This window comes from Manis javanica, chromosome 3, assembly GCF_040802235.1.
Source record: "Manis javanica isolate MJ-LG chromosome 3, MJ_LKY, whole genome shotgun sequence".
NCBI lineage: Eukaryota > Metazoa > Chordata > Mammalia > Pholidota > Manidae > Manis > Manis javanica.
This window is the reverse complement of record NC_133158.1, coordinates 182,109,459-182,253,637: the sequence shown is the minus strand read 5'-3', so window position 1 is coordinate 182,253,637 and position 144,179 is coordinate 182,109,459. Positions and strand designations below refer to the sequence as shown.

General features: G+C 41.9%; 1 pseudogene; it reads right to left on the bottom strand.

The window, feature by feature from the left end:
- Positions 1-46,394: 46,394 nt before the first annotated feature.
- On the bottom strand, positions 46,395-46,741 carry LOC108409187 (large ribosomal subunit protein eL34-like; annotated as a pseudogene).
- Positions 46,742-144,179: the final 97,438 nt, after the last annotated feature.

Sequence of the window (144,179 nt, the reverse complement as noted above, 5' to 3'; positions counted from 1 at the left end):
TTTTGTCCCAGAGAAGCCAGTTGTGGGAACCTGTTCTCCACAAAAGGCTGAAATCTCAGTCTCTCTGAGAATTCCACCAGTCTTAGATTTCCAAGCCCACTAATCTCCAGAGTACCATGTAATGTAGGTTCATGCTCCCAGAGCAGATCTCCAGGACTGGGTGATCAGCAGTCCTAGGCCTCCACCCCCTCCCCACTCTCTCTTTCCCCCACCAGTGAGCTGGGGTGGGGGAAGGGCTTGTTTCCCACTGGATTGTGGCTTTCCCTTTTACCCTTTCCTGTGAAATCTTCCCTTTTCCCTAGATGTAAGCAGTCTGTCATAGTCTTTCCTGTCACTCTTTCAGGATTAGTTGTATTTGCTACATTTTTAACATTATATGTGGTTGTAGGAGGAGATTTCTATCTTCTCATGCCACCACCTTTAATCCCATCTCCATCTGTCCTATGGTTTTTTAAGTCATTTATGTTAAGGGAAGGTGGGTGAGGGGCATTTGGGAATGCTGTGTACTTTTTTTGCAACTCTCAAGTCTAAAATTACTTCAGAATAAAAATGTTTAAGATATCATATCACAAATAAAAAACAATTAAAATATTCCACAGAAGATAGGAGATTCAACCAAGTTTATTCATAGAACCCTAAGAACAGAAATGTACTGGTACCAACTAGAGAAGAGAGGTGTTAGAAGGCAGCCAGACTCCACTTGAGATTTAGGGACAGGGGGAGCTGGGCTATCAATCAAGAAAGCATCACACCAATTGGAGTCCACTTTATGATAATAACATGTAAGGGAACATGGAAGACTTAAGGTTCAGGTAGAAAGATTTCATATATACACAACAACTAACTATTCTTTAGTTTGTTTACCATTTATTTCAAAGCTTTGAATAATAATAAAGTGATATGAATTCACATTTTGATGGATGAAAGGATGGATGGAAAATGCTGAAGAAGTAAATATTGGTTATGTTCACCTTAAAGAAATCCGTGCAGGGGACCATGGGAAGATGGCGGCATGAGTAGTTCATAGGAAATCAACTCCCCAAAACATACATATTTAAGAAAATACAATAAACACAACTATTCCTAAAAGAGACACCAGTGCATGCAGTACAACAGCCAGAATACATCTACATCTGTGAGAACTCAACATCACGCGAAGGGGGTAAGATACAAGTCGCAGCCAGGCAGGACCTGAACGCTCCCCCACCCCAAAACCTGGCAGGAAGAAAGGAGTCAGAATGGGGAGGGAGTGAAAGACCAGGACTGCTAAACAACCAGCTCTAGAAATCCGCACCCAGAACACAGACACAAGGTGCATGGGGTGCTGAATATTAGAGAAACGGAAAAGAAAAACATGTGGGCAGGTCCCCACAACTGGCACCCCTGAGACAAAAGAAGAGCGAGTGCTTTCTGCAAGTCTCAAAGAGACAGGGACGCCGTAGCTGGACGAAGTTGTCATGGCACACATAGCCAGCACCTGGAAATCCCAGAGAAACATAGGCACCCAAAACCTTGGGGAGGCAGAGCAGCTCTGAAGCCCCTCACGGCTCTAAGCAGCCTGCCAATCATTCCTCCAACTGGCGCAGACCTCAACACACCGGCCCAGTAGTGGTAGAGTGGCAGCACATACAGGGGATGGCAGCGCTGGAAGGGACTGGGAGCAGATCCATGCACCAGCGGTGCCAGACGGGACCAAGAGAGGGTTGTGCAAGCCCAAATGGTGAGATCAAACAGCCCAGGTGCAGCTCGTGTGCACTGGCAGCAGTGAAACAAGAGGAACCCAGTAGAGGCCCATGTGAGAGAGCCCTGCATGCACCTGAAGTGGAGCCAGAGGGAGGAGGTGCACTCCCAGCAGCCGACTGGAATCCCAGCCCAATGCACAGCCACCAGGCTAGTCCCAAAAGCCGCTGCTGCTACACAGAAGACTGGCAGGGATGCTGCTACCATGGAGAAGGGCACCTGGCATGCCTGTCACTCCCTGCAGGGCTCCGTGCTGCTCTAATGAGACCCCACCCACAGCAGTTTAGGGAACTAACCCGGTGGCTGCTCCAGGACTGCAGGTAACTGTCACAGGCAGCGGAGAAGGCAAGGCATCCAGCAAGCAGGAAAGGACTTTCTTCTCCCAGCTGACACACCCGCAACCTGCCTACAGCCACAGCTATCACCATAAAAATTTAGACCAGTCCAAAATAGTTCAAACAACACCTGAGAAAGAATCTGTAGAGGCAGACATAACCAGTCTCCCTGAAAAAGAATTCAAAATAAAAATCATAAACATGCTGACAGAGTTGCATAGAAATATGCAAGAGCTAAGGGATGAAGTCCAAAGGGAGAGTACAGATGTCCAGAGGGAGATTAAAGATGCCCAGAGGGAGATTACAGAAGTGAAACAAACTCTGGAAGGATTTATAAGCAGAATGGATAAGATGCAAGAGGCCATTGATGGAATAGAAACCAGAGAACAGGAATGCATAGAAGCTGATGCAGAGAGAGATAAAAGGATATCCAGGAATGAAACAATATTAAGAGAACTGTGTGACCAATCCAAGAGGAACAATATCCACATTATAGGGTTACCAGAGGAAGAAGAGAGAGAAAAAGGGATAGAAAGTGTCTTTGAAGAAATAATTGCTGAGAACTTCCCCAAACTGGGGGAGGAAATAGTTGCTCAGACTATGGAGGCACACAGAACTCCTGAGAGACAGGACCCAAAGAGGACAACACCAAGACACATAATAATTAAAATGGCAAAGATCAAGGACAAGGACCAAGTATTAGAGGCAACCAGAGAGAGAAAAAAAGGTCACCTACAAAGGAAAACCCATCAGGCTATCAACAGACTTCTCAACAGAAACCTTACAGGCCAGAAGAGAATGGCATGATATATTTAATGCAATGAAACAGAAGGGCCTTGAACCAAGGATACTCTATCCAGCATGATTATCATTTAAATATGAAGGATGGATTAAACAATTCCCAGACAAGCAAAAGTTGAGGGAATTTGCCTCCCACAAACCACCTCTACAGGTTATCTTAGAGGGACTACTCTAGATGGGAGCACTCCTAAAAAGAGCACAGAACAAAACACCCAATATATGAAAAATGGAGGAGGAAGAAAAAGAAGGGAAAGAAATAATCATCAGACTGTGTTTATAACAGCTCAATAAGCGAGTTAGCTCAGACAGTAAAGTAGTAAACAAGCTAACCTTGAACCTTTGGTAATCACGAATCTAAAGCCCGCAATGGCAAAAAGTACATATCTTTCAATAATCACCCTAAATGTAAATGGACTGAATGCACCAATCAAAAGACACCGAGTAATAGAATGGATAAAACACCAAGACCCATCAATATGCTGCTTACAAGAGACTCACCTCAAACCCAAAGATATGCACAGATTAAATGACAAGGGATGGAGAAAGATATTCCATGCAAACAACAGAGAGAAAAAAGCAGATTTTGCAATACTAGTATCAGACAAAACAGACTTCAAAATAAAGAAAGTAACAAGAGATAAAGAAGGACATTACATAATGATAAAGTGCTCAGTCCAACAAGAGAATATAACCGCTATAAATATATATGCACCCAATACAGGAGCACCAACATATGTGAAACAAATACTAACAGAATTAAAGGAGGAAATAGCATTCATTTTAGGAGACTTCAACACACCACTCACTCCAAAGGACAGATCCACCAGAAAGAAAATAAGTAAGGACACAGAGGCACTGAACAACACACTAGAACAGATGGACCAAATAGACATCTATAGAGCTCTATACAAAAAAGCAACAGGATACACATTATTCTCAAGTGCACATGGAAGATTCTCCAGAATAGACCACATTCTAGGCCACAAAAAGAGCCTCAGTAAATTCCAAAAGATTGAAATCCTTCCAACCAACTTTTCAGACCACAAAGGTCTAAAACTAGAACTGAATTGTACAAAGAAAGCAAAAAGGCTCACAAACACATGGAGGCTTAACAACATGCTCCTAAACAATCAATGGATCAACGACCAAATTAAAATAGAGATCCAGCAATATATGGAAACAAATGACAACAGGAAGCCACAACTTCTGTGGGACACAGCAAAAGCATTCTTAAGAGGAAAGTATATACAATCCAGGCATATTTAAAGAAGGAAGAACAATCCCAAATGAACAGTCTGATGTCACAATTATCAAAATTGGAAAAAGAAGAACAAATGAGGCCTAAGGTCAGCAGACGGAGGGACATAATAAAGATCAGAGAAGAAATAAATAAAATTGAGAAGAATAAACAATGGAAAAAAATCAGTGAAAACAAGAGGTGGTTCTTCGAGAAAATAAACAAAATAGATAAGCCTCTAGCCAGACTTATTAAGAGAAAAAGAGAGTCAACACATATCAACAGAATCAGAAATGAGAAAGGAAAAATCACGACAGACCCCACAGAAATACAAAGAATTATTAAAGATTACTATGAAAACCTATATGCTCACAAGCTGGAAAACCTAGGAGAAATGGACAACATCCTAGAAAAATGCAACCTTCCAAGACTGTCCCAGAAAGAAACAGAAAATCTGAACAGACCAATTAGCAGCAATGAACTTGAATCGGTAATCAAGAAACTACCCAAGAACAAAACCCTGGGACCGGACAGATTTACCTCAGAATTTTATCAGACATACAGGGCAGACATAATACCCATTCTCCTTAAAGTTTTCCAAAAAATAGAAGAGGAGGGAATACTCCCAAATGCATTCTATGAAGCCAACATCACCCTAATACCAAAACCAGGCAAAGACCCCACCTAAAAAGAAAGCTACAGACCAATATCCCTGATGAATGTAGATGCAAAAATACTCAACAAAATATTAGCAAACTGAATTCAAAAATACATCAAGAGGATCATACACCATGACCAAGTGGGATTCATCCCAGGGATGCAAGGATGGTACAGCATTTGAAAATCCATCAACATCATCCACCACATCAACAAAAAGAAGGACAAAAACCACATGATCATCTCCATAGATGCTGAAAAAGCATTTGACAAAATTCAACATCCGTTCATGATAAAAACTCTCAACAAAATGGGCATAGAGGGCAAGTACCTCAACATAATAAAGGCCATATATGATAAACCAACAGCTAACATCATACTGAACAGCAAGAGGCTGAAAGCTTTTCCTCTGCCATCGGGAACAAGACAGGGATGCTCACTCTCCCCACTGTTATTCAAAATAGTACTGGAGGTCCTAACCACGGCAATCAGACAAAACAAAGAAATACAAGGAATCCAGATTGATAAAGAAGATGTCAAACTGTCACTATTTGCAGATGTACATAAAAAACCCTAGAGACTCCACTGCAAAACTACTAGAACTAATATTGAAATTCAGCCAAGTTGCAGGATACAAAATTAACACACAGAAATCTGTAGTTTTCCTATACACTAACAATGAACTAATAGAAAGAGAAATCATGAAAAGAATTCCATTCACAATAGCATCAAAAAGAATAACATACCTAGGAATAAACCTAACCAAGGAAGTGAAAGACCTATACTGTGAAAACCACAGGACACTCTCAAGAGAAATTAAAGAGGTCACTAACAAATGGAAACTCATCCCATGCTCCTGGCTGGGAAGAATCAATATTGTCAAAATGGCCATCCTGCCCAAAGCAATATACAGATTTGGTGCAATCCCTATCAAATTACCAACAGCATTCTTTACTGAACTGGAACAAATAGTTCAAAAATTCATATGGATCTGCCAAAGACCACGAATAGCCAAAGCAATCCTGAGAAAGAAGAATAAAGTTGGGGTGGGGGGTGGGGATCTTGCTCCCCAACTTCAAGCTCTACTACAAAGCCACAGTAATCAAGACAATTAGGTACTGGCACAAGAACAGAGTCACAGACCAGTGGAATAGATTAGAGACTCCAGACATTAACCCAAACATATATGGCCATTTAATATATGATAAAGGAGCCATGGACATACAATGGGGAAAGGACAGCCTCTTCAACAGATGGTGCTGGCAAAACTGGAGAGCTACATGTAAGAGAATGAAACTGGATCACTGTCTAACCCCATACACAAAAGTAAACTTCAAATGGATCAAAGACCTGAATGTAAATCATGAAACCATAAAACTCTTAGAAAAAACATAGGCAAAAATCTCATGGACATAAACGTGAGTGACTTCTTCATGAACATATCTCCCCGGGCAAGGGAAACAAAGGCAAAAATGAACAAGTGGGACTATATCAAGCTAAAAAGCTTCTGTACAGCAAAGGACACCATCAATAGAACAAAAAGGTATCCTACAGTATGGGAGAATATATTCATAAATGATAGATCAGATAAAGGATTGACATCCAAAATATATAAAGAGCTCACACACCTCAACAAACAAAAGGCAAATAATCCAATTAAAAAATGGGCAGAGGAGCTCAATAGACAGTTCTGTAAAGAAGAAATCCAGATGGCCAACAGGCACATGAAAAGATGCTCCACATCGCTAATCATCAGAGAAATGCAAATTAAAACCACAGTGAGATATCACCTCACACCAGTAAGGATCGCCATCATCGAAAAGACAAACAACAACAAATGTTGGTGAGGGTGTGGACAAAGGGGAACCCTCCTGCACTGCTGGTGGGAATGTAAATTAGTTCTACCATTGTGGAAAGCAGTATGGAGGTTCCTCATAATGCTCAAAATAGAAATACCATTTGACCCAGGAATTTCACTTCTAGGAATTTACCCTAGAATGCAGCACTGCAGTTTGAAAAAGACAGATGCACCCCTATGTTTATTGCTGCACTATTTCCAATAACCAAGATATGAAAGCAACCTAAATGTCCATCAGTAGATGAATGGATAAAGAAGATGTGGTACATATACACAATGTACATATACACATATTACTCAGCTATAAGAAAAAAACAGATCCTACCATTTGCAACAACATGGATGGAGCTAGAGGGTATTATGGTCAATGAAAGAAGCCAGGCAGAGAAAGACATGTACCAAATGATTTCACTCATATGTGGAGTATAAGCACAAAAGAAAACTGAAGGAACAAAACAGCAGCAGAATCACAGAACCCAAGAATGAACTAATAGTTACCCAAGGGAAAGGGACTGGGGAGGATGGGTGGGAAGGAAGGGATAAGGGCGGGGAACAAGAAAGAGGACATTACAATTTGCATGTATAGTGCGTGGAGGGCACGGGGAGGACTGTGCAACACAGTGAAGACAAGTAATGATTTTACAGCATCTTACCACGCAGATGGACAGTGACTGTGAAGGCGTATGTGGGGGGGACTTGGTGAGGGGGAGAATCTAGTAAACATAATGTTCTTTCTGTAATTGTTGATTAATGATACAAAAAAAAAAAGAAATCTGTGCATTAGCACTAAGGTTCAAAGTATCACTGGTGGTGTTGTCCTGGAATCTTCGGAAAATCAGAAATCTGGTTTCTAATAATAGAAAGCCTGTACCTTTCTTAATTATAAGGAAAGCTCAGCAAAAAGGATATTTTCTCAAAAAAAAACAGTTAGGTGACTCTTTCCCTTCAAATGATTTAGTTCCGATAAGATAGGGAATTCCATTAGATCAGGGTTTGTCTCCATCAGATGTGCTTCCAGCCCTGGGTCATGCAGGACCAACATAGCTATTGAAAAGTACTCATTCCTATGAAGCAAGAAAGTTGTTAAGGAAAGGTTTATTGGTTTATAGGCTAGATGCAGCTTACATTTACCCAAATAAAGATTCATTATTTCTGTGATTGTGATGGTCCCATTTTTTTATCCTCTGATTTCTATCATAAAATCAGGCAGAAATCATAGTAAGCATAGTTTTATTATCTTGGTTGCTGTTTTGTTTTTATGGAATTATGTTTGAGATATTTGCAGTCACATTTATATAAAGTTTGGACTAGGTTTAGTTATGAAAGCCTTTGTTATAAGAGCATTTCCACAATAACATCAGATTTATATTACATCACCTAATTTAGAGCTTTTTGTTCTCCCCAAGAACATAATTTATCATATGTACAATGACTGCTGCTATTTGGATTCCTATGGATATCTTTATCCAGCATTTTATCAGAGGGGAAATTGCCTTGTGAATAATCTGAAATAATTGAAATAATTGGAAGTATAATGAGAGCCAACATTTAGAAGCCCCCTTGTGCTTCTTTCTCCTCTGCAAAATAAAATTATCACTGGATGCTTTCATGTTCTAAAATTTAAGCAGACTTGGTAAATGAATCTTTTTTTTCCAGATGTGCAGAGGGGCTAATATAAGGTGCTTGATGTCCCTAAAACAGGTGTTAAAAGATCTTTTTAAGCTTCCCAATACATTTGCAAATGTCCCATGATAAGGTAGCAATTCGCAATATGGAGCTGATTGCAGAAATCACAGTATAGTTGAACTGTATTTTTAAAAGTTCATCATACTATTTCCTGTTCTTCTACTTTTTAAAATACACATAACATCATTAATAATGTTTTCAGAACTCTCTGAGAGATTTGTAAGCTTCTTTTGATTTTAGTTGATAGGAATTGGCTCTTAAAGAAAGTCATTCATATATATGTGGCTTCCGGGATCCATTTTAATATCTGACCAAATTTTGCATTCTTCATTTTTCAAATGGATTCTGCTCCATTTCTGCATTCAGATTTAGAAGTTACAGTGAAGGGAACTGAAAAGTGTGAGAAAGGGCTTGGGTAAAGCAAGCTGGAATTTTCCTCTTTAGGGAATATTTTTGAAGTGTCATCACTAGACTTCTGTTTTTTATCCTCTATGGGTGGGTGTTTTGTCAGTTACAAGATTTCAGACTCTGCAGTTAGAAATACATGGATATAAATACCAGTTCTATCATGAACTTACCAGGTGTGTGATCTTGGGAAAGTTTCCCCACCTTTATGTAAATGAAAATTTGGTCTCTACTTAGTAGGAACATAGTAAAGGACCAGTGAAGTACTAGTTACTTAATATTTTTGAAATTTTGTGGGACATCTACCATTATTCCTCTCATTTTATTTTAGATGCTGCATTTATCATCACTTCTCACATTGTCAGGGTTCTTTAAAACAACAGAATCTATGCTGGCTAGTTTGAGCAGCAACAGAACTTATTAAAGGATGCTAGGTAGTTAAGCATGCAGCAGGGAACAGAGCCCAGTGTGCCATCCAGGTGGTTTTAGGGAAAATGCCAGTACAGCACCGACAAAGGTGAGTCAACCCTGCTGCCCTCCGAAAGGCTGAGGCTTGCCTCCAGAGTCACCGCAGGATGGGTTTCCCATGGTTCCTCCTCGAGTCCCTCACTTCCAGAGCTGAGTGCTGAGCAGAGCATCTAGGTGGTGAGCCTGGTCCCACAGTGGGGCTCTGACTTCATAAAAGGCTGGGAAACAAGTTTTCTGGCTCTGAATTAGGGAAATAGAAAGAAATTCCTCATAAGGTGCTGAGCAGGAAGAAAATAAGACAGCATTCCCGGGACATTTTTGTTACAGTAGATTGATTCATAAAGACAAAAATATATTCAAATTAAAAGAAAGGTGACTTTGGTTTATTACTCCTTCAAATCATGTATTTTATTTTTAAGGTAGACTTTGGTATATTTCAGACATATCTGTGTCCCTTGTCCTTATCATTCAAGTTTGTCCTTATATATATAGGACATGGTGACTTTGTGGGCCATAAACACAAAACCTAAGCAAATTAAACCTAAGGGGATTAAAACTCATTTTTCTCACCCTCAACCCTATGCTGGCTTTTACCGTGGATGTCCTCACCAGCCAATCTGGTTCTCTGCATGGAAATACTGAAATTCTTTTTCTCCTCCATGATGTGGAAACCTGCCAGTTTTTCCTTTCTGATATTCTTTCCTATACACACACCATTCTGGTTCTCTGATATCTTTCCTTTAGTCATCGTACTCTTCCCTAGCAACCTGAAAGTCATGTTGCTGTATTGGGTCTCCCAAGATAACAAGCAAGCGAGTCCTGAGGAGTATTATGTTTCAACTAGAAGAAACAGGGTCCTTTTTACAAAAATGACCATTTCTCTCTAATTTTAAAAGATGGATACAAAAATGTTGAAAATTTAAAACCTAGAAAATCTGAAAAGGAAAATAAATTTCCGTGAGTCATATCCTACAGAGTTGGCACTGTGAGGAGTTCCTTCCCAGTATTTTCTCTGCATGCATGCTTGGGATCAGGAAGTCAGTCTAAGAGAGAAGGAGCGCAGTTGTTTTTACAGAACCAGAATCATGCTGTACATAATGTTCAATCCTGCTTCATTTATGTCATAAACAGTTCCTCATATCATTTAATAATAACTGATATTTATTGAGGTTTACTATGTGATAACCCTCCTCTGAGCACTTTATAATTATTACCTCACTTAATCTTTTCAAGAGCCCCTAATATAAGTACTGTAATTATCTACATTTGTTACATGAGGAAACTGAGTCACAGAACTATTTAAAAAGTTGTCCATATTCAAAAAGCGTGATAGAGTTAGGATTCAAACTGTGATCTCACTCCAGAGTCTGTGGCTTTTAACAGTTATGCTATTGACTCCCATCATTTTGAAACATGATTTATAATATCAATATGATATTCAGTAATAAATAGTATTGATATTGCTTTTTCCCTTAATGTTTTATTTGTGTGAACTGTTTCCCTGGCTATGACGGTGATTTGCAAACATAATATTTAATGGCCACATAATATTCATGTGTATGACTATTTGTATGAACCCTGAGGCTTTTCCAGTTTTTAAGCTGGTAGACAGTGCTTCAGTAGTGTCCCTGTCTGGGCTTGGGCTTCTTTGGGACTAGGGCCTTAACACTACAGCCAAGGCAAAGGGCCATGTTGTGGTAGTCTCTGCCAAAGAAGAAGGTGTGCCACAGTTTACATGGATAGGAGATAATTTTGACAAACAGATTTTTGGAAAGTCGAGAAATTTGATCACTGTGACCCCCCTCCAAAGGCAGGCAAACCACATACCTTTGCATCCTGACTATCCCAGCATCCTGTTGTCATAGACAAAAAGGCAGATGAAATAAATGACTGGGAAAACCAGAAGGAAGGCAAATAAAATATCACAGTTGCTGCTACAGCAGAGGGCAGGCAGCCTCAGGAGAAAGAGATCTTATCTCTGGAGATCCCATGGGGAGGTGCTCAAGCTGCAGCGGGAAGGGTACCTCTTGGTCTCTGCGATGACGATAAGTTGAAGCAGTAAAAGAAAACTCTGGTTCTTGCACAGCTGCTTGGCAGTGGGTATCCGCAGGCCTGTGGGCTCTCCGGGGTCTGATCCAGCCTGCTGTTTCCCGGGTCTGACCTCAGCATTCCACATGTCAGAGTTCATGCTCTAGCCTGGACATTCCAGTTTGGGCAGAGGCCTCTGGGAAAACTCTCTCCTCAGCTGCGCGTACCAGGAAGTTCAGGATTCTTTCCTACCTTAGAGGATTCAGTTATTGTCCTGACAATTCAGCTATTTAAAAGAGTTTTTTATTAGTGTTTATTCAGCATTTTTAGTCTTTCATACTGAGAGGGCTTCTGACATCAAGTCTGCCTTATTGAAAGAAATGAGAATTAAGTCATCCTTTTTTGCCTAAGAGAGAAAGTAACAGGTTTTAAGTCTTATGTGGTTAACTTTAGAAGTTAAACTCAGGTCACTCAGTTTTCTATATCACAGTAATGACCAGGGAAATTTATTAAAAAGTAGCAGTAGCTATTTGGGTCTCTTTATAGTGTCAAGGGACCTATGCTAAATTGTTTCCAGAGATGATCTCATTTAATCCTCTATCACTATTCTTTAAGGTAAATACTGTCATTCCCTTGACAAGGGTGGGGATGCCGAGGCATGGAGAGGCTCCAGTAGAGTTAGCTCAAGATCACATGACTGACAGGCAATTCATAGTGGTGCCCTTGCATCCTCAAGAATGGTTAATTTATGTTTGATCAATATTTTTTAGGCCTCGTACATTGCTCTTACAAAAGACAGAAAAATGTGTAATGTATCTCAAATTTCCATTTAAATTGTGTTGTTGCAGTTATAAACATAAGCATATCGAAGGAATACTGAAGGCAGTTGACCGCACCTTCTTAACTACTTTGCCTCCTCTAAGAAAAATTGCTCTTAGAATACCTCCCAAGGATTTTTCTGGCAATCAAATCCCAAGACACATTTGTCAGCCTGGATGAGAAGGGAAACTTTGGCCAAGGACTTTAGAGATGAATTGCTAGATGTGGAGACCTTTTGTTTCATAATTCATCCTGAAACACTTCTCTCCCACAACATCTGGTATTTGGTTTTAGTGTCTATATATACACCTCTCTGAAAGTTTTAGTAATTTTTTTTACAGTTAAATGTTATGAATCAGACATGGCAAATGTGATTTCTTAGTACAGTGATTTCACAGGGTGAAGTTTTAAGTACTACTTTCTGAAGTAGTGAGTGTTTACAGTGAACCTTCTTTTCTGTGTATGACATTGTATCCTGTTTGCCAGTTTTATGAAATAGAAACTATAATGCATGTTTGTTTTCCTCCTGTTTTCATTCTCCTAAAGTAACTAATTCATTTTCCCCTAGAGTAACCAGTCTCTGTTGGTCTAGGAAAGTCAGGAAAAAGATTTTTGGAAAGACACTCTGCCCAAATTCACAAGTAGGCCATTTCCCTGGGATTTTCACTCCCTCTGTGCCAGGCTGGTAATGGAGACCTGTGTTACCACCTCCCAGATACCCACTGGCACCCTTATGGTCTTCTTCCCTCCCAGAGCCTTGAAGGCCAGGCAATAAAAGAAGAGCCACCACTTTAGCACTTACCAGCCCACCCCTCCCCTAACTTGCATCTCAACAAGTCCACTTTGTCCTGCAGGGTGGCCCCCTTCCCTTGCCTCTGGTTAGCCTCAAGGAGAGGTAAGGGAGGCCAGGACTCACTGGGGTCTTCTGCCCTTCCTGTGCACTTGGTGGGGTAGGGGAGAGGAGAGCAAAACTGCCTTTTAATCCTTTTGTGAATGAATCCACACAGCAAAGAACCTGGTACACTGGTTTATATCTCATTCAGTCATCCTATTACACCAAACCTTATGTTTATACAGTACCTTAATTGTCTTAAGCTAAACTAGGAACCTCTTCTGGAAAGTGCTTGGTCTTTTTTATTTTTCAACTCTTTCATCAAGTAAACTAAGATGTGTTTCTTAGTACCTACCAACACCATTTTCTCATTTGTAAAATGACTAAAAACCTCATACCTTTATACTAAGGCATGCATATAAATAGCATAAAAAGCTCAGATTTCTGAGGGATTCATGTGACTGTAAGATTCGGGAAATAAAGGTGTTGCTCATTCTTTACTTGTATTTCCCTAGGAGAAGGGTAAATGAGCACCGATCCTTCAGAAATTAAAAGACCCAAAGGGAAATATAAAACTAATAAATCAACCTCATTCTTCCCGCACTTGGCTCGGCTCTGCTGCACCGGTCTTGCCCCCCTCACCTCTCCTTTCTTCCCAGCTGAGCTTCTGTAATATCTCAGGAGAAGGCGGGAACTTATTTCTGCGTAAGAATTTGTTGCTTCATTTCAGTGCTGGGAACAGCAATTGGAAATGCGTTCGTATTTGGAAATAATTTCGTCTCACAACCTTCTGAAAAGGAGGTTAGAGCAGGATTTCTGAGGCAGAAGCTTTGACTTTTCCTTTGTTCTCTAAGTGCTACCGTGGGTCCCTTCTCTACGAACATCAGTGTTCATTTTCAGATTCAGTAGGTGAAAATCAGCTTTTAATAACATCAGTGTCTGCTTTCGTATGGGACAATGCAAGTCTCCTCTAGTACCTGAAGGTGAGCCAAAATGGTGCAAAGTGAAGGAACAGTTGCCATGAACTTATATGTAAAATTTTTTTTAGCATTCCCAGGGCCAAAAAGAAACTTCTCTTAGACTTTACTTATACATTAGGACACATGTTGCCAACATGTGCACAAAATAAATTGAGGTACACTTACCAACTTTACATTTCCCTGAATGGCCCTGGAAGATGACTGGTTAGCCAGAGATGGGTAAGATTCCTAGGGAGGAACAACCTAAGACAGGCACAGTCACAGGGGGGCCATCAGGTGAGAAATTGGGGATCAACAGAGGTGAGGCTTAGAACCTCACCCCCCCATTTTGGGAGAAATCTTCTGCATCTGTGGATGTTTTGTTGCCCTTGTCTAGCTTGGATTAATACTTAGTCTACAGGCACAGACCTGATCATCTACATTTGCCCTCTTACAGCACAAATTATGTTTTCTACCTTTATCTTGCATCTACCTACCACTTCAGCATTTTATTTTAAAAAAATAATAATAATAATAATAATAATAAGGGAGAAATGTGGGGTTCACATATAAATCAAGTATAAAAATCAAACAAATAATCATATCTGACTTGATTGTTTATAGTTCATGATGCATGATCAAAACTGAAAGTTTCTGTGATATGACTGCCCTTGCACTGTTCACCATGTAAGAACTTATTCACTATGTAAGAACTTGTTCACTGCCCTGGCCGGCGGGGAGTTCAACAAGGGCTCGAGGGGAAGTTAATCTGGATGAGAGACAAACCAGACACAAAGAAGGAGACCAAATCAAAAGTCTTATCAGGGTCTCAAGGTTTATTCTTACAAGGTAGATTATATAGGAGCTAGGAGGGGGAAACAGCCCCAGCTGAAGTGGCAAGGGTTATCTAGGTTGCTAGGATACCTAACTGAAGAATGTTCTCTGGAAAAGATTATGGGTGGGGGATTACTGAGAAAAGACAGAATGTTTTACTAAGGAGGAGATGTTATCATGGCAGCTGCTTAATCTCTATCCCAGAGATCAAATCGCAAACTGGGTCAATTGATCTTTCATAAACCGGGCAGGCTTGAGAAACTAGAGACCTAGGCAAAAAGGGCGAGACCATTGTTTCTATGGCCTACGGCTCCTGACATCTCCTCCCTTCTTTTATACAAAAGAGGGGGAGGCCCGCTATTTAGCGGTGGGCATTAACCAATTGGGGGAGTAGTGACCTGGCTCCTCCAAGACTCCCCATTGATGGGGGTCAACGTTGGCCCTTGGTATCTTTTGTGGAGGGGAGGAAGGGCATATTTATTTTAGATACCAACTTCCATGCAAGCCAGGTTTTTCTCTCAGGGAATTCAGAGGCAGTTCATGGACCTTCCCTTGCGATGCTTAGCTTCGCACCCACATTGGTGCCCATATCGCATTCACTTTATTGTGAGCTGATATGCATAGGTCTGAATCCTATGCAGCTTCTAAAGGAGGGGAGTCATCTGGCACATCACAGCCTTGGTCCGCTAGGTCAAGCCGGTGATAGTGGACTTGTATCTGTCTGCTGAAGGCGGTATTGATCTGTTCTCTAATGAAGGTGGTAATTCTCCAGAAGGTCCAAGGGCCAAGGAAGAGCACAAACATGAGACCAAGGAAGGGTCCTAGTATAGGGAGAAGATAAGGAAGAAACCCACTCATCCCAGTCCATAGGGGATTTTCAAACAGTTTTTTCTTCCTTTGCATGAGATCTTGGAGTCTTTTTATTTTGTCATGAACTACTCCGGACTTGTTTGTGTAGAAGCAGCATTTCTCTTCTAAGGCTAAGCAGATGCCGCCTTGTTCCACAGTGAGAAGGTCTAGACCACGCCTGTTCTGTAAGACTACTTCTGCAAGGGAATCTATTTGGTCTTGAAGATCTTGTAAGGTTCCGCAAAGAAGGTGAAAACACGAGAGTTGATGGGCTTCATCTTTTTATAAGGTGCAGTTAAGAAGTGCGAAGACGTCAACAAGGATCCAGTAAGTGTTAACAAGAATAGTCTGCAGTACAAGGGTCCACTGGGGAGGGGTGGAGGTGGTGAGTCCTATGCCTAAGATGAAGGCAAGGACTAAACTGGCAGCCAGAATCTGTGGAGAGAAGAAGAAAAAGGATGTTTCAGGGGGTGTCACCACCCTGAACAGTTGGATAAGATTTTTTTAAATCTTCTGGTAAATCTATTGGTTTAATCAAATGCTCTGGCAGCCAGCGAGCAGCTCCTTCTTTGGTGTCGAAAACACAGGCAGATCCCCGGCCCCATATGAGTATGGGGTCGGGGCCATTCCAATGGGAAGTGAGGGGGTCTCTCCACATGACAGTGGCATAATTTTTATCAGTTTGTGGGTGCCAAAGGCGATCAGCTGCAGATTTGCCATGAGTGTCCAAAGTTAGAAAATTAAGAACAAACAAGGCATGATGAAGAATATTTCTTGGAGAGCCTTTCATGGGATATAAATCCCCCATTTTTAATTTGTGGAAGGTATGTTTAGTAGTTAGATGGGCTCGTTCGACAATCCCTTGACCCTGGGGATTGTATGGTATGCCTGTAACATGCTTAATTTGTAATTGGCGACAAAATTCTTGGAACTTTTTTCCAGTATATCCAGGACCATTATCAGTCTTGATAATCTTGGGTTTTCCCATGACACTAAGACAATTGAGTACATGAGCAATAACATTTTTTGAAGCTTCTCCAACATGGAGGCTGGCAAAAATAAATCCACTGAAGGTATCCACAGTAACATGAACATATTTAAGATTTCCAAATGAGGGGACATGTGTTACATCCATTTGCCAGATCTCATTGGGAACTAGGCCCCTAGGGTTCACACCCAAGTGAGGAACAGGCAGGAGAGTGACACAATTTGCACATTGTTAAACAATCTGACCGGATTGTTCTCTAGTAATTTTAAAAAGAAGACATAAGGTTTGAGCGTTAAGGTGGTGTAAAGAGTGAGCTTCTTTGGCTTGAGCCACAGGATCGAGCTCGGCAAGAAGGGCAAGTTGGGTAGCTTTATCAGTCACAGCGTTGCCTGTGGCTAGAGGTCCAGGAAGACCAGAATGGGCACGAATATGGCTTATATAAAGGGGATGTTGCCTGGAATGTATGCACTGCTGGATGGAAAAAAAACATAGGGGTGGCGTTTGTAGTGGGTTTTATATAGGGCACAGTCTCTAAAAGGGGAATGGATTGACCAATATAAGCACTGTCAGTGTATAGGTTAAATGGAGTATTTGGGAGTTGTTGAAACACTTGTAAAACAGCAAAGAGTTCAACCAATTGAGCGGAGTGGAATGGGGATTGTAGGGAAGTGGTTTGATTATCTATAGTGAAGGCTGCCACTCCGTTGGAGGAGCCATCGGTGAAAACTAGGGGGGCATGAGGAAGGGGTTGGGAGGAGGTCAATGTAGGGAAAACAAATGGTTGGGTCCTTAGAAAATGGAGAAGCTTGTTAGCAGGGTAATGATTGTCAAGGGCTCCCTGGAAAGAGGTGCAGCATGTTGCCCGTTCATTGTCACTCTCCATCAACCACTGGATTTGGGTAGGGGAATAGGGTAGGACAATTTTGTCAGGGTCTTTACCGAATATTTTCCTGCTGTGGTGGCGTCCGATTTTTATCAGCTCAGCCACCCAGGAGGTATAGGGGATAAGGACTTTGGGTGGTGAGGCAGGTAAATGGACCCAAAAAAGGGGCCCCTCTTGCCAGAACACTCCGGTGGGTGTAAAATCAGTAGCACAAATGAGTAGGAGAAGAGGCTTCTCATAAGAGATAAAGGTGACCCTTTGGTTTAGAATTGAGGCTTCCACTGCCTTTAGGGCTTCTAGGGTGGGGGCTGTTAATGAGCTACTGGAAGTAGGATCTGGGTCCCCTTTAAGAATATCAAACAAGGGTTTAAGCTCTCCAGTAGTTAGCCTGAGATAAGGCCTGAGCCAATTGATATCTTCTAGAAGTTTTTGAAAATCATTTAAAGTTTTTAAGCAATCGGTTCTAAGTTGAACCTTTTGTGAAAGAATCTTATTATGAAAGAGTTCAAAGCCTAAAAACAAATAAGGGGGTTTTAATTGAATTTTATCGGGGGCTATTTGAAAACCAGCTCTGGTAAGGGCCCTAGAAAGCTCTTGGGAATAAGCAAGGAGTTCAGTGGGGTTAGGACCAGCCATGAGGATGTCGTCCATGTAATGAATTAAATATGTAGAAGGCCATCTTTGCCTAAATGGGTCTATAATTTGAGCTACAAATTTTTGGCACAGCGTAGGGCTGTTTGCCATTCCTTGGGGCAGAACTTCCATTGGAATCTTGGCATAGGGCCTTTAAAATTAATCACTGGCAAACTAAATGCAAAATGCTTGTGGTCTTTAGGATGTAGGGGGATTATGAAAAAGCAATCTTTTAGGTCAATAATGATTTTACAATATCCCACAGGAATCGCCACAGGAGTGGGGAGGCCTGGTTGAAGGGCCCCCATAGGTATCATAGCTTTATTAATTTCTCTAAGATCTTGAAGTAACCTCCATTTTCCTGATTTTTCTTTATGACAAAACTAGGAGTAGTCCAGGGGGAGGTGGTGGGCTCAATATAGCCTGCAGCAAGTTGTTCCTGTACTAACATTGTGGCTGCAGCCAGTTTTTCAGAAGGTAAGGGCCATTGATCAACCCATACAGGCTCTGTTGTTTTCCAGGATATTTTATCTGCATGGGGTACAGGTATGTCAACGGCCGTTAGGGTAAATTTTCATAGCCAATTCCAGCACGATCAGTTTTTATGGTGACCAGGACCGGCTCTTTTGCGCCCTGAGAGTGTTTGCCCAACCCTTGCCCAGGGCGAAAGCCTTGATTGAGACATAATGAGCTTCACTTGAAAGAGTATTTTCTGAACAGGAAGGACAGGGGGGAAGCTTATTTCTAAGTCAACCGACACATAATTGCCTAAGCAGTTGGGATCTCTCCCTTTTGATCTGAAGCAGTGCCTTAAGGGACTGCGCCTCCCGAGAGAGTTTAACAGTGGCTTGTCTAGTTATTTCTTCTAGATCGGGTTGAGTACAGAAAGGGGGTGGTATGTTATAGGGCGGTGGACATGCACCTAAAGGTGCTTGAGGGGGCCAATCAAGATTATGGTGCTTAGTGGCAGCGTCTTTTAGTTCGGCCTCCTCTTCAGGGGAGTGGGGATCATCATCAGGGCTGTTGGACTTGAGACCGGACAGGACTGGGTAAATAGATTTTGGGGGAGGGCCGCTAGACGGCGGATCATTATTAACCTCGGGCATGGGAATGGAGACAGAGGGACAATTAGAGGCTGGGGAGGAGGGACGAAGGTCCTCGGGGACCTCCTTTTTGTGGAGAGAAGTCTGACTGGTTTTAAACTTCCCCTTCAGATAATTTTCACTATCGTCAACAATCTTTGAAACATCTGGGTGACAGTGGCGGACCTGCAACACATCGTTTATGAGATTCCAATAAGAAAATGCCTGTACTGGGACCTTCTCAGGGCCAAAGGAATGATAATAATCATTCAGGCAGTTGCCAACTTGGCACCACCATTTTCAATCTATAGTTCCTTCCTGGGGGAACTGCAGGGCCCCCACCAGTAAGATGGCAAACTTCCGGCTTCTCTTCGGGGTCCTCGGTTCCTGCCAGCACCATCTGAAGCCCAATCACCTCTCACCCCCTCCCAATCCCAGCACCTAGCCAATAGCCACCAGCCCCGTACAAGTAACACCATAATCACCCCATGCCCCTTACTATATAACCCAGCACCTTTCCCTAATAAAGCAGAATTCTCCGGTGAATTGCTGCTGTGTGTCACTCCTTTCCTTTCATTGGTGCCAAAACCAGGGAGACAGGACACCCCAACTGGGCCCCGTCTTCCCCACGACACCAGCAGCAGCTTGCCCTCGTCCTCTTTTTCTAGCGCTGGCTCTTCACACTCACCGCTCCTCTCTGGCCTTTAGGTAAGTTTTCCTCCCAGAGTGGGCCACTCTTCCCCGAGCTATCACAGTGCCATTGACCGTGATCGTCCGGCAAGGCCCTGATGCTCCGGGATGAGGAGGGAACTCTCCCCACCTCAGGCCTTCACGGCTGTGGCGGACCCTCAGGCCCCTCCTCCAACAGCCATAAACAAGGTGACTCCTTTGTGGATGAGAATGCTCCCATTTTCCCCCCTCTTCCTTCTGTTCCATCTGCCGAAATCCTTTCTGTCTGCTGAAAATTCCTAGTACTAGGTACCTTGTGACTCCGGCACTCTGCCTGTTTAGAGAAGTCTGGGTGACGACCCAAACTTCCTAAGAAATTCCAACTTGTATACGAGTTTCCACAGACCACCAAGGATCATCGGGGACACCCTTTGTCTCCATGCGGTCTGCTCCCAGTCCGAGGATCTCTGTTCATCTTCCCCTGTTTGTCTCCTCTGTCCTTTAGCCATGGGAGCCTCCTCATCCCTCCCTAAAGATTCACCTCTTGAATGCCTGCTTAAGCATCTGATTACCCTCTCCCTGACGCCTGATATAAAACCAAAACTTCTCCGTAAATACTGCTCCCAAGATTGGCCGACATACCCCCTAGACAATAACAACCAATGGCCTGCAGGGGGAACTCTTGATCCTAACATCACTCGTGATCTCTTTAACTACTGCCAGCACCTGAAAAAATGGAAGGAGATTCCCTATATCGAAGCTTTCCGCCTCCTCCTCCCCCCGCTCCCTCCCAAGTTCTCCTAGCCTTCAAGCCGCTGCCCCCGCAGAAGCCTCCCGTCCACTCCCTTCCCCTTCTTCTCCTACAATAGCCCTTCTCCCTTCCTCCCCCACCATCTCCTCCCCCATCTCACCTCCTCTGCCTTCGTCCCCTGCAGATTAAGTCTGAGCCTTTCAGCCCCCCTTTAACTAAGTCCTGGGGCCTCCTCCATCTTTGCCCTCATCACCTGTTTCTCCCCTGTTGGGGACCACCTTTGTCTTCTCACATGTTTGTAGGCAGAATGGGAAAGCACCTTCCCCCATGTCTGAATGCAGCATAGGAAAGCACAAGCTTGAGAACAACCGGTGCAGTCCTTGGAAGTTATCTGTCCACAAAAACATATCTTGTCCTCGAAGATGAGCCAAGACTCCTCACTCTGAAAATAGGGAGACCTTGAAGATGTGTAGAAACACCGCCCCTGCTTCTAGCTATGCCCTTCCCCCACTTGCCGATGTGGCAGGAATGGAGAACAAAAAACATTCTGTTTACGCATTCCATAAGCAACTAACTGGAGCCCTGCTGTAGCTCAGTTGGTAGAGCATGGAACTCTTAACCTCAGAGTCGTGAGTTCAAGCCCAACTGGAGTGGCAGAGGCAAGCAGCTGGGCTGCTGGCTGGCAACGCGTGGGAGTGTCAGCTCTCCCAGTTCTTTCTATCTTTCTTTATTTTCTTCGCCCCCCTTCCGCACTTCAAGACCTGCTCGACTAGGCGCGGCTGGACCGCGTCACACCCCCACAGACTGAGCCAGAACCCTTCAGTCCCCCTCAGACTCGGTCCCAAAGGCCTCCAAAATTATTGCCCCCCTCCGGGACGTAGCTTAGACAGACTCACTCAAGCCCTATTACAGTATACCAGCCTTGACCCAGAAACGACTGACGGAAGACATGTCCTTATAACATATTTCCTAGCTCAAAGCTACCCCGACATTAAAGCTAAACTCAAAAAGTTAGAACAGGGCCCTGCTACCCCACAGACTGAGATCCTAACAGTAGCCTTTAAAGTCTTCCATAACCGGGAGGAGGAGAAAGAACGCCGTAAACAAAAGGCTGATCAGGCCAATTTCCAAATGTTGGCCCAGCTGATAAAACCACAACCTGGGCGCCCCTCTACAAAAAAGCCCCCCCTCCCCACCAGGAGCTTTTTTCAAGTGCGGAAAAGAGGGACATTGGTCAAGGGTTTGCCCCTCCCCCAGATCTCCTACTACCCCATGCCCCAGATGCCACAAAATGGGCCACTGGGGGTCTGATTGCCCAACCACCCGAAGGGGAGGCTGGATGAACAACCCCCATCCTAAGCCCGCCATTTCCATCACCAAACAGGAGCCCAGGGTTACTTTAACAGTAGACGGTCACCCCATCTCCTTCCTCCTAGATATAGGAGCCACCTTCTCAGTCTTGCAAGAATACCGGGGCCCTACCACGCCTGCCATTACTCCTATAGTCGGGGTAGGAGGTAAACAGATTTTCCCATTAACCCCCCCCCCTTTTATGCACAATCCAAGACAATCCCATACCTTTCTCCCACTCCTTCCTGGTTATGCCCCAGTGTCCCATCCCTTTACTAAGACGGGACATCCTTTCTCTCCTCCATGTTTCCATAACTATATCCACTCCCACAGCCCCCAGTACTCCCTTTCTGATGGCCCTCATAGCCGATGACCCCCTCTATCCAATGAAAGCTCTGGTTCCGCCCTCATATACCCTGTAAATCCCAAAGTTTGAGACATTACAAGCCCCTCCATGGCTCTATGTCCTCCTGCCTCTATCAAATTACGTGACCCCTCTCAGTATATCTGTCAGGCCCAATACCCCCTAACCACTTCAGCCCTCATAGGTCTCCAACCCATCATTCAAGATCTCTTAAACAAAAATTACCTCAGACCCACTCACTCCCCGTTTAATACCCCCATATTAGCTGTTAAAAAAAAAAACCAACAGATCTTTCTGCCTTGTCCAAAACCTTTGCCTCATCAACATGGCCGTTGTCCCTATCCATCCCTTAGTTCCAAATCTATACACCCTTTAATCGCAGACCCCTGCCTCGGCATCCCACTTCTCAGTCCTAGATCTCAAGGATGCATTTTTTCTATCCCTCTGGACCCCTCCTCCCAAGATGCTTTTGCCTTCACCTGGACGGACCCATACACAAGACATTCTGAACAACTCACTTGGACAGTTTTGCCACAAGGCTTCCAAGATAGTCCCCATATTTTTGGACAGGTCCTAGCTCAGGACCTCAAACAGTTTAATCATAATCACTCTGAGTCCACCTTATTACAATATGTGGATGATCTTCTACTCTGCGGTCCCTCGTGAGAACAGTCTCAACTTGACACTGCCTCCCTACTTAACCTTCTAGCTTCCAGAAGTTACTAGGTATCCCCCATCAAAGCTCAAATGTCTTCCCCTTCTGTCACTTACCTCAGATTCCTCCTATCTCAACAAAGAAAGCCCATTACCTTAGACAAAAAATGGCTCCTCTCTGACCTGCCAATTCCCAAGACCAAGACAGAAATCCTTTCCTTTCTAGGCCTGGCTGGGTATTTTCGAGCATGGATCCCAACCTCTCCCTGTTAGCAAAACCTCTATACGACCTCAGCAGGGGCCCCCTTTAAGAACCATTATCCTCCTCACCCTGACACTCCTTCATTAAGCTCCGTCGAGCCCTTGTGGAAGCGCCAGCTCTCCATCTTACTGATTTGTCGAAGCCCTTCTCATTATACATTCATGAGAGATCCAGTCAAGCTCTAGGAGTCCTAAGCCAATATTATGGCCCATCCTTTGCCGCAGTAGCTTATCTCTCCAAGCAAATTAGACCCCACAGTTCAGGGATGGGCCCCCTGCATATGGGCATTAGCCGCTGGACAGCTCTTGCAGAAGGAAGCTCATAAACTAACATTCAGGGTGCCCCTTACCATTCTGTCCCCACATCACCTAAAAGATCTCTTAACCTACAAAAGTTTACAGACTCTCCCTCCCTCCAGACTCCTGACCTTACTGTCCTCTTTCCTCCAAAATCTGGTTCACCCCCTTTGCCTTCCATACCCGAATCATGACTTTTTCCTCCTTTACTGCTCTCTCGCTTTTTTTCCTCATTCCTATTGTCTTCCCCGCCACCCCAGCCTCCTTTGTATGGCGATTCGAAGTCAGACAAACTTACACACAGCATCAAACAAAAGTTACTGCCCTCATTGCCACATCATACTGCCCTCTGAAAAGCTGCTCTGAGCCTTTATACCTCCACTTTCCTCCCTCCACCAAAGTGTTCACTAGCAGCTACCCTTATTCTCCCTACCTCTGCTTCCTCTATGACCAAAAACAAGCCTATTGAAGGCGATGGCCAGACACCTATGGAAGATGTCCCTAATGGTTTTGTGCCATTCACTACATGGGTAACTCCCGGTACCCACAGTATTACTCCTCCAACCGTTTCATGAAATATCCCAACGGCTCATTCTCCTTATCAATCCCAGATCCCTGGGACTCGATAAGCTGCCAGAGTCACAGCCTCAGTTTACTACAGAGGGTCCTCGACCCCCCATGGTACCCTTCATATCTCTTGAAAGTATGTTTCCTCTCATTCCCAGATCTCTCAAGTTGAATCAGACATCAGACATTCCGAAAAAGTCATTATCCAAACTCTTGATGGTGCCTCTTCATCTTCTTATTCCCGCCCCTCTTCCCATTTCTCCTACTCTTCGTTACAGCTCATTCAGGACACCACCATCTTTCTCAACCACACCCTTAAAACCGCCAATTGTTTCTTGTGCGCATCACTACAGGGCCCACTGCTGGCTGCCGTGCCCCTTAATATTTCCAACTACTCCTTTCATGCTGAAAGACAACCCCTCTGCCCCCTGGCAGACATACCCCTATGAGAACCAGAATACACATATAATCTCACCATCCACCACTGTGTAGGCCCGACTCCACCCCTCTCCAGCGCACTTCACTGCCTCCCAACTCCAGCACACCCTGCATTCTTGTCACCCTAATCCCACAGCTTACACTTTACAGCATGGTGGAATTCCTTGAGCTCCAACCTCCCTTGCCCTCGCGTACAAAAAGGGCTTCTTTTCTTCCCATCATGGTAGGTATCTCTTTGACCACCTCAGCCATTGAGGCAGGATTTTCTGGGGGAGCCTCGAGTCACTATCTATGGGCAGTTAGAGATCTCAACGCCAAACTTGAGGGAGTCCTGACATCCACTGCCGACTCCCTAGCCTCTCTCCAAAGACAGGTCACTTCACTAGCTAAGGTCACCCTTCAAAACCGGCGGGCCTTAGATCTGCTTACAGCCCAGAAGGGCGGCACCTGCATCTTCCTCCGGGAAGAGTGCTGCTATTACATCAATGAATCCGGCATTGTAGAAACTGACATTACCAAACTCACTGACCTTGCCTCCAGCCTCCACTCTGCTTCCCATTCCAACCCATTCTCTTCAATACTAACAAACCCCCTCCTTACCTGGGTCTGGCCCATTGCAGGCCCCATAATAATCATTCCTCTCGCCTGTCTCTTCTTACCCTGTATAATAAAGTTCATCAAATCCCAAGTCAGAAAAATCTCTAATCAAGCTTTCAACCAGCTTTTACTCAGGAACTACCAGCTTCTGGCCAAAGAAGATCCCTCACCCTCACATAACCTCCTCACCACATGCTAAGATGGACCCCTCTCTCTGCTGGAAACTGTTCCTGGAAACAATGGCCGCAGATGCCTGGCTCCTGACACCCATATCCTCTTGGCACCATTGGAATCCACAGGTCCTCGAGCTATGGTTACAGGGAACCTTCATTGATTTCCAACCTGAAGAAGTCCACATCTACTCATCCTTACTGTGGGGAGTCCTATCAACCCTTTCCTCCCAGTCCTCAAGCCCTCACTCCCTTCTCTGCCCCTGTTCAGTAGGAAGCAGTCAGAGAGAAAGCAACGTCCACAACCCCATAGAGGAGAAAGGGGAGAATGAAGGGCCCCCACCAGTAAGATGGGGTCCTCTTCGGGGTCCTCGGTTCCCGCTGGCGCCACCTGAAGCCCAATCACCTCTCGCCCCCCTCCCAATCCCAGCACCTAGCCAATAGCCACCAGCCCCGTAGAAGTAACACCACAATCACCCCATGCCCCTTCGTATATAACCCAGCACCTTTCCCTAATAAAGCAGAATTCTCCGGTGAATTGCTGCTGTGTGTCGCTCATTTCCTTTCAGGAACCATGGGCAGACATCTTCTAGCAAGATAAAGAATTTAACTAAATCTTTTTTCTTAACCCATATTCCTCATATCTTGAGAGAAGCCTTAAGTCCCCTAACAAATACCTCATGCTTATTTAGTGTTTGCCCCATGATTGCGTCACCTTCCTTACCTTTACCGATCTGTGTCACAGGCGGGTACTCCTGTGCTGATCTTCGTGCGGATCTTCACTCACCAGCGGGGTGGCGATCCAAAGAAAGAAGGATGGCCGTCCATATTAGCGATGTCCAGATCAGACTTCGTACCTCGAGCCCCACGTTGGGCGCCACTTGCCCCGGCTGGCGGGGGAGTTCAACAAGGGCTTGAGGGGAAGTTAACCTGGATGAGAGACAAACCAGGCACAAAGGAGACCAAGTCGAAAGTCTGATCAAGGTCTCAAGGTTTATTCTTACAAGGTAGATTATATAGGAGCTAGGAGGGGGAAACAGCTGAAGTGGCAAGGATTATCTAGGTTGCTAGGATACCTAACTGAAGAATGTTCTCTGGAAAAGATCATGGGTGGGGGATTTCTGAGAAAACACGAAATGTTTTACTAAGGAGGAGATGTTATTACAGCAGCTGCTTAATCTCTATCCCAGAGATCTAATCACAAGCTGGGTCAATTGATCTTTCATAAATGGGGCAGGCTTAAGAAACTAGAGACTTAGGCGAAAAGGGTGAGACCATTGTTTCTATGGCCTACGGCTCCTGACACATGAAAATGTTAACATTGAACCTGACGGTGATTAGAGTGGAAGAAGTACGGGGAAAAGCAATCTGAAGATGGAACAAGTCACAGCGTGTGCTGACACCCTCAATGGTAAAAGCCAGAGAAGGGCTGACACCTAATAACCAGCCTGCTCAACCTATTTGCTTCTGAAAAATGAGCTTCAGTGAAGGAGAGATTGATGCTCACAGTGGGTCTAACAGGGCTCTCCCTTCAGGGGCACCACGCTCCCTTCTGGAGCTTTGATTGGTCCGCATGCTGGACTGCCAAACAATGGAAAGAAGAGGAGAAAAAACCTAACTACAGATCTGCACCAGCCTTGTTTGTGAACCACTTGACCCCCTGGGCAAAGATGGGCACTAGGCTGCTGCAGGTATTTGCGGGACTGTAGGAATTCAATAATCATTAGCCATTTCCTGTTCACTGGACTGGATGCAAAACAGACTCAGGAAAGGGCTAGCTGCCCACCCAACCTAAGACTCTTGGGAGTTAACACTGATCTGGGCAGTATTTTTCCATGAGAGCAGCTGGAGCTTTTTGGTTGTTTTTATGTTTTAGTTTTTTTGCTGAATAAATTACAAGTCTCATATTTGTAGTGAGGATGGGATTTGGTGGATCCCCAAGTGTGACAGGTATTTATTTTGTGCTAAGCTCGGATAATTTGTTAAATGAAGTGGCCCTAGAGTATGGAAATGGACTTGATTCAACTTTTAAAGCAAATATATGCAATTTGAAGTAATTAGCAGTTAGGACAATAACATCTGGTACTTTTGCAGGTATATTCCCAGAAAATTTATAGTCTTCAGCTGTGTGACATTTATTGAATTCTGTTAGTCTGGTTGCAAGTAGTAGCCCCCTCTCATTCTGCTGATTAAGAAACAGGGAGAAAGAGGGTAAATTATCTGCTCTGGACCAGTGATGTTAGTGGCACGATTGGGATTAGAATACAGGGAAGTTGAACTGGTCCCAGGGATCTGGTCTTTGAGGCATAGCAGAAGCTATCTTGCAAATGCCAACCCCTATTTGCCATGACTGATACCTGGAGAAATCTGTGACTTTAAGATATGGTGTTGCTTTCATAAACAATATTTATGAGGTTATTTATTCCTGGGTTATAGGTAATTCATGGGTTATAATTGTGAATGAAACCATTGGAGCTGATCATGCTGTCATTAACATTACATTAATACATGAGATGACCAAATAAATATGAGCAAATTTTGTCAATAGACGAGGATGCCAAAGCTGAACGGACAGCACAGACAGCTTCTGGAAACTAGAGGATTTGCCAGTCGTCTACTGTAGGTTTGTCATACGTTAGGGAAGCCTGAGCACACCGCGAAGAGCATAAAATAAAGCTGCCCGTAAAGTCAGTTAATTTCTCATTTGCAACAGAAATAACTGATTATTATGAGCTAGAAGACTTGAGAGAGAAGTTTGCATGTGGATAATCTGCACACTCAAATGCTTCACTGTGCATACGTTACACTGAAAGCCTTTGCTTCTCTCATCCACCTATGGAGGAAACCTGCATACATTATCAACTCAATGGTAATTTCATCATCCTGTAACACATCAAGATATTTATTGGCAAAACACCCCACAGGGTGTTTTGTTAGAGAAATGAAGACCATCTGTATTGTGGTATCTGCGCAGCACCTTTTCCTTCTTTGTTCTGCAGAGTGGATTGCTTTGTACCTTCTCACTTTCACTGAAAAAGCACTCTGTAAACAGTGGGCCCAAATGCTCTGATGAAGTTGTAACTGATGAAGGCACTGAGGAGAAGACACTGCAGTGAAAAATAGGGCATCTCAAAGAGAAATGATTCATCATAAAATGCGGAAAAGTTGGTATGAAGCAGTGTGTGTATTGCAGGCTGTCAGTTGCCCAGTTCCAGGTTTGTCCACTGCCTGAGGGAACTACATCTTGTCAGAAATGCTAGAGGATGCTAATCTGTGAACACTTGTTCAATGTCAAATTGTATCAGAGGGTTCAGTCTCCTTTTGGACTTCAGCAATTGCCTGCTAGCTCTATAATATCCCCTTTGGCCAAATGAACTTTCATTTTAAAACTGTCAGGCTTTTTTGTATGTGTCTTTTCTCATAGAATTGTGAATGTGGCCTGATTCTCAAAAGCCACATGTACTATTTACTTCTTTTTACAGTGAGCTGATCTTTGATATAAAATTCAAGTCTCCTTCCAGAAAACACAAAATCGAGCACACCCCATCCCTTCTGTGCTCCTTTAACAAGTCCTTCTTGCCTGTATTATATCAATGATTTTTCCTTCAGTTGTGAAAGCCAACAGCTTTACCTTTTCCTGTTGTGGATTATTTTTTTTTATGTGAAAGAAATTTAATATTTGGAAAGGGGTACCCTCACCAGTCTTATTTTTAATTGTTTCATTACCTATAATGCTGAATATTTATGTGGATTTATTAGCCATATACTTTCTTAATGCAAATTGTGCCAGTTCTTTTGGTTTTCTATAGTGTAGTCGGAATTTTTTTAATTGACGTATCATTGGTATACAATCTTTTATTTGTTTCAGATATCTGGGGTGGATTCTTTACAAGTGCTACTCTCCTGCCTGGAGTGCCATTTTTTCCTTCTTTCCTTGCATGTTCTCTCTCTTTCTCAACAAATTAAATCCTTCTTTTAAGGTTCCTCATCTCACAGACATTTGCAATTTCTTTCTACCAAGACTTTCTTTTCAGACTATATTTATATGAAATAACCAGCATATTCCCTTATGACAAAATATATTCCACACCTGGAAATTATGAATGAACATTTTTTAAGCCTCCCCTTTAAATGCAAGGATGAGTTCACAAAACACGGTATCGAGCAAGCAAGTGAATAAAAAGCCATATTTGACACTGTAGCAGCTACTGCTCTGTGCGTGTGTGTGTGTGTGTGTCTGCAAACATACACATGTACCCACACACCTGCATGTAGGAGCATGGGTGCCAATAGACAAGATAACCTAGAGATTTAGTTAGTAACACTGTGGAGGGATGGATGACAGGTCTTGGGGCCTATAAAAATCAGAATTGGATCCATGTATAAACTCGGACTCTTGAAGGGCAAATTCATCCATAAAAGTGAACTCAAGAGGAGGAGCCAAGATGGCGGCATGAGTAGGACACCAGGAATCTACTCCCAAAAACATGTACATTTTTGAAAATACAACAAATACAACTATTCCTAAAAGAGACATCAGAAGATACAGGACAACAGCCAGGCTACATCTACACCTACAAGAACCTAGCGCCTCACAAAGGGGGTAAGATACAAGCTGTGACCCAGTGGTACCAGAGTGCCCCTCACCCCAGCTCCTGGCAGGAGAGCAGTAGGATTGGGGAGGGAGAGGGAGTCCAGGACTGCTAAATACCCAGCCCTAGTCATCCACACTGGAGCACAGACACACAGTGCATGGGGTGCTGGATACTAGGGAAATGGGATAGTAAAACCTGCAAGTGGGTCCCCACAGCTGGCGCCCCTGGGACAAAAGAAAAGCAAGTGCTTTTTGAAAGTCTTAAAAGGACAGGAACCTCACAGCTGGATGGAAGTATCCTGGCACACTCAGCCTAGCAGCTGGGAATCCTGGGGAACTCCAGGCACCCTAACCCATGGACGGCAGTGCAGCTCTGAGGCCCCTCACAGCGATAAATAGCCTCCCACCCATTCCCCCTTTGGTGCGGCCCCGCCATAGCAGAGCAGCAGCCTGAGGCTGGCCACACCTACAGCAACCTCGGAGCTCCACAGTGGCCAGGCAAGAATCAGAGACCCCATCTATGCACAGCTGCCCAGCACAAACCACTAGGGGTCATTGTTCTCCCGGGAAAGGAAGGCCAGGAGCAAGTGGAAAGGGTCTTGTTTCTTCCAGCTGACACACAGGCATGAGTGTCATGAAAAGGCAGAAGAATTTGATAGAGACCAGACTAACCCAGACATCCTCCCCTGAGAGGGAATTTAAGGAGATAGATTTAACCAATCTTCCTGACAAAGAATTCAAAATAAAGGTCATAACCATGCTGATGGACTTGCAGAGAAATATACAAGAGGTAAGGAGGGAGAATACAGAAGTAAAACAATCTCTGGAAGGACTTGAAAGCAGAATGGATGAGATGCAAAAGGCCATTAATGGAATAGAAACCAGAGAACAGGAATGCAGAGAAGCTGATGCAGAGAGAGAGATAAAAGGATCTCCAGGAATGAAAGATTAAGAGACCTGTGTGACCAATCCAAATGGAACAATATCCGCATTATAGGGGTACCAGAAGAAGAAGAGAGAGAACAAGGGATAGAAAGTGTCTTTGAAGAAATAATTGCTGAAAACATCCCTAAAATGGGGAAGGAAAAAGTTTCTCAGACCACGAAAGCACAGAGAACTCCCAACACAAGGGACCCAAGGAGGACAACACCAAGACACATGATAATTAAAATGGCAAAGATCAAGGAGAAGGACAGAGTATTAAAGACAACCAGAGAGAGAAAAAAGGTCACCTACAAAGGAAAACCTATAAGGTTATCATCAGACTTCTCAACAGAAACCTTACAGGCCAGAAGAGAATGGCATGGTATATTTAATGCAATGAAACAGTAGGGCCTTGAACCAAGGACACTATATCCATCATGATTATCATTTTAAAATGAAGGGATTAAATACTTCCCAGACAAGCAAAAGTTGAGGGAATTTGCCTCCCACAAACCACCTCTACAGGGTATTTTAGAGGGACTGCTCTAGATGGAAACACTCCTGAGGCTAAACAGATGTCACCAGAGAAAATAAAATCAAAGCAAAGAAGGCAGAACAATCAAATACTAACTAAAGGCAAAAAATAAAATCAACTACCCACAAAAGTAGTCAAAGGAAACACAAAAGAGCATACACACACACACACACACACACATACACACACACACACACACACACACACACACACACACACACAAAAACACCTAACATACAAAGAATGGAGGAGGAGGAAAAAGAAGGGAGAGAAAGAATCATCAGACTGTATTTATAATAGATCAATAAGTGAATTGAGTTAGACAGTAAGATAGTAAAAAAGCTAACCTTGAACCTTTGGTTACCATGAATCTAAAGCCTGCAATAGCAATAAGTACATATCTTTCAATAATCACCCTAAATGTAAATGAACTGAATGCACCAACCAAAAGACACAGAGTAATAGAATGGATAAAAAAGCAAGACCACCTGTATGCTGCTTACAAGAGACTCACCTCAAACCCAAAGACATGCACAGACTAAAATTCAAGGGATGGAAAATGACATTTCATGCAAACAACAGGGAGAAAAAAGCAGGTGTTGCAGTACGAGCATCAGACAAAATAGACTTCAAAATAGAGAAAGTAACAAGAGATAAAGAAGGACATTACATAATGATAAAGGGCTCAGTCCAACAAGAGGATATAACTATTATAAATATATATGCACCCAATACAGGAGCACCAACATATGTGAAACAAATACTAACAGAATTAAAGGAGGAAATAGAATGCAGTGCATTTATTTTAGGAGTCTTCAACACACCATTCACTCCAAAGGACAGATCCACCACACAGAAAGTAAGGACACAGAGGCACTGAACAACACACTAGAACAGATGCACCTAATAGACATCTAAAGAACTCTTCACCAAAAAGCAACAGGATACACATTCTTCTCAAGTGCACATGGAACATTCTCCAGAATAGACGACATACTAGGCCACAAAAAGAGCCTCAGTAAACTCAAAAAGATTGGGATTCTATCAACCAAATTTCAGACCATAAAGGTATAAACTAGAAAGAAATTGTACAAAGAAAACAAAAAGGTTCACAAACACATGGAGGCTTCACAACATGCTCCTAAATAATCAATGGATTAATTACCAAATCAAAGTAGAGATCAAGCAATATATGGAAACATATGACAGCAACAACACAAAGCCCCAAATTCCATAGGATGTAGCAAAAGCAGTTTTAAGAAGAAAGTATTTAGCAATCCAGGCATATTTAAAGAAGGAAGAACAATCTCAAATGAATAGTGTAAGGACAGAATTATCAAAATTAGAAAAAGAAGAACAAATGAGGCCTAAAGTCAGCAGAAGGAGGGACATAATAAAGATCAGAGAAGAAATAAATAAAATTGAGAAGATTAAAGCAATAGGAAAAAATCAATGAAACCAAGAGCTGATTCTTTGAGAAAATAAACAAAATAAATACGCCCCTAGGCAGACTTACAGTAAGAAAAGGAGGATCTACATACATCAACAGAATCAGAAATGAGAAAGGAAAAATCACAATGAACCCCACAGAAACACAAAGAATTATTAGAGAATACTACAAAAAACTATATGCTAATAAGTTGGAAAACCTAGAAGAACTGGACAACTTCCTAGAAAAGTACAACCTTCCAAGAATGACCAAGGAAGAAACAGAAAATCTAAACAGACCAATTTCCAACAATGAAATTGAATCGGTAATCAAAAAACCACCAAGACCAAACTCCTGGGCCAAATGGATTTACAGCAGAGTTTTATCAGACTTTCAGAGAAGACAAAGTAACCATTATCCTTAAAGTTTTCCAAAAAAAAGAAGAAGAGGGAACACTTCCAGACTCATTCTATGAAGCTAGCATCACCCTAATACCAAAACCAGCCAAAGACCCCACCAAAAATGAAAATTACAGACCAATATCCCTAATGAACATAGATGCAAAAATACTCAAATTAATATTAGCAAACTGAATTCAAAAGTACATTAAGGGGATCATACACCATGATCAAGTGGGATTTATCTCAGGGATGCAAGGATGGTACAACATTCAAAAATCCATCAACATCTTTCAACACATAAATAAAAAGAAGGACAAAAATCACATGATCATCTCCATAGACACTGAAAAAGCATTCAACAAAATTCAACACCCATTCATGATAAAAACTCTCGGCAAAATGGGTATAGAGGGCAAGTGCCTCAACATAATAAAGGCCATATATGAAAAACACACAGCCAACATTTTACTGAACAGCAAGAAGCTGAAACTAAGATCGGGAACAAGACAGGGATGCTCACTCTCCCCACTGTTATTCAACACAGTACTGGAGGTCCTAGCCACAGCAATTAGACAAAACAAAGAAATACCAGAAATCCAGATCAGTAAAGAAGAAGTCAAACTGTCACTATTAGCAGATGACATGATATTGTACATAAAAAACCCTTAAGACTCCACTCCAAAACTACTGGAACTGATTCCGGATTACAGCAAAGTTGTAAGATACAAAATTAATACACAGAAATCTGTTGCTTTCCTAAAAGCAACAACGAACTAATAGAAAGAGAAATAAGGAAAACAGTTCTGTTCACAATAGTATCAAAAAGAATAAAATACCTAGGAATAACCCTAACCAAGGAAGTGAAAGACCTATACCCTGAAAACTACAAGACACTCTTAAGAGAAATTAGAGGTCACTAACAAATGGAAACTCATCCCATGCTCCTGGCTAGGAAGAATTAATATCATCAAAATGGCCATCCTGCCCAAAGCAATATACAGATTTAATGGAATCCCTATCAAATTACCAACAACATTCTTCAACAAACTGGAACAAATGGTTCTAAAATTCATATGGACACACAAAAGACCATGAACAGCCAAAGCAATCCTGAGAAGGAAGAATAACATGGGAGGGATCTTGCTCCCAACTTAAAGCTATACTACAAAGCCACAATAATCAAGACAATTTGGTACTGGCACAGGAACAGAGTCACAGACCAGTGGAACAGAATAGAGTCTCCCAACATTGACCCAAACATATATGGCCAATTAATATATGATAAAGGAGCCATGGACATACAATGGGGAAATGACAGCCTCTTCAACAGCTGGTGTTGGCAAAACTGGACAGCTACATGTAAGAGAATGAAACTGGATCATTGTCTAACCCCATATACAAAAGTAAGTTAAAAATGGATCAAAGACCTGAATGTAAGCCATAAAACCATAAAATTCTTAGAAAAAAACATAGGCAAAAATCTCTTAACATAACATAACATAACATGACATAAACATGAGTGACTTCTTCATGAACATATGTCCCCGGGCAAGGGAAACAAAGGCAAAAATGAACAAGTGGGACTATATCAAGCTAAAAAGCTTCTGCAAAGCAAAGGACACCATCACAAGAACAAAAAGGTATCCTACAGTACGGGAGAATATATTTATAAATGACAAATCCGATAAAGGGATGACATCCAAAATATATAAAGAGCTCACACACTTCAACAAACAAAAAGTGAACAATCCAATTAAAAAATGGGCAGAGGAGCTGGACAGACAGTTCTCCAAAGAAGAAATTCAGATGGCCAACAGACACATGAAAAGATGCTCCACATCGCTAGTCATCAGAGAAATGCAAATTAAAACCACAATGAGATATCACCTCACACCAGTAAGGATCATCACCATTCAAAAGACAAACAACAGCAAATGTTGAGGAGGTTGTGGAGAAAGGGGAACCCTCCTACACTGCTGGTGGGTATGCAAATTAGTTCAAGCATTGTAGAAAACAGTATGGAGGTTCCTCAAAAAGCTTAAAATAGAAATACCATTTGACCCAGGAATCCCACTTCCAGGAATTTATCCTAAGAATGTGCAGCCCAATTTGAAAAAGACAGATGCACCCCTATGTTTATTGCTGCACTATTTACAATAGTCAAGAAATGGAAGCAACCTAAGTGTCCATCAGTAGATGAATGGATAAAGAAGATGTGGTACATATACACAATGGCATATTATTCAGCCATAAGAAGAAAACAAATCCTACCATTTGCAACAACATGGATAGAGCTAGAGGGTATTATGGTCAGTGAAATAAGCCAGGCAGAGAAAGACAAGTACCAAATGAGTCCACTCATATGTGAAGTATAAGAACAAAGAAAAAACTGAAGGAACAAAACAGCAGCAGAATCACAGAACTCAAGAATGGACTAACAGTTTCCAAAGGGAAAGGGACTGGGAAGGATGGGTGGGAAGGGAGGGATAAGGGTGGGGGGAAGAAAGGGTGCATTAATATTAGCATGTATATTGTGGGGGGGCAGGGGGAGGGCTGTGCAATACAGAGAAGACAAGTAGTGCTTTTACAGCATCTTACTAAGCTGATGGACAGTGACTGTAATGGTGTGTGTGGGAGGGACTTGGTGAAGGGGGGAGTCTAGTAAACATGATGTTCCTCATGTAATTGTAGATGAATGATACCAAAATTTTTTTTAAACTTACAAAAATTAAGATCCAGCAAGCTTTTGATACAGTTAACAAAAAGTATAATAATCCTCAAGGCAGAGGAGGTTCCTAGTAACAAAAATTATAACAATTCTCAAGCCAGAGGAAGTTCCCAATCCACAAAGACTTTAGGGGTGATAAGACACATGTTTTAATGACACCAACATAGGCATATCTTGTCCATCAGGTAGGATGCATGTAAGAGAGTGGTCCTGTGATAGGACTGCAGCAGGAAGGGGGTCCCTTCCCACATCTGGTAGACCATACTTTTACTCCTTCCCTGTGGGAGTTACTGTAGTGTCTATATATAGGGCTCCTGGAGGTGCATGCACTCGCCATAATGATAAAACAAAACACAATAGTGTCATATCTGTGAAAAGTATGTCTTTTTTGGTTATTTTAGGTAGAAACATTTATGGAGAACAGAATTACTGACATGTTATCCTTGTTTTATTTTACCAAAAATGCCTTGTGTTGGTGTATCAAGTAAGAAGCATCCAACAAGCTTAGTGACATTGGTATTGCCAAGTGGTGTTGCCATATAGAAAAAAGCCAGAACTCTTAGGATACATCACTATAGTTGGAAATTCAATAATAAGGGATACATTCATCATACTTTCCCAAGGGCTTTCTTTTTTATTTCATAGAATTATGACACCTGAAAAAGGCTGTAGTTCAAGTGTACTAGATGAGTCCTCCTGGTGTTTACAGCATCTGTTAAGCTGCTGCAGTGCAAAATATACATGATTATATCTTTCCCACTGATTGTCTCTGCTCATAAAGAGAAACTGTTCTCTTCCTTTCCCAACAATGATTGGCTTAGATCATTACAACAGGTCAGTGATGTGGTTCTTAAGGAGTTTATGGAAACAGAACAAGGAAGCTGGAACCCTGCTCTCGGATTTCCCCCACGGTGATCTCACACCAGCCAGTGCTGAAGAATCACTGTTTTTGTGCCCTACAGGTTCCAATTGTATCAGAATTGCCCTTCTGGTTCTTTTGATTCAAAAATGCCACCCTGACATATTACTATCTACTAGAGCCTGGCTGATCCAAGAAGTGATACATCAATCAGCAGTACTGCATCTACTGAAGCTTTTTAGAAATGCCACCTCTCGAGCCCCACCTTAAACCTCCTGAATCAAAATCTGCATGTAAACAACATCCCCAAGTGATGTGTATATTTATTTATATTGGAGAAGCACTGTTATACATCAAATGACTTTAAGCATGACTGCGCTTCAAAGTCACATAGGGAGCTTCAAAACATCCTGATACTTGGGACATACTACAGAGCAATCAAGTCAGAATTCCTGAGGCCAGGGTGCTGCCCAAGAAGAGTCAGCACCCCTCAAGCTCTGCCAGGGTCCCTCTTCTCTACTACATCTATTTTCATAGATGTACCTTTCAATTTATCAAGGAAGTCACTAGGAAAAATACACTCTTCATAAGCAACTTTTATATATATATGTACATATATATATATTTTCATGTTGGTATCATTAATCTACAATTACATGAAGAACATTATGTTTACTAGGCTCCTCCCTTCACCAAGTCCCTCCCACATACCCCTTCACAGTCACTTTCCATCTGCATAGTAAGATGCTGTAAAAACACTACTTGTCTTCTCTGTGTTGCACAGACCTCCCTGTGCCCCTCACGCACTATACATGTTCATCACAATGCCCTCTTTCTTTTTCCCCTCCCTTATGCCTCCCTTCCCTCCCATCCACCCCAGTCCCTTTCCCTTTGGTAACTATTAGTCCATTCTTGGGTTCTGTGATTCTGCTGCTGTTTTGTTCCTTCAGTTTTCCTTTGTTCTTATACTCCACATATGAGTGAAACCATTTGGTACTTGTCTTTCTCTGCCTGGCTTATTTCACTTAGCAAAATACCCTCTAGCACCATCCATGTTGTTGTGAATGGTAGGATCTGTTTTTTTCTTATGGCTGAGAAATATATCATTGTGTATATGTACCACATCTTCTTTATCCATTCATCTACTGATGGACATTTAGGTTGCTTCCATATCTTGGCTATTTTAAATAGTGCAGCAATAAACATAGGGGTGCATCTGTCTTTTTCAAACTGGAGTGCTGCATTCTTAGGGTAAATACCTAGGAGTGGAATTCCTGGGTCAAATGGTATTTCTATTTTGAGCATTCTGAGGAACCTCCATACACATTTCCACAATGCTTGAACTAATTTACATTCCCACCAGCAGTGTAGGAGGGTTCCCCTTTCTCCACAACCTCCCCAACATTTGTTGTTGTTTGTCTTTTCAATGGTGGCGATCCTTACTGGTGTGAGGTGATATCTCATTGTGGTTTTAATTTGCATTTCTCTGATAAATAGCGACGTGGGGCATCTTTTCATGTGCCAGTTGGCCATCTGGATTTCTTCTTTAGAGAACTGTCTGTTCAGATCCTCTGCCCATTTTTTAATTGGATTATTAGCCTTTTGTTTGTTGAGGTGTGTGAGCTCTTTATATATTTTGGATGCAATCCTTTATCGGATCTGTCATTTACGAATATGTTCTCCTATACTGTAGGATACCTTTCTGTTCTATTGATGGTGTCCTTTGCTGTGCAGAAGCTTTTTAGCTTTATATAGTCCCACTTGTTCATTTTTGCCTTTGTTTCTCTTGCCCGGGCAGATATGATCATGAAGTCACTCATGTTTATGTCCATGAGATTTTTGCCTATGTTTTTTTCTAAGAGTTTTATGGTTTCATGACTTACATTCAGGTGTTTGATCCATTTGAAGTTTACTTTTGTGTATGGGGTTAGACAGTGATCCAGTTTCATTCTCTTACATGTAGCTCTCCAGTTTTGCCAGCACCATCTGTTGAAGAGACTGTCATTTTCCTATTGTATGTCCATGAGTCCTTTATCGTCTATTAATTGGCCATATATGTTTGGGTTAATGTCTGGAGTTCCTATTCTGTTCCACTGGTCGGTTGCTCTGTTCTTGTGCCAGTACCAAATTGTCTTGCTTACTGTGGCTCTGTAGTAGAGCTTGAAGTTGGGGAGCGAGATACCCCACACTTTATTCTTCTTTCTCAGGATTGCTTTGGCTATTCGGGGTCTTTGATGGTTCCATATGAATTTTTGAAATATTTGTTTCAGTTCATTGAAGAATGCTGTTGGTAATTTGATAGGGATTGCATCGAATCTGTATATTGCTTTGGGCAGGGTGGCCATTTTGACAATATTAATTCTTCCGAGCCAGGAGCATGGGATGAGTTTCCATTTGTTAGTGACCTCTTTAATTTCTCTTAAGAGTGTCTTGTGGTTTTCCCGGTATAGGTCTTTCACTTCCTTGGTTAGTTTTATTCCTAGGTATGTTATTCTTTTTGATGCTATTGTGAATGGAATTGTTTTCCTGATTTCTCTTTCTATTAGTTCATTATTAATGTATAGGAAAGCTACAGATTTCTGTGTGTTAATTTTGTATCCTGCTACTTGGCTGAATTCCAATATTAGTTCTAGAAGTTTTGCAGTGGAGTCTTTAGGGTTTTTTGTGTACAATATCATGTCATCTGCAAATAGTGACAGTTTGACTTCTTCTTTACCAACCTAGATTCCTTGTATTTCTTTGTTTTGTCTGATTGCTGTGGCTAGGACCTCCATTATCATGTTGAATAACAGTGGGGAGAGTGAGCATCCCTGTCTTGTTCCCGATCTCAGAGGAAATGATTTCAGCCTCTCGCTGTTCACTATGATGTTAGCTGTGGGCTTATCATATATGGCCTTTATTATGTTGAGGTACTTGCCCTCTATGCCCATTTTGTTGAGAGTTTTTATCATGAATGGATGTTGAATTTTGTGAATGCTTTTTCAGCATATATGGAGATGATCATGTGGTTTTTGCCCTTCTTTTTATTGATGTGGTGGATGATGTTGATGGATTTTCTAATGCTGTACCATCCTTGCATCCCTGTGATGAATCCCACTTGGTCATGGTGTATGATCCTCTTGATGTATTTTTGAATTCGGTTTGCTAATATTTTGTTGAGTATTTTTGCATCTACGTTCATCAGGTATATTGGTCTGTAGTTTTCTTTTTAGGTGGGGTCTTAGCCTGGTTTTGGTATTAGGGTGATGTTGGCTTCATAGAATGAGTTTGGGAGTATTCCCTCCTCTTCTAGTTTTTGGAAAACTTTAAGGAGAATGGGTGTTATGTCTTCTCTGTATGTCTGATAAAATTCCGAGGTAAATCCATCTGGCCCGGGGGTTTTTTTTTTTTTGGGTAAGTTTTTGATTACTGATTCAATTTCGTTGCTGGTAATTCGTCTGTTTAGATTTTCAGTTTCTTTCTGGGTCAGTCTTGGAAGGTTGTATGTTTCTAGGGAGTTGTCCATTTGTCCTAGGTTTTCCAGCTTGTGAGCATATAGGTTTTCATAATATTCTCTAATAATTCTTTGTATTTCTGTGGGGTTCATCATGATTTTTCCTTTCTCATTTCTGATTCTGTTGATGTGTGTTGACTCTCTTTTTCTCTTAATAAGTCTGGCTAGAGGCTTTTCTATTTTGTTTATTTTCTTGAAGAACCAGCTTTTGGTTTCATTGATATCTTTCTATTGTTTCATTCTTGTCAATTTTATTTTTTTCTTCTCTGATATTTATTATGTTCCTCTGTCTGCTGACCTTAGGCCTCATTTGTTCTTTTTCCAATTTTGATATTTGTGACATCAGACTATTCATTTGGGATTGTTCTTCCTTCTTTAAATATGCCTGGATTGCTATATACTTTCCTCTTAAGACTGCTTTTGCTGCGTCCCACAGAAGTTGGGGCTTTCTGTTGGTTTTATCAACTGTTTCCTTATATTGCTAGATCTCCATTTTAATTTGGTCATTGATCCACTGATTATTTAGGAGCATGTTGTTAAGCCTCCATGTGTTTGTGAGACTTTTTCTTTCTTTGAACAATTTATTTCTAGTTTTATACCTTTGTTGTCTGAAAAGTTTGTTGGTAGGATTTCAATCTTTTGGAATTTACTGAGGCTCTTTTTGTGGCCTAGTATGTGATCTGTTCTGGAGAATGTTCCATGTGCACTTGAGAAGAATGTGTATCCTGTTGCTTTTGGATATTGAGTTCTATAGATGTCTATTTGGTCCATCTGTTCTAGTGTGTTGTTCAGTGGCCTCTGTGTCCTTACTTATTTTCTGTCTTGTGGATCTGTCCTTTGGTGTGAGTGGTGTGTTAAAGTCTCCCAAAATGAATGCATTTCATTCTATTTCCTCCTTTAATTCTGTTAGTATTTGTTTCACATATATTGGTGTTTCTGTATTGGGTGCATATATGTTTATAATGGTTATATCCTCTTGTTGGACTGAGCCCTTTATCATTATGTAATGTCCTTCTTTATCTCTTGTTACTTTCTTTATTTTGAAGTCTGTTTTATCTGATACTAGTATTGTAACACCTGCTTTTTTCTCTCTGTTGTTTGCATGAAATATCTTTCTCCATCCTTTGTCATTTAATCTGTGCATGTCTTTGGGTTTGAGGTGAGTCTCTTGTAAGCAGCATATTGATGGGTCTTTCTTTTTATCCATTCTATTACTCGGTGTCTTTTGATTGGTGCATTCAGTCCATTTACATTTAGGGTGATTACTGAAAGATGTGTACTTATTGCCATTGCAGGCTTTAGATTCATGGTTACCAAAGGTTCAAGGTTAGCTTGTTTACTACTTTACTGTCTGAGCTAACTCGCTTATTGAGCTGTTGTAAACACAGTCTGATGATTATTTCTTTCCCTTCTTTTTCCTCCTCCTCCATTTTTCATATATTGGGTGTTTTGTTCTGTGCTCTTTTTAGGAGTGCTCCCATCTCGAGCAGTCCCTCTAAAATACCCTGTAGAGGTGGTTTGTGGGAGGCAAATTCCCTCAACTTTTGCTTGTCTGGGAATTGTTTAATCCATCCTTCATATTTAAATGATAATCATGCTGGATAGAGTATCCTTGGTTCAAGGCCCTTCTGTTTCATTGCATTAAATATATCATGCCATTCTCTTCTGGCCTGTAAGGTTTCTGTTGAGAAGTCTGTTGATAGCCTGATGGGTTTTCCTTTGTAGGTGACCTTTTTTCTCTCTCTGGTTGCCTCTAATACTTGGTCCTTGTCCTTGATCTTTGCCATTTTAATTATTATGTGTCTTGGTGTTGTCCTCTTTGGGTCCTGTCTCTCAGGAGTTCTGTGTGCCTCCATAGTCTGAGCAACTATTTCCTCCCCCAGTTTGGGGAAGTTCTCAGCAATTATTTCTTCAAAGACACTTTCTATCCCTTTTTCTCTCTCTTCTTCCTCTGGTAACCCTATAATGTGGATATTGTTCCTCTTGGATTGGTCACACAGTTCTCTTAATATTGTTTCATTCCTGGATATCCTTTTATCTCTCTCTGCATCAGCTTCTATGCATTCCTGTTCTCTGGTTTCTATTCCATCAATGGCCTCTTGCATCTTATCCATTCTGCAGAGTTTGTTTCACTTCTGTAATCTCCCTCCGGACATCTGTAATCTCCCTTCGGACGTCTGTAATCTCCCTCTGGATTTTTTCCCTTAGCTCTTGCATATTTCTCTGCAGCTCTGTCAGCATGTTTATGATTTTTATTTTGAATTCTTTTTCAGGGAGACTGGTTAGGTCTGCCTCTGCAGATTCTTTCTCAGGTGTTGTTTGAACTATCTTGGACTGGGCCAAATTTTTTTGCCTTTTCATGGTGATAGCAGTAGCTGTAGGCAGGTTGCAGGTGTGTCAGCTGGGAGACGAAATTCCTTTCCTGCTTGTTGGATGCCTTGCCCTTCTCTTCTGCCTGTGACTGTTACCTGCACTCCTGGGGCTGCCACCAGGTTATTCCCCTAGGCTGCTGTGGGCAGGGTGTCTGTCAGAGCAGTGCAGAGCCCTGTGGGGAGTGGCAGGCATGCCAGGTGTGCTCCTCCGTGCTAGCTGAGACCCTGCTGCGCAGCTCTGTGCCAACAGCGGCGTTTGGGTCTGGCCCGGGTGGCTGTGCCTAGGGCTGGGATTCCATTTGGCTGCTTGAAGCGTGCCTGCTCCCTCTGGTTCCGCTGCAGGTGCGCGCAGGCCTCTACCAGGCTCCTCTGGCTCCCCTGCCACCAGTGCACACGAGCTGCATCTGGGCTGTTTGGTTTTGCCACTGAGGGATCACACAAGCCTCTCCTCGTCTCCTCTGGTGCAATTGGCATATGGATCTGCTCTCGGTCCCTTCTGGAGCCGCTGTCCCCAGTATGCGCTGCCACTCTCCCACTACTGGGCTGGTGTGTCAGTGTCCATGCCAGTTAGAGGAATGACTGGCAGGCTGCTTAGTGATGTGAGGGGCTTCAGAGCTGCACTGCCTCCCCGGGATTTAGGGCACCTAAGTTTCCCCAGGTTTCCCAGCTGCTGGCTAATTGTGCCAGGACAACTTCACCCAGCTATGGGGTCCCTGTCTCTTTTAAGACTTGCAGAAAGCACTCGCTTTTCTTTTGTCTCCGGGGCACCAGTTGTGGGGAATTGCCCACAGGTTTTGCTTTTCTGTTTCTCTAATATCCAGCACCCCATGCACCTTGTGTCTGCATTCCGGGTGCGGATTTCTAGAGCTGGTTGTTTAGCAGTCCTGGGCTTTCACTCCCTCCCCATTCTGACTCCTTTCTTCTGCCGGGTTTTGGGGTGGGGGAGTGTTTGGGTCCCGCCTGACCGCTGCTTGTATCTTACCCCCTTCATGTGATGCTGAGTTCTCGCAGATGTAGGTGTATCCTGGCTGTTGTACTGCATCCACTGGTGTGTCTTTTAGGAATAGCTTTATTTATTGTATTTTCATAAATATATATGTTTTGGGGAGGAAATTTCCTCTGAACTACTCATGCCGCCATCTTCCTGTGATTCCCATAAGCAACTTTTAAAAAACACCTTCATTGAGGTATAATTGATATTGAAAAACACCACATATTTAATGAGTACAAATTGATGAATTTGGAAATATGCATATCCTCACAAAATCATTGCACACTCAAGTTAAGAGATATATCCATCACCTCCCAAGGTTCCCTTGTATCCCTTTGTTTGGTTTGTTTTTGTAGGAACAAGTTTTTTTTGTTTTTTCTTTTTGTGGTGGGAAAATAAGATTGACCCTCTTAACAAATTTTTAAATGCACAATGCAGTATTGTTAACTATCAACATTGTTTTATAGAAGATCTCTAGGACTTATGCAGCTGGCATAACTGAAACTTCATTCCCATTGAACAACTTCTCATTTTCTCTCCCCTCCCCCCAGATGCTGGCAACCAGTCTATTCTGTGCTTCTATTATTTTGACTATTTTAGATACCTTATATAAGTGGAATCATGCAATATTTGTCTTTCTGTGATTGACTCATTCCACTTAGCATAATATTGTCAAAAATCCAGAAATAACAAAATTACAACATTCAAATCAATAAATAGTACTTATTGAGAGTTTATGGAACATGTAAGAACAGTTCATGAACAGGACGCTTTCAGATTTAAAGACTGATGTGAAGCCCAGGGACATGACATTACAAGAAGGTTTATAAAGGGAAAATGAGGAAGTTGGTTAACTTTTTCAATGAATACTTATTACAATGGGGGTTTCCAGAGGCAGAGGGTGGGTTAAAAGTGACTATCTTCACTATTTTTCAGAAGATAATTCATTTATTTATTTTATGATTATCAGAAGCACTTACAAGCAGCAACTCAAGTTTGGCAGAATAAATAAAGTTTCATTTATGTGGTTTGTATGCTGGGGGAATTTTCATATCTGGTTCCATTTTGTATTTAATTTTAACGATGTCCTCTCAGTTTATCTATTAAAATGCATATGGCAGGAGTTTCCTTCTTTTTAAAAGTTGGGTAATATCTCATTGTATGTATACACATTTTCCTTATCCATTCATCTGTTAACGGACATTTGCATTGTTTTCATACCTTCACTGCTGTGAATAATGCTACAGGGAACATGGGAAGGCAGGTATTTCTTCAAGATCCTTATTTAGAATCTTTTGGATATACACCCATAAGTGGGATTGCTGGATCATGTGGTAGTTCTATTAGTGACTTTTTGAGGAACTGCCTTTCCACAGCAGCTACACCATTTCACATTCCTCTAAACAGCCTATGAGGGTTCCAGTTTCTCCATGTCCTTTCTAGTATTTCCTGTCTCATTTTTTTTTTTGATACAGCCCTTCTAACAGTTGTGAGGTGTTGTCTCACTGTGGTTTTGATTTGTACTTCCTATTTTCATTTTCCTATTGACCATGTGCATGTCTTTTTGGAGAAATGTTTATTCGGATCCACTGCCCGTTTTTAAATCAGGTCTTTTTTTTTCTGCCATTGAGTTGCAGAAGTTTCTTATATATTGTGTATATTAACCACTTATTAGATATATGGTTTGCAAATATTTTCTCCTATTCTGTATGCAGAACTTTCACTCTGCTGTTTCCTTATCTGTGCAGAAGCTTTTTGGCTTGATTGATTCACCAGCTTGTTTTTGTAGCCTTTGTTCCTGGTGTCACATTCTAGAAAGCTTTGTCAAGACCAATGCCAAGAACTTTTCTCCTATGTTTTCTCCTAGGAGTTTCACAGTTTCAGGTCTAATATTCAAGTCTTTAATCCATTTTGAATTGATTTTGTGTATGGTACAAAATAAGGATCCAATTTCATTCTTCTGCATGTGGACATCCAGTTTTCCCAGCACCATCTGTTGAAAAGACTGTCTTTTCCCTTTGTGTATTCTCAATACTCATCGAAAATCAGTTGACTGTTTTTGCATGGGTTTGTTGCTGGGCTCTGTTCTGTTCCATTGCCTCTATGTCTGTCTTTATACTATAATGCTTAAAGTACTGTAACTTTGAAATATATATTAAAACCTGAAATTGTGATGCTTGTGTGATACCTCTAGTATTGTTCTTTCACAAGATCACTTTGGCTATTCTGGGACCTTTAGAATTTTTTCTGTAAAAAGTGAATTTGGGATTTTGATGGGGATAGCACTGGATCTCTAGATTACTTTGGGTAATATGAACATTTTAATAATAATAAGTCTTCCAATCCATGAACACAAATGTCTTTCCATTAATTTGTGTCTTCTTTAATTTCTTTTGTCAATATTTTGTAGTTTTCAGTGTGCAAGTCTTTCACATATTTGGATGTTAATTCCTAAGGATTTTATTCTTTTTGATGCAATTTTAATGGGGTTGTTCTGTTAATTTCCTTTTCAGAAAGTTTGTTAGTGTATAGAAAGACAGCTGATTTTTGTATGTTCATTTTGGGTCCTGAAACTCTACTGAATTTATTTATTCATTCTAACAATTTGTGTGTTTGTGTGTGTATGTGTGCATATGTATGTGTGTGGGGGAGGGAACTTTAGGGTTGTCTGCATAAATGATCATGTCACTTGCAAACAGATAATTTTACTTCTTACTTTCCATTTTGGATGACTTCCTTTTTTTTTCTTTCTAATTGCACTGGCTAGGGCTTCCATTACTATGAGTATTATGTTTTTTGTTTTCTTAACAAAACAAGTCTTTAAATATTTTTTATTACTCAAAAATCATCATCCTCTTATTTAGCTTTCTGACTCCGTGCTTATGCCACCAATATTTTCACAATTATTTTCTGTTCCTCAATAAGGAGAGCATGCTTAATCCTGTCACAAACACATTTAGCACACATGAAATCACCATAAATCCTGCTAATGTTTTTTCCATCTTAGAAGACCTTGTATGAACTTCGGGTCATACAGTGTGAACTTCTCACAGTTGCCCAGGGCACATGCCACAAGCAGATCTTGGTGCTTTCCCAACCTTCTTGGTATAAGCAAATCTATTACCAGAGATTTGGGACAGTCCAGTTTTGTTAAAGGCTGTATTGTAGGACAACTTATGATGGTATGTCAAATGCTGGACCATTCTGAGTGTCCCTAGACACTTCCTTGGAGAGGAAAAAATAAGTGAGTTCAAGTCCTATGTTGAATGGAAATGGCAAGAGTGGGAATCCTTGCCTTGTTCTTACCTTAGATGAAGGGGCTTCAGGTTTTTACTGTTGAATATGATGTTACCTGTAGGCTTGGTCACATCTGACCTTTATTTTGTTGAGGTACACTCCCCATACCTAATTTCTTGAATGTTTTGATCATAAAAAGATATGAATTTTGTCAGATGCTCTTTCTGCATCTGAGATGATTATAGATTTTTATCCTCCCTTCTGTTAATGTGGTGTATCACATTTGTTGATTTGCGCATGTTGCACCATCCTTGCATCACAGGCATAAATCCCACTTGATCATGGTGCATGATACTTTTAATATGCTATTGAATTTGGTGTACTAGTATTTTATGAGGATTTTTGCATGTATGTTCACAAGGGATATTAGCCTGTAATTTTAATTTTCCTGTAGTGTCCTTGTCTGGTTTTGACATCTGGATAGTACTGGCTTTGTAAAATGAGTATGAAACTGTTCCTCTTCAATTTTTTGGAAGAGTTTGAAAATGGTTGGTGTTAATTCTTTAAACGTTTGGTTGAATTCACCTGCAAAACCATCTGGTATTGGGTTTTTCTTTGTTGAGTGGATTTGATTATTAATTCAATCTTCTTACTAGTAACTGGTTTGTTCAAATTTTCTATTTCCTCATGATTCAGTCTTGGTAGGTTGTATGTTTCTGGGAGTTGATCCAGTTCTTCTAGATTACCCACTTTGTTGGCATAATAAATCATAATGTTTTTTTAATGATTCTTTGTATTTCTCTGGCATCAGTTATAATGTGCCCTTATTCATTTCTGATTATATTTATTTGAGTCTTCTTTGTTTCTTAGTCTGCCTGAGAATTTGCCAGTTTTGTTTATCTTTTGAAACAACCAGCTCTTAGTTTTATTGACATTTCAATTGTTTTTCTAGTCTCTGTTTTGCTTACTTCTGCTCTAATCTTTATTATTTACTTCCTTCTGCAAAATTTCATAGTTGAGTTTGGGTTTTGCATTGAGAAAGATTTAGTTGTATTGGTCAGAACTCTTTGGTTGTAAAGTAACAGCTGGCAACTCAAGCTAATAGATACCTGTATCCAGATGTTCAGAGACTGTTATCAGCAACCTCTCTTTCTAGACTTTTCTTTAATCTAATTTGGCTTTATTGTTAGGCATTATCTCCTCATTTCACAGCATTTAGCATATGCTGTATATCCAGTTAGAGAGCCCAGAGAAGAGAGAATGCTTGGTTACAGGACCCCAAGTGGCCCAGTGTGGCTTATATGCCTGTGGAAGGCAGAGACTTAAGAGTGGTTCTGAACATTCCCAGTCTCGGTATATAACACCCTTTCCAGGTAATTCTACCAAGCATTTATCTATGTGCTGCTATGAAGGGATTTTACAGATATAACTAAGTCCCTAAATCAGGCAGTCTTAAGATAAGGAGACTGTCTGGGTGGGCCTGATCTAATCATATGAACTTTTAAATCTGGGTCTTGAGTTCAGAGATGGTGAAGTCATAGACTTGAAGCATGAGAAATAGTCAGCACGCCACTGCTCACCTGAAGATGCAAGGGGTCATGCAGCAGGGAACATGCACAGACTCTAGGACCTTCCAGTGGCCATGTTCACAGCCAACAAAGACCAGGGACTTAGTCCAACAAGGCCAAGGAATTTAATTTTGCCAACAAGAATGATTCCATAAGTGGATTTCCCGCGTGGATCCTCAAGATGAGAACTCAGCCTGGCCAACCCCTTGTTTTTAGCCTTGTAATACTCTTGGCAGAGAAGGCAGCCATACTGTCTGGGTGTCTGACCTTCAGAACCGTGAGCTAACCAATGAATGTTACTTTAAGCCTCTAAATCTGTGATAGTTTGGTATGCAGCCATAGAAAACCAATGCGATGCCCGAACGTCCCTGAAGAAGCCTTCATGACCAGGAGGATGCGACTGTCCAACTGGCCAGCCTTGGTCACATGTCTGACTCTGTGTTTGGAGAGGCTCTAGGTAAGAAAGAAAGTGGCCAAACAAAAAGTAATCCTGGGCAAATCACTTAACCTTCTTGTGCATCAGTCTCCTTATCTGTATGAGGGGACATCTTTTAAAGAACACCTGCTTTCTGAGTCATTGGACTGCTTACATGATATAATGCAGGTCAGGTGCTTAGCTCTGCATCTAGTCTGAGCTCAATAATTGTTAGCCATTATTAATGTTAATGAAACCACTTCAGGCAAACTCGGCAGTGATAGTTACAACATCAGGAGTTGGAGAAAAGGGTGAGTTGCCAGCTCCTCTCTGGGTCTACCCTTAAGTCTGGAAAGATGATAATTCCAGAGTGTCCTGCCATTATGTTAGGGCTCATTTCTTTTCAGCTAGTTTTTTGGCTAGGGTTTTGGAGTGGAGAATGAAGAATGAACTGCAGAGGCTCATAAAAACCAAAGACCAAAAGAGCTGCATGATTAGAAGTCCACAAAATAATGGGATTCTTTATGGTTTCTTATAAAGAAATATTTTGGGGGGATTCAGTGTTTTCATGAGTCCCATAATCACTCTTGGAATGCAAAACATAACCAGAATCACATGGGCTGAAGAAGGCAAATGCCATGTGGACATTCTCCACAGGAGAGTAATTTTCAATTTAAAACATCTGCATCTGCTTGTTCTCTATTGAAAGCCCATTGCAAAAAGCCTAAATTACCACTAATTGACTTAAACCTCAGATCTCAGTAGGAACCCGCAGATGGTAAATGCTCAATGATGCACTAAAGCTTCCTAAGTTTCTCATAAAGGTTCAGAGTACTTGTAAAATATTTTCTGGAAGTCCATGGATTAGTGAAGTTGTTATTTGGGGAGGTGCTGTGAGGCCTGAACTAATGTATCAAAGAGTCTTTTTGGGAAGAGAAACTGCTTGATGGGTTTGTGAGTTGTAGGGTGTGTTCAGCTGAATGGACACAGCAGAAGAAAGGATTCTGATTTTGTAGGATGTGAAACTTACAAAATTCAGGGAGGTCCTCTTTAGGAGACAGATATTAACAAATTGCAGTTAAATTAACTGCACTTTTTACACATTTTACAAAATCATGTGACTGTGTGAGATCCTATGAGAGGATCACCCAGGGCTCTGGAAATGATGCATAAATGTGTAGGGCCCTGCTGTTTGAGCTCTGCTGGATTTCGGGTAAATCCACCTCAGCCTGGTAGTGAGATTAAATAACCAAATTTTGATCTAGACAGCATGGTCTGGAATTAGAGGCCTGCGGCCTGTTTTCACTCAGACCTTCAGCTCATGGAGTGGACTCAAGCAGTTCACTTGCTCACTTGCAATCTTAGTATCTTGGTTTGTTCTGGAAAACAGATTGTTTTTTCTGTCAGTGTGGCTGCAGCAATGACTATTTTAAAGATATGTAATACATATGTAATACTTTTCCTTAGGAAGAAAGTTGTACCAATGCTACTGTATTTTTCATCCATAGTTAATCTTTGAGTGACCTCAGACCCAGTGGAGCAGTGGCTCAAATTTAATGCCCTCCCTTTATGTCTTTAGTCATCAGTATAACAATCAAAGAGAGAAAAGCCTTTACTTTAAAAACCTGTAACTTTTTGGCAAAACCTAGTTAATAAAAATTGTATACTGTTTTAAAGGCTTAAGTTTTATCAAATACCAGTTTAGTAACAACAAAAGATAAAAAAAACAAAGTTTAAAGCAATTTTCTAGGGCAATTCTAATACAAATGTAATGACATACAGGGACAAAGTATCTTGGTTAAAGCAAATCTGAAACATAGCAAACCAAATAGAGACACCAAGCATAGTCAGACCACATAGTCCTGAAAGCACCTGCAGGATGTTGGGCTTTGCTCTCGAAAGACAGGTGTCCCAAATGCTGCTTTTGGCTTTTGAGGAAATGTGCTTGCTTTTTCAATTTTACCTCAAAATTGCTCATTAGATCAGCTTTGAGCTTGCTTGATATGTATTCTTATTTTGTTCTTAGCAACTCCCTTGTGCGAATTGAGATGAACATTCTAAAAACTTGGCACTTGTTAAGAAAGAACGAGATGAACTCCTCTCACACTGAGACAGAAACGTCTCCTTCTTCCTCCAGGTCACCAGTACACGATCCAATGTATTCGTCTTTAAAAAATACAAAACCGAACCACTTTGGTTTCCCTTTCTACCACAGCTGCTGGACTTTGGTGCCAGGGTGGGCTCCCCAGAAGAACACCCTGAGACAAGAAGTGAGTGCAGGTGGGACTAAGTATTCAGGGGACACTGGCAGGGAGCAGAGAGCGGTGCAAGGAAGACAACACAAAGTGTGGTCAGCAGGCAGGGGGCCTGCCGTGGGAGGTGGGGTAACCCCCCTACCCCTCAGCTGTCTGACTGGAGGGCGAGAAGCTGGTCAATAATCTAACTTCCTCGCTCCGTTGGCTGAGAACTGGTCTGGATATATGAACTCCCAGCACCTCCCTCCTACCAGAGAACCCCCACAGGCAGGCAGAGAGGCACAGGTGCCTGCCATAGAGAGCTGTGGGCATGTGTAGGAACGCTGACTAGTGAAGGGACAAGGCTGAGCCCAGCAGCCTCTGCCATATTAGGCGAATCACCATTTCAGTGCTGGAAGGAAACAAGGTTCACCCTACAGCATCCAGTTCTTTAATTGCAAAATGGAGGTTGTAGACTGCTTTGTAGTCACTTCATCTCTAACTTTTTAATTCTTTCATTTGCTGTAGAGCTTTCACATATGTATAGTCCTGTACAAAAATAAGAAATCTGTAAAAATCATATTGTGAATGGGCTTGGTAGAAGTCTATTTGCTGGAAGCATGGCACATATACCCAGAGGTTTACAAATTCTTTTGAAATGCACAAATTCAAGTATTTTCATACCATACCAGAATTAGCATGGGGCTTTTTGTGTGTGTTAAGTGTGATGTGAGATGTGTCTGAATCAAAATAACTGCTTTTTTTGAGGAATTTGAAAAGGAAATCTGTAGTGAATAAAGTCAAGTACAGAACTTAGTATTTATTAAACTTGAACCTGGTTTTGAAAGTAGTCTCAGCTCAGGCAATTACTGAAGTTAAACAAAGTTGAAGGTTAGATATTTGAAAATAGCAAGAGAATGGTTTTCTGTATTTATCTCTGAGCTCTTCTTTCTTAAAAAGAACTGGGAAATCAGTGAGCCATGTGCTTTCCTTTAGTCATCAGAGTGAACTTCAAACGTGCATGGTTCATGTTTTGTTGTGTCTGCTATTGATTGATGGGGGCAGGAGGATTTATGGGTGCTCAACTTTAAGCATTACCAGCCAGAGATGCAGGCACAAATCCCTCTGTGATTGACTTTGGGAACTGCCTTCTGTAGACAGGAATATCTGTCAACAAAGAGCAAGACACATGGCCAGTAGCACTGGGGGGCAGCTACAGCAGCTCCTGCAGGGTGTGGACCTGGCTGCCTCTGTCTTCTGAGGGCTGAAGATTTGTGTCCGGTCTCGAAATATCCCTAGAGTCCCACACAACAGACGTCCACGGCTCCATGTGCCTTGTGCACTCAGGGAATAGGACTATTCTAGGCCCATCGGGCTGGTGGGGGGGGGGGGGCATCTTGCCAACGTTCGAAAAATTTCCAGTGATCTGAACCTTGAATTACCCTAATGCTACTGTACAGATGTGACTAGCTTTGCTAATACATTTTAAATGCCCTTAAAGATTAGATGGGAAAAGCCCTTTCCTGCGGAGTAATTACCCTGGAATGGTAGGGCTCCTCCCACCTCAATCCCTTTATGAATCATCTAGTGAATTTGTTAAAATGCAGATTCTTGAGCCCTCGGTAGTTCCTGGGTAGAGCCCAGGAATGTGCATTTTAATGTTCCTTAGGTAGCTTTTTGAGGTGGGCCATCTATGGACCACACCTTGAGAAACATCTTATATTGTGGATTTCTCATTTTAAGAAAGGGAGGAGGATGGAGAGGGAGAATCCCCTCTCACCTTTGAGTAGAGAGTAGCAGCTAAAAATAGACCAATTCTTGGATTTACTTGGCTACTTAGCTATTTTGACTACTTCATATCTCCCTATTCATATTGGTGTATATCTAATTAAAAATATTTAGTATATTGCATTTATCTAATTAAAAGCCAGCAGACTTTTCTGAAGCCTGTGTATGAACTTAACCCAAGCAAGTAAAGCAAAAACCCCAAATCTGCTGATACAATAGATGTCAGAAGCTGTCCTGTCACAAACAAGGTTTTGAGATCTAGAAAACAGCAGCATCCTAATGGTCAGAAGATTCTGTATTTCAAACCACCATAGTGATTGATAGGGAGAAATCCTTGTGACAGACAGTGACTTAACTCTTTAGAGAGCTGACTTGTACGAATCCACACTGAGCTGCCATCTGCACCCTGCTTCACCCCTGCCCCTCTGTTCTCCAGTCCTAGTGTCCCTCATTTTGCAAGGAAACCACTCTTTTTAGCACAGATGGCTAGTTATTAATCCCATCAGGGATGTGTCTGTGTCACAGTTTCTACATTGTGTTAGACTTCACCTTGAACTAAATATTATGGAGTCAGTGCTTGCATAGCATGTACTCATATCTGTGCAGAACTACAGTGCTTTGGTCTATTATTTTCTATAGGGTTGTTCTGATATCAGCTATTGTCATCAATATCATGTACTGCATAAGTGTAATCTATAAATTCTCAAACTCTTTGTAGTGGCAACATTTTATTAATATTTAGTTATTTGAATTTACATCATGAACCCTAAGCCCCTTTCAGATGTAACCAGAAAATCTGCAGATACCTTTTCAAAAACTTGTGACTGGTTTAGGCTTTTGGAAATCCAATGTTAAGATTCTTTGATTTCATTAAAAGAATGGTTCTATGCAAGCCATTTAATCAAACTACAAGGGCATGGACATCACCTACTGGTTGGTTTTACTGAAGCACAAATGGAATATTGTGCTTGTTACAAATGAAACTCTACTTGTTGCCTGAGATTAAGAACTGTGTTTAATTATCTTCATATGTCCAGTATGTAGCACAATGCCAGCTCATACTCATTTCTAATTAATTAACTCATACTCATGCTCAGTAAATTGTTGAGTATATCAGATAAACTTTGCATATCTAGAAAACAGCAGCATCCTAATGGTCAGAAGATTCTGAATTTCAAACAATCATAATGATTGATAGGGAGAAATCCTTGTGACAGACAGTGACTTAACTCTTTAGAGAGCTGACTTGTATGATTACATGGAGATGATTACATGGAGAATATTGGCATAGTAATTTACCAGATGAGACAGTAAGGCAGCTGGGGCAAATACCTGGCATGTATGTTACTGCTCCCTACTCCTGATTGCTCAGCAAGGTGTTGCTAATGCATTACAGCACCTTCCCTTGCTGGACCAGGGCACTTCTGCTTGGTGATTTTAAACACAGTTTTCCTGAAGAACCACTACTAGTTAATCAGAATGGGAGTGGGAAGGGTGCTAAGAAAAAAAAGGAAGATTTTTTTTTCCAGTTTAGTACAAAGGCTTAAATACATAATTTTACTATTGACAAAAGCATAAAAATTCCCTGAGACTGCAAACAGATTTCATCTTCCGTGCCCACTTTTATTAATTAATTGGTAGTGGCAATCTCTAACACTGTTTCAGGATTTTGAGGATGCAAGTAAGAGTTTTAAAAGTCAATTGCTGGTTTTAGTCCTGAGCAAGTGAAGGACGAGTGATGACACTCTGCTGGGCATTTTCCATCCCTACCCGGCAGTATTTTCAGTCCAGGGCCTATATTGAGCACAAACAGGGAAATGGAAATAGTGGGGTGGGGGAAGAAAAGAGGGCAGCAGAGGCAGGGGGAGAAGAGAGGCTGTGCAGGAGGGGATGGAAGAGGGCTGTGCAGGGGGCAGGGTGAGAGTATTTCACCAGCAGGAACCTCAGGGGCCCCTCGATGACCTCGGTGCAGCAGACTGCCTCTCCCTGCACCCGACTGTCATGGCTCCCAATCATCGTTCTGTGGAGCAGCCGCCACGTTCAAAGAGAAGGACGCTGTGAATCTGGGAGCCATCACGGCAGGAGGACTAACAGGAGAAGAACTAGGGTGTGGACCGGGAGGTCCTCGAGAGCAACGGTCTCCAGTGCTCCGATGCCCCATCCCTCTCCACCCCGCCCCTCTGTCCCAGTGCTGCTGTGGGGGTCAGGCAGAAGGGAAGGGACTGCACAGCTCTAGCCACACATTTGTATTATTTATTCATCTAAAATGTGGGAGGCTCTGGAAGAGACACTGAAACTTACTTGAGGTGAACAAGACCTGTTTTCCACCTGCAAGGGGGCCCCAGCCTTGTGGGAATTAAAGATCCATCAGCAACGGCACCTGTTACAAATGTGAGAAGCATCCTCATACATGTACGAGCAAAGACCTATTAACTCTGCCCAAGGGGGTTGGGAATTTCAGCTGTGAAAAGTATTCAATAACACTGTACCTTCGGAGATATTTATTTTGAAAGACTGTTAGTGAGACAAATAACAGATAACCTGCTGCTGAAAGAGATTCTAACCTAGTATGGAATTGCAAAATAGATACAGCATACCCCACTGTATTGATGGATTTATTAGGAAGAGACTGGTACACTTGAGTGTGTCTTTCCTTTTAGAAATAATGTACGATATATGTGCATTAAATTTAATGCAGCAAACCAAAAGACATGGATAAATGTGCTGGTCAGAAAAAGACAAACTGTTTTCCTGCAAAAGCCAATCTAAATGTTTCCTGATTTGAAGAAAAAGCCTTATTACTCAAGATAACCTCAGGATGCTTGTTTTTAATATCAGTGCTCTGATTCCTAAAGGCAAAACCTCTATAGCAATCTAATCTTATTTATGTGAAGCCATCTAATCAGTTTGGAGCTGGTGGGTGTTAGTCCTTGTGGGTCTAATTGCTTACTGGACCAATCCTCTGGGGTCAGCAGCACAGATAAAGGGAATCTCTTCTGTAAGAATGTGCTTATATTTCAGAGTGCCCATTGTGGATTTTCATTAACTGGACTTTCCAGTGGGCGGTTCTGCTTTATATGCCCAGTAGTTGCTCTGTTGATCTTCTCAGGGGGTTGGCAGGCATTTCACGGCTTAGGATTGCCTGAAACATTTGGAAGGAATGTTTAATTTTAACACTATTTTCCTAGATTCGTTCTGTTACTGCCTATGAAGTCGGACCATCTGTCTCCAAGGGGCTTACACTAATTAAAGGGCAAAGAAAAAGAGAATGTACTGCTGCTTCACCAAAAACCTTTGATGTGAAATAATAGCCCCGAGTCTACACACAAACAGTCCAATAAAGACTGTGGGCAATTTCAGTTTATATGGTGAGAAGTTGAAGTAGCCTTTTGGGAAGAAAAACTCCAAAGTGAGATCATTGTGTAGATGACATTTGCACTAGGTTCTTCAGATGTATCACTAAATATGACTTGAAATACAACATGTCAGTTTGGTCAGAACCCATTAGAGATTTAATTGGGAGTGGGATAATACAGGAAATTGTGTGCGTTGGCAATAAAAACATTATAGGAGGGTTAAAAAGCCTTCAAATCTGAGAAATTCAGACCATTCGGGAATTGACCAGATATTGTAATCTATAGTGCAATTTGGGGAATCAACATGGAGTTATATTTTTTCTTATAAACCTGATAAAAAAAGAAAAAATATCTCCTGTGATAATGATGTCAAATATGATTCTCTCTTTTTATATGGTTACTTACTATTTATCAACCTTTATGCTTTTAAACTTCTCCAAATATGAGCAAATGTAGCATATGTTTCTCTTGAGAAATGAATAGAACAAAATAACCTTTATTCTCTTTCTTTTTCTTCTCCTTGAATTTCTAAAAGGACAGATTGAAGTTTTTTTTTCTTTCTGAATATATCAACCTGCTCTATAGGGTTATCATGTCAGAGGTAGAAGGGTTGTCAAGCAAAACCCTGTACCATTTAATCTCCAGTAGAATAACCCCATCTCTGACATAGTGAAATACATTATTTTTCTAATGGACTTGGAATTTGGGGCATTTAGAGTTACACTACTTATAATAATAGTCATATTGTGATAAAGCTGACTGCATAATATAAATATTGTATGTATCTAGACAAATTTAGGCAGAAAGGAATTTTATGATAAAAATGATCAGTTTGGCTTAATGATTATTGAAGGCATTTCAAACTAGCAAACCATAGGTCAAACCCAACCTATAGACTCAAAAGTAGATATAAAAAAATTCAAAAGGTACCCTTTGGTTACATAGTGAAAGGCAAGTCTCAACCTTATACACACTGTATATAATACTGTACCACTTTTCCTTCCTTTCTTCCTCTTCCCTTCCTTAATATACACCTTAGAGTTCATCCCATTTAACTGTTAGGGTCCAGGAATCCGGGGATTTCCCGAGAGAACAAAGCACACAGGCATGGAGATGTAAGTACAAGCAAAGTCTTTAATCAGCCAGCAAGCTGGGGCCGACAGCACCTTCCCTGACATGCAGGCCGAGTCCGAGCTGCCGACCCCCAGGCAACTTTAGGTATTGCTTATATAGGATTTTCACAGCCGTTACACCGAAGCCCGTGCATTTCTACAACCAATAATTTTAAAACACACTCTATATTGTAACCAATGGGAAGCATTGTAACCTTTTAGGGAACACGTTAGTTACCTAACTGCTTCAATTGTTATCTCTTGCTTACCCAAGCATGTCTATGTGACTTATCACGGGTTCCCTCCCTAGGCGTCCCCGGGCTGTTGCCTAGCTTCTAGTTATCTAACTTAGGGCAGGCACATTTCCAAACTTTGCCTCGGGTAGTTTATACAAAAACTGGGTGGCTCTTGCTCTAGGGTCAGGTTAACTCCTTTACATAAGTACATTCATTTCATTACATTATTATTATTTTGTTCTATTGTATGGATGTACCAAAATTTATTTAACCATTTCCCTGTTAATGTCCATTTTGGTTGTTTCCAAATGTTTGCAGTTTTTGTGGCTATGAGTACCTTTGCACAAATGCCACGTAGGATATGTGAGTATATGTCCATCTGTAGGATGCATTTTTGGAAGTGGAGATGCCGGGTAGAGGGTAAGGGCACTTGTATTATGATATTGTAAATACTCCTGTGTGATGATAGTGTGATTTTAGACTCCAAATAACAATGTATGAGAATGCCTGATCCTTTATCCTAGCCAGCCCAGGGTGATCTCTATCTCTTTGATCTTTGCAGATGTAAGTGAACAATGTAACCTCAGTGTTTAACATTTTTTATATTAAGAGTGAGATTTAGTATCTTTTCATATGTTCAAGAGGCATTTTTACTTTCTCTTTTGAAAACTATTCATAGCCTTTTAAAATGAATTGCTGGTCATTTATGTATTGAATTGTAGGGGCTCCTTTAATTTAGCAATACTAGCCATGTGGGATATGTGTGCAAATATTTTTTTCTTTGTATTTTGCCTTTGCCATGTGGAAATTTGTGGTTTGTGTATTTTAGATTATCAGTCTTATATGATTTCTGGATTCAGTGTCAACATTAGAAAAGAATGAGTTATGTAAAAATACTTCCCCCATGGCATTTCATCAGGTATTTTTATGTTTAATTTTTTACTTTTAAGATTTTAGTGGATTAGGTGTGGATATTTTTCCCATATGGCCACCCATTTTTTCCAGCACCATTTCCCTTTCTCCTCACCTATTGGAATGTCATCTTTGTAATATTCTAAATTACCTAATAAACTTGGGTCTATTTCTGAACGTATTGCTCTATCTGTTCATATACTACAGCACTGTTTTAATTATTAAGCCTTTATAACTTTATAAAAAATCTAGTGATATTATTTCCCTCTTATTGCTCTCCATTTTCAGAGTTTTTTTGTATACTGTTATTTTTTATATGGAATTCACTTGTTTAGCTCAGATTTAGAATTCACTTTCTCAGCTAAGATCTAATTGGTATTCTTATTGAGATATTAAATACCTCATTAATTTAGGTAGTATTGACCTCCTTGTAATATTGAGCTATCCTATCTAAGAATATGATATATCTTTCCATTGTTCATGCCTTCTTTTTTGAATTCAGTAGCATGTTAAACTTTTCTTCATAATGTTCTTGTACTTTTCTTGTTCATTTTATTCATTGGTGATATGACATATGAGGTCATTTATTCTATTACATCTTTGGTTATTTTAAAATATATGAAACTATTGATTACTATTATATTAATTTTTTTTACCCTGCTTCCTTACTGAATTATTTCATAGTTTGCAGTTAATTAGTTCTAATTAGTTCCCTTACTGAATTATTTCATAGTTTGCAGTTAATTAGTTCTAGATATGCAATCATATCATCTGAAAAAAAAGAAAAGTTACCTCATTTCCAACATTTATGAACTAGCTTTTTATTCTTGACAAATTCTGTTGGCTAGTAAATTGTGAAATAATAGAACTAATAGCAGGCATCGTTTCTTCTTCCTGACTTTTGTGAAAATGCCCCTGGTGTTTCCTTATTAAGCATGTTGTTAGGTTTGGGGCCATGTTAAGATGGTGTCCATCTTTTTTGATTTTACTGATGTTATTCTTTCAAGAATTATTGTTGAATTTTTTCATATAAATCTCCATGGTATATTTCATGCAGTTATGTTGTATTATTCTTGTACTGTACTACCAGATTTTGATTGCAAATATTTTATGTAAGAGTTTTGTGCTAATATTTACCGATGAGATTTGACTGTAGTATTCTCTTTTTTATGCTGTTTTGTCAGTTCAGCTATCAATGTTAGGCTTGCTTCATAAAAATAATTTTAAAATTTCCACTAATACTTATAATCTGAGCAGTCTAAATAGCGTTGGAGTTCAATGCTTTTCCAGATTTGTTGGAATTATCTTGTGAAAAAACTGGGCTTGTTGTCTGAAGCTCTTTGATGTGTTTCTCTGTTTTTTCCTGGGATTTGTTTATTTTAGATTTTCTGTTTGTTTTGTGGTCAGTTTTGGTAAATGACCTTTACTAGAAAGTTACGTATTTCATACATGTTTAAAATTTTATTTTCATGGAATTCGCCAAATTCCATGCAAATTACTCTCTTGGGATTTTTTAATTTCTCCTGGTTTTATTTCCTCTTTATCATCTTTTGTTTATGCATGCTATTGTTTGTTTGTTTTATTTTTATAAACTTAGTTCATTATTCACCTTTCCCCTTTTCTTGATAGAAAGAGGTTTTGGATTTATCTATAAGTTCTACTGTATTTCTTTTTCTAACTTATTAATTGCTATTTTGTTGTCCATATTAATTCCCTTTAAGTTTTCCTTCTGTCATTTCTGATCTATACATAACTTTTAAAGTTGGATGCTTGTGTCATTTGTCTTTATTCTTTATTCAAATAGGCATTCAAGGTTATGAACTTTTCTCTAAGCATGTGTTAACTATATATATATATCTCTCTCCTCCATCTTGATATGCTGCATTATCATAACCATTGTTTTCTAGAAATTTTGAAATTTTGCTTTTTAAGTTCCTATTTTACACAAGAGTTGTTTAAGGGAGAGTTTTACTATTTCTAGATGGAATTTCTATTTTAATGGCATTGTGATTTCTGCTTTTTGAATTTATAAGGTTATCTTTGGGGTCTAACATCAATTTTTGTGAATTTTTACATTTATTTAAAATGAAGGTATAGTCTCAATTTTCAGGGTGCAGTTTATATTTATCAGTCAGATCTCTGTTGCTAATTGTCACTTTTTTCTTCTATAACTTTTTTCTCTACAGTTTGTTAATAAACTGGGAGAGGTGACTTCAAATCTCTTACTGCTAATGTGTTTCTAGGTATTTCTCTTTGAATCCCCTACATTTTCTGCTCTATACTGTTGACATTTTATTTGGTGGAGAAATATTTGTAACAGTTGTACCCTAATAGTAAATTTTAGATTGTGTCACTATAAACAGGTTTGTCTTGTCTAATGCCACCCCTACAGGGGTCATTTCCTATTTGGGGCCTCAGTTTCACTCTTTACTTAGGCACTCATACAAATTTCTTTTCAAGTACAAACTCAACTGTATTGTAAGGAGTTCTTTCTTTCCAAAAATGCCTGCTACCAGTAAGTTCCCAGAGGAGTTTCTATTTTCAGGATGCTACAGTTTACAACCTATCCCTTAACTGAGGATATTTTATAACTCTTTGTTGTGCACTCTTTGCAGTCTTTGGGGGTTGGAAGAAGTTCTGAAACAGCTATTGGTTGGAAGAGTGGCTTTGTGGCTGGATCTGAGCCAAAAGCAGTTTTCTTGCCCCCAAATAGTAGAGAAATGCAGAAGCTGTGATACCTACTGTCTCTCTGCTCCCGTCCCACCGCCAGCCGAAACATCTGAGTGTGCCTCCAATACCTCACCATGCTCAGTAGGCTTAGGGAGACTGCGCAGGCAGGTGATGTGAGCAGAAAATAAACTTAGTTTATTTCATAGGTATCCAGTCTTATCTCACATGTTTTAATCTATACAATGTTCAAAAGTTTGCTCTCAGCTGAGGTTTTAAAGCAAAGTTTTATGTTGTGAAAAATTTGAATCCCAAAATCTAAGCACATAAAATTCAGGAAGGCAAAAATTATTTCTAAGGCCCGTAAAGTTTAAAAACTGTTAATAAATGTATTCATTCTTCAATTCATTAGTGATGTGTTACATGATTTAGAGTAAATACAAAGTAAGCCTTCTGCCTTCTCAAAAGTTATTGAATGATAAAAATAAAGATTTCAGATCAAAGGTTAATGATTAGCTTTAGATTAAATCTGCATAATAGGCCTCCTGGAACCAAGTACCAATCTCAAGCTTCCGTGATTTAACAGTCTGCTGTTTAGGAGCTGGAAGGAGCTGCCTCCAGCACGTCATACATCAAGTATCCATCTTATTGGGCTCTCTATTCTGTTTCATTGGTCTATTTATCTATTCCTATCTTGATACAGATGAATAATAAGTATTTGGAAGGTTAACTCTCCCCATATTATTCTTGTTGGGAAAGGAATGTTGGATGTTTCTGGGTTTTTTTTCCCCAGAAATAAGAGCTGTTTAGAATCTATTGTTCAACAGACTGATTCGATAAAATCAATACTAAACTTACTGGATTTGGTGGAGCTTGCATGCACCTCCTGAAAGGCACTGGTCCTCTGGAAGATAAAAAGACCTGAAAGGAAAGAAGCAACCATCTTCCCCAGAATGTCTTGAACTTCTGTGTTGTTTTGGTGGCTCTTCTGGCCTTCACTGCCGGCAGTTGGGGTTGGTCTCTAACAGTGAGGTGCTTGTTGGTACTTTCTAAGAGAAAAAGAAGAGGCTAATTGCCACTGAGGCTGATTTATTACACTTTAAAGTGTAAATTTCCATGGTGATTTCTAAAGCGATGACTGGGGGATGGGATAGAGAAATTAAGCTGGTTTAAATTTTCAAGTCATTTTTGTAAGTAGTGTGCAGGCAACAGTGGAAAGTGGTTTCAAGTTGAAGTCATGGATCGTGTCTTTCACAAAGGTTGCTTCTCAGGTTACTTACATTTCTTTTCTTCTCTAAACACCTAAAACCATCATGCTACTTGGGATTAAAAAACATCTTTTTTACATCTTTTGTTACATCTAGGATTGTAACAACTTTCTTTAGATTTCCTATAAATAAATAAAGTAGAGATTTTCTTCACAAAATATATGAAAGTAATATGAACTTTTCAGTATGCTCTGTAAACATAAAGATTTGGACATTTGGAGAAAAAAACATTAAACAGGGAAAGAATAGTCTTTTAAGCAGATAGTGCTATGAAAGTGGATACTACATGAAAAAGAAAGAGTTGGACCTTTACATCATATTATGAATAAAAACGAACTCAAATTAGATCAGTGCCATATGCGTAAGAGCCAAAACTATAGATCTCTTAAAAGAAAACATAGCAGTAAATCTTTGTGACCTTAGAATCAATGTATTCTAACTTACGATGTCAAAAGCACAAAGAACAAAAGGCTTTATCAAAATTGAAAACTTTTGTGCCTCAAATGACACTATGAAGAAAGTAAAAAGACAGACCACCTAATGAGAGAATGTATTTGTGAATCATATGTCTGATAAGGGTGTATGTTGAGAATATATAAAGGCCTCTTAAACTCAATGATAACATATAACCCAATTTAAAAATGGTCAAATGACCCAGTAGAGATAAGCACTGCCCCCACTTGTAAACTTTTGTCCCAAAATAACCATGTGTCCACATGGTGCCCTCCTTCGGTTGGTATGCCAAGTATACAGTATGTTGATGGCCTAGGGCTGGCCACATTCAGGCCCTATCCATGGAAGCATCTTACTGGGAGGCAGACCCTTCTGATGGAGGCTTTGTTCCTTGGGGCTCTGGTGGCACAAGAGTCATTCCCCTAGCAGAGCACATAGTCTTTGTCCCCTTGCTCATGTGGGATGGGTAGTCTTTGTGTCCCCCCCACAGAAGCAGTTCCCTGTCTGCCCACAAGAGTAGTGGGCAACCTCAGCCAGTCAGCCTCTCCTAGACTCCTTGTATGCAAATCCCAAGAACCCTCATCTCTCGGTTGCTGTCTCCGGGACTTTCCTTTGGTGTCTGAAGCACTTTCCCATCACAACTTGACATCAACAACTGGACTTAAGATTACACAGGCCAAATAGACATTTCTCCAATGTATATCTACACATGGCCAATAAGCATAGGGACAGATGCTCAACATCATTAGTCATCAGGGAAATGCAAATTAAAACCACAGTGAGATTACTTCACACCCATTAGGATGGCTGGACTGGAATTCTCATGCAATGTAGAATGGTGCAGTCACTTTGTAAAATTGTCTAGTAATTCTTCAAGAAGTTAAACATAAAGTTACCATTTGACCCAGCAATTTCACCCCTAGGTATACATTCCAGAGAATTGAAAACATATGTCCACCCAAAAATTTGTATGCAAATATGCATAGCAGCATAATGTAACAGCCAAAAGGTGAAAGCAATGCAAACATCCATAAACTGATGAGTAGATGAGCAAAATGTGGTATGTCCACACAATGAAATATTATTTGGCTATAAAATGGAATGAAGTACCAATATATGCTACAACATGAATAGACTTTGAAAACATAGTAAAAGAAACTAGTCACAAAAGAACACAAAAAACTCCATTTATATGAAGTGTCCAGAGTAGACAAATTTATGGAGACAGCATTTTAGCAGCTGCTTAGGGCTGGGGCAATAGGGATATTAGAGGGTGATACCTAAGGGATATGGAGAGGTTTTTTTGAGGTGATAAAGCTTTTTAAAATTTATTGTGGTGATGGTTCTACAACTCTGTGAATATTCTAAACACCATTGGATTTTGTGCTTTAAATGGTGAATTGTATTGAATTATACTTCAATAAAGCTGTCACAAAATAAAGAAAACAAAACATTGTGATGATTAATTTTATGTGTCAACTTGACTAGGCAATGGTACCCAGATATTTGTTCAAACACTAGTCTAAGTGTGGCTGTTGAAAGTATTTTTTAGATCATATTGACATACATATAAATATGTAAGCTCAGCAAAGTGGATCACCTTCCAGTGTATAGGCCTCACCCAAACCCTCGAAGTCTCATCATTCCCCTGGAGAAGGGCCAGCAGACGGCCTTCGGGCTGAAGCCACAAAATCAAACTCCTCCCCGAGTCTCCCCCCTGCTGGCCTGCCTGGCACTGTTTGGACTTGTCAGTCTCCACAATCATATGTGAACCAATTCCTTAAAATGAATCTCTGTCTCTGTCTGTCTCTGTATCTCCCCCCACCAGCCATGTCTAATCTTCCTGGTTCTGTTTCTCTGGAGAGCCCTATGACTAACACATCCAGAAACCAGCAAATTTATCTAATGCATTATAAGGACATATATGTACATATGCACACACAGACATGACACTTCCTCACATTTTTCAAAATATCAGCAGTGCTATTGGTGTCCAAAGTGTAAGTGTTGACTTGGTACTTGTTGGCAGCAGTCAGAAGTTACTGCTGCAGAGACTTAAAATAACTCAGGGGGGAAATGGTATTAATTTTACACTTGCTAAAAAAGGGAGAGTTAATTTAAATTCCATCTCCAATGCTGGCAATACTTGGTAAAACCGGCACACACCTGGAGACATTGGCAGTATATATGGGTACCATATAGTTAGAAATCAGTTTAGCAATAAATACTAAGGTATATAAAAATGTTTATATCTTTTGAATCAATAGTCCCACTCATAGGTATTTGTCTTCAAAATGTATCTAGAAAATTAGAAAAACACTATATATGTACAAATATATAGATAGAATGTCTACATATATAAAGATCTATATTGAGATCTATAATTATGTTGTTATGTATATAGTTATTTAGCTATGGGCTGAATTGTATTCCCCCAAATTCCTATGCTGAAGTCCTAATCCCCTATATCTCAGAATGTAATCATGTTTGTAGCTGAGGTCATTGAAGAGGTAATTAAGTTAAAATGAGGTCTTCAGAATGGGCCCTAATCCTGTATGACTGGTATCCTTACAAGGAAAGGAAACCTGGGCCCACACACGCAGCCACAGAAGAAAGACCACGTGAAGCCAGAGGGAGAAGAGGTCCATCTACCAGCCGAGGAGAGAGGCCTCAGGAGGAGTCAGCCCTGCCAGCACTTTGACATCCAGTCCCAGAACTGGGAGAAAATAGACTTCTGTTGTTTCAATTACTCAGTCTGTAATACTTTGTTAGGGTAGCCCTAGCAAACTACTGTATGTATCAATACACATGTCTATACAGACTAATCATAAGACTAAAAAAACCTAAGCAACCGCAGGAAAATACTAACATATAAATTGATACATCAATATGTTGGGCTATAATGTAGTCTTTAAAATGAAAGTTATGACATTATTGAAAAGAGATGACTGTAATAGGATATAAGACAATGGAATACTATTCAGCAGCCAAAAGATATTAAACAAAAACTACATATACTAACATGCAGAATTCTCCAAAATGTAGTATTGAGTGATTTTTTAAAAAAACTGAATGTGATTTAGCTTAATACCACTAATATAAATTTAAAAGCACGTTCACAATAAACAATGTATACTGTTCATGGACAGATAGGCACATAAATAAAGGTGGATGGTATGTTTTGGAAGAAAACACCTTCAGGGTCGGGATGTGGGTGTTTCTCTGGAGTGAGGAAGGAAGGGAACTAACCGAGGGACCAAATCCCGCAGGACGGGCCGTGGACGGGCTGAGGGAGGTGAGGACGGCAGGACCAGCCTGACTGTGCATCTGAAGGGCAGCTACGCAACAGACGGCAGGTGAGAGGCCCCAGGGCGAAAGTCCGCTCTTCTAGTATACGTGTGAGCAACGAACGGAGTACCAGAAAAGCAGACAGGTAATGGTAGTAAAACTGAGGGTGCCTTTTGTTCTTCACACTTTGTTCTTTCTTTTTGTTTTGGTGAGATTTGTTTGTTTGGTTTCTGTCCTATAAATCAGTTCACGAGGGAAAATAAAAGAAACACCATCTTTAGTTCAAGATCTTCACGGCGCGGCTCTGTTCTTCCAGAGGACAAAAGAATACCCTGCTGCTGTCACCAACACGATAGGAAATAGACGTGATTACCCAAAAATGAGAGCAGAAACTCCGCGGCCCCCCGCCTGCCGCGGGTACCGGGAGCCGGGGGCCTGGCGGCCGCCGCGGAGCCTGACAGCGGCCGAGGTTTCTGTTCTTGTTTGCAGTGGCCTCTCCCTCTCGGCTGCTCTCCCTCCGGCAAACACCGAAAATAAGCCTTGTGACCGCCCAGATTTTTCGTACCCTGCTGTCAGATGTAGTAAAAGGGACAGAGAAAAACCCGCTGGGTCCTGCTGCTCCGAGGCCTTCCGTAGTCGCCGTCCCTCGGGAAAGGAGAGAAATCCTCCCGCAGACGCCGAGTCACCCGCTCCCGCGCTCACTAGGCGGTTCGAGGAGCTGCCGGGCAGGAAAACGATGGCAGTTTTTTCTCTGTGACAGAGCAGAACTCCATGGTAGGACAGTACTCTAAGGCAAGTGGCTGTTTCCTATGTTTTTGAGATCGATCAAATTTCAAGCCTTTTAATCATAGTCAGCTAAGATTTTTTTTCACCTTGAGGGGAAAAGCTTAAATGCTAGGCAGTTCTCAACTCCCACTGCACGTTAAAATCACCTGGGGGCGTTTTAAAACACACCCGGGTCTTTTGCCAGCTCAGACCCAATGAATCAGAATCTCCCCGGGTGGGTTAGGGACATTGGTACCTCGTGTGCAGCCAGAGCTGTGAACCACTGAGCTAGAATCCTCATTAATTCAGTCTAGCTCTTCTACAATAAACAGAGCCAACGTGCTGAGCGTTACTGTCGACCATCTACTGCACCAGATGTCAGGAGACTCGTACCTGTTTCTAATGAGACCGGCTTATCTGTAAACTCTGGTATTGAAAAAAAAAAGCCCAGTGATGGGATTATTTCTTTTTAGAATAAAATCTTCTGGTTTTTGTATGATTTAATCTTGAAATAAATTAATTTTGCTGGTACAAGTCCTGTATTTTATATTTCTAATTATAAGTATGTGAAAATGCCATCCCCTCCAAAAGCATTTATCAAAAAACAAAGCAGATAAGGATATTTCCTAAAAACTGATTCCCTAGATCCCTTTGAAAAATGTAAGACAGAGTAATTAATAAAAGGGTAAATAATATTCTTTTTGGAGTTTAACTGAGAAAGGATGTCACATTTTGATCTCAGTTGCATGCTCCTCCCACAATTCTATTAAGTGGTTAATTTAGAGAGAAGGGACCTGAAAGAAATTGAATGCTGTTCGTTAAAGGGTATAAACATGTTATATCTCCCATCTTTAAAAAAAATACAACAAAACCTCTCATTGGTCCTATATCCTTTTCCAGCTGTCATTCCATACCTGTATCCCTTTAGAGTGGTTTATAATTATTCTTTTCATTTTCATTTTTCTGCTCCTTTTCTCACTTGCTCTTTTAAGCCAGGGTTCTGTCCTTACATTCCAGTGAATCTTTTGCAAAGGTCACTAACACCCTCCCTGCCTCCAGAATCCTCTCGCCCTGCATCTCACTCATCTGGATCCCCACCCCACCTCCCTGATGCTCCTCTTAGTTTCCACCGCTGGCCCCGCCTCGTTGCCCTGGTGACCCTCCCTGGGTTTCCCAGGGCTCTGTCTTCCCTGCCTGTCTCTCTCCGTACCCTCACTTAAGAGTATAGGTGATTTCATATATCCTAAAATCCCATATATATGTTAGTATCTCTCCATTTGTATTTCCATCTTCTACTTCTTGCCTGAGGTATAGACTCATTTCTCAAAATATCCTCTTGGATATTAAGTGGCATCCCCTGTTTAATACACCTAAAATGAGCTCTTGTTTTTTTTCTCCTCCAAACTATTCCTCCCACAATCCTCCCCATTTTAGTAAATGGCAACACCATTCTACCAGTTGCTTAGATCTTGCATAATCCTTGATATCTTTCTTCCATACTCCATATCCAATTTAGTAGCTATTCCTGTCAACTCTGCCTTTGAAATTTATCCAAAATACTGCCATCTCCATTGCTACCACCTGTTCCTGGTTGCCACCACCTCTCACCTGGGTCACTGTAGTAGCCCACTTACTGTTCTTTCTGTTCACATCTTTGCCAACCCTTTTTCTCCACTCCCTCTACCCAACACAGCAGCACACACCCCTACACACATACCAGACCATACGATTCCCTGTTCAAAACTCTTAATGGCCTCCCATGTGGTTCAGTATAAAAGCCAAATCCTCCCAGCGACCTCTGAGGCCCTGCATGATAGGGCGCCTACTACTTTTTGACCTCTTCTTCAGAACTCTCACACGTGTTCACTGGCTATGGCACACCAGGCTCCTTCCTGTTCTCAGACACTCCGTACTACTGGGAGGCATGCAACTTGCAGCCCTGCTTCCTTCTCTGTGCAGGAGTTACCTCCTCAGAGAGGACCACACTGACCACCCCACCTAAAACAGCAATCTCCTTCCACTTCCCTATCCCTGACCATGTTGGCTGTTCTTCACAGTGCTTATTAACAACTGACATTATACATTTATTATTTTATGTATTTTATGTTTCCCCCACTATGATATAAGCTCCACAAATGTTATTTTGTTCACTGCTCTACCCATAGCACCAAGAATAGTGCCTGGCAAATGGTAAATGCTCAATAAACATATACTATTTAAATTGTAACTCTGATTTCTTTAATTTTTAGTAATTTCTTTCTCACTCCACATTCTGAATTTGTCACTTGATCATTTACTCTTTGTATTCTTACCTAAAATACATTTAAAAATTCCCCCAAACCCTATAAAATATCACTTATTAGATACAATTCAACACCATATTTCATTGACTATAAAACATCAATTATAAGATGCATAATTATTTTGCATGCCACTAAGAAAAAATGTAGCTAAAGTATAACATGCTATTGATTGGAAGAAACACCTTTATTTGTGAATTATTAAAATATAAAATAGTAAATGTATCTTAGAATTAATGAAATATGGTAAAAAGAATCTTCCATGTGGCAGAGATTGCCCCACTGGTCCCTATATCAAGGGGTACAGGGGCTGGTGAAGGGAGAGACGTGTGTGTGTGTGTGTGTGTGTGTGTGTGTGTGTGTGTGTGTGTCCAAATAATGTGAGTCATGATGAGGGGCATTAACGAAAAGAGGAAAGTAGCCATAGAGATTGAGCATAAATGCTCAGTATGCTGGAGGGTAAGGGAAAAGCTGATTTTATCTAGATGAGTTCCTATTATTTTGTGCCTTTTTTAACCTCATTTTGTGGCTGTTGAACAGTATCTACTTTTTGAGGGATAAACATAGGTGCTAAAAATAGCACAAAACACAAAGACCAAGACAAATAATTTTCAAATTAATCCAACCTATTTCTTTTTAAAAAAATAAAGTCTAGTGTTATCTTTTGTAAAAGAACCAATTTGGTTTGCTTTCATTTCAAAAGCAGTTAAACTTTTCCAGAAGTATATTTCTGGTGAATAAAATGGAACTCCCAGATGAAAAAACTGCCAGGTCAGTTATCAGAGCATTTGATCTATTGCTGAGAGGCAGTTGACTCAAACTCTGCATGTCTGCAAGTCATTGTGTCGGCGGCAGAGTCACTCGTGGAATCACCTGTGCACACTGAGCCACCTTCCGTGTAAGCTGCTTGTAAATGATTCGGGGCTTAAGAAACCCATACAGTATTAGATTAGCAAGTGTTTTATAGGGATATTATCGCTGGGAACAAAGACATTGAAGGACCAAGAACAGTTCCACCCCAAGCTACACACTGGGTTCCTAACCAGTAAGAAGTGTTTGCCATAGTAAGCCATTTAAGCTTAGCTCTCACTCCACATTTAATATTATTTAGGTTCATCAAGTATATACAAATCCCTTTCCTCCTACTTCTTGAATCCTGTGTTGGGCTCTCTGACTACTAGGCCTTTACTGGACTGATCAGGATGCTGTACTCTGGGTATGAAAGTATTTTTAAAGCCAAAACAAGTAGAGTATAAAGTTGTATGTAAGAATGGACCGAAGTTGCCTAGAGAGGGACACCTAAGGTCAGGAAAGAGGCTGAAGTTACAAAGCAAAAGGAGCGAGAGAAACGAGTCAGAAGCTGACCGCTGGTGGCCGGGAGAAGCTCGGGCATCTGCCGGGATTTGAGGCGGCGGGCCGGGGCGAGGCCGAAGGGGAAGAGGACGGTCCGCGCTGGACATGCCGCACGCTTGCCTGCACGGCACTTTTGCTGCTTGAAACTTCAGTAAAAGCCTGTGACTCTTCCAACTCTTTTGGAGTGAGGTTTGTCACTTTTTCTTTATGAAATTTCTGCATTTTGATTGCTTACCGAGACTGGCCACGGGGTGACTGAGGACGTGCAAGAAGTCTGGCTTTATTTGAGTCCCATTTACTTATCTTTCCGAGATGCAGAACGGCAGGTCCATCTGGGCAGAAACGCAAAGCATGCAGACTGTGCTTAGCTTGCCCAGCGGCCTCCCCCTCGGTCTCAGCGTGTCCAACTGAGCGGCCGCCGGCCCTGAGTTGCCCACTTGGACGGGCCCGTGTTCTCCATCTTCCATTCTGTCCATCAGAAGCACAGTGGCTCAAGCCCTGTTCGTTAGACACAGAGTGAGTGAGTGGCCAGTCAAAGGAAGAGTAACTGATAACAGGGTACAGTGGTTAAGAACATGGGATGCGGCATCTAACACACCCAGGTTTAAATCGGCTCTGGCCCTGCCTAATATATGAATTTGGAAAAGCCGCTTAGCATCACTGAGTCATCGTTCTCTTCAGGTAAAAGACAGTGGACGCCTACCTCTTAGTGCAATAGAAGACCTAAACAGAACAGTGTTTGCCCAGCAGACACTGTTGTTCATTGTCCCCAGCACGGCTTCTTTCCTTCTGGTGACAGATTCTGTCCTTGGTCCAAGGCCTTATAGCCCAGCTACCGTGGGCCTATCAGAGTCTATCCCAGGGACATTTTTCTGACTGGAGCTCAGGAAAGGGGAACCCTTTGTGCCAGTCATGATCCAGCCCTGCTGACAGCACGTCTTCTGCTCTGTGGGGAAGCCAGGCTGGACAGATCCAGCCAAAGACTCTCATGTGGAGTCAGATGGCAGTTAAGCCATTTAGATGAGTTCTTACACTGAAAACACAACATGCTGTAAAAATTTTATTTTGTTTTCTTGGCAAGATAGTAAGGTTATAATCTAACAGAATGTGAATGAAGGGAAGCTGCTTAAACCCATAGAGGATTTGTAAAACTGAACTTTAATCAGCTGTGCAAGGGACAAAATTCCAATCCTAGAATGCATCCCAGTTGAGATGTTGAATAGGGAACCAGCCCTCATAAAGCTGTGGCTCCAAAGGGCTATGACCTCAGAGTCACAGTGGCTTGAAGCAAGCCTGACGCGGTCCAGCCGCGCAGAGTTGAGCAGGTCCTGAAGTGCGGAAGGGGGGCGAAGAAAATAAAGACAGAAAGAACTGGGAGGGCTGATGCTCCTGTGCGTCGCCAGCAAAGCTTTATTGGGTACCAGGGTATTTATACAGCAAAGACATACACGATTTCAGAAAATAGCCTTATCCAATAAACAGTTAAGCACAGTATGACGTCAGCAGTAGCCGGTCAAAGGTAGGCACAGCAGGGCTCCTTCAGTTGCTCCTGGAATGCGTGAACAGGATGTTCTTTGTTCTCCATTCCTGCCACATCAGCAAGTGGGGGAAGAGCATAGGCTGCTTCCCACATCTTCCCCTTTTTTATTTTGTAAGAGGGTGACAGTGCCTGTCTTAGGTGTTCCTGGACGACTCATCAGGACTTACCCATCATTGGTACCCACATTCCATCATGAGGGCCCTGTCTTAGGTTGCCAGAGGTCTCCAAGACACTTACCTGTCATTGACTATCCTGTCCCCTTCTCAATATCCGGCACTGGGGGGTGACTTTTCAGCTGAGACATATGTAGCTCTGCACCAAGGTGCAGAAATGCTTTAAAACTCATTTTTAGGAAACAAGGCAACAAGAACACAATGAGAAACATACACACAATGGCTGCACATAATGATAACAGAAAATGAGGCAAGACTTTAGAACTTATGATTTACAAGTGGGGGGGGCCATCTGCAATTTCAAATGATGCAGGTCTCTTAAGGCTTGCTGGATGAGTTTCCACATGCTGCGAAGGACACAAGGCCCTAGTAATAGCAGCAAAAGCCATAAAATGCTTAGGGTTAAGAGAGGTGCGACAGCATGCCAGAGACTATTCAGTGGGTCCCTGAACACGTCTTTTATCTGATTTAATATATCAGATGCAGTTTTGGCTGCAAATAAGATATGATTTAAATAGTTCTGTGGTGGCTGGGGATATAATTCCCCCTTTTTTGTTTTTTCCAAATGAGCTTTAAGGGTGCCATGGGTACGTTTTATAGTGCTTTGCCTTGTGGATTATATGGTATCTTAGTTTTGTGGGAAATGAAGGGTCCCCACCAGTAAGATGGCAAACTTCCGGCTTCGTTTCGGGGTCCTCGGTTCCCGCCGGCGCCACCTGAAGCCCAATCACCTCTCACCCCCCTCCCAATCCCAGCACCTAGCCAACAGCCACCAGCCCCGTAGAAGTAACACCACAATCACCCTATGCCCCTTCCTATATAACCCAGCACCTTTCCCTAATAAAGCGGAACTCTCCGGTGAATTGCTGCTGTGTGTCGCTCCTTTCCTTTCATTGGTGCCGAAACCCAGGAGACGGGACACCCCAACTGGGCCCCGTCTTCCCCCCCGACACCAGCAGCAGCTTGCCCTCGTCCTCTTTTTCCGGCGCTGGCTCATCACACTCACCACTCCTCTCTGGCCTTTAGGTAAGTTTTTCTCCCAGAGTGGGCCACTCTTCCCCGAGATATCGCAGTGCCATTGACCGTGATCGTCCGGCAAGGCCCTGACGCTCCGGGATGAGGAGGGAACTCTCCCCGCCTCGGGCCTTCACGGCTGCGGTGGACCCTCAGGCCCCTCCTCCAACAGCCATAAATCCCCGCCTCAAGCCTTTACGGCTGCGGCGGACGCTCAGGCCCCTCCTCCAACAGTCATAAATCCCCGCCTCAGGCCTTCATGGCTGCGGCCGACTCTCAGGCACCCCCCTCCAACAGCCATAAACGAGGTGACTCCTTTGTGGATGAGAACGCTCCCTTTTCCCCCCCTCCTCCTTCTGCTCCGTCCGCCAAAAACGCCTAGCGCTAGGTACCTCGTGACTCCGGCACTCTGCCTTCTTAGGGAAGTCTGGGTGATGACCCACACTTCCTAAGAAATTCCGACTCGTATACGAGTTTCCGCAGACCACCAAGGATCATCGGGAACGCCCTTTGTCTCCTTGCGGTCTGCTTCCAGTCCAAGGATCTCCGTTCGTCTTCCCCTGTTTGTCTCCTTCTCTGTCCTTTAGCCATGGGAGCCTCCTCATCCCTCCCTAAAGATTCACCTCTTGAATGCCTGCTTAAGCATCTGATTACCCTCTCCCTGACGCCTGATATAAAACCAAAACTTCTCCGTAAATACTGCTCCCAAGATTGGCCGACATACCCCCTAGACAATAACAACCAATGGCCTGCAGGGGGAACTCTTGATCCTAACATCACTTGTGATCTCTTTAACTACTGCCAGCACCTGAAAAAATGGAAGGAGATTCCCTATATCGAAGCTTTCCGCCTCCTCCTCCCCCCGCCCCCTCCCAAGTTCTCCTAGCCTTCAAGCCTCTGCCCCCGCAGAAGCCTCCCGTCCACTCCCTTCCCCTTCTTCTCCTACAATAGCCCTTCTCCCTTCCTCCCCCACCATCTCCTCCCCCATCTCACCTCCTCTGCCTTCGTCCCCTGCAGATTAAGTCTGAGCCTTTCAGCCCCCCTTTAACTAAGTCCTGGGGCCTCCTCCATCTTTGCCCTCATCACCTGTTTCTCCCCTGTTGGGGACCACCTTTGTCTTCTCACATGTTTGTAGGCAGAATGGGAAAGCACCTTGCCCCATGTCTGAATGCAGCATAGGAAAGCACAAGCTTGAGAACAACCGGTGCAGTCCTTGGAAGTTATCTGTCCACAAAAACATATCTTGTCCTCGAAGATGAGCCAAGACTCCTCACTCTGAAAATAGGGAGACCTTGAAGATGTGTAGAAACACCGCCCCTGCTTCTAGCTATGCCCTTCCCCCACTTGCCGATGTGGCAGGAATAGAAAACAACGCATTCCATAAGCAATTAACTGGAGCCCTGCTGTAGCTCAATTAGTAGGGCATGGGACACTTAACCTCTGAGTCATGAGTTCAAGCCCAACTAAAGCAGCAGAGGCAAGCAGCTGGGCTGCTAGCTGGCGACACGTGAGTCCGATTCTATCTTTCTTTATTTTCTTTGCCCCCCCTTCTGCACTTCAGGACCTGCTCGACTAGGTATAGCTAGACCACGTCACTCCCCCACAGACTGAGCCACAACCCTTCAGTCCCCCTCAGACTTGGTCCCGAGGGCCTCCCAAAATTATCGCCCCCCTCTGGGAAGTAGCAAGATCCGAAGGCATCGTGCGCGTTCACATCCCTTTCTCCTTAGGAGATTTAGCCCAACTAGAGAAACGCCTAAGTTCCTTTTCCACTGATAACATGACATACATCAGGGAGTTTCAATAGACCCTTCAGTCTTATAGCCTCACACATCATGACATTTTCATGCTCCTGGCCAATACTCTCCTCCCTGAAGAGCATAGACGAGTTTGGGACTTGGCCCAAACGCACGCTACCGAAACCCACAAGACTGACCCCACCTATCCCCCTGGCCCCACTGCTGTCCCTGAACAAGACCCACACTGAGATTATAACACCACCGTAGGTCTCCGCTCTCGAGATATTTTTGCCTCCTGCTTAATAGCAGATCTGAAAAAGGCAGCTCGTAAAGTAGTCAATTTTCAAAATCTCCAAGACATAATTCAAAAGAGAGATGAAACCCCTCCGAGTTCTTAGACAGACTCACTCAAGCTCTATTACAGTATACCAGCCTAGACCCAGAAACACCTAAAGGAAGACATGTCCTTATGACATACTTCCTAGCTCAAAGCTACCCCGACATTAAAGCTAAATTCAAAAAGTTACAACAGGGCCCCGCTACCCCACGACCGAGATCCTAATAGTAGCCTTTAAAGTCTTCCATAACCGGAAGGAGGAAAAAGAACGCGGTAAACAAAAGGCTGATCAGGCCAATTTCCAGATATTGGCCCAGCTGATAAAACCACAACCTGGGCGCCCCTCTACAGACAAGACCCCCCCAGGAGCTTGTTTCAAGTGCGGAAAAGAGGGACATTGGTCAAGGGCGTGCCCCTCCCCCAGGTCTCCTACCACCCCATGCCCCAGATGCCACAAAAAGGGCCACTGGGGGTCTAATTGCCCAACCACCCAAAGGGGAGGCTGGACGAACAACCCCCATCCTAAGCCTGCCGTAGTGGGGCTGGCAGAAGAAGATTGACGGGGCCCGGGGGCTTCTCGCCCGACCATTTCCATCACCAAACAGGAGCCCAGGGTTACTTTAACAGTAGACGGTCACCCCATCTCCTTCCTCCTAGATACAGGAGCCACCTTCTCAGTCTTGCGAGAATACCGGGGCCCTACCACGCCAGCCATTACTCCTATAGTTGGGGTAGGAGGTAAACAGATTTTCCCATTCAAACCCCCCCCCTTTTTATGCACAATCCTAGACAATCCCATACCTTTCTCCCACTCCTTCCTGGTTATGCCCCAGTGTCCCATCCCTTTACTAGGACGAGACATCCTTTCCCTCCTCCACGTTTCCATAACTATATCCACTCCCACAGCCCCCAGTACTCCCTTTCTGATGGCCCTCATAGCTGACGACCCCCCTCTACCCAACGAAAGCTCCGGTTCTGCGCTCATACACACTGTAAATCCCAAAGTTTGGGACATTACAAGCCCCTCTGTGGCACTATGTCCCCCTGCCTCTATCAAATAATGTGACCCCTCTCAGTGTATCTGTCAGGCCCAATACCCCCTAACCACTTCAGCCCTCATAGGCCTCCAACCCATCATTCAAGCAGACTCACTAACTCCCCATTTAATACCCCCATATTAGCTGTTAAAAAAACCAACGGATCTTTCCGCCTTGTCCAAGACCTTCGCCTCATCAACATAGCTGTTGTCCCTATCCATCCCTTAGTTCCAAATCCATACAGCCTTTTATCGCAGATCCCTGCCTCAGCATCCCACTTCTCAGTCCTAGATCTCAAGGACCCATTTTTCTATCCCTCTAGACCCCTGTTCCCATGATTTTTTCTTCTTCACCTGGACGGACCCATACACAAGACATTCTAAACAACGCACTTGGACAGTTTTGCCACAAAGCTTCCGAGATAGTCCCCATATTTTTAGACAGGTCCTAGCTCAGGACCTCAAACAGTTTCATCATGATCACTCCAAGTCCACCTTATAATACATAGACAAACTTCTACTCTGCAGTCTCTCATGGGAACAGTCTCAACTTGACACTGCCTCCCTACTTAACCTTCTAGCTTCCAGAAGTTACCGAGTATCCCCCGTCAAAGCTCAAATCTCTTCCCCTTCTGTCACTTACCTCAGATTCCTCCTATCTCAACAAAGAAAGCCGATTACCTTAGACAAAAAATGGCTCCTCTCTGACCTGCCCGTTCCCAAAACCAAGACAGAAATCCTTTCCTTTCTACGCCTGGCTGGGTATTTTCGAGCATGGATCCCAACCTCTCCCTGTTAGCAAAACCCCTATACGACCTCAGCAGGGGCCCCCTTTAAGAACCATTATCCTCCTCACCCTGACACTCCTTCATTAAGCTCTGTCGAGCCCTTGTGGAAGCGCCAGCTCTCCATCTTCCTGATTTGTCGAAGCCCTTCTCATTATACATTCATGAGAGATCCAGTCAAGCTCTAGGAGTCCTAAGCCAATATTATGGCCCATCCTTTGCTGCAGTAGCTTATCTCTCCAAGCAATTAGACCCCAAAGTTCAGGGATGGGCCCCCTGCCTACGGGCATTAGCCGCTGGACAGCTCTTGCAGAAAGAAGCTCATAAACTAACATTCGGAGCACCCCTTACCATTCTGTCCCCACATCACCTAAAAGATCTCTTAACCTACAAAAGTTTACAGACTCTCCCTCCCTCCAGTCTCCTGACCTTACTGTCCTCTTTCCTCCAAAATCCAAACATTTCTTTCCTCCTCTGCCCGCCCCTGAATCCGGCCACTCTTCTTTCTCTGCCCTACTCTCCTCATACTACCTCGCATGATTGCCTGGAAGCCCGTCACAACTTCCTTCCGTGCCACTCCACGATCTCCGAAGGAGCCCTCTCACACTCCGACCTCATCTGGTTTACTGATGGGTCCTCCTTTAAACATGAGGGCACCCACTACTCAGGATATGCAGTAGTCTCCCTCGAAGATGTCATTGAGGCACAAGCCCTACCCCCTGGTACAACCAATCAGCAGGCTGAACTCATTGCAGCCACCAGAGCTTGCACTCTGGCCCGGGACACATCTCTCACATTGTACACTGACTCCAAGTATGTATTCCACATTCTCTTGTCCCACGCGGCAGTATGGAAAGAACGAGGCCTACTCACCACAAAAGGGAATTCCATAACTAATTCAGCCTTAATTACTAAACTTCTAGAGGCTTCACAACTCCCACATCGACTAGGCATAGTCCACTGCAAATCACATCAAAAAGATGACTCCCCCATTGCAAGAGGTAACAACAAAGCCAACAGAGTAGCCCGGTCAGTTGCCCTATCAGAAAACACACCAGACAACAATCCGTCTGCCCTTACGGTTTTAGCCTTATCACAAGACGCCCTCTGCTCTCAGGACAAAAAGTCTCTCTTCCGCCTCTTACATGACCTGTTCCATCCCAGCCCCCAATCCTTGATCCATTTTTTACAATCTTTTTTTCCTCTCTCTCCTGAAGACAAAACCCTACTTAACCAAATCACCTGCAAGTGCACCATCTGCCAACGCACTAACCCTAATACCCCCCTCAAAGCCCGACCCTTCCCGGCTCATCAAGCAAGGGGTAATGTTCCCGCCGCAGATTGGCAAATAGACTTCACTAACATGCCCCCTGTACGACGTACCAGATACCTACTCGTGCTAGTAGATACATTCTCAGGATGGGTCGAAGCTTTCCCCACCACTAACAAACGAGCGTCCATAGTTGCCTCTATCCTCCTCACCCAGATCTTTCCTAGGTTCGGGATGCCCACTTCCCTCCAATCAGATAACTGCCCTGAGTTCACTGCCCAAATTATCCAGAACCTCTCCAAGTCGCTCTCGCTCCCCTGGCATTTACATTGTCCTTATCGACCACAAGCTTCAGGAAAAGTAGAAAGAGCCAATAGGACTCTAAAAGATATCCTGACCAAACTATCTCTAGAACTACACCTTGACTGGGTTCGCTTGCTTCCCTTAGCTCTACTCCGCATTCGAGCCCTCCCAAAGAAACCTTCCTTCTTGTCGCCCTTTGAGATCATGTACAGCTGCCCAATTCTACCCCCGGGACTCCCTTCCCACAAAGGACCAATTCCTCCCAATATAGCCCTTCCACTACTCTCTCTCCTCCGCACTGAATTGTGGAAATACCAGGATTGGCTCCTTCCTGATCCATCTGCCTCCCAAAATCCTCCTGTCTTACAGCCCGGCCAACTAGTGTTTTATAAGCCACCAGAGGATCAGCCCTCTCTCACCCCAAAATGGGAAGGTCCACACCCAGTTTTTCTCTGCACCCCCTCGGCCGCCAAGCTCTCACTGCCTGATAACTCTGTCACCCCTTGGATTCATATCTCCAGGTTGAAACCAAATACCCAAGACCCACCTTCTCTGGACACCCAAGACCCATCAGTCACAATCCAGAGTCCTTCGGATACAGCCCAAGACGCTGTCTACTCTACCACGCCTCATCCCTCTGATCCCTTGAAGCTCCGCATCTCCCGTGCACCCCCTTTGCTATCCATACCCAAATCATGACTTTTTCCTCCTTTACTGCTCTCTCGCTTTTTTCCCTCATTCCTATTTTCTTCCCTGCTGCCCCACCCTCCTTTGTATGGCGATTCAAAGTCAGGCAGACTTACACACAGCATCAAACAAAAGTTACTGCCCTCATTGCCACATCAGACTGCCCTCTGAAAAGCTGCTCTGAGCCTTTGTACCTCCACTTTCCTCCCTCCACCGAAGTATTCATTTACAGCTACCTTTATTCTCCCTACCTCTGCTTCCTCTATGACCAAAGACAAGCCTATTGCAGGCAATGGCAAGATACCTACGGGGGATGCCCCTACTGGTCTTGGACCATTCACTACATGGGTGACTTCCAGTACCCACAGTATTACTCCTCCAACCGTTTCATGAAATATCCCAACGGCTCCTTCTCCTTATCAATCCCAGATCCCTGGGACTCTCGATGGGCTGCTGGAGTAACAGCCTCAGTTAACTACAAGGGGTCCTCAACCCCCCACGGTACCCTTCATATCTCTCGAGAGTATGTTCCCTCTCGCTCCCAGATCTCTCAAGTTGCATTAGATATCAGACATTCAGAGAAAGTCATTATCCAAACTCTTGATGGCACCTCTTCATCTTCTTATTCCTCCTACTCTTGGTTACAGCTCATTCAAGACACCACCATCTTTCTCAACCACACCCTCAACACCGCCAATTGTTTCTTGTGCGCATCACTACAGCGCCCACTGCTGGCCGCCGTGCCCCTCAATATTTCCAACTACTCTTTGCATGCAGAAGGACAACCCCTCCGTCCCCTGGCAGACATACCCCTATGAGAACCAGAATATGCAGATAATCTCACCATCCACCACTGTGTAGGCCCAACTCCACCCCCCTCCAGTGCACTTCACTGCCTCTCTATCTACACCCCTACCTCCGGCTCTAAGACTTTTACACAACTGGGACACTTCTTTTGGTGTAATGGCAGTCTTTTCAACTCACTACCTCTCAACTCCGATACACCCTGCATTCTCATCACCCTAATCCCACAGCTTACACTTTACAGCATGGCAGAATTCCTTGAGCTCCAACCTCCCTTGCACTCGCACACAAAAAGGGCTGCTTTCCTTCCCATCATGGTCGGTATCTCTTTAATCACCTCAGCCATTGGGGTGGAGTTTTCGGGAGGAGCCTTGGGTCACTCTCTATGGGCAGTTAGAGATCTCGATGCCAAACTTGAGGGAGCCCTGACATCCACTGCCGATTCCCTAGCCTCTCTCCAAAGACAGGTCACTTCGCTAGCTAAAGTCACCCTTCAAAACCGGCAGGCCCTAGATCTGCTTACAGCCGAGAAGGGCGGCACCTGTGTCTTCCTCCAAGAAGAGTGCTGCTATTACATCAACGAATCTGGCATTGTAGAAACTGACATCACCAAACTCACCGACCTTGCCTCCAGTCTCCACTCTGCTTCCAATTCCAACCCATTCTCTTCAGTACTAACAAACCCCCTCCTCACCTGGCTCTGGCCCATTGCAGGCCCCATAATAGTCATTCTTCTTGTCTGTCTCTTCTTACCCTGTATAATAAAGTTCATCAAATCCCAAGTTGGAAAAATCTCTAATCAAGCTTTCAACCAGCTTTTACTCAGCAACTACCAGCTTCTGGCCACAGAAGATCCCTCACCCTCAGGTGACCTCCTCACCACACGCTGAGATGGACCCCTCTCTCCACTGGAAACTGTTCCTGGAAACAATGGCCGCAGACGCCTGGCTCCTGACACCCATATCCTCTTGGCACCATTGGAATCAACAGGTCCTCAACCTATGGTTACAGGGAACCTTCATTGATTTCCAACCTGAAGAAGTCCACATCTACTCATCCTTACTGTGGGGAGTCCTTTCAACCCTTTCCTCCTAATCCTCAAACCCTCACTCCCTTCTCCGCCCCTGTTCAGCAAGAAGCAGTCAGAGAGAAAGCAACGTCCACAAACCCATAGAGGAGAAAGGGGGGAATGAAGGGTCCCCACCAGTAAGATGGCAAACTTCCGGCTTTTTTTCAGGGTCCTCGGTTCCCGCCGGTGCCACCTGAAGCCCAATCACCTCTCGCCCCCCTCCCAATCCCAGCACCTAGCCAACAGCCAACAGCCCCGTAGAAGTAACACCACAATCACCCTATGCCCCTTCCTATATAACCCAGCACCTTTCCCTAATAAAGCGGAACTCTCCGGTGAATTGCTGCTGTGTGTCGCTCCTTTCCTTTCAGGAAATATGCATTACATGGCTGAAATCTAACATGTTGAAAGACAAACATAACTTGAATATATGTTTTAACAAACTACTAGTTAAATTGCTTACATACATTAACAGAATAGGAATACAGATACATAACAAAGGCAGACTTACAATTACTAGTTATCTCTAATGAAATTTTAAAAACTAGTTAGATAGCTTAGGCATTTGTAAAAATTTATTGACAATATGAGGGATATCATCTAATTGATTTTGGGTAGTTTGAGAAAAATCAGACAAATTGAAACAGCACATTTTTGGAAACTGTTCACATCTTACATGCTCTTTTAACAGCAGACAGTCCACAGCAGCGCGATTCTGAAGCACCGCAGCTCACAATTCTCTTAGTTCTTGTTTGAATTCAGATAATACAGAAGTAGTCAAATTTGTTGTTTTGCTATATGCACAGGCCAGCTTAGATATCTCTTTCTGCATTCCAATGACAAGTCTAGGAACTGGCAGGAGGAACACAGCTGCAAATGCAACAGCGGCAGGATCTCAAAGTTTCAAGTTTTCATGGCAATCAGATGGCAGAGCTAGGAGAAGCTTCTTGCGCTTATATTCAGGTGGTCTATTAGAGCAAGAAGAATGCGTCTTACCTCACAAACACCTTGATAGTGTGAAGAAAGGGCTTGATATGTTTTGTTATTACACAAAAATACCCAACCATTTGGAAGTCTATATCTAGAAGACTATTTTACAATGATTGAAGAATTACAATAAGAGGGTACACGAGTACAATTAATACATACACAATCAGTAATTATAGTAGTATTAACAGGTAAATTTAATTGGGCATCAGGAGCAAGCACTTTAGGGGTAAGAGTGATGTTTATGCCTGAGATATTAGTAAACACAGTAAGAGAAAGTCTTATGCCTATTAAATTCTTCTTCAACAGTTCACTGATAGAGGAATTTCTTGCTACACAAAAAGATGACTTGTGCAACTTTTGGCTCACGAATTGTTGTAACTACAAGTTAGGTGAGGAAAAATTATTTTCTGGAATGAGTGATATATTTAAATACACCTAATTACTCTTATACAATATGACAGGAGTTCTTTTTTGAAACTTTTCACAAGTATAACTGCCAATATCTTGTCGGGACAAAACTGCTTTATAATATCATAATGATCACCATCTCTAACAGACCAATCAGCAATATCATTCTGTTTTCCTTTATCATGTGTCTATACATTTCTTCTGTAGTATGTACATACATAAGTGCCATTATTGGAAATAAAAAAAGATACTATTATTTAGTGGGCTTCAGTTTTCTGTGTTTGACATGCAGACTTTTGTTGAGGTTTTTTGATGGTCGCCTTCTAGAATGACTCCTCCAGAGGATGTTGATGTTGGAAGTTCTCCTTCATATCGTATCTGAATTCATTTTCTGGGTGGCCAGATCAAGCATTGATCCTCTGTAAAAACACAAGCAAACCCCTTGCCCCACACCTTGATATGATCTTTATGCCATAGTGAAGAACCCATTGGAGACTACTACACAGGAACTGTTGTTGTTTCAGAAAAGGAAATATTATCAGAAAAATGTACCTCTACCACTGACCACCTATCACCCTCCAAAAGATCAAAATTAAGGATATGTAAAGCATGCACCAATCATCAACTTACAACTTCCTCCCTCTTTGTATCAATAAATAATGTTTAAGAATAAGATGACAATATTCTATGAGAGCTTGACTTGTAGAATTGTATGAAATGCCTGTGTTATGAGTGATGTTATATAGCTGAAAAAATGTATGTAACATAGAGGAGAGGTAAACTGGAGCGTTGTCAGTCAGCTTAAGAGATAAAGCTTAAAACATTTTATCAGCAACACTTGAAACAAGAAGCTACAAAATCATTTTTCTTTAGTTTATTTAATTTTAAGTAACTAGTACTCAATTTGCTGAAATCTAGTTCTTTACTAGTTTAGTACTAATTAAACAGTGATTATAAACAAGAAAAGATTTACAAATGACAATGGTTAAAGATTTGATGAGAACTTACTGTAAGATAGTTGACATGGAAGTTTGGATATTTCTGTAACATAAAACACTCAGTAATAAAATCGAGCATTATTCCTTTTGACAGCACTTTTTAGGTAAGTATATATCAGGTAAATAAGCCAAATTAGTCAAATATTTTCTTTGATGAGGAGAAGAAATTCTACTGATATGTTCCAGGGGCCCTCTGGAAAATATCAGAGTTAATTGAGAGGTAAAAATACCTTTTTAAATTTTGGTTTTGGGAAGCTGTCAAAAGTTTTTAAGGCACTTGCCTAAATAGAATTATAGTTATTAAATAACACTTATTATTTAACTAGAATGATAATAAGAAAGTTTAAAAGCAAATGCAGGTTACATAGTTGTTAACACTTAGCTTAGTCTTTTTAATATTAAGATCTTATTTTCTCAAATACTCAGACAATTCATTAAGACTTTAAGCATAAGAAACTGTTTTAATAAAACAATTAGAGAACCCTTTGCAATCTTTCAATATTAAGAGCAGACTAACAGTTAAAGAATACTTTGTCTTTCCAACTGAAAACAAAAGTCCAATTTTGCTGTGTTCTCGATATTAAGACTCACTTGCTTTAATTTCACATAGCATGATTATATCTGTGAGGATATAGTAATTTATTCTTCATTTGCCCCATGGTCCCAAGCACATAAGCCGGTGAGAATTATGCCTGGGCTTGCCTGGGGCTTGACTGGGTTTATCCCACCTTATCTCTAAATATCTTGACCCTCTCCCAAAGCAACAGGCTGAGCGGATCTGCCACAACAAAAGATACCATGCTGCTGCACCACACTGCTCTCTGTCTTTGTCTCTGTCTCTCTGTCTCCCTTTAAATAAATAGCTGTACTTTAGAAGAATTAACTTTCTTTTACTCTCAACAAAACTAATTTCCATTCTTTATACTTTCTCTTATTAAAACACACATCTGTAACATACTAAAATATTTTCCTTATTATATCAAGTAGTTTTCATTAGAACTTAAAACTATTTGATACTTTAACTTTCAGAGAACACTGAAAAATATATCATTGTAAACTGTTACACTAGCATTCTTCAGATTGATACATTTATGAACATTTTATCATTTTTGGAAATGTGCCTTATAGCACAATTTCTCATTAAGTACAAAATATGTCTATATAGCTTAGCAAACTTTAGGAATATTGGTTACCACAAAAATTCTCAAGCTATTTGCAGATATATACACTGTTATACATTAAAATACAGTATTATTATTAAAAAGTTTATTTGCTACACTTGTTTACTTATTTTTAGCAACCATGCTAAATTACTTACAAAACTTTTACCAAACATTAGACAAAGTCAAGCTTTTCTTTAAGTATTTTCTTGGAGTATTTAACAGGTAACATCAACTTAAATGACTTTAAGTAAACTATGGCAGCTAATAACTATAAGGACATGTCCATATCAGTTAAGCTTAAATTAGCATTAATGCATAAATTTTTTATTAGATTTTCTGGAAGTTTTAGAATGCCCAATTTTCACAAGTGCTTGTTTTTAAATCAATTTTATTAATACCTACCGGAGGTAGAAAATATTTTTTTGTTACACACTTAGACACACAAACATACAGACCGAGACATAATAACTATGTTGGATTCTCCCAGAGGAGGACACCGCCCCAAATCACTCACAAAAGGCGTCTCTTGATGCAATAAGCAAGAGGAATTTATTCAGGAACCAACTAGCTGGGGTCTAAGTTAGCCCGACGCAGCGGGTCTCAACAAGGACCCTGAGCACACAAAGCCAGAAGGTTTTATAGCATTTTCAAAGGGGGCAACATTTTCCACAATCACAATACAGTGTTTTTTCATAGACACATAAATCTTTGGCTGGGGCCACATCCTGGGGTCTGGTTAGATAAGATTACCTTCGGAATGTTTAGGGTGGTTCTAGCAAGATAAGCTTGGTGTGTATGATTAACTGATTTGAGGTCAGCTAATTAAAGGTTACTATATTTAACACTGGCTGACTAACTTGTTTTTCAAGATTCTAATAATTTTCCTCCTTCTAGGTTAGGGGGTGGTATTTAAGCCTTTAAGATGGCTGTACTTATGCTAACTTTTGATTTTTCAGATCCTACAACTACAGTTAGCAACACTTTTCATATAAAAACATATACACAGACAAACTGACATAAAGATTTGAGTTTATAATATTCAATGGTCTTCTTTCTTCTTAGTTTATTTGATTAAAAGTACTTCAGTTTTCAAGAATACACTCTAAAGGCAAGCAGTTTACATAACTGGGTTAAGGTTTAGAGGGCCCCAGACTAACAGGGCCAATGAAGGCTCTGAACTGATAGGGACTGTGTGTGTCCAGGGGGCTGGAAATGAAATGCAAGTACAATTCTAGCTCCAGTCATTTAAAGCCAGGCTGTATTGCAGAAGATAAATTTCTTCTATCTCAGTGAGTTTAGTTTAAGACTACTCAATTCTCAAAGATAATGATGAACTTAATAAGTAGAATAGATGTTCACTAAAAGAATTTAGAAAACTAGCTCCATATTGTAGTAGTTCATGGAACTTTTGACTATTTTCGTCCCTTGTGGCAAAATATATTTAGCTGCATAACATTATATTGCATACTTCTTTCAGGGGCCAAGCCTCTCTAATCAGAGAGTTTGTACTGGGGCCAGGTTTGTGTGCAGAAGATAAGATACTTCTTTTTAGAGTTTAGGGATCGAACTGCTCTCAGTTAGTTTTCCTAGTTTTTTCTGCCTGAGCTTTAGTCATTCCTCAAGAGGCCCCTGCCTGTCTGATAAATGCAGGGACTGTGTGACTTTTTGCTACTAGAGCCCTGATCTGAGTCACAAGCTTGTTTGGCTTCCCTGGGGCTGCTGAGGAGGAAATGCTTAGCTCCAGGATGACTGCCTCTAAGGAAAGCAGTTAATAGAATGGAGCTATTTACATGTTGATCTGAGGGTTCAGCTTAATTACAGGCTCTATTTACATTACACAGGAGAAAGTAATGCAGGCCTAAGAGGATTGCTTTGAATGGGGAGTAAGATAAAAAAGCAATCTTTAAGGTCAATGATAGCCATATTCCAGTCTTTTGGAATCATAGCCGGAAAAGGGAGGCCTTGTTGTAAAGGTCCCATAGGCTTAAGAACCACATTAATTTGCCTTAAGTCATGTAAGAGTCTCTGATTAAGGTCCACAGGCCAAATGTGTCCACCGGAACCTTTTTTGTACCATGGGTAGAATAATAAGATTGAAGTCCCTTTCCTACCTCATTCCACAATTCTATGTCTACTGTCTCTTCTTCCGGGAACTAAGGGCACACTTTCTCAATAAAATCTAAAAATCTTTCTAATTGGGGTTTCCCTACTTTAATTCCTCTGGTGGCTAACAACCTCTTTAGCCCACAAACATATAACTGTTTGCTCCCCGCCTGTCCCATATTGGACTCCCAGAAAAATTCACTTACCACGTCCACATTTCTTGCGCACCTCTTCTCTTGCGCATCTTCTTTGGTTACCCTGGCCAGGGCTTTCTCTTCTCGACATGGTGGCCCTCACCTTCTCCCTCTCCTTCAGGTCCCTGTTTGGGCGCCACTTGACGTGGTCCAGCCGCGCCTAGTCGAGCAGGTCCTGAAGTGCGGAAGGGGGGGGGCGAAGAAAATAAAGAAAGAACTGGGAGGGCTGGCACTCCCGCGCATCACCAGCAAAGCTTTATTGGGTACCAGGGTATTTATACAGCAAAGACATACACAATTTCAGAAAACAGCCTTATCCAATAAACAGTCAAGCACAGTATTGACGTCAGCAGTAGCTGGTCAAAGGTAGGCACAGCAGGGCTCCTTCAGTTGCTCCTGGAATGTGTGAACAGGATGTTCTTTGTTCTCCATTCCCACCACATCAGCAAGTGGGGGAAGGGCATAGCCCGCTCCCCACACAAGCCTGCCTCAGCACCTCACCATCACTGCCACCGAACGAGACAGCGAAGGGAAGCTCCCTGGGAATGGGGCAGCACAGGACGAGGGGGAGGCAACATGTCTGAGATTTACAGCTGCAAGCTGGCCTTCCTGGAGATTTGCAGCCCAAATCATACCATGGGAATAGCCCAAAAGACCTCCAGTTCAATTTAGTTTGAAGTGATCCTGGGCTGGTAAAGACATGTGGTAGAACCAAAAGAAAATACTAACTGAAGAAATTATTTACTGTAGGCCTTAAAGACCTTCTACAGATAACTTTCCAGAAAAAATATGTGGAGCTCACCATAAAAAATAACAAAGTACATAAGAAAACAAAACAATATGAGTTAAACTACCAAATAATGGGGAGAAACAAAACAAGAGACCTCAGATGTTAGAATGAGCAGTCAAGGATTATTTTTTAAAATGTGTTCCACAGTTAAGCAAACAGCTTGTAACCATAAAAAAGCAAATTTCAACAAATTCTGAAAAACTGATACCATATAATGCATGTTCTCAGACTGCAGTACAATTAACTTTACAATAAAAGTTAAAAAGACAATAGTACTCTCCTTATACATTTGATTATTAAGAAATACACATTTATAGATTGAGTAGAAAAAAACAATGGGCATTAAAAATGTTTTTACTGGATGATATTGAAAACACTACATTTTGAAACTTGTAGGTTATATTGAAGGTCAAACCTGGAGGGAAATTTATAGTCTTAAAATCAATATAGTTAAAAAAAGAAAAAAGAAGGGCTGAAAATAAAGCTAAGCATCCATCCTAGTAACTTAGAAAAGAAACAGCAAAATAATAACAAAGAAAGTAAAAGGAAGGAAAATATAAGAACAGAAATATATAAAATACAATATAGAGGGGATTCAACAAAATATAATAGAGAGGATTCAACAAAGCCAAAAGATTCTTTAAAACTGCTACTATAATTCACAAATGTCTGGTAAATCTTGTGAAGGAGACATATTTCTAGGTCCAAAATGATGTGCAGAATCTACATGTTTTTTAAAATGTTCTATAGTAGATATGATGTACAGTCATGTTTGGAAACCATGGACCCAAAATATATTTGCATTTTTAGCAAGAAATAATGATTTGATTTAACTCATTTTTATACACTTTGCAAAGCCAGTATGGCCATTAGATACTTTTTCACCAATTCTATTACTTTTGCCATGAAATACATCCCATAACTTAGGTGAAACTGGGCTTGAAATTCCAGCCCATTAGGGATATTTTTCTTTAGTTAGTTATTACTCCTTTCAGTTGTCTTTGTTCAAGTGCATATGTCTCTTAGTGGAGTGAAATATAAAATCACTAACCAATTTGTCAAACTTCCCTCACTAGGTATCTTTTTGCTATGCTTAGAAGCAGCAAGAAGGATGGCAAAGGGGAAAGAAGACCTGAAAGAGGGGCAAAGTGAATTCTGACAGACGCTGGTCCCAGTGGTGTTAGGTTTTAGTTCATATGTACCTGAGACTGTTTCCACTCACCACAAATACCTTCTGAAAGCTGAATACATAACGGTAAGAAACCACAAAATTCAGATAGTGGTGCTCTCACTCATGTATCAGCCTCAAGGAATGTACCTTCAAATTCTAATCTTAGTGAATGATAAATTATTAACATTTCAAACACCTTTGGTGTCACTGGTAATACTTGAAACCATAAATGTGAAATTCTTCAAAGTCAAAGATGTATATTGTAAATTGCAATTCAACTGAGCAGTAAGAAAACTGAGATGTCCTATCAATGCCTCAGCCTTGTGCGAGTGTCTACAATCCCATGTATCAAAAGTTCTATGCAATATGCAGGTGTTGACAAGGCATAAGAATAAGGGACATGAACCTATGGTTAAGCACTGTTTTGGAGTAGAAACACAGAAGTGTTATTTTAACATTTTAGGACATACCTATCTTAGGCAGGGAAAGACAAAATAGAAAACAAGAACTATTCCTAAGTGTAGCACTAATAGGTCAGAATTTGACTTAAGCTTATTGCTTTTTAAAAAATTCTAGACTTGAAAATCTCCATGAACTGGGTGGGGGAAAATGTCTTCCTTCACACTTATACCTAAGAAAAGCTAAATTTTGTCTTAACAATTAGTCTTTGACCAGTTATAAGTCCCTGCCAGCATAGTCCTCCAAAGTTGTGACTTACTTACTATTAACTTTGTGAAAGGCTGTGATTCAAATAGAAGAGGTATTTACAATAAAAAAAGTAAGTGGTGGCTATTCTGTGGGGCCCCTGTTGTCCCTACTCAGGTCATTCTCACCCTAGGGCCTTCACGGATTTGGAAGTGGAACAGCCAGTAAGACTCAGGCATTCTCCCAGACTTTACCAACTACTTTTCAAAGAAGGCCCTCTAAGAACGTCCTTAAATGCCCTGGAGCTTGGGCTGTCAGACCTCCCTGGGGCTTCCAGTTAGCTCTTCTTGGAAGCTAAAACAGCCAGATCTGAAAGTAGGTAGTTTGTCTCTAGCAGTATCTCCCTTCCCTGAAGCCTCTGTCTCCTCCACAAGGGCCCAGCCTCCAACATGCTGCCCACCCCTTGCTGAATACTATTTTTTACAGCACCCCAATCTGTATTGCTGTACTTAAATAATTTCTGGGATTCTGGACTTCTTTTGATAGTTCCATTTCCAGATGGATACTGATCTCAGTTAGCTATTCTGATAAGCTACTTTAAAGTGTTAATAACTAAAATAATTTAGATATTACCTCCTTGAGACTGAAGTTACTCCACTTCCAGAGAAAGGAGGTTGATCTAGACTTATCTAAGCTTTATTTAGATCTTGAAAATGGCCATTTTATATTTTATATTTTTATATTTTTATATGGATACTGAGTCTTCTAAGAACTAAGGTTGGAAATGTTCTGTGGGCCATACTCAAGAGTGACTTAAGAAATCTAATGAAGATTAAAGAAAGTATCTCAATGGTTTTAAGAATAAGAAATGTAAATTATTTACTTTCTCATTTAAAATAATCATTTAGGAATTATATAATCTCAGTCCATAAAATTCTTAGGTAAAATTGTCATGACATTAGTTCTTATTAAGAATGTGAAGTATATACAAATATGACAAAAAATATTGTCCTAATTAAAATTTGAATGTTGACATTAAGTGAATAAATAGAAAGTCTTTGCAAGACTGTTCAAGTTAGTCAAGGCAATGGATTTGCTGTCATGCAAAATCATACTGTTGCCTCCAGAATTTTGGTTTGGTAAAAATTATCTTTGATAGTTAAAGTTAGTATGTATGTACATGACTATCTTCTCAGTTTTAAATAAGGGTTAAAAATGCTATGCATATTTAGTTAGCAGTTTTAGATACTTTGTTAAACTACTAAGAAGATGAGTAAGAGTCCTTTAATTTCATGAATGAAGGACCAGAGACATAGAAAGGCAGAATGACTCTCCTGTGGTCACAAAGGAAGACAGTGGCACATTTCCAATATATTTGATGTATCCCATCTTACTAGACTACACTTCATTTAACCGGCTAAAGCACAGAAAACTCTGGGATTTGCTCACATAATTTTTTCCTTTTCCAAAAAGGTGTGAAAACACCCACTGAAGTGTTAAGGTTGGGCAGTGAAGCCAGATGTGAGCAGATGGTACTCTGTGTGACTAGCCGTGACTCCTGCAGGGTCAACAGAAGGCTGTGGGGCATTTGTTCAGTATTTACATTCCAGTCTATAATCTCTCAAGACACAGAAGGAGGGAAGAGCCTTCCCGCCTTGCCAGGACAACCCTGTAGAAATGAAAATAGGCATTTCTGGTCAGTGAAGGACCAGAAAAGAGAAGACAGTTGGCACTGACACTTGCATCCTCTCCTTCTTGCTGTCAGCCTGCACTTGCCCTTCCATTGCATGCACAGATTTACATGTGCACAAGGCAATGTTCATTGTAACATCGTGCAAGAGGGGAGAAAGACAAGCAGCTTGCTGTCCATCAGTAGGGTTGGGGACAGGTTCTGATATTTTCATTAACGGAAAGCCTTAAGGCCGTTAAAGTAAATGAACTACATCTAAAGAATCATCAAGTTTCAATGGCATTATGTGACAGAAATCAAATGAAACAGGAGTTGCTGGTGCCTTTTAACACTATCACTGGAGCCCCCTTTTGGTTGTAAAATCCTAATCAAAGCAAGACAAAGACTTTCCAAGAAAATCTACATCTTTGAAGTCTTTGGTATTATCTAGTGTGTCTTTCTACAGTAATATAATCTATAACATATTTATTAGTGCAGTGGGTTTCTCTTTTCCACTATATCTGTTAGAATTACAGCTGACTATGATAAATTCTATGTGCAGAATTCCTGTGATTGTGGCACTGGACTACATACCTTGTATATGTTTAAAAAGAAAACTTAAGTATAAACTCTTTATTAAAAGGCCCATTTACTAAATCAACTTTTAAGCTTTTAAATTAATATTTCATAAGCAATATATATAAATAATTCAAAAACTGAAAAGAATAAAAGAGTACACAGAAAATGTTTGCCCTACCTCTGTCTTCCATCTACTCAGGTCTCATCTCTACAATAGAAAAATGCTATTATTATTTTCATGTTATATTTTTTGAAGCCAACTGAAGAGATGTATGATAGTTATGTGGTCCTAGTAACTTATTTGTTAGGAAATGCATATATTTATATAGAAGCTGGAATATGGGAAGCATAGGTAAGACCCATTTTCTTCTACTGCAATGCTCGTCATCTAGGAAGGAAAACTAGCAAATTCAAATGTAATAAAAGTCCAGCACTGTCAGTGTGGGGTTCACCCCATTGTTGGAATCCATGAGGCCACAAGTGCTGATCATCGTTCTGGAAATATGGTACCATAAGCCATAACCATAGAAGTTGTATGAATAAAAGAACACAAAATTACATCTGACTTGTTAAAGAGAAGAGACATTTGCTACTGTCTTAAATGATGTCTATGATGTTCACATTGAGGGGAAAAACATTACAAATGGGAAAAACCATATTAGCAAACGTATTGGCATGGGCGAGGATGGACATGCATAAGGAATTATAGGCAAACTATTTTATTTGAAGGGTGGTATGTGTTGTGCCCGAAGTCGCGAATCCCAAGGAGACCACCAAGGAGCCAACACGGATACAAAAGCAAGGAGCCTTTATTCGAGCTAGCCCGAGCTCAATCTCACACCCGTGCCAATGCAGTGGCCAGGTGCCAGAGAGAGACAGCACGTTTTCCCCAGAACAAAGGTTTAATGGGTTTCTAGGGCAGTTTGTGGGGTGATGGTCATGGCCCTGGCTGATTGGATGGGCCTGGGGGTCATTGGTGGGGTGATAGGTAGTGGCTTTGGTCAATTGGGAGAATCTAAGGGTGGTGGGTGCACTTTTTGCTGACTGGAGGAGAGAGACCAAGCTCCGATTGGCTGGAATAGGATCTAGGTCCCGATTGGCTGAAATAGGATCCAGGTTCCAATTGGCTGAAGTAGAACCTGGTCCTGATTGGCTGAGGTAGAGTCCAGGAGCTTGCCCTTTCAGTATGTAGCTGATATTTTTGTTTATATTTTGGGAAACAGAGACAAGCCAGAAAAGTTTAATTTGTGACCATACAGTGGGAAATCCCTAACTACTGAGGTAAGTAAGCAGTTTGTATTTAATCGCGCACATATAGTGAAGTTATTGAACTTTTTTCTCTGGTGTGCGGAGTGACTAGTTCTGGGCTCCAAGAAGAGTAACTCAGTGACTGTACAAACCTGTGCGGAGAAAGCGAAGGTCACTATGGCCAGCACTCTCACCTGGCCCTGGTTAGCTTGCTCACTACACACGTGGGCAATACGTTGTTGTTATGCTCTGTATAAAGAGCTCTGTCCAGTGCTCAGGACTGCTGCACGGGTGCAGGAGAGCACAGGTTGGAGTGGCGGCAGCGCCGAGAACAAAGGCTGAGATGGCTGCGGGGGCAGAGAGGCCTGGGGGCAGAGACTGGCTTGCTGCATACAGACTCGCTTTGAGTGGACGGGATTCTAGTGACTGACCTGCCACCTGGAAATAAAGTTGGGTATAAACCCTTTCACCCAAGAATGTTCCACTGTCATTTTTCGGGCTCACTGAATCCTCGGACTTGTCCGGCACTGAAACCCATTGGCAAGACAACCTGAGTGGGAAAATGTGAAAACTAAACAAAAAATGGTGAGTTGAGACTGGGATAAGCATGTACTGGGTTATTTGTAGTTATACCTCTTTTCCTTTTATAATCATTAATAGAACATTATTTCAATCCCAACTATATACTGGTTTGGATTATAAATTAATATACATCCCCCCAGTTAGGAGACTTTCACAACATTCCAGGCATATGAAAGTCAGAACTGGGACTGGGGAAGCAGTTTCGAGACAGGGGAATCAGTCTTCATGGTGCTTGGTGATAAGATACAGGGACGGCAGGAAAGGTCTTGTCAAAGAACCGGTTGAGTATTTCAATTCCATGGAGTTAGAGGGAGAGAAGTGATGCCAATAAACAAAGCAGGGAAGTCAGGAGAAGGAGCAAGTCAGTGTCCGGAGGCATCTCTGGTGGCTGGTCCCGAACTTTCCCTCCCCGCACCTCCTTCCCGCTAGGAGGGGCACAGCTGCCTTTGGCTGTAGTCATTCCTCTTTTGCTGCACAGCCTGTTCTCGGGGATGAGGAATCTGAATCACCCTAAGCCTATCCTGGAGACCCGTTGATCGCTGCCAGCGGGGGGCCTGGGAAGGGCCACACGGCCTGGTTTGGCCAGTGAGAGGTGAGAAGAAGTCTGACGGGAGGGGACCCATCTGGGAAAACTTTATTACCTCTTAGAAAGACACGTGGGGGAGGGAAAGAGTCCCTGACCCCGCCTTCAGACATCGGTATGCCCACCGCTGCTGCCCTGCTGCCGGGGTCAGAACGGACCGCCCGAAGCTGCGCCGGAGCGCGGAGCCCGGGGCAGGAGGCAGAGGGGGCCCCTCGACAGTGCCGGCTGCGCAGCCAGTCACTGCCGGCCGCTTCCGCCTCGGGGCTCCTTGTAGGAGGTGGCAACTCCTCCTACTGCTCAGAGCATTTTGAATTGTGTCCTCTATTACTTGTATCCCCCAAATTCTCCCAAGTGATACAGAGGTAAGTGCAGGTCTGGATTAAGGAGGGAGGAAATCATGACTTCTGATTAATATCTCAAGCCGGAGTAAGTGCTTCATCACTTAAACTGCCACAGCATTCCATCTACTCTTCCCACCCCCCTTTTCCATTTCTAACCAAAACTATAGCTATCAAAATAGATGTTCTGTTTCTCCCATTGGACTGCAAACCCTTCTAGATTAAGTTCAATTTCAGATTAAGGTTGTATTTTAGCAGCACAAATGCTTACATAACAGAAGTCCTGAATAAGTATTTCTATAAGTAATTAATGAATACATTGAACAAAACTAAATAAGGTACTTACAAGGTAAACAGTCCCAGATGTCAAAAATAAATCTGTTATTTAGGCAATATTAGTGAGCTAGATTTATTAGTCAGAGGTGTTTGAGAAAAGGTTATTTGTATATCTGCCATTTTGCAGTCTGTCCTATTAGGATAATTTTAGCATAGAAATTAAAGGGTTTTTTTTTTGCAAAATAAGTAAAATCATTTTAATAACTAGACATGCTCTTTGTAGAAATACCAAAAGCATGAGACTTAATCTCGATAGAATAACATATGCAATGGGCTTTAAAATCTCTGCCCCCCCCCCCCCCGGAAATGAGGAAGATAAATAACCTAATGTATGTGAAATCTCTTTGAGTTCTTTGGAAATTTCTGTATGAATCAAATATATTGTAAATACTAATGATCCATATTTGCAGTTTGCCAGATTTTTAGCAGTGTACGTTGATGCTCATGTCTCCAAAATAAAATTTATTTTATCCCAGAAAGTTCTAAAAAACAATAATACATAGAATAATGGTTATTGCTTTGCATAATTGTTGTTGCCAAGTTGAATTGTTAATGAATTACCATGGAACTCTAACACTTCACATCATTTGGAGCTTGGACACAATTTCATGCTTACGAACACTAGAAGCAGGAGAAGTTTGGGTTTGTCAGGTTATAAATATAAATCTGTAGTTTCTGGAAGCAGGGATTGATTTTAGAGGTATAAAAGGAGAGAGATAAACTCTAGGTAACCATGGGCCAAATGCGAAAAGAATCATAGATAAGGTGACTCATTCATTATCCAAACCAAGAATGCTTTACATTAAAAAGGATCAATAAAAATAATCGAAAAATGGTATTTTTGTGATACTCATTTATTAAAAAATTTATTATATAGTGAATTTATAAAGTAGTTATATTTAAAACATTTTTGAAATAAGTACACACTTATTTCAGGTATATAAACATGTATATATGAAATTTATTTTATACTTACAATAAAACTTTAACACTTTTAACTAATTAGTACTAACAATATTTTTATTTGGTATGATAGTTATATTTACTATTAAATTTGTTTAGTGTATACTTAAAATATATATGTATAAATCAAATATTAGCATGCATTGCATCAGTCTATATTAAATAAGAATTTCAAAAAAGTTTGTCAATTACATAAACATAAAAAATACAAAAGCAGATAATAGTAATTATGTAATTTTTATAATTTCTCCAATCTCTTATTAATAGCAGTTTCTGAAAAAATATTTTTCTGAAGCTTGTTAAAATCTTCAAAAGTGGAGCTTTATTCACTCCATTTTTTTGATTATTTGAAAATATCTTTAATTGATTACTTTCTATAGATCAGGATCTTCTCAATAGACAAAATATTCTTTCATCAGGTGCTGATGTGACTAATAAATTCAGAAAAAAACTTTGTCAGATGGATATAATGCCAATTTTTTTACATTAAGCACCAAAAATATTTCCACAAGTACTGTCTTTCTGACTCCATTTAGATTATTGTTCTTCAACAAATATTTTTGTAATGCAAAACTCATCAATAAGTTACTTCTACTCATTATTCATTTGAATGTTTTGCCAAATTTAGACACCACAATCTCTTAGGTCTTTTTAATTTGATTTCATTCCACAGCAAAATATAAATTTATATAATTAAAATATAAGCTACATCAAATAAAGGTCAAGATATTCCAAAGTATAACTATGTAATTTCAAAATTCTATCTTGTACACTGCTAAAACTCTCTTCGCTGAATTTGTTCGATTTCTTTCTTGCTTTTGTAGGGTAAATTTAAATATTTCCTATTTACAAATTTTGTTTTTATTAACTGAACTTTGTTAAAAGCTTCAAAAGTGGAGCTTTATTCACTCCATTTTTTGGATTATTTGAAAAAAATATCCAACTGATTCTAAACAGAATACAACCCCAATTAATATAAAAGATTTACTTTCAAAAAGGTGCAATATCATAGTAGAACACATTAGGTTGACTTAAAAAAATGAGTTCTATAAAGAATAAAAAATTTTACAAATATAATTTGTGATGAGCAGTCAAAAGAGGAATGACATACTAACATGCTCAATTTTTATCAACATAACCTCTGAACCACCCCTCACCATTCCAAGTACATTTTTGCTTAATAGATTTCTTAATTTAGCAAAAATATTGTTTTTTCCATGTTTGTTTTTATTCATCAAAATTTGTATTTGTATTTTCACTGAAAAGCAATGAATTTTTTTCTTCAATCATGAACATTTTAAATGAATTCCCATTTATAGTAACGAGACATATTTTATTTTTGACAGAACAAAACTCTAAAATACTATGATTCTATGAATTGGATTTAAAAACAAAATTATTAGTGAAATTAGTTGATTTTCTATTGAAGCATCTGATGATACTGAATACCATTCTGGTATTAAAAGTCATTTAAATTATTTCTTTCTTTCTTTAGTACTGGAGCTAACATATTTAAAAATAATACTCTCACATGTGCACAAAAACTTGGATATATGAGTGAAACAAGTTATTTAATATAAATGAAAAGCCATGCTCTATGAAGTCTTATATAAACTTATCATTTACAGCTTGTGTTAAATCATCATTTTTGGATACAGTATTTCTAAAATACTACTAATTTTTAGGTAGATTCTGATGTTTCCTTATATTTGTATCTTCTAGTTTTATAGTCTGTGATGTCACTATGGTCCTACTGGGGTTAAATGTTAACAATCATCTTGTGTAAGTTACACATTCATTATAGTCGTGAACTTTCATGACCAAATATTAAGTATTTGTTAGAACTGCTTAGTCTCTATTTTCTATACATATTTCATGCCTTATCTATTTTGCCCATGTTTCTCAGTAACCTGCTGGGTAGGTGCAGGAGTTTTGTGCATCTCCAAGCACTTAATGTACCGGGTACAGGAGCTGGTACACTGAGCAGCCAGTGTGCTCTCCGAAGTCACATACTTCTCCCTCTACCATTAGACAACAGAAAGAGGCGGGCGTCTACAGCTACTTGTATCTAAGCATACATAAACTCATCAGCAAGAGCTATGCATGCTAGCCTTTAAAATAAGGAGTGGTAGATCATTACACTAATGGCCTCCAATGTAGCCTGCCTTTCTGCATAAACGCTTTGTGGCAACGGCATGTCACACTTGCATCAAGAGACAGAATCTATTTTTCTACTCTTGTAATGTGAATTGACCTTATGTCTTGCTTTGACCAGTAGTGTGTGGTGGAAATGATGTTGATTGAGCTCTGGATCCTGAGCCTGAACAGGAAGCCTTACAGTCTCCACCTTGGATCAAACAGCCTGGCCCAGCCACCAACTACAGGCGACCATCTGAGTGAGCCCACAGGTGACCAGCAGAAGAAGCACCCACTCAGTCTACAGAATTGCTAAAAAGATGATAAACCATTGTTATTTTAAGCCACTAAATTTGGAGTGGTTTAATATGTCACCACAGATAGCTTATACAGAAGGTGCTAATTACATTCTATCTGAAATGGGTCAGCCAAAGAGGAATAAATTAACACTGGTAATCCTTCAGATTTAGCCACTTGTTAAGTGTGAGCTATAATCACTACATATGTTTTACCTGTCACTAGATGAGGCCACATCAGAAGCAGAAAGTACAAAATGGAGGTCTATGAAACTCACCCTGGCTTATTTTCATGCAACTGTTATTAATAACAATAATTTAAAACAATGTTTAAATGCATTTTGGACTAAGTCAGGTGAGATGCCAAGATACCAGGGACAAACCATGGCTGTTCCAGGAAAATGGGGAATCGTCACATTAGCCATAGTCCAAATGAATTCCTTATGATCAGAGAGTCAGAGTTTTACCAATTCTATGCAAAATTCAAAAGGAAGATCTTGAAAGTGCTCAAAATCCCACTGGGCCCAGTCTGAGCACGCAGAAAATTGCTATTTCTGTGGCTCTGTGAACTTTTACCTATGTGGTGAGAAAGTAAGATATCAAGTCTCTTACTAGTAAATATTTTTAGATTTTTTTTCCTTCAAGAAACTCACACTTCTTAAAACCTATGATGATATCCAATCCCATAAACCCCTCAGAGCACTGTGACATCTGTGAGCTAAGAGTTCTCTTGCACCCACACTGAGAATTGTTTAAAGAGTTTTGATAACTCCCTACCACATTTTTGAAATCTTACTTTTCTTATGCACTCTTTCCTTGTCCTAGAGTGTTGTATCAAAAAGGAAAGTTAAAGACCCAGACTGATTTTTAAAGGATAGTAGAGAAAGAGTAATATCCTAAGATTGTTTATAATTATATTTTCTCTACGTATGTGATTTTTATATTTGACCATAGCTGACATTCAAAAGGGCTGAGCAGTTTTGAAATTACTTCTGATTAGGAACTGGTTAAGAAACCAGTTTTCTACAGAATGCTGGCTGCAAGTACACAAATACATAGTGGCACACAGATATACCTTCTTCAAATGATTATTTGGATGACAATAGAATCTTTTTTTTATGTTAGCAAATATATAGTTTACATGTTTAATTAAAGTACTTGATCATTTGTGATGCATTTTATAAAGTAGTCTTGTATACTTGCATTCTTTCTACAAGGTAGATAAAGCATTTTTTAAATTCCTTTTATTATCATTAATCTACAATTACATGAACATTATGGTTACTAGACTCCCCCCTTCACCAAGTCTCCCCCCACAAACCCATTACAGTCACTATCCATCAGCATAGTAAGATGCTGTAGACTCACTACTTGTCTTCTCTGTGTTGCACATCCTCCTATATGCCCCCCACATTACACATGCTAATCGTAAGACCCTCTTTCTCTTTCCCTGCCCTTATTCCCCACTTCCCACCCCTCCTGCCCAGTCCCTTCCCCTTAGGTAACGGTTAGTTCATACTTGGATTCTGTGATTCTGCTGCTGTTTTGTTCCTTCAGTTTTCCTTTGTTCTTTTCTATTTATTTATTTATTTTTATTTTTTTATTTTGGTATCATTAATCTACAATTACAGAAAGAACATTATGTTGACTAGGTTCCCCCCTTTACCAAGCCCCCCCTCCATGTACCCCTTCACAGTGACTGTCCATCTGCATAGTAAGATGCTGTAAAATCACCACATCTTCTCTGTGTTGCACAGCCCTCCCCGAGCCCCCCATGCACTATACATGCTAATTGTAATGCCCTCTTTCTTTTTCCCCACTCTTATCCGTCCCTTCCCACCCATCGTCCCCAGCCCCTTTCCCGTTGGTAACTATTAGTCCATTCTTGGGTTCTGTGATTCTGCTGCTGTTTTGTTCCTTCAGTTTTCCTTTGTTCTTATACTCCACATATGAGTGAAATCATTTGGTACTTGTCTTTCTCTGCCTGGCTTATTTCACTTAGCATAATACCCTCTAGCTCCATCCATGTTGTTGCGAATGGTAAGATGTGTTTTTCTCTTATGGCTGAGTAATATTCCATTGCGTATATGTACCACATCTTCTTTATCCATTCATCTACTGATGAACACTTAGGTTGCTTCCATATCTTGGCTATTGTAAATAGTGCTGTGATAAACATAGGGGTGCATCTGTCTTTTTCAAACTGGGCTGCTGCATTCTTAGGGTAAATTCCTAGAAGTGGAATTCCTGGGTCAAATGGTATTTCTATTTTAAGCATTGTGAGGAACCTCTATACTGTTTTCCACAATGGTTGAACTAATTTTCATTCCCACCAGCAGCGTGGGAGGGTTCCCCTTTCTCTGCAACCTCGCCAACATTTTTCCTTGTTTGTCTTTTGGATGGTAGTAATCCTTACTGGTGTGAGGTGATATCTCAATGTGTTTTTAATTTGCATTTTTCTGATGACAAGCGATGTGGAGCATCTTTTAATGTGTCTGTTGGCCATCTGAATTTCTTCTTTGGAGAACTGTTTTTTCAACCCCTCTGACCATTTTTTAATTAGAGTATTTGCTTTTTGTTTGTTGAGGTGTGTGAGCTCATATATTTTGGATGTCAATCTTTTATTGGATCTGTCATTCATGAATATATTCTCCCATACTGTAGGGTACCTTTTTGTTCTATTGATGGTGTCCTTTACTGTACAGAAGCTTTTCAGCTTGATATAATCCCACTTGTTCATTTTTGCTTTTGTTTCCTTGCCCGGGGAGATATGTTCATGAAGAAGTCACTCATGTTTATGTCCATGAGATTTTTGCCTGTTTTTTTCTAAGAGTTTTATGGTTTCATGACTTACATTCAGGTCTTTGATCCATTTTGAATTTACTTTTGTGTATGGGGTTAGACAGTGATCTAGTTTCATTCTCTTACATGTAGCTGTCCAGTTTTGCCAGCACCATCTGTTGAAGAGACTGTCATTTCCCCATTGTATATCCATGGCTCCTTTATCATATATTAATTGACCATAAATGTTTGGGTTAATATCTGGGGTCTCTATTCTGTTCCACTGGCCTGTGGCTCTGTTCTTGTGTCAGTACCAAACTGTCTTGATTACTGTGGCTTTGTAGTAGAGCTTGAAGTTGGGGAGCGAGATCCCCCCAACTTTATTCTTCCTTCTCTGGATTGCTTTGGCTATTCTGGGTCTTTGGTATTTCCATATGAATTTTTAAACTATTTCTTCTAGTTTGTTGAATGTTGTTGGTAATTTGATAGGGATTGCATCGAATCTGTATATTGCTTTGGGCAGGATGGCCATTTTGAGATGTTAATTCTTCCTAGCCAAGAGCATGGGATGAGTTTCCATTTGTTAGTGTCCTCTTTCATTTCTCTTGAGTGTCTTGTAGTTTTCATTTCCTTGGTTAGGTTTATTCCTAAGTATTTTATTCTTTTTGATGCAATTGTGAATGGAATTGTTTTCCTGATTTCTCTTTCTATTAGTACATTGTTAGTGTATAGGAAAGCCACAGATTTCTGTGTGTTAATTTTGTATCCTCCAACCTTGCTGTATTCCAATATCATGTCACCTGCAAATAGTGACAGTTTGACTTCTTCTTTGCCAATTTGGATTGGTTATATTTCTTTGTTTTGTCTAATTGCCGTGGTTAGGATCTCCAGTACTATATTGAATAACACTGGGGAGAGTGGGTATCCCTGTCTTGTTCCCGATCTCAGAGGAAAAGTTTTCAGCTTTTTGCTGTTCAGTATGATGTTGGCTGTGGGTTTATCATATATGGCCTTTATTATGTTGAGGTACTTGCCCTCTATACCCATTTTGTTGAGAGGCTTTATCATGAACGGATGTTGAATTTTGTTGAATGCTTTTTCAGCATCTATGGAGATGATCATGTGGTTTTTGTCCTTCTTTTTGTTGATGTGGTGGGTGATGTTGATGGATTTTCAGATGTACCATCCTTGCATCCCTGGGATGAATCCCACTTGGTCATGGTGTATGATCCTTTTAATGTATTTTTGAATTCAGTTTGCTAATATCTTGTTGAATATTTTTGCATCTATGTTCATTAGGGATATTGGTCTGTAAGTTTCTTTTTTGGTGGGGTCTTTGCCTAGTTTTGGCATTAGGGTGATGTTGGCATCATAGAATGAGTTTGGGAGTATTCCCTCCTCTTCTATTTTTTGGAAAACTTTAAGTAGAACGGGTATTATGTCTTCTCTGTATGTCTGATAAAATTCCGAGGTAAATCCGTCTGGCCCAGGGGTTATGTTTTGGGTAGTGTTTTGATTACCGATTCAATTTCATTGCTGGTAATTGGTTTGTTTAGATTTTGTGTTTCTTCCTTGGTCATGCTTGGAAGGTTGTATTTTTCTAGGAAGTTGTCCATTTCTCCTAGGTTTTCCAGCTTGTGAGCATATAGGTTTTCATAGTATTCTCTAATAATTCTTTTATTTCTGTGGGGTCTGTCGTGATTTTTCCTTTCTCATTTCTGATTCTGTTGATGTGTGTTGACTCTCCTTTTCTCTTACAAAGTCTGGCTAGAGGCTTATTTATTTTATTTTCTCAAAGAACCAGCTCTTGGTTTCATTGATTTTTTCTATTTTTTGTTCTTCTCAATTTTGTTTATTTTTTCTCTGATCTTCATTATGTCCCTCCTTCTGCTGACTTTAGACCTCATTTGTTCTTCTTTTTCCAATTTTGATAATTGTGACATTAGATGATTATTTGGGTTTGTTCTTCCTTCTTTAAATGTGCCTGGATTGCTATATACTTTCCTCTTAAGACTGCTTTCGCTGCATCCCACAGAAGTTGGGGCTTTGTGTTGTTGTTGTCATTTATTTCCATATATTGCTGGATCTCCATTTTAATTTCGTCATTGGTCCATTGACTATTTAGGAGCATGTTGTTAAGCCTCCATGTGTTTGTGAGCCTTTTTGCTTTCTTTGTACAATTTAGTTCTAGTTTTATACCTTTGTGGTCTGAAAAGTTGGTTGGTAGGAGTTCAATCTTTTTGAATTTACTGAGGCTCTTTTTGTGGCCTAGTATGTGGTCTATTCTGGAGAATGTTCCATGTGCACTTGAGAATAATGTGTATCCTGTTGCTTTTGGATGTAGTGTTCTATAGATGTCTATTAGGTCCATCTGTTCTAGTGTGTTGTTCAGTGCCTCTGTGTCCTTACTTATTTTCTGTCTGGTGGATCTGTCCTTTGGTGTGAATGGTGTGTTGAGGTCTCCTAAAATGAATGCATTACATTCTATTTCCTCCTTTAGTTCTGTTAGTATTTGTTTCACATATGCTGGTGCTCCTGTGTTGGGTGCATATATATTTATAATGGTTATATCATCTTGTTGGACTGAGCCTTTATCATGTAATGTCCTTCTTTATCTCTTGTTACTTTCTTTGTTTTGAAGTCTATTTTGTCTGATACTAGTACTGCAACACCTGCTTTTTTCTCACTATTGTTTGCATGAAATATCTTTTTCCATCCCTTGACTTTTAACCTGTGGATATCTTTGGGTTTGAGGTGAGTCTCTTGTAAGCAGCATATAGATGGGTCTTGTTTTTTTTATCCATTCAGTGACTCTATGTCTTTTGATTGGTACATTCAGTCCATTTAGATTTAGAGCGATCATCGATAGGTATGTAATTATTGCAATTTCAGGCTTTAGATTCGTGCTTACCTTGAACTTTCCTTACTATCTTAGATACTTTCCTTACTATCTAAGAGTCTAAATTAACTCACTTCATATGCTGTTAGACACACAATCTAAAGGTTCTTTTCTATTTATCCTCCTTTTTCTTCCTCCTTCATTCTTTATATATTAGGTATCAAAGTCTGTACTTTTTGTCTATCCCTTGATTGACTTTAGGGATAGTCAATTTAATTTTGCATTTGCCTCGCAATCAGCTGCTCCACCCTCCCTACCGTGGTTTTACTACCTCTGGTGAGACATCTATCCAACCCTAGGAACACTTCCATCTTTAGCAGTCCCTCCAAAATAGACTTCAGAGATAGTTTGTGGGAGGTACTCAGCTTTTGCTTATCTGGAAATTGTTTAATCCCTCCTTCAAATTTAAATGATAATCTTGCCGGATAAAGTAATCTTGGTCCCAGGCCCTTCTGCTTCGTGGCATTAAATACATCATGCCACTCTCTACTGGTCTGTAAGGTTTCTGTTGAGAAATCTGATGTTAACCTGATGGGTTTTCCGTTGTATGCATACAATGAATTTAGCTTGGAAGTTTAAAAAGTCGCTTTTTTTCTGCTACTACCTGGCTGCTTCAGAGAGGCCCAGGTTGGTCTGTGGGGTATGTAAGCCAGTCTCCCGTGCCACAGCCTGAGCTTTGAAAACTAAGTGCCCATTGGCTTCAGTCCCCAAGCATCATGTCAGCAAGAGGTGTGTGCAAGCTTCTCCAAAGCCTGGTGGCGGACGGGCCTTAAGCCTCTGAGCTGTTGTCCTGCAGAGAGGGCTCTGAGGCTGTCTCAGTCCAAGTGATTTGCTGCTCAGCCATATCCGGACTGGCAGCTAAACACTGCTGTGTCAAGGTGAGCTTCTTATATATACTCATACTCCCAGACACAAGGATACTATGAAGAGGTCTTCTGCCCAGCCTCAGGGGAAAAGGCAGAGCACGTTGCTTTCTGTACAGCATTGGAAGCAGGACGTTTGGGCGTTCTGTTCAACAGGTGAAAAGCAGGCAACACCAGGAGCCTCTGTCAAGTAAGCTCCTCTTTATGGCTAGTGAAGCTCAATTCAAACCTGCAATGGAAATTGTTCCAGGGTAACTGAGCTCTAACTTCACGATCTAACACTTTCAGTTACTTTCTCCTAACTCATACAGAGTGGAATGGCCAAACATAGGTGTGCATGGTGTTCCCTCTGAATCCACCTTAAGTCCAAAAGATATGTGTGCTGTGAATAGGATTTGCAACTAGTTTAAGGGAAGATGCTGTTGAGACTCCTTCAGCTGATCATGTCATTGTGTGCGTGGTTGTGTTTGAGTGGATTTGTGTGTGTTTGGTTGTTATGTGTGTGATGTGAGATGTGTTGTCTGTGTGCTGTTGTGCAGGTTTAGTGTGCCTCATTCTGTGTGCTGTGTATACTCTCTCAAATGTGGTTTGTGTGTCTTGTGAGCAATCATGTGCTTTGTTGTGTCTGCTGTGTGTCCTTTGACTCTTGTTTTGTTACTTTATGGGTTTTCTGTGTGTGTGCTTTGCATAGTGCTGTCCTGTGTGGATATGTGCGTGGGGTGTCTGTGTGTGATTGTGCATGTGGTGTGTCGTGTGTGAAATGTGTGCTATGTGTTGTGGTGTGTAGTGTGTGAAATGTGTGTGCTTTGTGTTTTTTGTTATTTATGTATTTTATGTATGGTTCTATATGTGTTGTGTGTGACTTGTGTTTGGTTGAGTTTGAGAGGTTGTGTGTGTCTTTGAGCTTTGTGTGATGCGAGATGTGCTGTCTGTGTGTTGCTGTGTTTGTGTATTGTGCCTCGTTGTGTGTATTGTGCATACTTGGTGAACTGTGGTTGATGTGAATTGTGTGCTTTTATATCCTGTGATGTTAGTGCTGTGTATTTTTTCTCTTCTTGTGCTTTAAGTGTTCTAATTGGTTGTGTGTGTTCTATGTGTCTTTGTGTGTCTGTGGGTGTTTTCTTGTGTGTGTTGTGGATATTCCTTGAGTGTGTGTAGGGTGGCTTTATGTGTGGTATGTACTGGTTGCGGTGTTCTGTGTGTGTTGTGTTGTTGATGCTGGGTGATGTGTGTTATGAGTCGTGATGTTTATTTTTGTGTGTGATGTTTGTTCTGTGATGTGTTGTTCTGCATTTGTGTTTTGTTGTGTGTGTTGTGGTAATGATTTGATGTGTTTCTTTAAATGTGTGTGGTGTGTGTGCTGTTTGTGTGTGTTGTGTGTCATTCTTTGTGATCTGTTTTGTGTTTGTTTGGGTTTGTGTTGTGTGTGGTGTGTTGTTTGTGTTTTGTTATATGGTAGGGTGTGTTTTCTGGTGTTTGTTGCATGATTGTGTGTTTATTCTATATTGTGTTACATTTTGTGTTCTGTGTTATTGTATGTTTCTTTGTTGTGATGTCTATGATCTGTTGGTTTTGTGTGTGTGGTGGTGTTTAGGTGGTTGTGTGTTTCCTGCATGTAGTGTTTCTTCAGTGTTGTACGTGATGTGTGTGGCTTCGGATCTTTATTTGTGGTGTATGTTCTGTGTGTATTTCTGTGTTGTGCTGTGTGATTGGTGTGGTTGTGGGTGGCTGTGGGTTTTGCGTTGTGTGCATTGAGTATGTCTTTGTGTGTTGCATGTTTTCTGTCTTCAGTGTAGCGTGTAGTGTTGGTGGTTTTGTATGTTGTGTGTTCTGTGAATGGTTTTCTGTTTCATAAACATTTAGTGTGTTGTATGTTGTGCAATGTATTGTGATCTCGGTTGTGTGTGTGTTGTGTGTATGCTTATGTCTGTATTGTGTATGTTGCATGTTCTGTGTGTTTTGCATGTTGTGTGAGATATTGTGTTGTGTCTGATATGCTTTGTGTATATTGTGTTTTGCATTGTGCAGTCTATGAGACTGTGTGTGCTGTATGCTTTATGTGTTTTGTGTGATCCGTGCAGTGTGTGAAATGTGTTTTGCATAAATTCGGTGTTGTGTTTTAGTTTTTGTGTGTTTTGCACGTGGTTTTGTATGTGTTGTGTGTGTGTTGTGTGTTTTGCATGTGTGCCTGATTCGTGTGAGGTCCCTTTTGAGAGGTTGTGTGTGTGTGTTTGGCCATTTGAGTAATGAGTGTAATGTGAGATGTGTACTGTGTGTGGTCATCATTGGTCAGTGTGCCTCAATGTGTGTGCTGTGTGTACTCTAAGAACTGTGGTTCATGTGTATTGTGTGCAGTTATGTGACTGATGTGTGTGCAGTGTGTTGTTTAGTGTGATGTGCTCTTTGTGTGTAGAGAGGTTGTATATATACTCTGGTTTTGCATGTTGTGGGTATTTTGTGTGTGTGTTTGTATGTGTTGTGTTGGCACTTTCCATGTGTGTTGTGCATGGCAGTATGTTTTGTATGTTCTGTGCATGTTGTTTTGTGTGTGCTGTATTGTTTGTCTTGTGTGTCCTCTGTGCAGTCTGTTGTGATGTATATTTTTGTGCATGGTGTGCTGTGTGTGCTGTGTGTCATTTTGTTTCTGTTTTATGTGTTGCTGTGTGGATGGTGTGTTATGTGTTTTTCTTCGGGGTGTTGTGTTTGATCTGTGTTGTGTTTGTTGTGTGTGTAGGGTGCTGCTTGTGTTGTTGGTATATGGTAGTGATTTGTGATGTCTGTTTTGTGTTACTGTGTGTTTGTTTTGCTATGTTGTGTGCTGTGTGTTCCTGTGTGTTTTGAGCTGTGTTGCCTGTGATCTGTGTCTTGTTTCTTTTCTGTGTGTCGTGTGTGTTGTGTATGTAATGTGTGTGGTATGGGTTCTGTACTGCTTGTTGACTGCATTGTTCTCTGTTTTTCTCTGGGGCATGTTATGTGTGATATGTGTAGTTTTGAGTTGTGTGCTGTGTGCATTGAGTGGATCCTGGTGTGTTGTATATTTTGCCTTTTCGATGAGTTTCCTGTTGGTGGTTGTGTTGCGTGTCTGGTGCATGGCCTCCTTTGACATGTTCAGTGTGAAATGTGTCTTTCTCTGTGTTGTGTGTTGTGTTATGTACTGTGTTCTGGGTTGTGTGAGTGCAGTGTACATGCTTTCCTGTGTGTTACGTATGGGGAAGGTGTTGGGTGCTCTGGGTATTTTGAGCGTTGTGTGTGATGTTAATTGTGTTGTGTGTGATGTGTGTCTGTGTGCTTATTGTGTGTGTGTTGTGTGTATTGGGTTGTGCTGAAGCATGTGGGCATGAGTGTGCTCTATGTTGTATGTTTGTGTTTGTGTGTGCTATGTGTAGTGTTATATGTATGTTGTGTGAGTTCTTGGCACTTGTATGTGGTTTTGTATGTGTTGTGGGTGTTTTGTGTGACTGTGATTTGTGTGTGGTTGTGTTAGAGTGGTTGTGTGTGTGTTTGGCTGTTTGAGTTATGCACATGAGGTGAGACATGTTGACTGTGTGGTTGTGCTTATTTAGTGTGTCTCATGGTGTGTGCCATATATACCTGTGCAAAGTTTTTCATGTGTATTGTGAGCAGTTTTGTGCCTTGAGGTATGTGGCGTGAGTCTTGGGACTGTTGTGTTGTGTCTTTCTGTGTTGTGCGTGTGTTCTGTGTTGTGTTCCTTTGTGAGCAAAAGGAAAGGAGTGACACACAGCAGCAATTCACCGGAGAAATCTGCTTTATTGGGGAAAGGTGCTGCGTTATATAGGAAGGGGCATGGGGTGATTGTGGTGTTACTTCTCCGGGGCTGGTGGCTATTGGCTAGGTGCTGGGAGTGGTAGTGGGGAGAGAGGTGATTGGTCTTTAGGTGGTGCCATTAGGAATGGAGCACCGTGAAGAGAAGTTGCAATTTTGCCATCTTACTGGTGGGGGCCCTTCAATCCCCCCTTTCTTCTCTATGGGGTTGTGGACGTTGCTTTCTTTCTGACTGCTTCCTGCTGAATGGGCACGGAGAAGGGAGTGAGGGCTTGAGGATTGGGGTGAAAGGATTGATAGGACTCCCCACAGTAAGGACGAGTAGATGTGGACTTCTTCATGTTGGAAATCAATGAAGTTTCCTTGTAACCATAGGTCAAGGACTTGTTGATTCCAATGGTGCCAAGAGGATATGGGTACCAGAAGCCAGACGTCTGTGGCCATTGTTTCCAGGAACAGTTTCCAGTGGAGAGAGGGGTCCATCTCAGTGTGTGGTGAGGAGGTTACATGAGGGTGAGGGATCTTCTGTGGCCAGAAGCTGATAGTTCCTGAGTAAAAGCTGGTTGAAAGTTTGATTAGAGATTTTTCCAACTTGGGATTTGATGAACTTTATTATACAGGGTAAGAAGAGACAGGCAAGAAGAATGATTAGTATGGGGCCTGAAATGGGCCAGAGCCAGGTAAGGAGGGGTTTGTTAGTATTGAAGAGAATGGGTTGGAATTGGAAGCAGAGTGGAGGCTGGAGGCAAGATCAGTGAGTTTCGTAATGTCAGTTTCCACAATGCCAGATTCATTGATGTAATAGCAGCACTCTTCTCAAAGGAAGATGCAGGTGCCAACCTTCTCAGCTGTAAGCAGATCTAAGGCCCGCTGGTTTTGAAGGGTGACGTTAGCTAGTGAAGTGACCTGTCTTTGGAGAGAGGCCAGGGAATCAGCAGTGGATGTCAGGGCCCTCTCAAGTTTGGTGTTGAGATCTTTAATTGCCCACAGAGAATGACCCAAGGCTCACCTTGAAAATCTTGCCCCAATGGCTGAGGAGGTCAAAGAGATACCGACCATGATGGGAAGGAAAGCAGCCCTTTTTGTGCACGAGGGCAAGGGAGGTTGGAGCTAAAGAAATTCTGCCATGCTGTAAAGTGTAAACTGTGGGATTAGGGTGACGAGAATACAGGGTATTTCGGAGTTGGGAGGCAGTGAGTTGAAAAGACTGCCATTACACCAAAAGAAGTGTCCCAGTTGAGTGAAAGTCTTAGAGCCGGAGTAGGGGTATAGATAGAGAGGCGGTGAAGTGCGCTGGAGGGGGGTGGAGCTGGGCCTACACAGTGGTGGATGGTGAGATTATCTGCGTATTCTGGTTCCCATAGGGGTATGTCTGCCAGGGGGCGGAGGGGTTGTCCTTCTGCATGGAAGGAGTAGTTGGAAATATTAAGGGGCACAGCGGCCAGCAGTGGGCGCTGTAGTGCTGCACACAAGAAACAATTGGTGGTGTTGAGGGTGTAGTTGAGAAAGATGGTGGTGTCTTGAATAAGCTGTAACCAAGAGTAGGAGGAATGAGAAGATGAGGAAGTGCCATCAAGGGTTTGGATAATGACTTTTTCAGAATGTCCGATATCTGATGCAACTTGAGAGATCTGGGAGTGAGAGGGAACATACTCTCGAGAGATATGAAGGGTACCGTGGGGGTTCAAGTACCCCCCATAGTAAACTGAGGCTGTGACCCTGGCGGCCCATTGATAATCCCAGGGATCTGGGATTGATAAGGAGAATGAGCTGTTGGGATATTTCATGAAACAGTTGGAGGAGTAATACTGTGGGTACTGGGAGTTACCCATGTAGTGAATGGCGCAAGACCAGTAAGGACATCCTCCGTAGGTGTCTTGCCATTGCCTGCAATAGGCTTGTCTTTGGTCATAGAGGAAGTAGAGGTAGGGAGAATAAGGATAGCTGCTAGTGAACACTTCAGTGGAGGGAGGAAAGTGGAGGTATAAAGGCTCAGAGCAGCATTTCAGCGGGCAGTCTGATGTGGCAATGAGCGCAGTAACTTTTGTTTGATGCTGTGTGTAAGTCTGTCTTTGAATCGCCATACAAAGGAGGCTGGGGTGGCAGGGAAGACAATAGGAATGAGGAGAAAAAGCAAGAGAGCAGTAAAGAGGAAAAAGTCATGATTTGGGTATGGATGGCAAAGGGGGTGAAGGGGAGATGCAGAGTTTCAAGGGATCAGATGGATGAGGCATGGTAGAGTAGACAGCATCTTGGGCTGTATCCGAAGGACTCTGGATTGTGACTGATGGGTCTTGGGTGTCCAGAGAAGGTGGGTCCTGGGTATTTGCTTTCAACCTGGAGATATGAATCCAAGGGGTGACAGAGTTATCAGGCAGTAAGACCTTGGCACCCAAGGGGGTGCAGAGAATAACTGCATGTAGACCTTCCCATTTCGGGGTGAGAGAGGGACGATCCTCTGGCGGCTTATAAAACAGTAGTTGGCCGGGCTGTAAGACAGGAGGATTTTGGGAGGTGGATGGATCAGGAAGGAGCCAATCCTGATATTTCCACAGTTCAGTGCAGAGGAGAGAGAGTAGCGGAAGGGCCATATTGGGAGAAATTGGTCCTTTGTGGGAAGGGAGCCCCAGGGGTAGAATCAGATGGCCGTACATGATCTCAAAGGGTGACAAGAAGGAAGGTTTCTTTGGGAGGGCCTGAATGCGGAGTAGAGCTAAGGGAAGTAAGTGAACCCAGTCAAGGTGTAGTTCTAGAGATAGTTTGGTCAGGATTCCTTTAGAGTTCTACTGGTTCTTTCTACTTTTCCCAAAGCTTGTGGTCGGTGAGGACAATGTAAATTCCAGGGGAGCGAGAGTGACTTGGAGAGGTTCTGGATAATTTGGGCAGTGAACTCAGGGCCATTATCTGATTGGAGGGAGGTGAGGAAAGGTCTGGGTGAGGAGGATAGAGGCAACTGCGGACGCTTGTTTGTTAGTGGTGGGGAAAGCTTCGACCCAGCCTGAAAATGTATCTACTATCATGAGTAGGTATCTGGTATGCTGTCCAGGGGGCATGTTAGTGACGTCTATTTGACAATCTGTGGCGGGGACATTACCCCTTGCTTGATGAGCTGGGAAGGGTCAGGCTTTGAGGGGGGTATTAGGGTTAATGCGTTGGCAGATGGTGCACCTGCGGATGATTTGGTTAAGGAGGGTTTTGCCTTCAGGAGAGAGAGAAAAAAAGGATTGTAAAAAATGGATCAAGAATTGGGGGCTGGAATTGAACAGATCGTGTAAGAAGTGGAAGAAAGACTCTTTGTCCTGGGAACAGAGGGTGTCTTCTGGTAAGGCTAAAACTGCAAGGGCAGATGGATTGTTGTCTGGTATGTCTTCTGATAGGGCAACTGACCGGGCTACTCTGTCGGCTTTGTTGTTACCTCTTGCAATGGGGGAATCATCATTCTGATGTGATTTGCAGTGGACTATGCCTAGTCGGTGTGGGAGTTGTGAAGCCTCTAGAGGTTTAGTAATTAAGGCTGAATTAGTTACGAAATTTCCTTTTGTGGTGAGGAGGCCTCGTTTTTTCCATACTGCCGTGGGAGACAAGAGAATGTGGAATACGTACTTGGAGTCAGTGTACAGTGTGAGAGACGTGTCCCAGGCCAGAGTGCAAGCTCTGGTGGATGCAATGAGTTCGGCCTGTTGATTGGTTGTACCAGGGGGTAGGGCTCGTGCCTCAATGACGTCTTTGAGAGAGACTACTGCGTATCCTGCATAGTGGGTGCCCTCATGTTTAAAGGAGGACCGATCAGTAAACTAGATGTGGTCGGAGTGTGAGAAGGCTCCTTCAGAGATCGTGGAGTGGCACGGAAGGAAGTTGTGAAGGGTTCTAGGCAATCATGCGAGGGAGTATGAGGAGAGTAGGGTAGAGGAAGAAGAGTGGCCAGATTCAGAGGCTGGCAGGGGAGGAAAGAAATGTCTGGATTTTGGAGGAAACAGGACAGTAAGGTCAGGAGTCTGGAGGGAGGGAGAGTCTGCAAACTTTTGTAGGTTAAGAGGTCTTGTAGGTGATGTGGGGACAGAATGGTAAGGGGTGCCCCGAATGTTAGTTTATGAGCTTCTTTCTGCAAGAGCTGCCCAGCGGCTAATGCCCATAGGCAGGGGGCCCATCCCTGAACTTTGGGGTCTAATTGCTTGGACAGATAAGCTACTGGGGCAAAGGATGGGCCATAATATTGGCCTAGGACTCCTAGAGCTTGACTGGACCTCTCATGAATGTATAATGAGAAGGGTTTCGACAAATCAGGGAGATGGAGAGCTGGAGCTTCTACAAGGGCTTGACAGAGCCTAATGAAGGAGTGTCGGGGTGAGGATGATAATGGTTCTTCAGGGCGGCCCTTGCTGAGGTCATATAGGGGTCTTGCCAACAGGGAGAAGTTAGGGATCCATGCTCTAAAATACCCAGCCAGGCCTAGAAAGGAAAGGATTTCTGTCTTGGTTTTGGGAATGGGCAGGTCAGAGAGGAGGCATTTTCTGTCTAAGGTAATGGACTTTCTTTGTTGAGACAGAAGGAATCCAAGGTGACAGAAGGGGAAGAGATTTGAGCTTTGAGGGGGGATACCCAGTAACCTCTGGAAGCTAGAAGGTTAACTAGAGAGGCAGTGTCAAGTTGAGACTGTTCCCACGAGGGACTGCAGAGTAGAAGATCGTCTACGTATTGTAATAAGGTGGACTCGAAGTGATCATGATGAAACTGAGGTCCTGAGCTAGGACTTGTCCAAAAATATGGGGACTATCTCAGAAGCCTTGTGGCAAAACTGTCCAAGTGTGTTGTTCAGAATGTATTGTGTATGGGTCCGTCCAGGTGAAGGTGAAGAAATCTTGGGAGGAGGGGTCCAGAGGGATAGAAAAAAATGCATCCTTGAGATCTAGGACTGAGAAGTGGGAGGCCGAGGCAGGGATCTGCAATAAAAGGGTGTATGGATTTGGAACTAAGGGATGGATAGGGACAAGGGCCATGCTGATGAGGCGAAGGTCTTGGACGAGGCAGAAAGATCCTTTGGTTTTTTTAACAGCTTATTTGGGGGTATTAAATGGGGAGTGAGTGGGTCTGAGGTAATTTTTGTTTAAGAGATCTTGGATGATGGGTTGGAGGCCTATGAGGGCTGAAGTGGTTAGGGGGTATTGGGCCTGACAGATACACTGAGAGGGGTCACATAATTTGATAGAGGCAGGAGGACATAGAGCTATGGAGGGGCTTGTAATGTCCCAAACTTTGGGATTTACAGGGTGTATTAGGGTGAAACTGGAGCTTTCATTGGGTAGAGGGGGGTCGTCAGCTATGAGGGCCATCAGAAAGGGAGTACTGGGGGCTGTGGGAGTGGACATAGTTATGGAAACGTGGAGGAGAGAAAGGATGTCCCATCCTAGTAAAGGGATGGGACACTGGGGCATAACTAGGAAGGAGTGGAAGAAAGGTATGGGATTGTCTTGGATTGTGCATAAAAGTGGGGGAGGATTTAACGAGAAAATCTGTTTGCCTCCTACCCCAACTATAGGAGTAACGGCCGGCATGGTAGGGCCCTGGTATTCTCGCAAGACTGAGAAGGTGGCTCCTATATCTAGGAGGAAGAAGATGGGGCGACCGTCTACTATTAAAGTAACCCTGGGCTCCTGTTTGGTGATGGAAATGGTCAGGCGAGAAGCCCCTAGGCCCCATCAATCTTCTTCTTCCAGCCCCACTACAGCGGGCTTAGGATGGGGGTTGTTTGTCCAGCCTCCCCTTCGGGTGGTTGGGCAATCAGACCCCCAGTGGCCCTTTTTGTGGCATCTGGGGCATGGGGTGGTAGGAGATCTGGGGGAGGGGAACGCCCTTGACCAATGCCCTTCTTTTCCACACTTGAAACAAGCTCCTGGGGGTGGGGGCTTGTTTGTAGAGGGGCGCCCAGGTTGTGGTTTTATCAGCTGGGCCAACATTTGGAAATTGGCCTGATCAGCCTTTTGTTTACAGCGTTCTTTCTCCTCCTCCCAGTTATGGAAGACTTTAAAGGCCACTGTTAGGATCTCAGTCTGTGGGGTAGCGGGGCCCTGTTCTAACTTTTTGAGTTTAGCTTTAATGTTGGGGTAGCTTTGAGCTAGGAAGTATGTTATAAGGACATGTCCTCCATCAGGCATTTCTGGGTCCAGGCTGGTATACTGTAATAGGGCTTGGGTGAGTCTGTCTAAGAACTTGGAGGGAGTTTCCTCCCTCTTTTGAATTATGTCTTGGAGCTTTTGAAAATTGACTACTTTACGAGCTGCCTTTTTCAGACCTGCTATTAAACAGGAGGCAAAAATATCTCGAGAGCCGAGACCGACGGCGGTGTTATAATCCCAGTGTGGGTCTTGTTCGAGGACAGCACTGGGGCCAGGGGGGTAGGTGGGGTCAGTCCTGTGGGTTTCGGTAGCGTGCATTTGGGCAAAGTCCCAAACTCATCTACGCTCTTCAGGGAAGAGAGTATTGGCCAGGAGCATGAAAATGTCATGAAGTGTGAGGCTGTAAGACTGGAGGGTCCATTGAAACTCCCTGATGTATGTCGTGGGTCAGTGGAAAAGGAACCTAAGCGTTTCTCTAGTTGGGCTAGATCTCCTAGGGAGAAAGGGACGTGAACGTGCACGATGCCTTTGGATCCTGCTACTTCCTAGAGGGTGGCGATAATTTTTGGAGGCCCTGGGGACTGAGTCTGAGGGGGACTGAAGGGTTCTGGCTCAGTCTGTGGTGGGGAGAGAGGTGATGGGGGCAAAGACACAATAATTTTGGGAGGCCCTCAGAACCGAGTCTGAGGGGGCAAAGATGGAGGAGGCTCCTGGGACTTAGTTAGAGAGGGGCTGAAAGGCTCAGGCTCGATCTGCCAGTGGGGGGAAGGTGAGGGGGACGGAGGTGGAGGGGGTGAGGTGGGGGAGGAGATGGTGGTGGAGGGAGGATAGGAGGGGGAAGGGAGAGGACGGGAAGCTTCTGCGAGGGAGGAGGCAGCAGCAACAGCATGGTAGAGGAGGGGGAGGGGCTGTTGTAGGAGAGGAGCAGGAAGGGAGAGGACGGGAGGCTTCTGCGGGGGTGAAGGCAGCCACGGTAGTGGAGGGTGGAGGGGTTGTAGGAAGGGGAGGGGCTGAAGGGGTGAGCCTGTATGAAGGAGGCTCATCGGCTGGGTCAAAGGTAATCAAAGAGGGACTGGGAGTGTGGGGAGGGGAGGGAGATGGCTTGCAGGCTAGGAGAACTTGGGGCGGGGAACAGGTGGTGCAGAGGCTGGGATTTTGAGCTAGGAGGTGAAAGGCTTCGATATAGGGAATCTCCTTCCATTTTTTCAGGCACTGGCAGTAGTTAAATAGATCACGAGTGATATTAGGATCAAGAGTTCCCCCTGTGGGCCATTGGTTGTTATTGTCTAGCGGGTATGTCGGCCAATCTTGGGAGCAGTATTTACGGAGAAGTTTTGGTTTTATATCAGGTGTCAGGAAAAGGGTGGCTAAATGCTTGAGCAGGCATTCAAGAGGTGAACTTTCAGGGAGGGATTAGGAGGCTCCCATGGCTAAAGGACAGAGAAGGAGACAAACAGGGGAAGATGAATGGAGATCCTCGGACTGGGAGCAGACTGCAAGGAGACAAAGGGCGTCCCCGATGATCCTTGGTGATCTGCAGAAACTCGTATACAAGTCGGAATTTCTTAGGAAGTGTGGGTCGTCACCCAGACTTCTCTAAGAAGGCAGAGTGCTGGAGTCACGAGGTACCTAGTACTAGGAATTTTCAGCAGATGGAATGGATTTCGGCAGGCAGAACCGAAGGATGAAGGGGGAAAAGGGAGCATTCTCATCCACAAAGGAGTCACCTCGTTTATGGCTGTTGGAGGAGGGGCCTGAGGGTCTGTCGCAGCTGTGAAGGCCTGAGGTGGGGTTTATGGCTGTTGGAGGGGGGGCCTGAGGGTCTGCAGCAGCCATGAAGGCCTGAGGAGCCAATTTATGGCTGTTGGAAGGGGGTGGCCTGCCTGATTGTCTGCTGCAGCCGTGAAGGCCAGAGGCGGCAATTTATGGCTGTTGGAGGGGCCCTGAGAGTCTGGAGAAGTTTGTGAAGGCCTGAGGCAGGGAGAGTTCCCTCCTCGTCCCCGAGCATCAGGGCCTTGCCGGACAATCATGGTCAATGGCACTGCAATAGCTCGGGGAAGAGTGGCCCACTCTGGGGGAAACTTACCTAAAAGCCAGAGAGGAGTGGTGAGCATGATGAGCCAGCGCCGGAAAAAGAGGACGAGGGCAAACTGCTGCTGGTGTCGGGGGAAGACGGGGCCCAGTTGGGGTGTCCTGTCTCCCAGGTTTTGGCACCAATGAAAGGAAAGGAGTGACACACAGCAGCAATTCACCGGAGAAATCCGCTTTATTGGAGAAAGCTGCTGGGTTATATAGGAAGGGGCATGGTATGATTGTGGTGTTACTTCTATGGGGCTGGTGGCTATTGGCTAGGTGCTGGGAGTGGGAGTGGGGAAAGAGGTGATTGGTATTTAGGTAGTGCTGTCAGGAACCAAGGACCTGGAAGAGAAGCCGCAAGTTTGCCATCTTACTGGTGGGGGTCCTTCAGTGAGGATATATGTGTAGTGTGTCTGCATGGCTGTGTGTGTTGCATGTAATGCATCAAATGTGTACTATGTGTCTTCTTTGTTGGTTGTGTGTGTTTTGCCTGGGTTTTATGTGCGTTGTGCGTGCTTTGCGTGGGTGATTGTGATTTGTGTGTGGTTGTGTTTGAGTGGATTTCTGTGTGGTTAAGAGTGTGATGTGAGATGGGTTGTCTGTGTGTGGCTGTGCTTGTTTAGTGTGCCTCATTGTATGTGCTGTGTATACTCTCTCAAATGTGGTTTGTGTGTCTTGTGAGCAATTATGTGCTTTGTTATGTCTGCTGTGTGTTCTGTGACTGTTGTTTTGTTACTGTATGGGTTTTCTGTGTGTGTGCTTTGCATAGTGCTGTCCTGTGTGGATATGTGCGTAGGGTGCCTGTGTGTGATCATGTATGTGCTGTGTAGTGTGTGAAATGTGTGCTATGTGTTGTGGTGTGTAGTGTGTGAAATGTGTGCTTTGTGTGTTTTTTGTTGTTTTGTGTTTTATGTATGGTTCTGTATGTGTTGTGTGTGATTTGTGCTTGGTTGTGTTTGAGAGGTTGTGTGTGTGTGTGTTTGAGCTCTGTGTGTGATGTGAGATGTGCTGTCTGTGTGTGGTTGTGCTTGTGTACTGTGCCTCATTGTGTGTGTTGTGCATACTTGGTGAACTGTGGTTGTTGTGAATTGTGTGCTTTTATGCCCTGTGATGTTTGTGCTGTGTATTCTTTCATTTGTTGTGCTATGTGCGTTGTAAGTGGTTGTGTGTGTTCTATGTGTCTTTGTGTGTCTGTGGGTGTTTTCTTGTGTGTGTTGTGTGTGGCTATATGTGTGGTATGTAGTGGTTGCAGTGCTCTGTGAGTGTTGTGTTGTTAATGCTGGGTGTTGTGTGTTATGAGTTGTGATGTTAATTTTTGTGTGTGATGTTTCTGTGTGTTGTATGGTGTGTTGTTCTGCAATTTGTGTTTTGATGTGTGTGTTGTGGTAATGTTTTGAAGTGTTTCTTTTAATGTGTGTGTTGTGTGTGTGATGCTTGTGTGTGTTGTGTGTCATTCTTTGTGATCTGTTTTGCATTTGTTCGGGTTTGTGTTGTGTGTGCGGTGTGTTGTTTGTCTTTTGTTATGTGGTAGGGTGTGTTTTCTGCTGTTTGTTGCATGATTGTGTGCTTACTCTATGTTGTGTTACATATTGTGCGCTTTTATGCCCTGTGTTATTGTGTGTTTCTTTGCTGTGATGTCTGTGATCTGTTGGTTTTATGTGCATGGTGGTGTCTATGGGGTTGTGTGTCCTTCCTGTGTGCTGTTTCTTCTTTATTGTGAGTGTTGTGTACGTGGTGTGTTCAGCATCGGGTCTTTGTTATTTGTGGTGTATGTTCTGTGTGTATTTCTCTGTGTTGTGCTGTGTGGTTGGTGTGGTTGTGGGTGGCTGTGGGTTTTGCTTTGCGTGCACTGAGTGTGTCATTGTGTGTTACGTTTTCTGTCTTCAGTGTAGCGTGTAGTGTTGGTTTTGTATGTTGTGTGTTCTGTGAATGGTTTTCTGTTTCATAAACATTTAGTGTGTGATGTGACTACACATATGCTGTGTGTGTTGCAATGTATTGTGATCTCGGTTGGTGTATGTTGTGTCTGTGATTATCTTGTCTGTTCATATTGTGTATTTTGTGTGTTCTGTGTGTTTTGCATGTTGGGTGAGATACTAATTGTATGTTGTTTCTGATATGCTTTGTGTATGTGTTTTGTGTGTTGCATTGTGTGGTCTGTGAGGCTCTGTGTGCTGTATGCTTTATGTATTTTGTGTGATGCGTGCAATGTGTGAAATGTGTTTTGCATAAATTCGGTGTTCTTTATGTTTTAGGTTGTGTGTTTTGCATGTGGCTTTTTATGTGTTGTGTGTGTGTTGTGTGTTTTGCACGTGTGACTGATTTGTGTGTGGTCCTCAGAGGTTGTGTGTGTGTGTGTGTGTTTGGCCATTGTAATGAGTGTAATGTGAGATGTGTGTACTGTGTGTGGTCGTCCTTGGTCAGTGTGCCTCAATGTGTGTGTTGTGTGTACTCTGAGATCTGTGGTTCATAGGTATTGTGTACAGCTATGTGACCGATGTGTGTGTAGTTTGTTTAGTGTGATGTGCTCTTTGTGTGTAGAGAGACTGTACGTATACTCTCATTTTGGATGATGTGGTTATTTTGTGTGTGTGTTTGTATGTTTTGTGTTGGCGCTTTCCATGTGTGTTGTGCGTGGCAGTGTGTTTTGTGTGTTCTGTGTGTGTTGTTTTCTGTGTTTTGTATTCTTTGTCTTGTGTGTCCTTTGTGTTGTCTGTTGTGATGTATATTTTTGTGCATGGTGTGCTGTGTGTCATTTGTTTCTGTTTTATGTGTTGCTGTGTGGGTGGTGTGTTATGTGTTTTTCTTCGGTGTGTTGTGTGTGTTTGATCTGTGTTGTGTTTGTTGGGTTTGTTGTGTGTGTAGGGTGCTGCTTGTGTTGTTGGTATACGATAGTGATTTGTGCTGTCTGTTTTGCATTACTGTGTGTTTCTCTGTTGTGGTATGTTGTATGCTGTGTGTTCTTGTGTGTTTTGTGTTGTGTTGCCTGTGATCTGTGTGTCTTCTCTTCTGTGTGTTGTGTGTGATGTGTATGTAATGTGTGTGGTATGGGTTCTGTACTACTTGTTGACTGTACTGTTCTCTGTGTTTTCCTCTGGGGCATGTTATGTGTGATATGTGTAGTTCTGAGTTGTGTGCTGTGTGCATTGAGTGGATCCTGGTGTGTTGTATATTTTGCCTTTTTGATGAGTTTCCTGTTGTTGGTTGTGTTGCATGTCTAGTGCATGTCCTCCTTTGACGTCCTGTGTGAAATGTGTCTTTCTCTGTGTTGTGTGTTGTGTTATGTACTGTGTTCTGGGTTGTGTGAGTGCAGTGTACATGCTTTCCTGTGTGTTACGTATGGGGAAGTTGTTGGGTGGTCTGGGTATTTTGAGCATTGTGTGTGATATTAATTGTGTGGTGTGTGTGATGTGTGTGTGTGCTTATTGTGTGTGTGTTGTGTGTATTGGGTTGTGCTGACAGCGTGTGGGCATGAGTGTGCTCTATGTTGTATGTTTGTGTTTGTGTGTACTATGTGTGGTGTGTTATATGTATGTTGTGTGAGTTCTTGGCACTTGTGTGTGGTTTTGTATGTGTTGTGGGTGTTTTGTGTGTGTGACTGTGATTTGTGTGTGGTTGTGTTAGAGAGATTGTGTGTGTGTATTTGGCTGTTGGAGTTATGCGCATGAGGTGAGATGTTGACTGTGTGGTTGTGCTTGTTTAGTGTGTCTCATGGTGTGTGCTGTATGCACCTGTGCAAAGGTTTTCATGTGTATTGTGAGCAGTTTTGTGCCTTCAGGTATGTGGTGTGAGTCTTGGGACTGTTGTGTTGTGTGTTTCTGTGTTGTGCATGTGTTCTGTGTTGTGCTCCTTTGTGAGGATATATATGTGGTGTGTCTGCATGGCTGTGTGTGTTGCGTGTAATGCATCAAATGTGTGCTATGTGTGTTGTTTGTTGGTTGTGTGTGTTTTGCCTTGGTTTTGTGTGTGTTGTGTGTGTTTTTCATGGGTGATTGTGATTTGTGTGTGGTTGTGTTTGAGTGGATTGTGTGGTTGTTATGAGTGTAATGTGAGATGTGTTGTCTGTGTGTGGTTGTGCTTGTTTAGTGTGCCTCATTGTGTGTGTTGTGTATACTCTCTCAAATATGGTTTGTGTGTCTAGTGAGCAATTATGTGCTTTGTTGTGTCTGCTGTGTGTCCTGTGACTGTTGTTTTGTTACTGTATGGGTTTTCTGTGTGTGTGCTTTGCGTAGTGCTGTCCTGTGTGGATATGTGCATGGGGTGTCTGTGTGTGATTGTGCATGTGGTTTGTACTGTGTGAAATGTGTGCTATGTGTTGTGGTGTGTAGTGTGTGAAATGTGTGCTTTGTGTGTTTTTTGTTTATGTGTTTTATGTATGGTTCTGTATGTGTTGTGTGTGATTTGTGTTTGGTTGTGTTTGAGAGGTTGTGTGTGTGTGTGTGTTTGAGCTCTGTGTGTGATGCAAGATGTGCTATCTGTGTGTGGTTGTGCTTGTGTAGTGTGCCTCATTGTGTGTGTTGTGCATACTTGGTGAGCTGTTGGTGTGAATTGTGTGCTTTCATGCCCTTTGATGTTTGTGCTGTGTATTCTTTCATTTGTTGTGCTATGTGCATTGTAAGTGGTTGTGTGTGTTCTATGTGTCTTTGTGTGTCTCTGGGTGTTTTCTGGAGTGTGTTGTGTGAGGCTATATGTGTGGTATGTACTGGTTGCAGCGTTCTGTGTGTGTTGTGTTGTTAATGCTGGGTGTTGTGTGTTATGAGTTGTAATGTTAATTTTTGTGTGTGATGTTTCTATGTGTTGTGTGATGTGTTGTTCCACAATTTGTGTTTTGATGTGTGTGTTGTGGTAATGTTTTGAAGTGTTTCTTTTAATGGGTGTGTTGTGTGTGTGATGCTTGTGTGTGCTGTGTGTCATACTTTGTGATGTATTTTGTGTTTGTTGTGGTTTCTGTTGTGCATGTGGTGTGCTGTTTGTCTTTTGTTATGTGGTAGGGTGTGTTTTCTGGTGTTTGTTGGATGATTGTGTGTTTATTCTATGTTGTGTTACATTTTGTGTGCTGTGTTATTGTGTTTCTTTGTTGTGATGTCTGTGATCTGCTGGTTTTGTGTGTGTGGTGGTGTCTATGTGGTTGTGTGTGTTTCCTGTGTGCAGTGTTCTTTGTTGTGAGTGTTGTGTACGTGATGTGTGCGGATTCGGGTCTTTGTTATTTGTGGTGTATGTTCTGCAAGTATTTCTCTGTGTTGTGCTGTGTGATTGGTGTGGTTGTGGGTGGCTGAGGGTTGTTCATTGTGTGCACTGAGTGTGTCATTGTGTGTTGCATGTTTTCTGTCTTCAGTGTAGCATGTAGTGTTGGTGGTTTTGTATGTTCTGTGTTCTGTGAATGGTTTTCTGTTTCATAAACATTTAGTGTGTGATGTGACCGCACTGTGCTGTGTGTTTTGCAATGTATTGTGATCTTGGTTGTGTGTGTGTTGTGTCTGTGCTTATCTGTCTGTTCGTATTGTGTATGTTGTGTGTTCTCTGTGTTTTGCATGTTGGGTGAGATACTAATTGTGTGTTGTTTCTGATATGCTCTCTGTATGTGTTTTGTGTTTTGCATTGTGCAGTCTGTGAGGCTCTGTGTGCTGTATGCTTTATGTGTTTTGTGTGATGCGTGCAGTGTGTGAAATGTGTTTTGCATAAATTCGGTTTTCTTTGTGTTTTAGTTTGTGTGTGTTTTGCATGTGGTTTTGTATGTGTTGTGTGTGTTGTGTTTTGCTCGTGTGACATTCATGTGGTCCTCTTTGAGAGGTTGTGTGTGTGTTTGGCTGTTTGAGTAGTGAGTGTAATGTCTGATGTGTGTACTGTGTGTGGTCGTCCTTGGTCAGTGTGCCTCAATGTGTGTGCTGTGTGTACTCTGAGAACTGTGGTTCATGTGTATTGTGTGCAGTTATGTGACTGATGTGTGTGCAGTGTGTTGCTTAGTGTGATGTGCTCTTTGTGTGTAGAGAGGTTGTACACTCTGGTTTTGCATGTTGTGGGTATTTTGTGTGTGTGTTTGTATGTGTTGTTTTGACACTTTCCATGTGTGTTGTGCGTGGCAGTGTTTTGTGTGTTCTGTGTGTGTAGTTTTGTGTGTTTTGTATTGTTTGTCTTGTGTGTCCTATGTGTTGTCTGTTGTGATGTATATTTTTGTGCGTGGTGTGCTGTGTGTCATTTGTTTCTGTTTTATGTGTTGCTGTGTAGGTGGTGTGTTATGTGTTTTTCTTTGTTGTGTTGTGTGGGTCTGATCCGCGTTGTGTTTGTTGGGTTTGTTGTGTGTGTAGGGTGCTGCTTCTGTTGTTATATGGTAGTGATTTGTGGTGTCTGTTTTGCGTTACTGTGTGTTTCTCTGTTGTGCTATGTTGTGTGCTGTGTGTTCTTGTGTGTTTTGTGTTGTTTTGCGTGTGATCTGTGTGTCTTGTTCTTTTCTGTGTGTTGTGTGTGTTGTGTATGTAATGTGTGTGGTATGGGTTCTGTACTGCTTGTTGACTGTACTGTTCTCTGTGTTTTCCTCTGGGGCGTGTTATGTGTGATATGTGTAGTTTTGAGTTGTGTACTGTTGGCATTGAATGGATCCTAGTGTGTTGTATATTTTGCCTTTTCGATGAGTTTCCTGTTGGTGGTTGTGTTGCGTGTCTGGTGCATGTCCTCCTTTGACATGTTCAGTGAGAAATGTGCCTTTCTCTGTGTTGTGTGTTGTGTTCTCTACTGTGTTCTGGGTTGTGTGAGTGCAGTGTACATGCATTCCTGTGTGTTATGTATGAGGAAGGTGTTGGCTGGTCTGGGTATTTTGAGCACTGTGTGTGATGTTATTTGTGTGGTCTGTGTAATGTGTGTATGTGCTTACTGTGTGTGTGTTGTGTATATTGGGTTGTGCTGACAGTGTGTGGGCATGACTGAGCTCTATGTTGTATGTTTGTGTTTGTGTGTGCTATGTGTAGTATGTTATATGTATGTTGTGTGAGTTCTTGGCACTTGTGTGTGGTTTTGTATGTGTTGTGGGTGTTTTGTGTGTGTGACTGTGATTTGTGTGCGGTTGTGTTAGAGAGGTTGTGTGTGTGTTTGGCTGTTTGAATTATGCACATGAGGTGAGGAATGTTGACTGTGTGGTTGTGCTTGTTCAGTGTGTCTCATGGTATGTGCTGTATGTACCTGTACAAAGTTTTTCATGTGTATTCTGATCAGTTTTGTGCCTTGAGGTATGTGGTGTGAGTCTTGGGACTGTTGTGTTGTGTGTTTCTGTGTTGTGCGTGTGTTCTGTGTTGTGCTCCTTTGTGAGGATATATGTGTGGTGTGTCTGCATGGTTGTGTGTGTTGTGTGTAATGCATCAAATGTGTGCTATGTGTGTTCTTTGTTGGCTGTGTGTATTTTGCCTTGGTTTTATGTGTGTTGTGTGTGTTTTGTGTGGGTGATAGTGAATTGTGTGGTTGTGTTTGAGTGGATTTGTGTGTGGTTAAGAGTGTGATGTAAGATGTGTTGTCTGTGTGTGGTGTGCTTGTTTAGTGTGCATCTTTGTGTGTGCTGTTTATACTCTCTCAAATGTGGTTTGTGTGTCTTATGAGCAATTATGTGCTTTGTTGTGTGTGCTGTGTGTCCTGTGGCTCTTGTTTTGGTACTTTATGGGATTTCTGTGTGTGCTTTGTATAGTGCTGTCCTGTGTGGATATGTGCGTTGGGTGTCTGTGTGTGATTGTGCATGGGGTGTCTAGTGTGTGAAATGTGTGCTATGTGTTGTGGTGTGTAGTGTGTGAAATGTGTGCTTTCTGTGGTTTTTTGTTTATGTTTTATTTTTGAGAGGGCTTCTCTCATATTTATTGATCAAATGGTTGTTAACAACAATAAAATTCTGTATAGGGGAGTCAACGCTCAATGCACAATCATTAACCCATTTCAAGCAAAATTCTCATTAGTCTCCAATTTTCTGAAGCATAACGAACAAGTTTTTACATGGTGAACAAATTCTTACATAGTGAATAAGTTCTTACATGGTGAACAGTACAAGGGAAACTTTCGGTTTTGATCACTCATTATGAACTATAAACAATCAGGTCAAATATGAATATTCATTTTATTTTTATACTTGATTTATATGTGGATCCCTCATTTCTCCCTTTATTATTATTATTATTATTTTTATTTCTAATAAAATGCTGAAGTCGTAGGGAAATGCAAGATAAAGGTAGAAAACAGTTTACTGCTGTAAGAGAGCAATTGTAGATAATCAGGTGTGTGCCTGTAGACTATGTGTTAATCCAAGCTAGACAAAGGCATTAAAACATCCACGGATGCAGAAGATTTCTCTCAAAACAGGTGGGGTGAGGTTCTAAGCTTCACCACTGTTGATCCCCAATTTATAACCTGATGGCCCCCCTGCGACTGTGCCTGTCTTAGGTTCTTCCTCCCTTGAAGAATCTTACCAGTCTCTGGCTAACCAGTCATCTTCTGGGGCCATATAGGGAGATGTAAAGTTGGTAAGTGAGAGAGAAGCCATATTGTTTGAAAAGGTTAGCTTTTTACTTCTTTGCAGATTTATGCCCTGTGGATTCTATGCCCATAATTCGTCTTGAGGTATCTTTACCACTTGGAGGAATTATGATATTCGGTAAATTCAATATGAGGCACGAACTCTATTTAAGTGTTGTAATTAGGAAGGAAGAAGAAAAGCTATAGAGGTAGCAGATGGAAGAAAACATGGGAGGATTGATTATTTCTTTGACATATCTTCTTGTAGAGTAACTTAAGCATGTATAGGTTTTAAACTACTAACTAAATTGTGCACACACATTAACATAATAGGAATACAGTTACATAACCAAAGCAGATCTATAATTACCAGCCATCTCTAGTGAAGCCACAAAAACCAGTTAGGCAACCTAGGCATTTGTGAAAATTTGTCTGTGATATGATGGATATTGTCCAACTGTACTTGAACAGTCTGAGAGAAATCAGACAAATTAAAACAACACATTCCTGAGAACTGTTTACATCCAATATGTTGTTTTAACAGTAGATAGTCTGTAGTCGTAAGATTTTGGAGTGCTACAACATGCACTTCTCCTAATTCTTGGTTGAGTTCCAACAGTATAGATCCAGTCAAATTTGTTGTTTTACTGAAATCACAGGCCAGCTTAGATATCTCCTTCTTCATTCCAATAGCAAGTCCAGGAAATGGTGGGATGGATGCAGCTACACCTGCAGCATCACCTGGATCTTTGTGGAGGTTTTTTGATGATCATCTTCTGGTATGAGTCTTCCAGAGAGTGCTGATGTTGGAAGTTCTTCATATCGTATCTTAGTTCATTTTTCTGGGTAGCCAAATTAGGCTTTGATCCTCTGTATAAACACAAATAGACCCTTTGCCCACACTTTGACATGCCCTTTATACCACTATGTAGAACTCATTGGAGGTCACCACACAGGAACTGGTTTGTTTTTAAGAGAAAGGAATATTATCAGAAAAGTGTACCTCCATAGCCGATCATTTGACACCCTTTAACAGATCAAAATTAAGGATATTTAAAGCTTGAGTTAATCATTGATTTACCATTAGTTTTATCCTATCAAGGAGTAATCCCCCCTTTTCTTTCTTTCTTCTCTTTTAAATCTTTAATCTACACTTAGATGAAGAATATTATGTTTACTAGGATCTCCCCTGTACCAGGTCACCCCTATAAACAACTTTACAGTCACTGTCCATCAGCATAGCAAAATGTTGTACAATCACTACTTGTCCTCTGTGTTGTACAGCCCCCCCTTTCTCCCTACGCCCCTATGCATGCTAATCTTAATATCGCCTTTCTTCTTACTCCCCCCCCCTTATCCCTCCCTACCCACCCATCCTCCGCAGTCCCTTTCTCTTTGGTACCTGTTAGTTCATTTTTTGGGTTCTGTAATTCTGCTGCTGTTTTGTTCCTTCAGTTTTTCTGTTGTTCTTATAGTCCACAGATGAGTGAAATCATTTGGTATTTCTCTTTCTCCGATTGGCTTATTTCACTGAGCATAACACCCTCCAGGTCCATCCATGTTACTGGAAATGGTAGGATTTTCCCTCTTCTTATGGCTGAGTAGTATTCCATTGTGTATATGTACCACATCTTCTTTATCCATTCATCTACCGATGGACATTTAGGTTGCTTCCAATTCTTGGCTATTGTAAATAGTGCTGCGATAAACATAGGGGTGCATCTGTCTTTTTCAAACTTCAGTGCTGCATTCTTAGGGTAAATTCCTAGGAGTGGAATTCCTGGGTCAAATGGTAGGTCTGTTTTGAGCATTTTGATGAACCTCCATACTGCTTTCCACAAAGGTTGAACTAATTTACATTCCCACCAGCAGTGTAAGAGGGTTCCCCTTTCTCCACAGCCTCGCCAACATTTGTTGTTGTCTATCATTTGGATGGAAGCCATCCTTATTGGTGTGAGGTGATAGTTTTAATTTGCATTGTAGTTTTAATTTGCATTTCTCTGATAATTAGTGATGTGGAGCATCTTTTCATGTGTCTGTTGGCCATCTGTATTTCTTTTTTGGAGAACTGTCTGTTCAGTTCCTCTGCCCATATTTTTATTGGATTATTTGTTTTTTGTTTGTTGAGGCGTGTGAGCACTTTCTATATTTTGGACGTCAAGCCTTTATCGGATCTGTCATTTACAAACATATTCTCCCATACTGTAGGGTTCCTTTTTGTTCTATTGATGGCATCTTTTGCTGTAAAGAAGCTTTTCAGCTTAATATAGCCCCACTTGTTCATTTTTGCTGCTGCTTTCGTTGCCCGGGGAGATATGTTAAAGAAGAAGTCAATCATGTTTATGTCTAAAAGGTTTTTGCCTATGTTTTTTCCAAGGAGTTTTAGGGTTTCATGACTTACATTCAGGTCTTTGATCCATTTTGAATTTACTTTTGTGTATGGGTTAGACAATGGTCCAGTTTCATTTTCCTACATGTAGCTGTACAGTTTTGCCAGCACCATCTGTTGAAGAGACTGTCATTTCGCCATTGTATGTCCATGGCTCCTTTATCAAATATTAATTGAACATATATGTTTGGATTAATTTCTGGAGTCTCTAGTCTGCTCCATTGGTCTGTGGCTCTATTCTTGTGCCAGTACCAAATTGTCTTGATTACTATGGCTTTGTAGTAGAGCTTGAAGTTGGGGAGTGAGATCCCCCCTACTTTATTCTTCTTTTTCAGGATTGCTTTGGCTATTCGGGGTCTTTGGTGTTTCCATATGAATTTTTGAATTATTTGCTCCATTTCATTGAAGAATGTTGCTGGTAATTTGAGAGGGATTGCATCAAATCTGTATATTGCTTTGGGCAGGATGGCCATTTTGACGATATTAATTCTTCCTAGCCATGAGCATGGGACGAGTTTCCACTTGTTAGTGTCCCCTTTAGTTTCTCTTAAGAGTGACTTGTAGTTTTCAGGGTATAGGTCTTTCACTTCTTTGGTTAGGTTTATTCCTAGGTATTTTATTCTTTTTGATGCAATTGTGAATGGAATTGTTTTCCTGATTTCTCTTTCTATTGGTTCATTGTTAGTGTATAGGAAAGCTACAGATTTCTGTGTGTTAATTTTGTATCCTGCAACTTTGCTGTATTCCGATATCAGTTCTAGTAGTTTTGGAGTGGAGTCTTTAGGGTTTTTTATGTACAATATCATATAATCTGCAAATGATGACAGTTTAACTTCTTCTTTACCAATATGAATTCCTTGTATTTCTCTGTTTTGTCTGATTGCCATGACTAGGACCTCTAGTACTATGTTAAATAACAGTGGGAAGAGTGGGCATCCCTGTCTGGTTCCCAATCTCAGAGGAAACGATTTCAGCTTCTCGCTGTTCAGTATAATTTTGGCTGTGGGTTTATCATATATGGCCTTCATTATGTTGAGATACTTGCCCTCTGTTCCCATTTTGCTGAGAGTTTTTATCCTGAATGGATGTTGAATTTTGTCAAATGCTTTTTCAGCATCTATGGAGATGATCATGTGGTTTTTGTCTTTCTTTTTATTGATGTGGTGGATGATGCAGATGGATTTTCGAATGTTGTACCATTCTTGCATCCCTGGGATGAATCCCTCTTGGTCATGGTGTATGATCCTTTTGATATACTGTTGAATTCTGTTTGCTAATGTTTTGTTGAGTATTTTTGCATCTATGCTCATCAGGGATATTGGTCTGCAGCTTTCTTTTTTGGTGGGGTCTTTGCCTGGTTTTGGTATTAGGGTGATGTTGATATCATAGAATGAGTTTGGGAGTATTCCCTCTTCTTCTATTTTCTGGAACACTTTAAGGAGAATAGGTATTATGTCTTCTCTGTGTGTCTGATAAAATTCCGAGGTAAATCCGTCTGGCTCCAGGGTTTTGTTCCTGGGTAGTTTTTTGACTACCGTTTCAATTTCTTTGCTCGTAATTGGTTTGTTTGACTTTTGTGTTTCTTCCTTGGTCAGTCTTGGGAGGTTGTATTTTTCTAGGAAGTTGTCCATTTCTTCTAGTTTTTCCAGCTTGTTGGCATATAGGTTTTCATAGACGTCTTTAATAATTCTTTGCATTTCTGTGTAGTCTGTCATGATTTTTCCATTCTGATTTCTGATTCTGTTGGTTTGTGTTGATTCTCTTTTTCTCTTAATAAGTTTGGCTAGAGGCTTATCTATTTTGTTTATTTTCTCAAAGAACCAGCTCTTGGTTTCATTGATTTTGCTATTGTTTTATTTTTCTCAATTTTGTTTATTTCTTCTCTGATCTTTATTATGTCCCTCCTTCTGCTGACTTTAGGCCTCATTTATTCTTCTTTTCCCAGTTTCAATAATTGTGATGTTAGACTATTCATTTGGGATTGTTCTTCCTTCTTCAAGTGTGCCTGGATCGCTATATACTTTCCTCTTAGGACTGCTTTTGCTGCATCCCACAGAAGTTGGGGCTTTGTGTTGTGGTTGTCATTTGTTTCTATATATTCCTTGATCTCTGTTTTGATTTGTTCATTGATCCATTGATTATTTAGAAGCATGTTGTTAAGCCTCCATGTGTTTGTGAGCCTTTCTGTTTTCTTTGTAGAGTTTATTTCTAGCTTTATACCTTTGTGGTCTGAAAAATTGGTTGGTAGAATTTCAATATTTTGGAATTTACTGAGGCTCTTTTTGTGGCCTAGTATGTGGTCTATTCTGGACAATGTACCATGTGCACTTGAGAAGAATGTATATCCTGTTGCTTTTGGATGTAGAGTTCTATAGATGTCTATTAGGTCCATCTGTTCTAGTGTGCTGTTCAGTGCCTCTGTGTCCTTGCTTATTTTCTTGCCGGTGGATCTATCCTTTGGGGTGAGTGGTGTGTTGAAGTCTCCTAAAATGAATGCATTGCATTCTATTTCCTCCTTTAGTTCTGTTAGTATTTGTTTCACATATGCTGGTGCTCCTGTATTGGGTGCATATATATTTAGAATGGCTTTATCCTCTTGTTGGACTGAGCCCTTTATTATTATGTAGTGTCCTTCTTTATCTCTTGTTACTTTCTTTGTTTTGAAGCCTATTTTTCTGATATTAGTACAGCAACCCCTGCTTTCTTCTCACTGTTGTTTGCCTGAAATGTGTTTTTCCATCCCTTGACTTTTAGTCTGTGCATGTCTTTGGGTTTGAGGTGAGTTTCTTGTAAGCAGCATATAGATGGGCCTTGCTTTTTTTCCATACTATTACTCTGTGTCTTTTTATTGGTGCATTAAGTCCATTTACATTTAGGGTTACTATTGAGAGATATGTACTTATTGCCATTGCAGGCTTTAGATTCGTGGTTACCAAAGGTTCAAGGTTAGCCTCTTTAGTATCTTACTGCCTACCTTAGCTCACTTATTGAGATGTTATATACACTGTCTGGAGATTCTTTTCTTCTCTCCCTTCTTATTCCTCCTCCTCCATACTTCATATGTTGGGTGTTTTGTTCTGTGCTCTTTTTAGGAGTGCTCCCATCTAGAGCAGTACCTGTAAGATGCCCTGTAGAGGTCCTTTGTGGGAAGCAAATTCCCTCAGCTTTTGCTTGTCTGGGAATTGTTTAATCCCCCCATCATATTTAAATGATAGTCATGCTGGATACAGTATCCTTGGTTCAAGGCCCTTCTGTTTCATTGCATTTAATATATCATGCCATTCTCTTCTGGCCTGTAGGGTTTCTGTCGAGGAGTCTGATGTTAGCCTGATGGGTTTTCCTTTATAGTTGAACTTTTTCTCTCTAGCTTCCTTTAAAACTCTCCTTGTCCTTGATCCTTGCCATTTTAATTATTATGTGTCTTGGTGTTGTCCTCCTTGTATCCTTTCTGTTGGGGGTTCTGTGTGTTTCTGTGGTCTGTTCGATTATTTACTCCCCCAGTTTGGGGAAGTTTTCAGCAATTATTTCTTCAGAGAGACTTTCTATCCCTTTTCCTCTCTCTTCTTCTTCTGGGACCCCTATAATACGCATATTGTTCCTTTTGGATTGGTCACATAGTTCTCTTAGTATTGTTTTGTTCCTGGAGATCCTTTTATCTCTCTCTATGTCAGCTTCTATACGTTCCTGTTCTCTGGTTTCTATTCCTTCAATGGCCTCTTGCATCTTATCCATTCTGCTTATAAATCCTTCCAGGGTTTGTTTCACTTCTGTGATCTCTTTCCTGACATCTGTGATCTCCCTCTGGACTTCATCCCATTGCTCTTGCATTTTTCTCTGCATCTCCATCAGCATGTTCATTTTTATTTTGAATTCTTTTTCAGGAAGACTGGTTAGGTCTGTCTCCTTCTCAGGTGTTGTCTCTGTGATCTTTGTCTGCCTGTAGTTTTGCCTTTTCATGGTGGTAGAGATAGTTTGCAGAGCTGGTACGAGTGACAGCTGTGTGAGCTTTCCTTCTTGTTGGTTTGTGGCCTTCCTCTCCTGGGAGAATAGCGACTTCTAGTGGCTTGTGCTGGGCAGCTGTGTGCAGATAGGGCTTCTACTTCCTGCCCAGCTGCTATGGAGTTTATCTCCGCTGTTGCTGTGAGCGTAGCCTGGATCCAGCTGCTGCTCCAAAATGGTGGAGCTCCTTTGGAGGGGGAGTCGCCAGGAGGCTATTTATCTCTGTAAGGGGCCTCTGTGCTCCCTGATGCCCAGGGGGTTAGAGTGCCCAGAGATCCCCAGATTCCCTGCCTCTGGGCTAAGTGTCCTGCCCTGCCCCTTTAAGACTTCCAAAAAGCACTCTCCAAACCAAAACAACAACAGCAACAACAAAAGAAAAAAATTTAAATAAATAATTTTAAAAAAAGAAAAAAAGAAAAATGCACAATTTTCTTTGTCCTCAGGCATCAGTCTCAGGCACCCACTCACTGGTCTTGCTTCCCTGTTTCCCTAGTATTAGGGTCCCTGTCCCTTTAAGACTTCCAAAAAGCAGTCTCAAAAAAAAAAAGAGAGGAAAAAAAAAGGGCCGCTCCTGTTTCTTTGTTCTCCGGCGTCGGCCTCAGGCACCCACTCACTGGTCCTGCCACCCTGTTTCCCTAGTATCCAGGCCCCCGCGCATGCACTGTGTCTGTGCTCTGGTCTGGATGGCTGGGGCTGGGTGTTCAGCAGTCCTGGACTCCCTCTCCCTTCCTGCTGACTCCTCTCCACCTGCAGGGAGCTAGGGTGATGGGCATTTTGGTCCCACCGGGCCGGGGCTTGTATCTTACCCCCTTCATGAGGCACTGGGTTCTCACAGGTGTGGATGTGGTCTGGATGTTGTCCTGTGTCCTCTGGTCTCTATTTTAGGAAGAGTTGTCTTTGTTATATTTTCATAGATAAATGTGGTTTTGGGAGGAGATTTCTGCTGATCTACTCACGCCGCCATCTTAGCTCCGCCTCCTGTTTATGTGTTTTATGTATTGTTCTGTATGTGTGGTGTGTGATTTGTGTTTGGTTGTGTTTGAGAGGTTGTGTGTGTGTTTGAGCTCTGTGAGTGATGTGAGATGTGCTGCCTGTGTGTGGTTGTGCTTGTGTACTGTGCCTCATTGTGTGTGTTGTGCATGCTTGGTGAAGTGTGGTTGGTGTGAATTCTGTGCTTTTATGTCCTGTGATGCTTGTGCTGTGTATTCTTTCATTTGTTGTGCTATGCGTGTTGTAAGTGGTTGTGTGTGTTCTATGTGTCTTTGTGTGCCTGTGGGTGTTTTCTTGTGTGTTTTGTTGTTATTCCTTGAGTGTGTGTTGTGTGTGGCTATGTGTGGTATGTAGTGGTAGCAACGTTCTGTGTGTGTTGTGTTGTTAATGCTGGGTGTTATGTGTTATGAGTTGCAATGTTTATTTTTGTGTGTGATGTTTCTGTGTGTTGTGTGATGTGTTATTCCACAATTTCTGTTTTGTCGTGTGTGTTGTGGTAATGTTTTGAAGTGTTTCTTTTAATGTGTGTGCTGTGTATCATTCTTTGTGATCTGTTTTGTGTTTGTTGGGGTTTGTGTTGTGTGTGCGGTGTGTTGTTTGTCTTTTGTTATGTGGTAGGGTGTGTTTTCTGGAGTTTGTTGCAGCATTGTGTGTTTATTGTTTTGTTGCATTTTGTGTGCTGTGTTGTGTGTTTCTTTGTTGTGATGTCTGTGATCTGTTGGTTTTGTGTGCATGGTGGTGTCTATGTGGTTGTGTGTGTGTTTCCTGTGTGTAGTGTCGCTTCTGTGTTGTGAGTGTTGTGTACGTGATATGTGCGGCTTCAGATCTTTGTTATTTGTGGTGTATGTTCTGTATGTATTTCTCTGTGTTGTGCTGTGTGATTGGTGTGGTTGTGGGTGGCTGTGGGTTGTGCATTGTGTGCAGAGTGTGTCTTTCTGTGTTGCATGTTTTCTGTCTTCAGTGTAGCGTGTAGTGTTCGTGGTTTAGTATGTTGTGTGTTCTGTGAATGGTTTTCTGTTTCGTAAACATTTAGTGTGTGATGTGACTGCACATCTGCTGTGTGTTTTGCAATGTATTGTGAACTCGGTTGTGTGTGTGTTGTGTGTGTGCTTATCTCTCTGTTCATATTGTGTATGTTGTATGTTCTGTGAATGGTTTTCTGTTTCATAAACATTTAGCGTGTGATGTGACCGCACATGTGCTGTGTGTTTTGCAATGTATTGTGATCTCGGTTGTGTGTGTGTTGTGTCGGTGCTTATCTGTCTGTTCGTATTGTGTATGTTGTGTGTTCTCTGTGTTTTGCATGTTGGGTGAGATACTAATTGTGTGTTGTTTCTGATATGCTCTCTGTGTGTGTTTTGTGTTTTGCATTGTGCAGTCTGTGAGGCTCTGTGTGCTGTATGCTTTATGTGTTTTGTGTGATGCGTGCAGTGTGTGAAATGTGTTTTGCATAAATTCGGTTTTATTTGTGTTTTAGTTTGTGTGTGTTTTGCATGTGGTTTTGTATGTGTTGTGTGTGTTGTGTTTTGCTCGTGTGACATTCATGTGGTCCTCTTTGAGAGGTTGTGTGTGTGTTTGGCTGTTTGAGTAGTGAGTGTAATGTCTGATGTGTGTACTGTGTGTGGTCGTCCTTGGTCAGTGTGCCTCAATGTGTGTGCTGTGTGTACTCTGAGAACTGTGGTTCATGTGTATTGTGTGCAGTTATGTGACTGATGTATGTGCAGTGTGTTGCTTAGTGTGATGTGTTCTTTGTGTGTAGAGAGGTTGTACACTCTGGTTTTGCATGTTGTGGGTATTTTGTGTGTGTGTTTGTATGTGTTGTGTTGACACTTTCCATGTGTGTTGTGCATGGCAGTGTTTTGTGTGTTCTGTGTGTGTAGTTTTGTGTGTGTTGTATTGTTTGTCTTGTGTGTCCTTTGTGTTGTCTGTTGTGATGTATATTTTTGTGCATGGTGTGCTGTGTGTATTTTGTTTCTGTTTTATGTGTTGCTGTGTGGGTGGTGTGCTATGTATTTTTCTTTGGTGTGTTGTGTTTGTTGGGTTTGTTATGTGTGTAGGGTGCTGCTTGTGTTGTTGGTATATGGTAGTGATTTGTGGTGTCTGTTTTGTTTTTCTGTGTGTTTCTATGTTGTGCTATGTTGTGTGCAGTGTGTTCTTGTGTGTTTTGTGTTGTTTTGCCTGTGATCTGTGTGTCTTTTTTCTGTGTGTTGTGTGTGTTGTGTATGTAATGTGTGTGGTATGGGTTTTGTACTGCTTGTTGACTGCATTGTTCTCTGTGTTTTTATCTGGGGCGTCTTATGTCTGATATGTGTAGTTTTGAGTTGTGTGCTTTGTGCATTGAGTGGATCCTGGTGTGTTCTGTATTTTGCCTTTTTGAAGAGTTTCCTGTTGGTGTTTGTGTTGCATGTCTGGTGCATGGCCTCCTTTGTTATGTTCAATGGGAAATGTGTCTTTCTCTGTGTTGTCTGTTGTGTTATGTACTGTGTTCTGGGTTCTGTGAGTGCAGTGTACATGCTCTCCTGTGTGTTACATATGGGGAAGGTGTTGGGTGGTCTGGGTATTTTGAGCAATGTGTGTGATGTTAATTGTGTGGTGTGTGTGATGTGTGTGTGTGCTTATTGTGTGTGTGCTGTATGTACTGTGCTGACAGTGTGTGGGCATGAGTGTGCTCTATATTGTACGTTTGTGTTTGTGTGTGTTATGTGCAGTGTATTATATGTATGCTGTGTGAGTTCTTGGCAGTTGTGTGTGGTTTGGTATGAGTTGTGCGTGATTTGTGTGTGTGACTGTGATTTGTGTGCGGCTGTGTTAGAGAGGTTGTGTGTGTGTTTGGCTGTTTGAGTTATGTGCATGAGGTGAGACATGTTGACTGGGTGGTTGTGCTTGTTCAGTGTGTCTCATGGTGTGTGCCGTATGAACCTGTGCAAAGATTTTCATGTGTATTGTGAGCAGTTTTGTGCCTTCAGGTATGAGGTGTGAGTCTTGGGACTGTTCTGTTGTGTGTTTCTGTGTTGTGCGTGTGTTCTGTGCTGTGCTCCTTTGGGAGGATATATGTGTTGTGTGTCTGCATGGCTGTGTGTGCTGCTTGTAGTGCATCAAATGTGTGCTATGTGTGTTCTTTGTTGGTTGTGTGTGTTTTGCCTTGGTTTTATGTGTGTTGTGTGTGTTTTGCGTGGGTGATTGTGATTTGTGTGTGTTTGTGTTCTAGTGGATTTGTGTGTGGTTGTTATGGGTGTGATGTGAGATGGTTGTCTGAGTGTGGTTGTGCTTGTTTAGTGTGCCTCATTTTGCGTGTTGTGTATACTCTCTCAAATGTGGTTTGTGTGTCTTGTGAGTAGTTATGTGCTTTGTTGTGTCTGCAGTGTGTCCTGTGACTGTTGTTTTGTTACTTTATGGGTTTTCTTTGTGTGTGCTTTCATAGTGCTGTCCTGTGTGGATATGTGTGTGGGATGTCTGTGTGTGAAATGTGTGCTATGTGTTGTGGTGTGTAGGGTGTGAAATGTGTGCTTTGTGTGTTTTCTGCTGTTTATGTGTTTTATGTATGGTTCTGTATGTGTTGTGTGTGATTTGTATTTGTGTTTGAGAGGTGTGTGTGTGTGTGTTTGAGTTCTCTGTGTGATGCAAGATGTGCTGTGTGTGGTTGTCCTTGTGTACTGTGGCTCATTGTGTGTGTTGTGTGTACTTGGTGAACTGTGGTTGGTGTGAATTATGTGCTTTTATGCCCTGTGATGTTTCTGCTGTGTATTCTTTCATTTGTTGTGCTATGTGCATTGTAAGTGGTTGTGTGTGTTCTATGTGTCTTTGTATGCCTGTGGGTGTTTCCTTGTGTGTGTTGTGGTCATTCCTTGAGTGTGTGTTGTGTGTGGCTTTATGTGTGGTATGTAGTGGTTCTATATGTGTTATGTTGTTAATGCTTAGTGTGGTGTGTTATGTGTTGTGATGTTTATTTTTGTGTGTGATATTTCTCTGTGTTGTGTGATGTGTTGTTCCACAATTTGTGTTTTGTTGTGTGTGTTGTGGTAATGTTTTGATGTGTTTCTTTTAATGCGTTTGTTGTGTGTGTGATGCTTGTGTGTGTTGTGTGTCATTCTTTGTGATCTGTTTTGTGTTTGTTGGGGTTTGTGTTGTGTGTGCAGTGTGTTGTTTGTCTTTTGTTATGTGGTAGGGTGTGTTTTCTGGTGTTTGTTGCATGATTGTGTTATTCTATGTTATGTTACATTTTGTGTGCTGTGTTATTGTGTCTTTCTTTGTTGTGATGTCTGTGATCTGTTGGTTTTGTGTGCATGGTGGTGTCTATGTGGTTGTGTGTGTTTCCTATCTGTAGTGTTTCTTCTGTGTTCTGAGTGTTTTGTATGTGATGTGTGCGGCTTCGGAACGTTATTTGTGGTGTATGTTCTGTGTGCATTTCTCTGTGTTGTGCTGTGTGATTGGTGTGGTTGTGGGTGGCTGTTGGTTGTGTGTTGTATGCACTGAGTGTGTCATTGTGTGTTGCATGTTTTCTGTCTTCAGTGTTGTGTGTACTGTTCGTGGTTTAGTATGTTGTGTGTCCTCTGGTTTTCTGTTTCATAAACATTTAGTGTGTGATGTGACTGTACATGTGCTGTGTGTTGTGCAATGTACTGTGATCTCAGTTGTGTGTGTGCTTATCTCTCTGTTCGTATTGTGTATGTTGTGTGTTCTGTGTGTATTGCATGTTGGGTGAGATAAAAATTGTGTGTTGATTCTGATATGCTTTTTGTACGTGTTTTGTGTTTTGTATTGTGCAGTCCGTGAGGCTCTGTGTGCTGTACGCTTTATGTATTTTGAGTGATGCGTGCAGTGTGTGGAATGTGTTTTACATAAATTCAGTGTTCTTTGTGTTTTAGTTTGTGTGTTTTGCATGTGGTTTTTTATGTGTTGTGTGTTTCTGTGTGTTTTGCACATGTGACTGATTCGTGTGTGGTCCTCTTTGTGAGGTTGTGTGTGTCTCTTTGGCCGTTTCAGTAATGAGTGTAATGTGAGATGTGTGTACTGTGTCTGGTCGTCCTTGGTCAGTGTGCCTCAACTAAGGTAAGGAGTGTGGGGAAGATTGAGTGACAGTGTTTTGATCTGACTCTGATATGAGGGCAATGGCCAGAATGAGCTTCAGGATAATGGGGAGGAATGACAGATGTTGATGCTGATGGTGGCGGTTCAATTAAAGGGGCCTTGGCTATGGTTAGGGTTTTCTGTAAGAGAAAATCTATGCGCATGATACAATTATGGTGAGAATTAGGGTTCAGTTCTGATGTGAGGGCGAGTGTGAGATTGAGGCTCAGGGTTAAGATGTGTTGTACTTGACATCAATGTTGAAGGTGAAGTATCTAGTCCAGGGCTCAGGGCTAGGGTTAAGGTTAGGTGTTCACTAAGATTTACAGGAATATAGATTTACATTTAGAGTTCTCATCTGACCCTGATGTAAGGATGATGGCCAGATTGAGCTTCAGGTTTAAGGTGCAGCATGACAGATGTTGAAACTGATGGTGTCAGTTCAGGTAAAGAGGCCAGGGCTAGAGTTAGGTTATTGTGTTCTGTAAGGTGTACAGGAAGGATAGGGTTATGGAAAGATTTAGGGTTTTTCTCTGATGTGAGGGCAAGTGCAAGATTGAGGTTCAGGATAACAGTGAAGTATGGGTGATGCCAACAGTTATGGTGAAGGGATACGTCCAAGAGTCATGGCTAGGGTAATGATTAACTCTTCGTTCTACTGTACAGAAAGGATAAGTTAATGATCAGGGTTAGGGTCCAGCTCTCATGTGAGTGCAAGTGTGAAATTGTGATTAAGTGTTGAGGAGAGCCATTGGTGATGTCGATGCTGATGTGTGGTTAGGTCCAGGACTCAGTGCTAGGGTTAAAATTTTGTCTTCTTTCTGGTTTATGGAGACATTAGCATTATGGAAAGAGTTAGGTTCTCGATCTGATGTGATGGGGAGCACAAGATGGTGGACCACGTTTATGGTAAAGCATAGGTGACATCAATGGTCAAGGTGAGGTGTCAGGACCATGAGCCAGGGCTAGGGTTAGGACTAGGTTTTTGGAACGCTGTAGAGGGAGGATATTGTTACGTTTAGACTTAGGGTCCTGCTCTAGTGTTAGGGCGACTGTGTGATTCAGTTTCAGGATTACAGTGAGGCAAGGTGATATCCATGGTAATTATGGAGGCTCAGGCCACAGGTCTCTGCTAGGGTTAGGGTTATGTAAACATTAAAGCGTATGGGGTGGATGGAGTTATGGTTAGATTTAGGCTCCTACTGTGATGTGAGGGTGAAGGCCTGATTGGTCCTCTTCATTATGGTGTGGCATCGGTGATATCAATTCTGACAGTGAGGGATCAGGTTAAGGAACCTGGGCTAGGGTTAGGGTTTTCTGTCAGGAAAAGTCTATGCGATAGATATGGTTATGGACAGAATTAGGGTGCAATTCTGATGTGAGGGCTAGTGTGAGATCGAGTCACAGGATTAAGGGAGTCATAGTTAATATCAATGGTGAAGGTGAAGTATCTGGTCCATGGGTCGGGTCTAGGGTTAGGTTTAGGTGTTCAATAAGGAGTATGGGTGAGATAGGGTTACAGTTAGACATTGATCCGGCTCTGATGTGAGGGCGAGTGCAAGATTGAGTTTCAGGATTAAGGTAAAAGGTGGATGACATCAATGATGAAGGTGAAATGTCAGGTCCTGGTGCCAGTGCTAGGGTTAGCCTTAGTTGTAACATATGGAGTGTGGGGAAGATGGAGTGACAGAGTTCTGATCCAACTCCAATATGAGGGCGATGGCCAGAATGAGCTTCAGGATTATGGGGAGGAATGACAGATATCGATGCTGATGGTGACGGTCAGATAAAGGGGCCTTTGCAGGGTTAGGGTTTTCTGTAAGTGAAAATCTATGCAGATGATACGGTTACAGAGAGAATTAGGTTTCAATTCTGATGTGAGGGCAAGTGTGAGATTGAGGCTCAGGGTTAAGATGTGTCATAGTTGACATCAATGTTGAAGGTAAAGTATCTAGTCCAGGGCTCGGGGCGAGGGTTAGGGTAATAGTTCAGTAAGATTTACAGGAATATAGAGTTACATTTAGAGTTTGCATCTGACCCTGATGTGAGGGCGATTTCCAGATTGATCTTCAGGTTTACAGTCTGGCATGACAGACATTGAAGCTGATGGTGTCAGTTCAGGTAAAGTGGCAGGGGTTGGGTTAGGGTATTGTGTTCTGTTAGGTGTACTGGAAGGATAAGGTTCTGGAAAGATTTAGGGTTTTTCTCTGATGTGAGGTCAAGTGCGAGATTGAGGTTCAGGATTACAGTGAAGCGTGGGTGTTGCCAATGGTTGCAGTGAAGGGACAGGTCCAAGAGTCATGGCTAGGGTTAGGATTACTGGTTTGTTCTGTTGTACAGAAAGGGTAAATTAATTATTAGGGTTAGGGTCCAGCTCTCATGTGAGTGAGAGTGTGAAATTGCGATTCAGTGTTGAAGAGAGCCCTGAGTGATGTCGATGCTGACGTTGTGTGGATAGGCCCATGACTCAGTGCTAGTGTTAAAATTTTGTGTTCTTTCTGCTTTACAGAGACATTATTAGCACTATGGAAAGAGTTAGGTTCTGGGTCTGATGTGACGGGGAGCACAAGATGGTGGATCAGGTTTATGGTGAGGCATGGGTGACGTCAATTGTCAAGCTGAGGTTTCAGGACCACGAGCCAGGGATAGGGATACAGTTAGGTTGTGGAAAGCTGTAGAGGGAGGGTATTGTTATGTTTAGACTTAGGGTACTGCTCTAATGTTAGGGCGACTGTGCGATTCAGTTTCAGGATTACAGTGTGGCAAGGGTGATATCCATGGTGATGGTAGATGGTCAGGCCACAGGTCTGTGCTAGGGTTAGGTTTATGTAATCATTAAAGGGTTTGGGGTGGATGGGGTTACACTTACATTTAGGCTCCTCCTCTGATGTAAGGGCAAAGTCCAGATTGATCTTCATTATGGTGTGGCATTGGTGACATCAGTGATGATGGGGAGGTTTCAGGTTAAGGAACCTGGGCTAGGGTATGGTTTACTGTAAGGAAACAGTCTATGTGGAAAATATGGTTATGGACAGAATTAGGGTGCAATTCTGATGTGAGGGAGAGTGCAAGATTGAGTTTCAGGATTAAGGTGAAGTGTGGGTGACATCAATGATGAAGGTGAAGTGTCAGATCCTGGTGCCAGGGCTAGGGTTAGCATTAGTTGTAAGGTAAGGACTGTGGGGAAGATTGAGTGACAGTTAGAGTACTGATCTGACTCTGATATGAGTGCAATGGCCAGAATGAGCTTCAGGATTATGGGGAGGAATGACAGATGTCGATGCTGATGGTGTCGGGTCAGTTAAAAGGGCCTCGGCTAGGGTTAGATTTTTCTTGTAAGAGAAAATCTATGCATATGATATGGTCACGGAGAGAATTAGGGTTCAATTCTGATGTGAGGGCGAGTATGAGATTGAGGCTCAGGGTTAAGATGTGTTGTAGTTGACATCAATGTTGAAGGTGAAGTATCTAGTCCAGGGCTCGGGGCTAGTGTTAGGGTTAGGTGTTCAGTAAGATTTACAGCAATATAGAGTTACATTTAGAGTTCACATCTGACCATGATGTGAGGGCGATGGCCAGATTGAGCTTCAGGATTATGCTGCGGCATGACACACGTTGAAGCTGATGGTGCCGGTTCAGGTAAAGTGGCCAGGTCTAGAGTTAGTGTACCGTGTTCTGTAAGGTGCACAGGAAGTACAGGGGTTATGGAAAGATTTAGTGTTTGTCTCTGATGTGAGGGCAAGTCCGAGATTGAGGTTCAGGATTACGGTGAAGCGTGGGTGATGCCAACAGTTACGGTGAAGGGACCGTTCCAAGAGTCATGGCTAGGGTTAGGATTACTGGTTCGTTCTGTTGTACAGAAAGGATAAGTTAATGATCACGGTTGGGGTACAGTTCTGATGTGAGTGTGAGTGCGAAATGCAATTCAGTGTTGAGGAGAGCTCAGATGATGTCAATGCTGACGTTGTGTGGATAGGTCCAGGACTCAGTGCTAGTGTTAAAATCTTGTGTTCTCTCTGGTTTACGCAAACATTAGCATTATGGAAAGAGTTAGGTTCTGTGTCTGATGTGACAGGGAGTGCAAGATGGTGGATCAGGTTTATGGTGAGGCATGGATGGCGTCAATGGTCAAGGTTAGGTGTCAGGAACACGAGCCAGGGCTACGGTTAGGGATAGGTTGTTGGAAAGCTGTAGAGGGAGGGTATTGTTACATTTAGACTTAGGGTCCTGCTCTAATGTTAGGGTGACTGTGCGATTCAGTTTCAGGATTACAGTGACGCATGAGTGATATCCATGGTGATAGTGGAGGGTCAGGCCAGAGGTCTGTGCTAGTGTTAGGGTTATGTAATCACTAAAGGGTATGGGGTGGATGGGGTTTTGGTTAGATTTAGGATCCTACTCTGATGTGAAGGCGAAGTACAGATTGATCTTCCTCATTATGGTGTGGCATTGCTGACATCAATGCTAAAGGAGAGGGTTCAGGTTAAGGGACCTGGGCTAGGGTTAGGGTTTTCTGTAAGGAAAGGTCTATGTGGAAGATATGGTTATGGACAGTATTAGGGTGCAATTCTGATGTGAGGGCATGTATGAGATAGAGTCACAGGATTAAGGGAGTCATAGTTGATATTAATGGTGAAGGTGATGTATCTGGTCTAAGGTTAGGTTTAGGTGTTCGATGAGGAGTACGGTTGAGATAGGGTTACAGTTAGACTTCGCATCCGGCTCTGATGTGAGGTCGAGTGCAAGACCGAGTTTCAGGTTTAAGGTGAAATATGGGTGACATCAATGATGAAGGTGAATAGTCAGATCCTGGCGCCAGGGCTAGGTTTAGCATTAGTTGTAAGGTAAGGATTTTGGGGAAGATTGAGTAACAGTAATAGTTCTGATCCAACTCTGATATGAGTGCAATGGTGAGAATGAGCTTCAGGATTATGGGGAGGAATGACAGACATCGATGCTGATTATGGCAGTTCATAAAGCTGCCTGGGCTAGAGTTAGGGTTTTCTGTAAGATAAAATCTATGCAGATGATACAGTTATGGGGAGAATTAGGGTTCATCTGATGTGAGGGCGACTGGGAGATTGAGGCTCAGATTTAAGATGTATCGTAGTTGACATCAATGCTGAAGCTGAAGTATCTAGTCCAGGGCTTGGGGCTAGGGTTAGGGTTACGTGTTCAGTAAGATTTCCAGGGAGTATAGAGTTACATTTAGAGGACGCATCTGACCCTGATGTGAGGGCGATTGCCAGATTGAGCTTCATCATTATGGTGTGGGATCGGTGACATCAATGCTGATGGTGAGGGTTCAGGTTAAGGGACCTGGGCTAGGGTTAGGGTTTCCTGTGAGGAAAATTCTATGTGGAAGATATGGATATGGACAGAATTATGGTGCTAGTCTCATGTGAGGGCTTGTGTGAGATCAAGTCACAAGATTAAGGGAGTCATATTTGATATCAATGGTGAAAGTGAAGTATCTGGTCCATGGGTCGGGTCTAGGGTAGGGTTTAGGTGTTCGATAAGGTGTACAGGTGACATAGGGTTACAGTTACACTTCAGGTCCAGCACTGATGTGAGGGCGAGTGCAAGATTGTGTTTCAGGTTTAAGGTGAAGTGTGGGTGACATCAATGATGAAGGTGAAGGGTCAAATCCTGGCGCCAGGGCTAGGGTTAGCATTAGTTGTAAGGTAAGGAGTGTGGGGAAGATTGAGTGACAGCTAGAGTTCTGATCTGACTCTGATATGAGAGCAATGGCCAGAATGAGCTTCAGGAGCATGAGGAGGAATGATAGACGTTGATGCTGATGGTGGCGGTTCAGTTAAAGGGGCCTGGGCTAGAGTTAGGGTTTTCTATAAGATAATATCTATGCAGAGGATACAATTACGGAGAGAATTAGGGGTCAATTCCGATGTGAGGGCAAGTGTGAGACTGAGGCTTAGGGTTAAGATGTGTCATAGTTGACATCAATGTTGAAGGTGAAGTATCTAGTCCAGGCTCAGGGCTAGGGTTAGGTGTTCAGTAAGATATACAGGAATATAGAGTTATGTTTAAAGTTTGCATCTGACCCTGATGTGAGGGTGATGGCCAGATTGAGCTTCACGTTCATGGGGCAGCATGACAGACGTTGAAGCTGATGGTGTCGGTTCAGGTAAAGTGTACAGGGATAGAGTGAGGGTATTGTGTTCTGTAAGGTGTACAGGGAGGATAAAGTTATGGAAAGATTTAGGGTTTGTCTCTGATGTGAGGGCAAGTGTGAGATTGAGGTTCAGGATTACGGTGAAGCGTGGGTGATACCAATG